Raw genomic sequence first — 121241 nt, 5'->3', positions numbered from 1 at the left:
TAGAAGTGACTCACTCAGTGGGGTCACATAGCATTGAAAGGATCAGATAATTGGCTTAATTACAATAAGACTGAGTTGAGCAAGGGTAATTATCCCTGGATATATGGCGGTGAATGAATCGGATCAGAGCCACAAAGCATGTCATACTCCGATACGATAGGTGGCGCTGTACCCATTTCAACTATTGCTAATAGAGCCACTTCCTGTTGACCTCTTCACCACCAACAACAACAACAAACTCAGGCATTTGAGAAAATGGCGAACGAAGAGCAAGATGAAGCTACGTCCCTCTACATTTGGTCTGTGATGAGCTGCTTGTTGCACAAACACGATGCACAACGGAGCATTCTCCATCGCGTTGTTTGTTTCTTTCTGACGGCGACAACAACAGTAATTTCGTCTCTTCCTCTTCTGCATGCGCAGAACGCAAAGTCTAATTCACCACGTGCTTCAGCGTCTACAAGCATGTTTAGTGTGATTTTCAACCGAGTTATCTCAGTGTCTTAATCCGAACGCGAGTAACTCGATTCGACCCAATTTCTTGTCAGATTAAGGTGTCTACATGAACTTAATAACTCATTCTTATTGTAATTTAGCCAATTATCTGATCCTTTCAGTGCCATGTGACCCCACTGAGTGGTGAATCAACTTCGTCCCCCCTTCCTCCTTTGTACTTTCCCACATGATACGATGCAATACGGAGGTGCATCAGTCCCAACTTGAAAAGGCTCTTGTTAAAGAGGCTATTGATCACCAGAGCCATATCATTCGACTTGTATTGTGAATTTTGTGTATTGATTGGTGTAATTATACTGTTATCCTATCATGTGATCCTGTCGCCCTTCGGTACTGTGCATAGCTAGTGGGTTCAAAGCCTTAAATTTCTTCACAACCTTGACTTTCTTTTTTGCACCAAATTCAGCTTCTTTCAGCAAATTAACACCAACAACTTTGTACTAAAGGTTAATCTTAACTGTGCGGCTATTAGATTGATAACAACCCTTATTGCCTGCTGTTGTCATGAGCAAAAGGATGGCTGGCCAGTCTTCTCTAAAAACCTAATTATTATTATAATTATCAAGTTAGAAATCTCGGGGTAATATTGGACTCAGGCCTGAACTTTAACATTAAATCAGTAACATCAGCAGCTTTTTACCATCAAAGAAACATTGCCAGAATCAAAGGAATAGTGTCTAAACCAGACTTAGAGAGACTGATCCATGCGTTTGTCTCCAACAGGTTAGACTACTGTAACGGCCTGCTCACTGGGCTCTCTAAACGGGCTATAAGACAGCTGCAGAACATCCAGAACGCTGCTGCTCGAGTCCTGACTAGAACCAGGAAATACGACCATATTAGTCCAGAGCTCAGGTCTCTGCACTGGCTTCCTGTCGCTCAGAGAATAGACTTTAAAACAGCTCTGCTCTTCATGGTCCAGCGCCAAAGTACATCTCTGACATGTTAGAGCCATATGAACCAACTCGGGCTCTGAGAACCTCAGGGAGGGGTCTCCTGCTGGGGCCCAGAGTCAGGACTAAACAAGGTGAGGCTGCGTTTCAGTTTTATGCTCCTAAAATCTGGAACAGTCTTCCAGAAGATGTGAGACAGGCCTCAACTCTGACAATGTTTAAATCCAGGCTGAAAACAGTTCTGTTTAGCTGTGCATATGACACCTGAAAGTATTTTATCTGCACTCTTCACTTTTAATTTAATTAATTAATGATTATTTTTTTATGTTTTTTTGGAATGTTTTTTTGGAATACTATGTAACATTTCTACCTTAAAATAACAGCTTGAAAAAAATTGTGCGGCTGGAATGAGTTTTAATATTACGATTGGCCTGTCTCCTATGCCCTTCGGGGGTCTGAGTTGGAAAAACTGCGCTATGTAACTTTGCTAGAGCGGCCCGGTAGCGGCCCGGGAGCTGAGCGGAAGTACTTCGACTTGCTTTCTGACACACCTACCGCAAAAACAAATAGACCCCTCTCACGCTCCCAGGTACATTTGATTACTCTTACCTTCTCGGTCGACATAGCTTGCACCTTCTGACTCCTCGCCGGTTCGTCAACAAACATGAAAAGTGAAAGCAAAAGGGTGTTGTATTTACGACAGTGTAACCATATATTACCTCCAAGCCTGTAGGGGGAGCTCCAGAGTGGGCTTTTTGAGAAGTTACATTGTATCGCTTTAACTCGTCAATTATTTAACGCCGATAAATATTTTATCGCGCATTAACACTGATTTTTTGGGGTTTTTTGGAGTCGACAGAACCAAAGTCATCTGTAAACACTGCCAAGTTGAATTGTCTTCTCAGCGTAGTAGTTCCAGTCTAAAATATCACTTAAAGGCAAAACACACAACTGATAGCAGCAAGTCATTCAAGGAAACAGACAGTGGAGCGAGGCTTCTACATAAAAACTACAGAAAGATGCTGATGTTAAAAGTGTGTTTGCACAACAAATGTTATGGCACTTTCATTCATATGGCAGCACATTTAAAATAAAACAAAATGCTAAAAGCTATACACTACTTTTGAATTCATTTTTGGATTTTGCGTACAAATGTGATTAATCGTGATTAATCAGGGAAATCATGTGATAAATTAGATTAAACATTTTAATCGTTGCCCAGCCCTAATTTCTTGTAAACACAACTCTTGATCCCACTCAAGCGCTCCTCTCTTTACTACGAGTGTTTGCAGCAAGCTTAAAGGGATAGTTCGCCTCTTTTGACATGAAGCTGTATGACATCCCATATGAGTAATATCATTTATGAACATTTTCTTACCCCCTGCTGCGTCCTGTGAGCCGAGTTCCAGCCTCGTTTTGGCGTTGATGAAGGTAGTCCGGCTAGTTGGCTGGGGCTTAAAAAATAAAGCGTTTTGCTTCTCAAAACAATATGTGTTCAAAAGAGTAATACATTTGCATCACAAAATCGTCCCTCCAGAAAAAGTCAGAACTCACATCGCTTGGCACTATTTTTGCCTCCCTTCATATCAATGCGTTCAGCCACCTAGCGATAGCCGCACCTGTTACGGTGTTTGCTGCTTGGAAGCAGGGGAGTGCTCGGTCTGCACTTCGGTCTGCAAGGTTTACAGTGATACGAAGGGAGAGAAAATAACGCCAAGCGATTGTGAGGTCTGACTTTTTCCTAGAGAACGATTTTGTGATGCGAATGTATTACTCTTTTGAACGCATATTGTTTTGAGAAGCAAGACGCTTTATTTTCGGGTCCCGGCTCACAGGACGCAGCAGGGGGAAAGAAAATGTTCATAAATAATGTTGCTAATATGGGATGTCATACAGCTTCATGTCAAAAGAGGCGAACTATCCCTTTAATCTTTACTGATTGACAACAGTTAGGTTCCAGAGGCAATGAGGACACATCCACACCTCTGTCTGACAGACACGAGACAGCCAGACAGACAGCAGACAGATGAAAAGGTCTTCCAACAGAATGTTAATTACTGATATCTGTCTCAAAACAAAGTTTAGACATGACAAAAGTACTGAAACTTAAATGCAAGTTTGTGGCAGTTTTATCCATCAACTGTGAAATGAAGCTAGCTGCTTAGCTTGAGTTCAAAGGAACTGCAAAGTGAGACAGGCTGAAACATCTCAGTGTTGTACAAAGTAATGATGTGAAGTGCGCTAATCTAACTAATTCTTATATAACATCAACACATGAAAATTAATTAGCCCACGGTTTTTGTCTTTTTTGTGTGTCTTGCCTCTCATTGGAGCAAGGCTTAATTTAATAGCTATTCATCAGGCTTTTTATGCTGAGTGCATTTAGATGGATATTTTGCACTCACTGATGATCATTATCAGGCCACAACTCACAGGAAAACATGCAAATCATACGATGAAATGATGACATAACACAGAGCTAAATGCAAACTGCTGAATGCTGTAAGGAATCAGCAAGATGAGGGACATGTGCATCTGACTGCGTACACCACAGTGAGGTGTCAAGTGTGGTGTAGAAGGGGAGGACACGGATGCGGACTTTCAAAAAAATAAATTAGATTTATTTAACAAAACAAAGTATCAACATAAAACGCGGCAGAGCCGGAGAAAAACGAAGCTATAAACAAAACAAAAGAACAAGGACATGGCATGGAATAAATACTTAGCTTGGAAGAAAACGAGGCGTGGAAACGTGGCGTGGAAACTAACACCAACAGTAACAGTGACATCAATATCAACAAAGATCCGGCAAACTGAAAGGGGAGGCAGGAAACTAAATAGGGATTGAGTGATTAAGTGAGTGGGTGCAGCTGGTGGGGAATGAACAGGTGAGGGGAATGAACTAATGGCCTGAGTGAGGGAAGTGAAGGGAAAACTAAACATGGACTGAAAAGAAACATAACCTAAACATGAAAACTAAAAACATGAGTCTCTGGGCGTGACAGAGCCCCCCCCTCAAGGGGTGGATCCCAGACATCCCAAAAAAGTCCAAGGGTGGGAGGGAGGGGCTCGAAGCCGGTCGGGGAACCAGAAACGGGCGTGGTACCGGCTTCGGGCAGCAGGAGGCAGTGGTCTGGCGGACGCCCAGACCGCCGACGGCGTAGCCGGAGCAGGCGGTGGTCTGGCGGACGCCCAGACCGCAGACGGCGTAGCCGGAACAGGCGGTGGTCTGGCGGACGCCCAGACCGCAGACGGCGTAGCCGGAACAGGCGGTGGTCTGGCGGACGCCCAGACCGCAGACGGCGTAGCCGGAACAGGCGGTGGTCTGGCGGACGCCCAGACCGCAGACGGCGTAGCCGGAACAGGCGGTGGTCTGGCGGACGCCCAGACCGCAGACGGCGTAGCCGGAACAGGCGGTGGTCTGGCGGACGCCCAGACCGCAGACGGCGTAGCCGGAACAGGCGGTGGTCTGGCGGACGCCCAGACCGCAGACGGCGTAGCAGGAGACGGCGGTGGTCTGGCGGACGCCCAGACTTCCGTCGGCGTGGCGGCAGGAGACGGCGGTGGTCTGGCGGACGCCCAGACTTCCATCGGCGTGGCAGCAGGCGGTGGTCTGGCGGGCGGCCAGACATCCCGTGGCGTGGCAGCAGGAAGCGGTGGTCTGGCGGGCGGCCAGACATCCCGTGGCGTGGCAGCAGGAAGCGGTGGTCTGGCGGGCGGCCAGACATCCCGTGGCGTGGCAGCAGGAGGCGGTGGTCTGGCGGGCGGCCAGACATCCCGTGGCGTGGCAGCAGGAAGCGGTGGTCTGGCGGGCGGCCAGACATCCCGTGGCGTGGCAGCAGGAAGCGGTGGTCTGGCGGGCGGCCAGACATCCCGTGGCGTGGCAGCAGGAGGCGGTGGTCTGGCGGGCGGCCAGACATCCCGTGGCGTGGCAGCAGGAGGCGAAGACCGTCCCCCGGTCGGACGGACCTCCGACGGGGGGGGAGCCCCCCCTTTAAGGGATGGATCCCAGACATCCCCAAAGTCTGGGGGTGGGAGGGAGGGGCTCGAAGCGGTGAGTCCATGTTGGGCTCTGCCGCCTTATGGTCAGGCCCGGAGGCCTCTTGGTCGTGGTCAGACCCTGTGGCCTCTTGGTCAGGCCCTGTGGCCTCTTGGTCAGGCCCTGTGGCCTCGTGGTCAGGCCCTGTGGCCTCGTGGTCAGGCCCTGTGGCCTCGTGGTCATGGTCAGGCCCTAAAGCCCCTTGGTCAGGCCCTAAAGCCCCTTGGTCAGGCCCTAAAGCCCCTTGGTCAGGCCCTAAAGCCCCTTGGTCAGGCCCTGTGGCCTCTTGGTCAGGCCCTGTGGCCTCGTGGTCAGGCCCTGTTGCCTCGTGGTCATGGTCAGGCCCTAAAGCCTCGTGGTCAGGCCCTAAAGCCCCTTGGTCAGGCCCTAAAGCCCCTTGGTCAGGCCCTGTGGCCTCTTGGTCAGGCCCTGTGGCCTCGTGGTCAGGCCCTGTTGCCTCGTGGTCATGGTCAGGCCCTAAAGCCTCGTGGTCAGGCCCTAAAGCCCCTTGATCAGGCCCTAAAGCCTCGTGGTCAGGCCCTGTGGCCTCTTGGTCATGGTCAGGCCCTGTGGCCTCTTGGTCAGGCCCTGTGGCCTCTTGGTCAGGCCCTGTGGCCTCTTGGTCAGGCCCTGTGGCCTCGTGGTCAGGCCCTGTGGCCTCGTGGTCAGGCCCTGTGGCCTCGTGGTCAGGCCCTGTGGCCTCGTGGTCAGGCCCTAAAGCCCCTTGGTCAGGCCCTAAAGCCCCTTGGTCAGGCCCTAAAGCCCCTTGGTCAGGCCCTAAAGCCCCTTGGTCAGGCCCTAAAGCCCCTTGGTCAGGCCCTGTGGCCTCTTGGTCAGGCCCTGTGGCCTCTTGGTCAGGCCCTGTGGCCTCGTGGTCATGGTCAGGCCCTAAAGCCCCTTGGTCAGGCCCTAAAGCCCCTTGGTCAGGCCCTAAAGCCCCTTGGTCAGGCCCTGTGGCCTCTTGGTCAGGCCCTGTGGCCTCGTGGTCAGGCCCTGTGGCCTCGTGGTCAGGCCCTGTGGCCTCGTGGTCAGGCCCTGTGGCCTCTATAGCTGGGACCAGCTCTGGAACGGCTGGGGCCAGCTCTGGGACGGCTGGGGCCAGCTCTGGAACGGCTGGGGCCAGCTCTGGAACGGCTGGGGCCAGCTCTGGAACGGCTGGGGCCGGGGCCAGCTCTGGGACGGCTGGGGCCGGGGCCAGCTCTGGGACGGCTGGGGCCGGGGCCAGCTCTGGGACGGCTGGGGCCGGGGCCAGCTCTGGGACGGCTGGGGCCGGGGCCAGCTCTGGGACGGCTGGGGCCGGGGCCAGCTCTGGGACGGCTGGGGCCGGGGCCAGCTCTGGGACGGCTGGGGCCGGGGCCAGCTCTGGGACGGCTGAGTCTCTGGTGACTGTGGCTGAGGAGAAGCTGTACAGCATGGTTACCTCGTATGGCTCCAAGCCAAAAATGTCCTGGGTAGCTGAGCGCTGCACGCTCATGACCTCCGCCCAGATGTCTGCCACAGCCGGCAAGTGCTGGAGGACCTGCTTCCTCAAAAAGAAGTCCACCAGGTCATCAGCCACGTTCAGCTGCTGCCAGGCGGTGTCGTCCCGTGCCAAGCAGGCCCAGAACCTCCCGACCAGCTTCCAGAATGCGTTCTCGTCCGCCGCGTCCATTTCTGGCCGGATCTTTCTGTCAAGTGTGGTGTAGAAGGGGAGGACACGGATGCGGACTTTCAAAAAAATAAATTAGATTTATTTAACAAAACAAAGTATCAACATAAAACGCGGCAGAGCCGGAGAAAAACGAAGCTATAAACAAAACAAAAGAACAAGGACATGGCATGGAATAAATACTTAGCTTGGAAGAAAACGAGGCGTGGAAACGTGGCGTGGAAACTAACACCAACAGTAACAGTGACATCAATATCAACAAAGATCCGGCAAACTGAAAGGGGAGGCAGGAAACTAAATAGGGATTGAGTGATTAAGTGAGTGGGTGCAGCTGGTGGGGAATGAACAGGTGAGGGGAATGAACTAATGGCCTGAGTGAGGGAAGTGAAGGGAAAACTAAACATGGACTGAAAAGAAACATAACCTAAACATGAAAACTAAAAACATGAGTCTCTGGGCGTGACAGAGGTTTATCTGACAGAAATGCTGCCATCGCTCTTATAATCTACCCCGCTAAAATCCATTTGATGTTTCAGTCTTTTCAAAGCCTCCACTGCAACAGCAATGATTGACCAGGGACCTTTTGCTGCGTAGATTCTTCAAAATAAATGAAGGACTGCCTTAGAGACCTCCAACTCAGAAAGTGCAGCAGTTTACCCAAAACTGGAAGACTTTTTTTTCCTCCCCACACTGAATTTCTGCTTTTATGGTATTGATTTGGCCATCAGTACAGCTGTATGTGCGCTGAATGGATGGGCTGTTTCATATTTTATACAGTGCAAAGGAAACACATCTAGTTTGTAGAGTATTGATTCAAGTAAGTGAGGTGTCTGATACTCAAGACAGTGGAGAAAAGGGCCTTCTTATGGGTTCACTGAGTACAAGGAACCCATAAGAGTGTTTCAAGCAGCCGCGGCTATTCAGAGACAACACGGGAAGCCGGACAGCCTCTCCCATTCTCTGGCGAAATGGCTACATCTTCAAGTTTAAATTGACGATAAAACAGTTATTCACAAAACACAAGACATGCCCAATACTGCATTTACTTTCATAACTACAACATGTTGTCCTGTAGCTTAATGAAGTGATTTGTTCTGAAATCGCCGCCGTTCACTGAGGAAATCATGTTATGAAGCCGCCACTAACAGCCAGGCTTCCGAGCCGAGGGCTGCCGGCTTCAGGAGGGGGCGGGAGAGTCAAGTTTTTTTCTACAATTCTACGTCATCATTGGCTAAATCGACAAAAACTCATCACTTCTGAGGCTGCTCGGCGTCTCTGGGGGTAGATTAGACGTGGGCGTGTCAATATGAGGGGCTGTGTCGGGATGATTGGAGTTAGTGTTTGTCCATCATGTGAGATGTTGGGGCAGACGAATTTTTAAGCGGGGAGAAGCACGCTGGAACTTCAGTCCCAAAGCGGATACGAAAGAGACTGGTTGTCTGTGAAAGTGCTGGAAGAGTTTCACTCATTTCCCATCGTTTCCATTTCCATCCTCACACACATACACTTTTGTAAATATTACACTGTAAATAAGAAACACATCCTTGTTGTTTAGAAGTTTTGTCAATCATATTCCTGTAGTGCATTTGTTTGTCGTGTTAGCTAGTAGTTTTGTCACAATGGCGGCTATGCTCCATCAAACTCTAAGTATTCATTTTGACAGGGAAAAATGCTCCACAGATTCTGATCCAGCCACAGATCCAGCCATTCACAGGCCTTAGATTCGATCAGACTTGATTTTGGCCTTGCTGTGTGAATTTTCAAAGTCTATACCTTCTTTCTGTGTATTTGCTGGGCATACTTGTCATACTAGACACAGCTATGTTATAACTAATTCTTTTTAACTTTGCTATCTTCTGCTTTGGGATGGCACGAGCCACTACAACCCTGAACACGTAATATGGGCTTCCCCTGTTTTAAAAGTCAGCAGCCGTCACTGGTTTCAAGTAGAGATAACATATAGTCAAATAAGGAGATTCGGAGGAAAAATACATTCCAAAGGCATGTATTCCATTGTCTCTTGGCCAGATGCCTGGAGAAGAAAGGACCTTGAACAATTCCCGTTAAATATGAGTTCCCCCCCCTGAAAAAGCAGAGAGTCTTCCATCCGCACCAATTGAGCCACTCTCCAGATTTGATGCATCTATTCTGTAAATTCGAGACGGACCTGATGACTGAGTCCATGTCAGCAGAGTTCTTCATCACTCATCTCCACATTGGCTCGGCGACCTTCCCTCTTATTTACTACACAAGTTCTCAAACTGAAGGTGACAGAGCTGTTGAAGGGTTTAGAGAAATTTAAGAAAGTTTAGTTGTGAACAAAGAACATTTAAGATGCCCCTCAGCAGCATATTACCATGTTCATTTCAAAATCAGGCTGCTAATTTGTTGTAATTGATTCCAGGAGGCACAGAGTAAACAAAGTTAATGTCAGGGCAGGATGAATTTTTCAGCTTTTATTGCTGCTGAGGTGCCTCTTAACATTGGTCACATCCAAGAAAATCTGTGCAATTAAGATTGTAGAGATACTCGACTTGTGCTTATGAAAAACACGTCACTCACTGTTATTTTCTCTTGAGAGCAAACCTCACTTTTTTTTTTGCCACTTGCACTTTCATGCCACTTGCAGGGAAAATACTGCATGTAGGTTCTGAGAAAAGTACACCCACTGTCTGTTCCAAGGTTTTACATCTCAGGATGCAATACGAGGAAAAAAATTACTCATCTTGTCCTTGTCAGGCTTTAAGATTAGTTAAATCCTACTGCAGATGAATATTGTTGTATTCAACAGTGTTATTTAACAAAACTCCACCAGAATGCAGAAGCAGTGAGTGAGAAACTAAGTACACTCTTACTTTACAGCTTAAAGCTGCAGCCAGGTTCTGCTAATTAAATAAACCTGATTTATTGTCAGCATCTATACAAACAGAAGTTTTGGGTGTTTGCAGGTGCTTATCACTTTTTCTATGGTCGGAAAACGGGTAACTTGCTATTAAACACACATCCAGAAGATGTAATGACATTGAACCACTATTTTTGTAACGTGCAGCAATCACGTCTTCAGTGACTTCCGTGATCTTTGCCGTTTTCCTTACGTTGGATCCAAAACATCCTCCTTCTACTCAGAGGCCTTGATACACATCTTTAAACAAATAGACCAGACGTCTGTTTGTCCATTCCGATATTATGTTATTAATAACTTCAATATTTCTTTGTTTACTCATCATAATTCGGTACTGCCTTTAGTTTTTTTTTTTGGTCCAAGAATTGATTAGACATAAATTTGCAATTTATGTTAAATTTCTTTGCACAAAGGGAAAATATGTGCGGATTTGGTGCATGTATCCGCTGTTGGTAAGCGGGCTTTTTTTAAACATTTTAAAAAGTGTTTGAATGAATTGGTTTAATTCGACTGCAGTGGCTCAGTGGGTCGTCCAATAATCGGAAGGTTGGCGGTTCGATTCCCAGTCTCACCGCTCAAAGATTGGTGAACTGACAGCTGGAGGGTGGCGTTGAGCAAGGCACCGTACCCCCATGCTCCCCGGGCGCCCACCGCTCCAGTGTATGGCATCTGTCTCCATGAGTGTGTTCAACAGGCGCCAGCCTGGATGGGTCAAATGCAGAGGAGTAGTTTTGTGTATCCACATGACAATAAAAGTCTTAATCTCATCTTTCTTTTGCTGCTTGATGTCATTTACCCACAATGATACACACACACACACACACACACACACACATCTAGTTATCACAAGAAAAAGGTTCCATACAAATTTAGCTCAGCACACAGATTGAAAAATACACTTTGTGGATATTGTGAAGACCAAAGATGAAAGAAATTTAAGAACATCTTTCAGAAAACGAAAGGTGTTGGAGCAAGAGAAAGACAAGCTGAAGATATTTGCCTTGGCTCTGCAGGCAAACACTCACATTAATAAAAAAAAAAAAAAGGGCTTAATCCACTGGAGTGAATAATGATGAAACATGCAAAATCCTCCCTAATGTAAAGGAAAAGCATCTGACCGCAAAGTCTCCAGAACCGCACCGATATGTAATGTACAAAAACGTGCATCAGGGAATAAATCAGCATGAATGTGTTTCCCATTATTTTCTGAGGCATTAAGACACATCTTAGAAAAAGTGAATTAGAAACAGCAACATACAAAAAGCAACAATGTTTTACATCCCTAAATTGGCAATTAATTCTTTTTTTCAGTGATTTCACAGAAATTTCAGATCTATGGAAAAAAACAAAATGCCATATCTGTAGTAAACAGTAATAATTTTACATTAATTTACCTCTCACCCGGTCTTCCAGCACCCCCCCAAATAGGAAACTCATGGTGCATTATCATGATTGAAGACTTCAGAGGACTATCCAATGACAGCTAGTTAAAGACTGTGGTTGACTGGTGAGAAATGAACAAATAATTTTCAGTCAAATTAAAAAGTCTTTGTTCATCTCCCTTCATTGATGGCTTTTTACCTTTATTCAACATGTCCCAAGTCAAATAAGAACTAAAGTCAATAGGTTTCACCCTAAAGGCACTATACACAGTATGTCTGTATCAAACTTTACAGGAGTCCAAAGGCTGTTGACAAATTGCTCCTTAAAATAAAAAAAATAAAAACATAATATGACACTAAATAAAAAGTCCAGGGGGATCACAAAGGCCATGAAGATTTGTTTCACTGTCCCCCTGTGAGGAGAGTAATCAAATTAAGCAGTGAAAGCCAAGACCCATATCTTAAAATTTAATTTTCAGGATAGAAGAGCTAATATGCAAAGGTTTGGAATCATATGATCTAAATTTATATCACTGTGAACAGTCAAAAGAGTCGAGCATACACAGATATCCATGAGGCCTTAAGTCATTTTTAGGAAAGATTAATGTACACTTTATTTTTTCTCTACAATTGTTTGTATGGGTAATAGATCAAAGGAGCCCCACAAAGATGTACTGTCTCCCAACAGGAAGGGAGTTCTGATCACCGTTACCAAGGTTTCACACTTAATCAGTCGTTAAATCTATGGCTTGTTCCACACAGACCGTTAGGAAAGGTCAGGTAACGCAAATTTCAAAGCTGTATAAATACCCTTATCTGAAACCTATGTTTAAACAATCAGCTGCCATTGGGTCCTCTTAGTAGTTGCTTAGCGATGTGAGAATGTAGGTGAATGATGCCACGAAGAAGGAGAAGGTGATAGGATGACAACACAGTGGGGCTGCTTTGAAATATAAAAACGAAATGCTGGACTCCACTTTGCTGGAACACCTGTACAGAAAGGACCTTTATGGAAGCGTCATCTCCCGCATCCTCACCACGAATTCATTGAAAAAAGTTTGCGAATGAACATCAAAGCAGGTCCATCGTTATATTTGATGATAAGATATAAGATGATGTAGAACTTTTTGGCCACAGTGAACAAAATGCCCAACACTTGACCAAGTCCAACTGTTAAGCACGGGAGGGGAACAATCATGATCTGATCAGGCCCACCAGTGCTTCTCAATGTTATTCGAAAGCCTTCCTTTGTCTTATTGTGCCTTTACCTGTGTTCCCCAGGGTAAACCTGTCTCTACTGAGATCTTTGTATACCTCCGCCAACCTCTTCACTGTGTCTGGATTACAACCTGCATTCTTCTCTGCTTTCTTGCTCGCCCCGCTGCCATCTCTGATGAACCACGCAGCAGCCAGTGCCATCAGTACCACTCCTGTGTTGGAAACCACCCTGGAGACATAGTAAGCGCTCTATTCGATTACTCCTTGGACCCATTTAACCGTTCCTCCTCTCTTCCTAGAGATATTGCTGGACTGGACTCTCTGTGGACCTATATCTTGCACCATTACAACTAATAAATCAGTTTCTTTCTCCATCTCTCTCTGTGTCCGTCTGCTCTTGGGTCCCTCCTTGATAGTATCGGTTATTCCACAGCCGTGACAGAATGGATATTTGGAACGTTTTCAATTTCAAAAGTGGATGGTGCAGGGCATAAAACTGATAGGTGGATCGCTATCGATTTAAAGGTGCCATGGCATGAAAATAAATGGAGGCTTTTATATATTTTTATAGGCTTTAGTGGTCCCCTTATACTGTATCTGACTTTTTTTCCCCAAAATTTTGCCTTGGTGCAGAATTACAGCAAGTCCCAAAAATAAGCTTTCCTTAGGATCCTCAGAATGAGCTGTTTAGGGTCTGCAGCTTCAAATGCAAATTAGGAGGAGAAAGGCGGGGCAAAGCGGAGGGTGGGGGTGTGGCCTTACTTACGCCCGTGGTACCATGCGCAAATGTTTTGTGAATCACTATGGCACGTAGATGGCACGGCAGCCCTATGCCGTAAAACTAGCGAAACCTGTTGAAATGAGCTTACTTTGACAATATGACGAACTAGTTACTGAACAACTCTCCCAACACAGTCAAACATCAAGCAAGTGCTACACAAGACACAGCAAGACGACAAAAAAGGCGTGCGTGAAGGGGAAAGCAGGAGTGAGAATTTTGACATTCTCATCTGATTGCTCTGGTTTGCAAAGATGCACGTAGCGCTAGCGCTGGAACCATGAATGAATCATTAACCTGATGAAATGCACTGAATTTGCGGATTTATTGTTCTTCAGGAAGCTTGAAGTAGGGGGTTTTGGTCTAAAATGAGCGAGCTAACCATCTCATGGGCATGCAAACACCTCCTACAGCCCAGTTGGCAGAGATAAGAGCTTGCAGATGCTATTAGCTGCATAGCTAACGTTAGCTAACGTTAGCTGCTAACGTTAAAAACCCTTTCCTGTGGTAACAAGCTATGTAACTATACTGTACATACAGGAAAGCAACACAATTATAGAGCGTTAAATTACTTACTTGTCCGAGGTCTGTAGTTGGGCCAAAGAGAGTTGGTACTGATCCAGGGTTAATTTTCAGACGTTCGGCAAGGCCAGTTCGGTATTGGCCCAAGTTCTGGAAACATTCGTCTGTGAAATGTTTGGCGCACACATACACAAATCTCTTCGGTTCTGTCGTCACTTTCCCAAAAGTGGACAAAATCTGTCCACTGGCTCTTTAGAGGTTCTGATGCAGGAGCTCTGAACAGATTTTTTACATCCATGTACAGCGCAATGAGCTGGCCAAAGAGCTGTGGGCGGGGAAAGGCAGTTTTGGCATAGCCATATATGGGCTCTGGGGGGAAATAACCTTGACGTCATAAGAGGCGGCTTTCCCGATCAGGCCATCTGCATGGTCACATTACCAAAGACGGAGAATAATTTCCATTGCATGGTTTAGGTCTATCATCATTTTTAGCCACTGGGGGACCGCAGGCAGGCTAGGGGAACTCATATTCATGTTAAACAACCTTAAAAAGTTAAAATTTGATGCCATGGCTCCTTTAATGGTTAATTGTCATTCCTTCCCTCACCCATAACTAGAGACGGGACCAAGTCACACATGTGCAAGTCTCAAGTAAGTCTCAAGTCTTAGCTTTCAAGTCTCAAGTTTTCTTGGGCAAGTCAAGTCAAAGTCAAGTCACCTTATTATTTCAATTTTACCTGCAGAATAAAGTGAAAAGACAAGATATAAGTACAGTGTCAGTAAACATCATTGGCCAATGTGTCCAACCTGTCCACCCTGTATCCAGGGTTGCCAACTTTTCCAAAAACCTTGGAGTGAGATTTCAGCGGTTCGGTTCGCAACACGCATCTCAGAAGTTGTTCCGCAGTATATATATATATATATATATATATATATATACATATCTGTGTAGATATGATGTATATACATGTATACATTTTATGAATATGCAATAGTGCAGAGTGTGGACTTTGCGTCTTTCACTATCTGAACCGGGGGCTCATACTTGTAGCACGGCTCTAGGTCATTCATTTTTATGCACATAATGGAAGAGAGGGTACCATCGAGTGAAAGCCTATTTCTTGTGTTACCTTACTGATTTCGCGGCTTCTCAGTGAAGCGGTAAATTCTGTCCTTCCCCTCAGACTGAGCTGGCCGCGCTCACTAGAATCGAATAACACTACATTGCTGTAGTGAGACAGCGCTGCGTTACCAATCAGATTTCGCCTTGGCAGACCGACGTCACTGACGTACTGACTGACGTACTGACTGACGTAATAACAGGCTGTTTCAAGCGAATCAACAATCAGAGAGGGATTAGACACTGCTGTGGTCCAATCATGCGTTTAAGCATTCGGAAATTATAGAACGAGAGTGAAAAAAAATCAACACAGAAAGAAAAAATGATCTAGCGTGAGATTTCTTTGTTAAGTGTGAGAGCGTGACACTAAGTCTGAAAGAGTGAGTGTCACGACAGATGCGTGAGAGTTGGCAACCCTGCCGCATCATATCAAGCTAACGTCAGCTAACGACCGACTAGGCTAACAGGATAATATTAACTATTTTGACAAGCACTTACTGGTCAGAATGGATCTTCAAATGACGAACAAAGTTTTAAGTTGTCGTCTGGTTGTCTGAGATGTTGATGCCGCATATCTTGCACTGTGGGGCAACCACGGGCTGCATACAGTAACTGTCTGGACAAAGATCATGGATCAACAGTATGAACGAGCTTCCTCCTGTGCTTGTGTGGGTTTAACCAGAGGAGATTAAACTTTTTGGTTCTGCTGAATCAGAAAGGTCATCTGCCACCTGCACTTTTCCCAGTGCAAGTGTTCAGGGCAGATCCAGCCAAGAAGAGACGCCGGCCGACTGTGAGCAGGAACAACTGGTCTCAGTGGTTGAAATGGACCAAGCAGGTTCATCTCTAACTGCTGAGCAGTGTCCATACCTCCAGAGTAAAGGTCACAGCAGAGGAAATGTTTTTCTTTCATTAAACAAATTACCTGAGACTGTCCAAAATCAAGCAATGTTAGGAAGTAATCAGTAACAGCAAAATGTTCTGTGTTTGATGAGCAGTGGATGGTGATTATTCAGTAATCACAGATTATAACATGGTTGATTTATGTTCAAGCAGTGAAAAACAATTTAATATTGATTGTGTCAATCACAGTCTGATATTCGAGGAGATAGTTGGTTGACTTTCACCGGTTCTGTTTCTGTGCTGCGATGCTTCAACAGATTACTTCTGTGTCAATTTATCACAAAGTTGAGCAGCAAGAACTTTCTGCATAATTGGGAGATCGGATATAGGTCAATAATTAGCTAACACATGGATCAAAAGTGGGTTTTCCAAGTAAGGATTTGATACTCTGTGTTACTTATCCTGTCAACAAGGATAAATCAATTGAATCCAATGTGGAAGTGCTGATTAAGGGGAAAATCCCCTCGAACAGTCGGGTTGGGATTGGGTCTAAAATACAAGTTGATGGTTTAGAAGAAGCTTAAAAATACAAATCAGGTTCTGAAGATACTAACGCTGCTGTATTTGATGAAAAAATGAATGTGACGATAGAGGGAAGGATTCCATTCCTCTCTGATAGAAACAATTTTATTAGTGAAAAAGCTCGTGAAATTCTAAAGGAATACATGGCTCAGCAGAGCTGGGACTCTTATTCAGCCTGGCTGAAAAGAAAAGAAACCTGGGATTGTTCTTATTCTCTTCTGTACATGAAGATTAGGAAGCAGTTTGCCCTTTGGAAAGGGCTTTCTTATACATTATTAAACCATCTTTCCAGGTGCTGCATCTACAAAAATCTCTGATTCCAGATTACTTCTTCAGATTTTCTATAGACACAACAAGCCAGTTACTGTATTCAATGATTTATTAAAGCCCAGTTGTTTAAATCAAGCCTGTCTAATAAGTGTACCAGTGGGGATTTGGTCAATTTCCATTCTTCTGTATTCATAAAGTAAAGTCCAGTCAGTGGATTTGGATTAGAAGCAATAGCAGCTAGGGGCCCAGCAGGGGGGGGGGGGGGGGCACTTAGGGTAAACAGACTTTTGGAAGAAGCAAAGAAGAAGTTCAAGATATTCAAGTGGAGGGTGTGGCCCATATGAGCCTTTTGAAACCAGGCGGCCATGTTAGTTGAGTTGGCTTATATGGTTTTGTTTTTGCTGGCATTTTTAGTGATTATAGGACTGTTTAGGTGAGTTTGTCTGCTGAATCTGCCAGTGTGTCTTGCCCTGCCTCCACCTCGGGCACCCTCTATATTTTCATTACCCCCTACCCGAACCAGGGTTTGTATCCCCACCGTGCTGTGACTGGTGTGCAGTTGGTGAGAGGCTGAGATAGCTTGTGGCTGTGGAAAAAAAAAAAGGAAAGATGGTTGTTGTGGTGTGAGGAGCAGTGTTAGCTGGCATTAGGGGAGTGACTCTGGGACGCCAGTGGTCATTTGCTGTGTTCGAAACCGCATACTTCTCGTATTACTCATACTTCTCCTACTACTCATGCTGACTTTTTTCCCGAATGCATACTAGATTCGCCGAAATGTTGGGTGTGCATCATGAGGTTACTACTCATATTCAAACTACCCAAAATGCAACGTAACATGACGTCGCCAATCGTCATTTCCTGTCAAAATGGCAGTTTCAAGCTAGCTACAACGAGGGTAGGTTCACTACCTGTTTTCAAAACAAAAGCACCAATTGTATCGTAATGGCTTTCCCTATGATAAAAGGCAACGGGTATTTTATTTTTGTGAAAATAACCGGAAGTGCGTCGCTAACTGCGGCTAGCTTTAGTAGCGCCGAATTCATCGGAACGAAATGGTAAATAGCCGGTATTTTGTCAGATTTTCAACACATTGGGGATCTAAACGACTACTTTTCCGCCTGAAAATGTTTCAAATGTTGCTAAAGTTTACAGAGTTTAGAGCTTAAGTGAAATCAGCTTCAGGCCGGCTGATTTCGGCTCAGGTAGGAGCGAAATGCATTGTGGGTAAACGCTCTGCATCCTGTCTGATCGATGAGTATGCAGTATGTAGTATGTATTATGTAGTATGCAGTTTCGAACACCAGCCATTGTCTAGCCTCCTGGAGGTGTCGTGGGCCCAACTAGACGAAACACTGATGAAAGGAGGTTCCCACCTGATGACCCCCATGACATGTTGGTCAGTACTGCTCACTGATCTATATAGGGACTATAGGGAATTATTCACTGAGTCTGGTCCATTTTTATACGTTATTATTAATATACGTTATTAAACCATCTTTCCAGGTGCAACATCTACAAAAATTTCTGATTCCAGATTACTTCTTCAGATTTTCTATAGACACAACAAGCCAGTTACTGTATTCGATGATTTATCAAAGCCCAGTTGTTTAAATCAAGCCTGTCTAATAAGTGTACTAGTGGGGATTTGGTTTATTTCCATTCTTCTGTATTCATCTTGTTCCTCCTTATGTTCTCATTGAATACTTTCTGTTAGTGCTGTGTAAGTTGCCAAAATGAGCTCATAGTGGTTGTGTATCAAACATACAACCAGTTGAGTTTTTAATTATACTCAGCAAGACATGTTTCACTGCGTGATAACAAAGTTTACAACTGCACCGAGTCGTTTTTGTTCGTACACAGGAAATGGGCCTTCTCCAAATGATAAAAGCTGACAGAGAAAAATGATTTTTGGCCTCCAGTCTCCAGTCTGAAGCCAATCATGTTGAGAATACAGAGAAGTACACTCCACACAAACCTTTTGTATTCACTCCTTCATTTTGAGAATAATGAGACAGACTTCTGGACTCTCTGTTTTCTCCACTTATTAACAATAAAACAAATGTACTGCTTTCTGTGCTGTGGATGCAAACTCAAGTCTGTTTGAGAACACGATGACCGTGACAGACATAAGAGGAAAGAAATTGGATTTCTTATTTTTGTGTGTAATGCTTTTATCCAGGTGACGTTTCTGTGGATGGAAGACTCCTTCCCCATTCGGATGAGGAATAAAAGCAACCTCATTTGACATGAAATGCATAAAAAAGACACTTTCTCCTGCTTATTTCCGAATACAACAGAAGTCTTTTATAATCCTGCAACATTAAATAAGCCATTAAATGATATGAGTGGAGAGTAATATAAATGAAGACGCCGACTCTTTGGGTGGAATACAAAAGTCAGGGATTAGCAATTAATGTGAAGGTGGAATTGGAGTCGGGTGTTTTCAATCAAAGTGATGAGAAGTGAGCGGGTGAAAAGTTTAAGATTCCTGGGGATCGATATCACAACGAATAATGTGTCATCACGGTCATCATATACTCTGGAGGAGGAAGCTCAGAAATGACGATGGAAATTCAGAGACCTGTCGAGCTCTTCTTAACTGGAAACACAGAACCTGCACGGCTGAAATCCCGACAGCCTTGCTGCATAGGAATGATTGCAGTAATATTTACAGTTTTTCTCAATTGCTAAAACACTAAACCCTATTGTCTGAACCAAATGCTCAGTTGCCTGAACCCACTGATTGAATCAATCACTCTTTTGGCAAAACCATAAGCTCTTTTCGCCTGTTTAGACACAACTTACCAACCCATTTTCATTGTGATGCACCTGTGCTGTATAATGGTGAGCACAGGTGACAAAAGTGAAACACAATTAAAGCACAAGTGTCACCACTTGAACACAACTCAAAATTGATCACACTTGTGGCTAATGATGTGAGGGAACATATAAGCCAGTTCAGAGAGCACTGGTTTGTGAAGCCCTACAATGGAAGGAAGAGTTCGTATGAGAGGAGGTCGAGGTGGTCAGCGAAGAACAGTAATATCTGATGAAATCAGAGCTACAGTGATCGACCATGTTCTTATCCATGGTATGACCATGAGGGAGGCCGGACAAAGGGTACAACCCAACATCAGCCGATTCACTGTGTCCACCACAATCAGAAGATATAGAGAAGAGAACAGGTAATTACCTTTTTTGACATTATAGTACAGTATGTAAATGTTGACAGCAATTACTGTATGACATACTGTACTGTACCACAGTATACTGTAAATACGTTTCAGTACAATCACTGTACCAATGTACTGTAGTATTGTAATGGAGGGTTGGTCTAACTGTTTGTAGGCCTAGTATTCCATGTGTATTGTTTGTAACTGTATGTTCTCTTTTTGTAGAATTGAAAGACTGCCACATGGGGGTGGGAGGACAGGTATGTTCTCCCCACAACAAGAGACCCTAATTGTCGACATGGTCCGAGAGAACAATGCCATTAAACTTAAGGAAATTCAGCAGAAGATAATTGAGGACCATGTCAATTTTGAGGGTATCAACAGTGTCAGCCTCTCCACTGTTGATCGTGTCCTCAAGCGCAACAGACTGCGCATGAAACAGCTATACAGAGTGCCCTTTGATCGCAACTCAGACAGAGTCAAAGAGCAGAGATTCCAGTATGTACAGGTTGGTATATATCCAGACACATTCATTGTTGATTACTCTTAGTAGTGATTTACTGTAGAGGCCTAAGTCACTTTTTCTGTATCACTTACAAAACTATATCTATTTCTACAGAGGGTTTTTCAACTGGATACGATGGAAAGAGCCCCTGAATACATTTACATGGATGAAGCTGGGTTTAATCTCACAAAGCGGAGAAGGAGAGGTCGTAATGTTATTGGCCATCGGGCCATTGTTGGTGTCCCTGGGCAGCGTGGTGGCAATGTAACATTATGTGCTTCCATCAGCAATAATGGGGTTGTCTACCATCATGCTAACCTGGGGCCTTACAACCCTCACCAGCTCCTCATTGTCCTAAATAACATGCGGGATGCTCTGTTAGAGCAGCAGGATGAGAATCCCATCTATGTTGTTGTTTGGGACAATGTTAGTTTTCATAGAGCTCTCCAGGTTAGAGAGTGGTTCAATATGAACCCAGGTTTTCTCAATCTTTGCCTTCCACCGTACTCCCCTTTCCTAAACCCCATAGAGGAATTCTTCTCCTCATGGCGGTGGAAGGTGTATGAACGCCAACCGTACACCAGGTTAAATCTACTGGAGGCCATGGAACTTGCCTGTCGTGACATGGGTGTGGAGGCGTGCCAAGCCTGAATACGGCATGCCAGGGTTTTTTTTTTTCCCTCGTTGCCTGGCCAGACAAAATGTGGCCTGTGATGTTGATGAAGTTCTGTGGCCTGACCCAGTACGGAGACATGATGCTGTGGCAGAGTGATCCCCTTATTTGTATATTTGTGTACTTTTTTTTTTTTTTTACATGGGCTTATTGCACACAAGATTTCAGTTTTTTTCTTTTTGTACAAGTGCTAAATGCACTGTTTTTTTCGTTTTGCAACATGCATTAAGAATCAACAATAAACATTTATTTCTCCAGCTTCATGTCCTGAGCATTGTGTTTTCTATGTTGTGTTTAGTGACTGCTCAGTAGTGTTTTTCATTTTGATTGACTCGGGGCACAATTTGACAGCATAGTTCAGTTTTGAGCACAGATTGAACTGTTTTGAGGTGAAAGTTTGGTTTTGCAAGAAGAGTCTGAGGTTTTGTGAATGTAGCGTGAAAATTGGGTTTTGTGTTCACAGTTTAGAGAAAAGTAGAGCAGCTTTCAAGAAATGTGTCTTAGCAATCGAAAAACTGTAAATAAGAATCCAATCAAACAGTGTTTCCAAGTGATAAAATAAAAGCTCTACTTATGTTTGTGTAGCACCCCACCACTCTATAACCTGTCTCCCGACTTATAAAGACCGATGGGGTGGTTTGGGTTCTTCTGGCAACAGGTAGATATAATAATATTTACCTTTACAACCAAACCATATTCAAAATAAATGACTCCAGACAACTGCTTTGAAAATAATAAGAATACTTAGTTTTAATAAACAAAGTTAACCCTTCCCAGTAAAAACAAAATCCCTTTTTACCTCAACCACTTTAAGTGTGAACACCAATAAAACACTTCTTTCTGCCAAAATTAATAAAGAAAAGAAACCTTATATACACTTACTATATGAACTTTTACAATGTACAGTCTATTAACACACAGTACGTTATGCATGGGCCCCACTCACACGCATTCACTCACTCACTCAGAGTTACCACGTGGCTGAAAACATTGCAGGCCTGATTGTTCTCCACAGTGCTTTGCAACAAATCCCGGTTGCTCCAAACCGAAACAATTCACTGCGCTGCAACTGAATACTTCCCGGCTGGTTATTCCTCGTTGGCTAACAGGAACACAGCTGTGCAGAAGGTCTTTAGGCGTCGTCCTCACCCACAGGTAGAAGATGGCCAGGCAGCTAACCGTCTCGTTGAAGCACCTTATGTCCTTCACTGACGTCCGCAAACTCCGGCTCACCTTAATGCGCTCTGTGTTGTGACTGACTTAACTTCACAGATTACTTTACTTGGTTATTTCAGTTTTTTTTTTTTCAACCTCTCGTTGCTGACTCAACCAATTCTTTTTCCTTCTCCGTCTCCTTCCCCTCGTGGTCCTTCTCTTCCCTTCTCTTCCTCTCATGTCCAACCAATTAGTACAGGTGATACTCGATGACCAAACTTTGAACCAATTAAAAACGAGTTAACAGAGAATGGAGTTTAAGGGCGTACTGTACATTTCTCACACACAGCTACTGGGAATGATCCACAAGATTGTACGTTCAGTTCACTCCATGGGTACACACAAAGCTCACATACATACATACAGTGATGGGCAGTAGTGTCACTACTTGTAGCGAAGCTACTAGTTTAACTACACTTCCCAGTAGCTTGGCCGTAGCGTCACTACTTTATGTATCGAGTAACGTCCCTGTAGTTAAGCTATTTTTTTTGTCAAGTAGTGACGTAGCGTCCACAAAAGTTACAAAATTTCAGGTCATGCCTGAGGAAAACAGCAGTTACCAGCATCACAACATGGTTTTGAACACAATAAAGTGAATGTCTGTTGAACGTCATGCGCAAGCTGCTCCCACTCGTCTGCTAGTGCCGCCTGCATACATACCGGTACTAACATAGGACCTATGCATTTCATAGCTACCCTGCGTGCATACAGTAGGCCTACAGTTGCGAGCATCAGCAACATTTGCAAGCAGAACTCGCAATGCATGCTCGCAGAACGAACAAGCTCGCCAAGGACCTGGGCAAAGCTAGAAGTCCAGTCAGTCTGTCAGTCAGTCAGCCACACACACAATGGAGGAGACAGAAGAACAGGGCAATGGGCCTGGCAGTATACCCTGTCCCTGGCCGTATCTTCAACGGTATATGACCCTCACCGAATCCACCGACACAAAGTGTGTCTTCAGGTGCCTTTTGTGTAACCCAAAGATGAAGTTGCTGTCAACGTCTAAAACATCCAACACCAACTTGAGAACACACATTCAGGTAAATCTCAATTTCCACCTCGCAATTTGTAAGTGAAATGTTTTTTGTGCTTTGCTGTAGGCTAGACCTAAGCCAGTGTTAGAATTGACTGAGGATTAAAAAAAAAAAAAAAGAAGAATCATAATGAAAACGAATGGCAAGCCAGCTAACTAACGTAGCTGGGGGAAACTAGCCAACTGCTAAGCTAGCGAAGTACAAGAGTTGCTTAGTCAATGTATTTTGTTATCATCGTGTAATTCGATAATCATGGAATTTTATTAGTTGTGGTTCAGTTATTCAGGCATCAGTTGTGTCACAAGTAAATAAATACATAAGAAGATGACCAGTGTATCTCCAAGTCAAGTCAATTAGATCAGTGCACCACTCAGGTGGCCATCCTGTAGCTCGCGAGCCATATGCGGTGGTTCTTTGCCTGGTCTCACTCATGCGGCTGTTATGCCGGCTGCACACTAGACACTCCAGTAACCGTAACACCGGAGTGAACGCCACCTGGTGGACATTGCATTACCTCAGGAAAAACTCCCGCAAGCAAGGTCTAGCGGCCGGTTTGAAACATGGCGGGCGGAGCAGAAAATGCCACCAAAGTTCTTTATTTGAATAGTAAGAACGCTTCGTTTCACATTTTTGTAATGTGTTACTGATATAGATCATGTGTGGAAATTATTGTTGTGTTTGGTGGTGAATTATGTTTTTGTAATTTCGGAACAAACAATAACGGTTTGTTTTCTTGTCCACCTTTTAGTGTGAATTGTTAATAAGGATCAAGTTTCGACATTATCGCTGTGTTTAACAGCTTAAAATGGCCAAATTGTGATATTTATCTTTTCATTTTTGAGAAGTTCAGCTGGAAACCGGGAAAAAATTGATTTTTCTATCTATTCAAGGTTATGATGCCCTTGGCCAAGGCGCTGGACGTTTTACAGTCGGAACGGATGGGCTTCTTAGGAGTGTTGGTGCCAACCATCTCCATTCTACTTGAAAAGATGGAAGCGATGAACCAGGAGAGCAAACTTCATCACTGCAGCCCCCTCATAGACGTGGTCATCAGGGGAATCAAGAAGAGGTTTGAGTACGTTTTTGAAGACACCAGGTTGCTCAAAGCCTCTGCAGCACATCCCATGTACAGATTGGCCTACGTACCCAGTCACAAGAAGGCTGAAGTGGTGTCGGAGCTGAAAGCAGATGTACATCTGCTTCAAACCAAGTCTTCAAGTGACATGCAAACAGATGGTGAAGATGATGGTGATGCGGTAATGGGGTTCTTCCCTTCACGGAGATTAGCCATAGAGTGTAATGAAGTAGATATCTACTTACAATCATCTGACACCAAACTGGCACATGCTTTTCAAAACCTTCCTGTGATGAAAAAGGTCTTTCTTAAGTACAATACTGGACTACCAGCCAGTGCAGCCTGTGAGAGACTTTTTAGTGTAGGGAAAGACATTTTCAGACCAAAGAGGAACCGCCTGTCTGATGACACATTTGAAAAACTTCTTTTGTGCCGTGTCAACAAACAGCTCTTATCAGGATAAGGCCTACTCTCCATATGGTGCAGGACTTTTTTTCAATCAAATCAGTTCAGTTCAGTTATCAGCTGATACTACATGTTTTTTAAATGTTTCATATATGTATGTACAGCACCGCAGAGAAAGGGAAAGCTTTTGTGCCTGTTTGCTTGTTTATTTGTGTGTGTGTGTGCTTATGTGTTTGTTGTATGAAAAGATTGTCTGGCCTGTGGCCTATAATGAAATTTAAAATATACTGAATGTACTGTATAATGAATTTGCCCGAGCTCAATAAAGTTTTATTTAATGAAGATATCTGTCATTTTAAATCAATCTGATATTATGTCGGTACAATGTAGCTTCTGATGTAGTGAACTACTTTTCCCCACATTTTTGTAGCTTAGCTCACTTCATTTCTAGTGGTGGTAGCTTTAGTGTAGTGAAGCTTAAAGCTGCAGTCTGCAGGATTTGTTGTTGTCATACGTAAAGTCCTACTTTTTGGCATTTTAAGAGTTTACATGATCTATCAGAACGCTTGAAGTGGAAAACGGTGACCTCCGTAGTCGCAAAATGCAAGAAATGCTTATTTTTTAACCGAAAAATAAAAAGTTATTCAACTTCCTGTCCCGCCCCATCAAAACACATGAGAACTCGTGCACGTCTACGTGCACGCCTGATGCGCTTACACGACTCCTTATTCATCAACTCACCTGTCATTTGCGATCATGGAAGACACAGTAAGTAGACTAGCCCGTAATGAAGTTCAATAGTCCAGATAAATAAGCGTGGGGACGAGCCTACTTTGTATCGCGCGTGCACAATCGGTGATTGACAGGCAGCAGAGCCCAGCTCGTAAACCTGATTGGTTACCTTTTACCGGTCCGGTCTGCAATTTTGTAAACAAACCTGCTGGCTTTGGAGGGACCTAGCGGGACATATAGGGAACCCTGAGAACTAATTTTTTTTTTGTATTGGGGTATTTAATGTAGTACTTTAATGTACAAACTGCAGCTTTAATTTATGGTTGAGTAGCTGATAGCTTAGCTCACTACATTTTACAAGTAGCTTGCCCAACACTGCATACATACATACATATTCTTACATATTTCTTACACAAGATCACAACTTAACTTAATTAACCATGTTATAAGTCTGTGTTAATAAACAGACTTTTCATTCCCCCTTAATTTCCATCTTCTTCGCTAAAAAATGAATATATTGTATTTCTTTTAGATAAGTAAACTAATTACCTTGTTACCAGGGTTACATTTGTAACAGTAACTAACGTCAGAAAATTTTACTTTTAATCTACACAATTCCTCCAAACTGACCCACAATAAATGTTGTTTTTCTAAACCTCGACAGAAGCCATAAGAGAACAGATATTATTCAACCTTGTTCAGTTAAATTCAGGTACAGCAAATTTGGTGCTGCAGCGGCACGCAGCGATGACGTCATCCCAGTAGACGTAGTAGTGTGAAGGAAACCCCCATAAGCCCCCCGATAGCTCGGATAGCAACAACACGGCAGCTCTGAGCTAACAGTGCAAAAGTACATGTTCATTCATTCATTGGTCTTAAAGTATTGGTGAAATAAAGACAGATAATGCCTTATTTACAGGCTGTATTGTCTCTGCCCTGTTCTCTCCCGTTATATGGATAAATGCCGATCTCCATTGATCTAAATATCTTCCGAAGGACGCCGACTTTCACCAAACTGTTATCAGTGACTATATGAACGTATTTTATGCCAGAAATAAGGTCCAGATTTAAAAAAAAAAAACTTCCCCTTTAATGGATGCTGTTTTAACATTTGACATGCAATTGCTCTTATGTCCACTAGAGGTTACATATTCTTTATAATGATAGCGTAATCATTGCCTGCACAAACAAGCCCACCCATGAGGTTGTTATTGGGAGGACAGTCTCTGAATAAAGGGTTGAAAAGTTCAAAAGGTAAACATCCACTGCCACTTACGGTTGAATTTGTTGTCATGCTGCTACATCATCTCACTTTTTTCCTTCTATGAACTCACCACAGGAGGGCAGTGTTGCAGTTAAATGTAACTAAGGACTAAAATGACCCTGGTTGGCCCGTGGAGTGTGTTTTCATGTGGACCTCAACTGCAGAAGGAGTTAAAACCTGTACTTAAAAAGAAACTTTACACTAAGGCTATGTACACACGTAGCCGGGTATTTTTAAAACCGAATATTTCCCCCCCTCCGTTGATAAAATAATTTGTATTCACATTACCTCGTTTTCGAAAAAAAACAACCTTCCACACATAACCGAACATCTGCGTTTTCAATCACATTCATAAGCATCCAAACTGTCCGTATGACAGTGGACTGCCCCTCGATATGAGGATGTAATAATTCCGACAGCGACAGGAGTGAGGACCGGGACATGCGGAAATTGTCACGCCATTCCTCTGGGAGTACGACTTGCATCTCAAAGTTTTCCCACCAGCTGGCAGTGCCTCCCGGTCTGATCCAAAACCGGCGTCGACGATTTCGGCGAAGAACATGCCTACGTGGAGTTGTTATGAGGGAGTAAATCACCGACCGCAATGTTGCCCGTCGCCTGTGCTCTTGGAGCAGTAGTTGGGCGTGTAAAATCAAGGCAGTAAACAGAGCCTGCACAATAATAACCACCACAGTTCTCAAGGCATCCATGCTTCTTCAGTAAACAAAGGTCGCACGTTTTACGTCAGAGCAGATTTGTTGTTGTTTTGGCGCATATTGTGACGTTCGAAAATGCAAAACTCTGGTTATCTCTGTCTACACGCAAATGCATAAACGGAGTTTTCAAAAATCTTCACTTTGCCCGGAGTTTTTAAAGATATTCGTTTATGATGCGTTTTCATGTGGATGACAGGTCCAAACGTAGAAAAATATATTCATTTTAGCAGATACCCGGCTACGTGTGGATGGGGCCTAAAGTTGTACACAATCATCCGTCTTTAATCGAAGAGAAATCCAAAAGACAATAAGCAAAGTATCCACTTTTAGCTCAGGTACTAATGAGCTGTCATGTCAACACCGGATAATATTAAACAAGTCATCAGCAGCCTTGATGTCTTTCGTGCATTTTCTGAATTAACTTGTTTCAGTTTCTTAGCTAATTAGCGCCAAATACACATTGTAGTTTAAACTGACAGGAGTGAGGTGGTGGTAGCTTAGGGGGGGAAATCGGTGGTTCAGTCTCCAGCATCAGCAGTCTCCATGTTAAAGTGTCTACAGATGAGAACCTGAAGCCCACTTTGCCTCCAATGTATGGTGAGAGATATAGCACTGTGTAACCTGTAACACTGGTCACTTTATATTTCACTTTCGTCTTATTTCACTGGTCACTTTATATTTTTAAACTGTTTTTTAAATTCTTAGATTGTTTTTAAAGTGTTTATAATTGTATAAACATTTTTATTGCTTTATTATGTCTTGCTACTGGATGCTTGAATTTCCTATATTATATATATATATATATATATATCTATGGACGGGGAAGTGCTGTATGATTGTGTGTGTGGGAATAGTCAAGTCAAGTCAAATTTATTTGAATAGCACATTTCAGTGCGTCACATAAAATAAAAGCATTGCAGCAGGGAGTGGAAGAAGCATTAAAAATACATAAAATAATATAAAGAGACACAAATAAAATAATTTAAATGAATTTAAAAACAAGCAACAGTCCAGAGTAGGTGAATGTGAAAGACTGGCAAAGAGCTTAATAAATGCAGTTCATTTTCCACTATTTGGTCACAAAAATCCCTCCACTGGTTGCATTTTGACAGATAATTCTGATCACCCAAAGCTGACTGTGATGTTTCGACATGTCTTCTGTGCATATTGTGTATTATTTGTTGTTTGTTTGTATCTGACATACAGATGCCTCTCATTACAGTCTCTGTTGAACATTTCAGTTGCAGTCGTGCACCCAAAAAAAAACTTAATCCCTACCTCTGATAATAACCACAGCAACACTGTTGAGTGGACCTCAGCAGCATTACAGAAAACCTATTTTTCTCACTTTGAAGTTTTCCTACTCTTTGATGTTTTGACTCAGTTTGAGTATTGCTCACGGAGAGAATGTGAAGCGCTCTTTTGTGCCGTTTCCTTTATCGTCTTTGCTCTCTTGCAGATCTTCTGAGGATGACAAAAAAAAAAAAAAAACTTCTTGTCATCCCTCTGCTCTTTGAACATCTGGTGTTGTGTGAGTTTGTTATCCAGATCGCATTTTACTCCCAAATCCAAAATACTCTGACGGCTTTATTTATGCTTCCTGTGAGGTTTTCACCATTTCATATTTGCTTTGCCATACCTTTTTATTTTTTATTGATAAACAGTGCTTGACAGATACTTGATCAAGATAACTTCCAGTTCACTTGATGGAAGAGGTATATTCAAGCATTATCCAAAGCGCACTGCCAAAAAAAAAAATCACGTCGGAGATTCCAAAAGAGAAGAAAGTGAAAACTATGACCTGGCCAAGCAAGTCGCCTGAACTTGGATCCAATAGAACACCTTTACTCCAAAGAAGAAAGGTGCATGAAAGAGCAGCAAAAGAAGAAAAAACTTTGTGAAGAATGACTGAAAAGCTTTCCAGAAATGTGTTACCATGGAGACGGGTGTTATTCACATCTTTTACAAGGTTCATTGAAATGGCTCACACAGACACACTCAAAATAACAGGGGCTGATCAAATCGTGTGTTTTGCTGAGGAATCTTCCATCTGTGTGAAATGGCCGGGAGGCAGCTCAGTGGCAGCCGTGATTAGAGCCGTCTCAATTCGCCAAATTCTAAGCAAAGCTCCACTGCTGCCTTCACGACCTCCTTTGGCGTGGGATACACCGGATTATCCTGTACGAAAGAAAGGAGACTTTTCCGTCCCATAATTCCTTGTGGCTGCAACTTTTTTTTTTTTTTAATTTTCATCAAGTTGTACAAACTGTGATTTTTGTGGATAAATATGAGGACCAGGAGGGCCGGTGTGAGACACAATGTTTATTCATTTACAAAGCTTGAAAATATCGTAATAACGGCGGCCGTGGCTCAGTGGGTCGTCCGATAATCTGAAGGTTGGTGGTTCGATTCCCACTCTCAATGCTCAAAGATGGGTGAACTGACAGCTGGAAGCTGAGTTGCTCCATCAGGCTCTTTTCCTTCTGCTTTCAAGACTGCCAGAGTCACTCCTCTTCTAAAGAAACCAACTCTTGACCTTTCAGAGATCAAGAACGACTGATGTCAGGACAGCTGAGTCGCTGCCCATCTTTCGCCGCAGGCTGAAAACCCACCTCTTCAGGAAACACTACCCTGATCCGCCCTCTAAGGACATCACCCGTTTCATCCCAGCTTCTTACGCACTTATTTGTTTCCTAAATTGTCTTTTTTTTCCCCCCATTTGTCCAGGTACCTAACTTACCGCACTTACTCTAGCACTAGTTATGCTATTAGCTGTTTGGTTTTGGAAGGAAATGCACTTATGATTTCTTGTGACCTGAAGTTCTTTTGCCTACCAATGTGGAACACACTGATTGTAAGTCGCTTTGGATAAAAGCGTCTGCAAAATGACCGTAATGTATGGTAATGCTCGCCGGGGTGCTGTGAATGGCTGCTCCCTGCTGGAGTGTATGGCATCTGTCTCCATGAGTGTGTGACCCTGTGCATGTGCACACGTGTGTTCAACAGGTGCCAACCTGGATGGGTTAAATGCAGAGGAGAAATTTTGTGCATTTTGTGCATCTACATGACAATAAAGTCTCAATCTTAACATTCTATAATATCTCTAATATGATATATGTGAGAAAGCCCTCATGTGACACTGCAGTGTAATCATATGAGACCCACATCACAGCTTAGTCCAAGGCTGTGTGTGAAACCGCCTACTACATACTTCCATACTGCATACTCATCAATCAGACAGTATGCAGAGCGTTAACCCACAATGCATTTCGCTCCTGCCCGAGCCGAAATCAGCCGGCCTGAAGCTGATTTCGCTTAAGCTCTAAACTCGTTTAGATCCCCAACGTGTTGAAAACCTGCAAAAATACCGGCTATTTACCATTTTGTTCCAACGAATTCTGGAACAAAAAAACGAAAACTGTCTTTTCCATGTCAGCCTGCTTCAAACTTTCTCTCTCCATCACTGTTTTTTCCATGCGGTGCCACGTTTTTTTTTTTTGACCACTCATTTTCTGTCATAACCATCGGGGTTTATTTCTCCTCTGCCACTCTCAGCTCTCTGAAGTAACGCCAGAATACCAAAATAAACCACTCAGACGGAGTTGCTCTTGCTTTGCTGAAGACCAGAATAACTCGGAACTTCGACTTGATTTCGAGTGGTTGAGGAGCGAGGGAAGCAAAGGTGACTTGAAATAGAAGAAGTGTAGTGCACGTGGTGGGCTGCAAGTCTGATTGCAGGCTCAGCGGAGGTCCGCTCGGTGCTTTTGACCGTCTCTGTTTTGTGTTTTCTTGTTTATCCACCCAACCCGATTCTCATGCAGTCTCAGGATCAAGCTGTCAGATTTACTTAGTCATATAATGAGCAGACTGTCAGCTCATGCTGTCTGCCTTTTAAATCCTCAGATCTCAATTTCTTGTCCCCTCGATTTCATGAGACCAATCTCGGAAAGACGCAGTGACAGTGGCTCGACAAACCCAAGAAGCTCCACTGACATTTACACCAATGCTATTCCCTCCCTGAATTTAATTTAAATCAAGATGTTTTGGCAATAAATGTAATTCAAATAGGAAATAGCCCTATTAAATAGATATTTTTCTTTACATTTGTCTCCCTATCAGAGTAGATTAACTATAAAAAACATGCTTTAAGTATGCAGTGTACTAAAGGCTTACATTCCACACTCTTTGACAACAGGACAGTGCATTACTGGACATGTGCTCAGAGTTAGATGAAAAAAATGTTATCGTAATGTCTTTGGTTGAGTTTTAGTTTAGATTTAGTCTGCTGCTTTTTGGATGACCGTGTTTTGTTTTTTGGTTCCTGTTTGATTTTGAAATGCTTTTGGTTTGTTCATTCATCTTAGCTTCAAAACAGCTTTTAATTGAGAATGATATCACAGAATGATAAATTAATCCGAAATGTCAGTATTTAGCGTCAAAAAGTCAGCCAACCTGAACTAGTTTCTTTATATTTGTCTCGCACGGATGCGGACTTTCAAAAAGCAAACTTAATTTATTTTCACAAAAACGCTTAACACAGAACACGGCTGAGCCGGAAAACGAACTAAACCGTGAGAAAACAAAACATTAATATGACAATGAAAAAACACTGAACTTGACTTGATTTGACATGACATTAAATTGCTTAGCTTGGCTTACTGTGACAAGGACCATGGATGACAGACTAGGATCTGACAAAGTGAAAGGGGAAACCTGGAAACTAAATAGAGGACTGGGAGTGATTAGTGACAGGGTGCAGCTGGTGACAATAACAGACAGGTGAGGGGAATGAACTAATGATCAGAGTGAGGGAAAAACAATGGCAAAACTAAAACATGGCAAAGCTTAACTATACATAGACTTAAAAACTAGCACATGATAAAACATGAAACTAAAAACATGGGGAAAGTCCCGTGGGCGTGACAGTCTCAAGACACTTGGCGGTGCTGAATACCTCTCTTTACCTCTGAAGCAGTGGCGGCTGCTGACTTTTAAAACAGGGGAAGCCCATATTACGCGTTCAGGGTTGTAGTGGCTCGTGCCATCCCAAAGCAGAAGATAGCAAAGTTCAAAAGAATTAGTTATAACATAGCTGTGTCTAGTATGACAAGTATGCCCAGCAAATACACAGAAAGGAGGTATAGACTTTGAAAATTCACACAGCAAGGCCAAAATCAAGTCTGATCGAATCTAAGGCCTGTAAATGGCTGGATCTGTGGCTGGATCAGAATCTGTGGAGCATTTTTCCCTGTCATAATGAATAGTTTGATGGTGGTGGTAAGTATTCTTAAAAAAGGTAACATTTGTGAATGGGCATCATGAATTCTGGAAAGAAACAACTAAAAGTATTACAGCACTTTCACAGACAAGCAGTCTCTTTCGTATCCGCTTTGGGACTGAAGTTCCAGCGTGCTTCTCCCCGCTTAAAAATTCGGCTGCCACAACATCTCTCATGATGGACAAACACTAACTCCAACCATCAGGACACAGCCCCTCATATTGACACGCCCACATCTAATCTACCCCCAGAGACGCCGAGCAGCCTCGGAAGTGATGAGTTTTTGTCGATTTAGCCAATGATGACGTAGAATTGTAGCAAAAAACCTGACTCTCCCGCCCCCTCCTGAAGCCGGGCAGCCCTCGGCTCGGAAGCCTGGCTGTTAGTGGCGGCTTCATAACATGATTTCCTCAGTGAACGGCGGCGATTTCAGAACAAATCACTTCATTAAGCTACAGGACAACATGTTGTAGTTATGAAAGTAAATGCATATTGGGCATATCTTGTTTTAACTGTTTAATAACTGTTTTATCGTCAATTTAACATTGAAGATGTAGCAATTTCGCCAGAGAATGGGAGAGGCTGTCCGGCTTCCCGTGTTGTCTCTGAATAGCCGCTGCTGCTCTGAAGCAATGCCTACCCCCTACTTATGGGGCTGTGAGTCTTCTGCTAATCAGATGCTTAGTGGTTCGATTCCCGGTTTGGTTGAATCCCATTTCAAGCTATCCTTGGGCAACCCCACAATGCCTCTGATGCATCCACCGGTGCATGAATGAGTGTGAGAATAAGCTCTGCTACACAGCCTCTAAGACTGAATGAGCTGTAAGAGTGTGTGAATAGATGAATACAGCTAGTTGTGTCAAAGCACTTTGAGTGGTCAAGCAGACAAGAAAAGCAGAGTTCATGAATCATTTTTCTTTCATAGATATGACAGATCTTCTGCATTGTTTTCTCCATTTTTTCCTTCTTTTCCTATTTGATTTTTTCATTTGTTTGAGATTCCTGCAGCTTCTTTAGTTTTGGTTAATTAGTTTATGGCTCTTTTTCATCTTGACATTCCGCTTGTGAGTTTGTATTTGAGTCCTCACTGATGTGTGAAAAAAGATCATCATAATAACCAACTTTAACCCTAACCCTCAAACTCTAATAATTTTGCATACCGTTATCACAGCTGCTTTTACAGAAAAACAATTGGCAAATTCAGTTTTTCCTTACTCTTCCATGTCGTTAAGCCATTTTGGATTCATTCTTTAATTTTTAGGTTTTGTAGAGCAGATCTTTCACATCATGCAGTGCAAAAGTTGAGGTGTTTTCCCTTTGCTTTACAGCCCTCCATACATACAAAATAAACATGGCGTGTTAGGAAAACACAGTTCTGAGCATGTCCCAACCGGCCCTGCCAGGTCAGAGCAACTCGCCCCATCAGTCCAGAACTTTCTTCACACAACTCCTCCTTCTTCCCCCACTGCTAAAATTAAGACTGACCCTCCCTTTCAATTTCTATTCATTTGAAACAAAGTAATATGCTCCTTTGAAGTTCTGAGATGTAATTATATCCAATTTTTCTGACTTGGGAGTTAACGCTGTCCCTCAGGCTGACCTTCAAAGACACTCTGAAAGTCTTACTAGAACTCCAGCACAACCACTTTAAGTAATCTTACCTGATGCATCGAAGAAATCGAAGAAGAAATAATAGTGATTTTCGTTGTTTCACCAAAGGTAAAACCAACAAAAAGGTCATTCTACAGGTTTGCTCCTCCGTCACTGCTCCTCTCTTAATGCACTTCTAATTCCTTTCTCACAACAGTGTTTTCATCGTCCTCCTTATCTTCCTCATTTTCCCCACACAGTTAATTTGCTGTGCTTTGTTCCTCCACCACCCCGAGGATCAAGTTGACCTTCAAGACCTGCACGGGAAGGCACAGCCACACAATGCTCCCCCAGCAAGGCGAAGCACAGCAGGTGGCCAGCGGTTAAATTCAAGAGTGATTAGAACTTCGTGTCCATAGCAACGACACAGCTAATTATAACCGCTCGTCAACAGAATCTGCCAAAGAAAATGCAAGTTCATGCAGTTTATACAGTCTCTCAGGAGTTGGTTTGCGGTGGCACGACATACGTTAAACCAGGACGAGGACACAATGGGATACAAAAAGAGAAACAGACATGTTCTTTGATGCATCCCTTTGAGAGGTTAAACTTTCCTTCTCCACGCAGATCTGATGTCTTTGTCTGCTGCTCCTTTCTGTCTCCACACTGATGAAGAGATTAACCCTCAGATGACAGCAGAGTTAAATGCTTCATCTGAAAATGCAGACTGAAACAGGCCACCTCATTCCTGCTTTGAGGACTGCACACCTAAAATAATGCTCTGGCAGTAGAGGTATTTCAATGGAAACCGTACATTCATAATACTGTCGAGTTCTTCTGGCCAATTGAAAAAGGAGAAAATATACAATTTCATTCACTTTTTTTTTTTTAGGATATTGTAATGCAACAAGTAAACAACTGGGAATGGAATTTCAACAGTGAGGGATTCTGTCACAGAATTGCTTCTTATTATGAACGTATTTGACTTGATGTATCCAGGTGCGTATTTCTACCTCACGCTAACATAATGTGACTGTCACTCATGGTTTTATTATATTATGTAAAGCACTTTGTGCTGCTTTTTAGTATGAAAAGTGCGATATAAATAAAGTTTGATTTGATTTGATTTGATTCATACACACGTGTGTGTCTGTGTCAAATGCAAAAGTAAATACATTCCTTCAAGTATTGTCAAAGCTCTAGAGCACTTTAAAGTTCGGTGAGGTTTACTGCCGTGCAGCTCACGTGTCACCTGGCCTTTCACGTGTCATAGTGGCTGTGCAAGAGTGTTTGGGTGGCATATGAACTTAGTTATCTTAATTGTGTCATTGTCTACACCTGCAAAGCTGCGGACACAAGGCACACCTGGTGAAGCATGCTCAAAGTGACTTACTCTTGTGAATGACATTTTGAAATTGACTTTATTCATGAATTTGTCTCCTTTTCTATGAGCCAGGTTTTGATCTGAACTTTGGTGGAATGCAACTTTAATTAATTAATTCCCTGTTGAGTAAATGTACATGTAATTTTTTTATTTTTTTTTTTAGATTATACAGTGAAAAAAACCTGCTTTTTTTGCATTTGTATTTCTTTGTTTTGCAGGAAAGGTTCTGGAGTGCTGCTGGTGGGTGAGGATAGTTGAAGCATTTTGATGTGGGGAGTTCAAAGGTCACAAGCTGCTGGGTCTGGTAGGCATATAGCAAACAGAGATCCATTTTTTTCTTTGCTCCTGATATTTTCTTTAGTGGACTGTAAATCTGAACCTGAGAAGAGGCAGAGTCACAGCACATACAAATGATTTCCATCATCCTGGGTAGAATTGGTGTAGCTATACTTGAAGAATTTAACAATGCCTGGACTTCATGACAAAAGTAACTTCATCCATATGATCCATAACCATCGTGGTTTTTGTACCTGTAGAAACGTTTTATTTTAAGACTTATTGTCATGCAGATGCTGTTAGGAAGCTGGGGTTTGGGTTTCTGTTTTCTCCACTAGGGGGAGTTCTGGAGCCTACCTGGAGGACGGTCTCCTGATTATTGCTCACACCTGATTCTCATCAAGAATCATCAGCAGCAGGATAAGAGGAGCAGGTTGCCAGTCCTTCAGCGCCTGAGTGTTAGCCATACATGGTACTCTGAGCTGTTCCTTGTGTTTTCCTGGTTTAACCAGATTAATCTTATGAAGCTAAATTTTGCAGACCTAACCCCTCTGTGTTTCTCATCAAAGTTACCTTCCTGTTGTCTCCTTATCTGTCATCTCAAGCTCTTCAGTAATCTTGTGCCCTCAACTGGATTCTTGGATCCATTTCCACGGCTGGCGTAACCTGCTCCTCCTCCCTGTGAACAATACGTCCTCCAACTCACACCCACTACGAACTCCCTCTGGATTTTCCCAAGGATCCTTGGACTCTCTGGAACTCACCTGGAAACTAGGGCTGGGTGGATCGATTTAAAATATCGATACTATTGTTGGTATTGGGTATTGTTCTATACTTGTGTGATGAGATGGATAGTTTCAGTTTTTCCTCTGTGCAACTCCAGGTATTTACAGAGTGACCGACTGGTCGTACAAACCCGCTCTTCTCTCCTGCTCAATTAGCCCCTCCCCTGACAGTAATTGCAACATCTATACCAACAGAACAGGATTTTCTCCAAGGCAGGTCAATTAGTAAGTGAGAGGAGAAGTTCAAAAAAAGGGAAAATGTATACATGTTATTGTTTCTGAACAAAAACCTATAAATCTGTTCTCAACAAGGGGACAGGTCTCAAAGTGGGACCCTCGGGATCATTTCTAGGACCCAGGAGGGCAAAAAGACAGAGCCAGTAGGAGTATTTTCTTATTTATGTACTTGTATATTTATTTATTTGCACAACTTACTTAATACATTTAAAATAAAAAAAAAAAATAATAATAATCTTGAGTTCGTTAATTGCAAATGCAGATTAGCACCCCAAAAGGGAAATTTAAGTTTTCTATAAACATTTCTGAGTTACATAATACAAGTATTTTTATTTGCCTGAAAACTTTTTCCTGCTTGTATCATCATGAACATGATTAATTAAAGGGACACTATGTAATAAATTAAGTCATTTATTAGCTCAAATCAACATATTCAGTCATAAGTTAGTCCTCATTGGTGTATAATGATCTGTCAAAAATCTCACTTATCCTCCTGAGTGAAGAATAACTTGTCTGTATCTACATAGAGCAGGTAAGCTCTATGGAGGCTGCCATGTCCTTCTGGTCTATGAAAAACGACGAAGTGCCGAGAGGGACATAAAGCACTTCGAATCGCGATTTCCCCACCAGGCCTACAAGCAGAAATGACGTCATTGTGACGTCATTTCCGCCAAATGGCTTATTACAGCCGCTAATGCTAAATAGATTTTATTCCTTGGCACATGTGTCTTTGTGTTCATTAGCTTTCTTTTTGTAAGTGCATCATCTTCTTCTTTTTATTATTATTCCTATGCTCCCCCTGGATATCTTCTTTTTGGCGTTATGCTCACATTTGTAAACTGTTATTTTGTTGATTTACTAATTAAGTTTTAAAAAAAAAATTAAAAAATGCTAAATAGATTTTATCTCGTAAATGATCCCACTAATAATGCATTGATTGTTACCAAACTTCTGCCGTAGTACACATAGGCTCTTAACTCACAAAACGAGGCATTAGAAAGTTTGTAAGTTTACCGGGAGTTTATTTACCGCTGCTAATGCTTCTATTGCTAACGTAGGCTAATGCTAACGCTGCGTCGACGTCACTTCCGGTAACTCCCGGAATATGACTAATTGCATTGCTTGCACACCAAAGGAGATGTTCTGTTATCTGACATGTTACCTGTCATCTGTATTTATAGTGTTGTTGTATGTGTGTTATGTAATCCTTTGTACTGTGTGTCTTGATTTCTTTTTGTTTGTATGGACCTTGAGTCTGAAGCTATAGCTTCTTGAATCTTGACACATTCCGCTTGCTGTAGTTCAAGAAGTTGCAGCGCACATTTGAAAACGTGAGGCGCTAGAGAGCAAATTCATTCCACTTTGCAAAATAAAATTGCACCACTAGATGGGGGACGAAATTACATAATGTCCCTTTAAAGGAAAACTTACAAAATAATTAAATCATGAAAATTCAAGTTTTCATTCAAATTTGCATATTGATGATGCATTCACTTTATTAATTATGATACATTGCTCTCCCCTACACAAAAGTAGATGGTAGTAGTAAAAAGTATCGGTATTGGTATTGCTATATGCAAAACTGGCCCTGTATTTACTTGGTATTGGATCGATACTAAATTTTGCAGTGTCGCACAGCCCTACTGGAAACCTCCCTTGGACCCAAGCACCTGGCTTCCATTCATCACATGTAAGTCGTCCTTTCACAAAATCTTCCTGGCAAAACATTCTGGAACTCACCTTCTTCACTTCCCACTGCAGAGCCCAAATAACTCCGACCTCATCACCAGCTGCTCCGAACAAAGAGACTCTTCATAACTTCTTTGTATAATAAACTTTATTTACCATCATCTACCTCCATCAACAAAATTACTCCTTCGCATTTAACCCATCCAGGTTGAGCGTACACTCATGGAGACGGATGCCATACGAGCATGGGGGTACGGTGCCTTACCTCGGCCGTGGTAAGGAAGTGGACTGCCACCCCTCCAGCTGTCAGTTCACCACACTTTGAGTAAGAGTGGAGCCACGGCTGCCCCACGTTATACAGCAATATAAAGATGTGTTCATTGTAATGTACACCAGCGCTTAACACAAGTACTGATATTAATCAATGTCAAGTTTTCATTTCTTCCTCACACAATTTAAGTCTAGAAAGCATGGTATCCTTAAAGCTGCTGCAAAAAAAGTGTGCTTGATTTAGTTTTGGCTCGCTCTCAACATGGTTGGTGTCGGACATGTTCTGATAAACTTACTGTTTGCCAACTGTTCTGGACAAAAAGGCAGACAAAACCAGGAGCATGACCGAGTGCACATTTAAAGGCTGAAGAGCAAAACATGCTGAACAGCAGGTAGTGAGCATGTAAAACGGATATAAAAAGAGAGACTACTGGACTTGCACGTATTTGGTTGTAATGAAACAGCCAACAAATTAAATCTGTTGTTTTGCGTGTGGAACTGTGTAAATACATTTTTACAAAATGAAACAAGTGAACATCTCGAGGCGATTCATAATTTTTTTCATAAGGTTTTTACATGAAATGAGTCCAACTTCACACCATTTAGTTCATTGAGGACAAACTTTTGTTGCCTTTTTGTGCTGCGACATTAATAACATCAACAACATTAACACACTATTGGTGAAATGCTGTTGGACCAGCCTGTGCATTGACTACTAAGAACTAAGAACATTTCCATTTATGCAGCTTGTTTACCTTTCTCATTGAAAAGATAAGAATGATTGTAATGAAAATGTTTGTTTGCCAGCAGCGGGGCCCATTATCTTTAATGGATGCACCTGTGTTGCTGGCTTATTTTTACTCTCTATAGCTGTAGTTGATAATTGAATAGATTTTCTGAGGTGCATTTATTTATGACCCTGCTAACAGATTTAAGAAAGAAGCACAGACTGTGAAAAAGCAAGCCAACACGCACGTGTCTGCTCATGGCAGTGACATTTTGTTTTTAAACAAGCATTTATTGCTCAGCTGCTAACGATGCTAACAATTGAAAACAATTGCAATATCAGCCATGTAAGTAGAAGGATTAACTGAAAAAGGCAGATGAAGTAAACAAACTGGAGCTCCTTGTAAAATATATTTTTAAAAAAACTAGGGCTGGGCAAAGATTAAAATTTTAATCTAATTAATCACATGATTTCCCTGATTAATCACGATTAATTGCATTTGTACGCAAAATCGAAAAATGAATTCAAAAGTAGTGTATAGCTTTTAGCATTTAGTTTTATTTTAAATGTGCTGCCATATGAATGAAAGTGCCATAACATTTGTTGTGCAAACACACTTTTAACATCAGCATCTTTCTGTAGTTTTTATGTAGAAGCCTCGCTCCACTGTCTGTTTCCTTGAATGACTTGCTGCTATCAGTTGTGTGTTTTGCCTTTAAGTGATATTTTAGACTGGAACTACTATGGTGAGAAGACAATTCAACTTGGCTGTAAATGCAGGAGTTTTTTTTTAATTTATTTTGAAATGCGTGCTTTTATGTTGAAACAAGTAAAACAGGAAGTAGCGCCGGTTAGCTCCGTGAGCTTCACACAGAGACCGCCTGTAACGGTGATGTCTTTGAAATGAAAATGGCCGAGTAAAAGTTCCGTACCCTTCTCCATGTTTAGTGGATCCGCCGATTACTTTCTTTTCCGGTTCCACAGCAGACAGCAACAGAGTTTTACAATAATAAAACCTGCGTTAATGCGCGATAAAATATTTATCGGCGTTAACTCGCCCAGTCCTAAAAAAGACTTTAAACCGTATAATTAAATGTGGTACAAAGACAAGATGTCACACACTTTGAATATGATAGTAATACTCAAACTTTTATGTACTGCCGAACAAAAACACTTCAATGAATTAGAAAGTCTCAGAGCAGTAAAGATGGAGAAAAATGGTTGGAAATTTCCTAAAAAAAAAAGCAACTATTAGGCATTTTTCACAATCAACAGTATAATGTCAAAAAGGGATTTGGAGAATATAAAGAGATAGTTGTAGAGGGGAGAAGACTCAAAGTGGAATGACTATTTTCAGGTCAAGAAAACAGGATACCGGGGCGGTTGGTGGCGCAGTGGGTTAAGCAGCCGCAGTCTCTCTCACACTGTCCTATCATTAAAGGCATAAAAAGCCCCCCAAAAAAAAACTTTAAAAAAAGAAAACAGGATACCGTGTTTGAAAATGCTGCACTGACTCTGCATCCACAAATAAAGCTGTAACGCAAATTCATTAAGACAGAGCCGTTCTGTCATTGCATCCATTCCTTTATGATACATTTGGCTCATCCCTGCTGGCCTGTTCTCTTTGTCACATCCACTTTCCTTGCAGTCAAAAATAATTTCATCCCCAATTTCAACGTCTTTTCTGCCATCCAATCATCTTCTTGTCCACATTCTCTCTGCCAATCAGTCCAGAGTCCTCGTTCTTTAACTGTTGGTGTAATTCTGTTATCTGCCTTTCAGACCATCTTCCATGGAAGCTCTCTGCACTGATTCTATGCTAGTAAACCAACATTGACAAAAGCTGGATTTAAGTGCAATCCATCCATCATTAGTATGCATGTGCAAGCCAAAGTGTCTGCTGTGTAAGAGCTCTGTGATAATGGAAGTTCAGCTCCTGAGTGATGCGCAAATAATGTGCAAATCACAGCTTGTGTCTAATTTAGGATAAATTTCCCACAAGAACACAATCAAACTTTAGGTTGCATGGATTTGATTGCCATGTAATGGTAATTTGTGGCTCTTTTTCTGCGGAAAATGACAGTTTTTGCCGAAAAAAATGACTTTTCGGACAAACAAAGAGTCGCCACATATAGTGATTGAATTTGTTCTAAAGATTCCTCATAGCAGCTCAACCAAATTTGAATCTCCAGGAATAAAGTATCATAATATCATCTTTTAAAATAGGACATAGTCACTGGTGATGTTCCACAGTGTTCCATGGGATCTGACAAGGATGAATAAAAATCTCAGGAGAGTAAAATAAACAGATAAAAAGACGTGAGAAAGACGTGTTTAACCTTTTTTATTTGGTTTTATTTGGTCTGTGACACACAGAGCCAAGCATGCCCTTGGATTAACTCTTACATATGACTTATAATTGGAGTTGTTTGAAGAATAAACTAGTATAAAATGGTGTCCATGAGGGTGAAGGTTGTGTTGTAAAAAGATGATTGTTTTCTAATCCTAACAAAGTGGTGTTACTGCCTCATCCACTATCTATCATCTCTTGACACATCTGTCTCTCCTAACTTGTTTGATTTTGAGCCTCCCACTGGCGCTTCCCACTTAACCTCGTTGCCTTCCTGCACAGCTGCTCTGCGTTACTAATGAAGCCCAACACTGAAAGCACACGATGACAGTTGGGCATGCTGCCTCAGTTTTTAACTCTTGCACCCATTGTTGCGAGCCTTTAACGTCTTTTTCGCATTAGCTCTTTGGGGATGGGCCACCTGTATTATCCGACTGCCCTCACTGTTAACTCTAAGCTTTTTGAACATGTCAGAATTGTCTCTTTAGCGTCCACCTGGGCCCTGCTTCCTCAGACGGTATTTGGCTAAATCCATGGAAACCTGTATCTTTTGGCTTTATTACAGGTTTCTCTCAAGCAGGCTGTCAAAAAGAACACACCCAGGGTGCTGAAAAACCAATCCGATAGCTTTCTAACGGCTACAATTGAGTTTCTGTCCAGCATCAGCTGACACCAGCTGATATTTCATATCAATAGCCTTTTGGCCAATCTTATGTACCAAAAGTAGTCTCAAAGTTGAAACTAAAAGTTTTCAAATACTAACCACTTTCAGGGAATTTCTTTGTTTGCTTTTTACATTATAAACCATATATGTTTGCTAAATTTCTTTTTTTTATGTTCATACATGTAGAAAAAGTAATTATTCTCAGTTAGACATCCACAACACAATGTTATGAGAGAATAATTGGAAAAGAAATCTTGTGAAAATGATCGTGTCATCTGCACATTTTGGTGACTTCAGCCATTAACACCAAGCAAGAATCGCATCACAAGAAGATGCCGATTAATTTCACTGTACCTAGGGTTAAAGATATTAACGGATCCCTAGAAAGTAAGGACTTGCCTGAATATAGACCAACTCAAACCAGCCAACATGATGTAAGCAGTTCTATGACATCACTGCTTGACATATCATCTCCTTCTGATACAGCAAATACACAGTCAAGTAATATTCTAAAGGAAAATCCTGACCCCTTGACTCCTTCAGTTTGGGGATCCATTGGCTCCACTTGTCTCCTTAGAAAAAGATGGAGAATAGATATAAAGTTGTCCTGATAGATTACTGGTATCCCATGATTGGGGATGGGAATTGTTAAGAATGTAGCAATTCCGGTTCCATTATCGATTTCGCTTATCGATTCGGTTCCTTATCGATTCTCATCCGGTTATATTGTACAAATATAGTAAATATATAACTCTATATATCTAACTCTGCCTCACTCTTGTGAAAAGTTAATATCAGATGGAAATTATTCATACATCGTGTCGCTAACATTATTACAATCAACAGAACCAGGAAGTTTTACGTTACAGGGCTCTGAAATTTTAAATGCAGGCCAAGTGACAACACCCGCCCCCCCCGCCAGACCTGTTGGACGGGTCGCAGGGATGGGGGGTCTTTCATTAATAATATTATTATTAGTGTTGTTATTAATAACTGCTCTGGTCAGACTCATGGGAGACGTGCTTGTTTCCTGCCGTTTCCAGAACACCGAGAAACTGATCATGAGCATTCAAGAAAACACAGTCATCTTGTGATCTCGAAAACAATCGTTAAATTAAGTCGTTATCTCGAGAAAGCGATCAGAAAAGGGTTTATAGGTGCCACGTCCGCTCTCGGCTTCCATACTCCAGAGAAATTTATACTATCATTTTTTTTCAGCGTGAGAAATACAATGTGTGGCGGGAGTGCGAGACAAAAGACCGAAAAGCGTGACTGTCACGGTCAATGCGTGAGACTTGAGAGCCCCGTTACAATCAACAGGACCTGCAGGTTTTACGTTACCTGGGACTTTTGAGACGGAAGACGCTGAGTTGCCGTCGTCGCTTAGCGATGAAATGTAATCAAAGCTCTGCATGTGTTGCAGCTGGCTCTAGTATTGTCCTTTTTGGGGAAATATGACCAAACTTTGGAGCGCTTCTGCCATGCGTCGGGCGTTAGCGGAACCTATAAACGGGATCGTTAGGCAGGCGGGTTAACGATTCCACGGAGTCGAACTACTGGGAGCCGATTCTTTCCATCAGGCATCACTGATTGTTTAGAGTGTGAAATTATATGAATCACATGCTGTGGATTTGACAATCACCAGTTGGACAAAGGTCATCTGCAAAAAACTGCTTCTCATATATAGCTATAAAAGAATGGAATGAACTCCCCCAACACATAAAGTCCTGCATAAACATCAAAGATTTAACCAAACAAATTAAAATGCACCTACTATTAAAACAGACGTGCTCCCACTGATAATTGTTTTTTTTTTAATTTAATTTAATTTTTTAATTCTTTTAATAAAAAAAAAGACTTTTTTTAAAGAAAATATTAAATAAAATATTAATCAAAATGTATAATTCGGATGAACAAATTAAAAAGATTAAAATAGACCCACTGGTGATTAGGTTGTCTTTTTTAAATAAAGAAAGGAAAAAAAATTGTACTCTTTACCCCATCCCCCTTTAACCCCTTAACGCCTGAATTTATATTGCTGTATATAAAAAAAATGTTTTGTGTGTGTTTTAGCCTTTAAGTAGATGGTAAATAATGCTGAGATTATTAATTTCACTTTTGCACAAAAAATAAATAGAATTTTTTGTATGTTGCAAATTTGCGACAACAGGCATCCTGGTCAATTTGGAGTCAACGGTTACTCCGGCTACGGTTTGTAGCACAAATGCGACAATAGGGGTTAAGGACTACGGATGGAAAATAGCACTTCTGCTAAATCCGATGTAACCCTCTTGTTGTTGTTGTTGTTCATCAAATGGCAATGATTTATGGTATTGCATGCTGTCCTTTAAATAAACTCATTCATTCATTCATTCATTCATCTTATATCTTATATTCGCAGGCAGCAGTTTTTGTCTGGGAGAATAGTTCAGCAATGAGGACATAACAGCTTAAATGGACCGTAAAGCAGAACGGCTTCTGCTGTAGAGTTTGATGAGAGGGAGGATGGTTTTCAATCAGATCAATGTGTTTGTACATGTTTGATTTATGGGACATAGATTAGTTCAACTCTAACTTTAAGGCCTGTATTATGTTGCCTTTGCATCCACAGGTTGTGTTTTTATAACTGTTTGCTCTAGTACCAGAGCAGGACCTCAAGGGTAGAAAGAGTAATTATTTGGAGCCTCTTTTCATCGCACTGCTCACCTGATTAAAGCCTCTGCATTCTAAATACTTTCACATGAAGCAGAGAAGTCAGTTATTTTGTTTGTCAGATATTGCCAAATTACACATTGACCAAGATAAGGTAACTGCGTAATGTTTCTACAATCATTAGAGAGTGAATCATCCTTTAGTGAGAGAAGATGCGACCCTGCAGGGGTCTTTCCATCTCTGCAGAGATTAATCAAAGAAGCAAACACTGATGCAATTCTTTACCTTGAGCTCCAACAGCAGAATACACAGAAATGTCAATTTGACTTTTGAAGAGGGGTCATCATTTTTCTTTCGGAGTTGCAAAACAATTTCACAAAGCCATAGGTTATCTTGACCAATTAGCAAAGTAGTTTTTTTCTCACGGGCCACTTAAAAAAAAACACCCAGTAATCCACATTTGTTGATGCTTGTGTCTGCTGAAGAGCAGGATCAGCAATGTAAGCTCAAGTTCAACTCTGGGTTCAGAGCTGGTTCATTTTTTACCAGGGCAATCATCATGGAAACTCATGTTCTGGAGAATGTTAACTTTAAGATAAGATATCAACATATTGAAATCGCCTCCTCACAACCAAACAACTAATCTTGAAAATGTTCAGGAAGGCACGGGTGTAATGAGCCAGAGACCGTTTAAACCTTCATTAGAGCGGTCTCAGCAGAAAGGAACGCTAATGCAGCCAAATACAGAGACTGGCCGTTCCAAAGCTTATTTCTCATTACAGGGGATGCAGCGATACCACTTTTTTTTTCAAACCGATACGATACCCATACTTGGATCTGAGTACTTGCCATTACCGAGTACCGTACCGATACTTCTACCACAAAAAAATGCAATGAATTGGAAGACAGGTTTCGGTCTCACTAGCCTAACCACACTGTTCCTGATTAGCTCGGCATCTCCCCTAGCCGCCAATCTAAAAAAATACAACAAAACTGACAAGCCACCCACTGATCGCGGTCTTCATGCAATAAATTGGTATTGGTTCATGGTATCAGTTAACTTTAACGAGTACGAGTACGAGTATATTAGAATAGTATCGGCCCGATACCCGATACCAGTATCCGTATCGGTGCATCCCTACTCATTACCTTTAAAGATTTGGAACTAGAGCTTCTAATCATTTTTGTTTTCCAAAACGTTTTCTGCTCCAATCACCAACCATTTCATATGAATACACATGGATCCAGAGCAGGAAAACCTGGGTTGACTTAACAAGTCCAGCAGTGTGACTCCAGTTACAACCTTTTCTGTGCTGCTGGATGTCACGACTGCAGATAGAGGCAGTGTTGTGACTGCTCTTTGCTTTGTTTCAGATTATTCTTTTTCTTTTGTGTGCCAGCAGCATCTTTTCCCCCTGTTTTCTCTCTGCACCTCAAAACTGTCTCTGAAGCAGAGATGGGACCAAGTCCCACATGTGCAAGTCTCAAGTAAGTCTCAAGTCTTAGCTTTCAAGTCTCAAGTAAGTCCCAAGTATTTTTTTCTTGGGCAAGTCAAAGTCAAGTCCTGTATAGGTCAAGTTTAGTCAAAGTCAAGTCACCTTATTATTGCAATTTTACCTGCAGAATCTGATCTTAATAAAGTGAAAAGACAAGATATAAGTAACTGTCAGTAAACATCATTGGCCAATGTGTCCAACCTGTCCACCCCGTATCATATCAAGCTAACGTTAGCTAACCACCGACTAGGCTAACAGGATAATATTAGCTCATTTGACAAGCACTGACTGGTCAGAATGGATCTTTAAATGACGAACAAAGTTCGAAGTTATGCTAGATGCTTAACACTCAATTCATTCAAGTCATTGTGTCTAGTCAAATTCAAGTCAAGTGCCCAGTCTTTAACTTCCAAGTCCGAGTCGAGTCTCAAGTCTTTTATTTTTTTGTCAAGTCAAGTCACAAGTCATCAAAACAGCGGCTCGAGTCAACTTGAGTCCAAGTCACAGTGACTCGAGTCCCCATCTCTGCTCTGAAGTATGCTGGACGGTTGCTGCTGGAGAGGCAGGGAGGGGCAGGTCAGTCTGAACCTTCAAGTGCTTCATTTCAGTTTTAATTCATGTGGCCAATGCAGAGCTAATCGAACTCAGCTGTTTCTAATAACTGGCAGTTTTTTTCTAACTTATTTAGAATAAGTAAACGCCACTAAGCTTCATTCGTCTGTTTCAGACATACCTGTTTCTGTCACGTTCATGGGTTTTTTTCCCCCATGTTTTTAGTTCTGTGCTTTGTCAGGTCACGTCTTAGTTTATAAGTTCATGTTTAGTCTTGCCATGTTTTGCCATTCTTTCCTCAGTCCCTATGTTCAGGTCATCAGATTGTTTGTCAGATTGGTTGTCAGATTATAAAAGGGTTGAATATGAATTAATTTGAACTCAGTCTTGTTTATAACTGCAGCATAATCACAGTGAAAGGGTGTATTTAGAGCCAAACAATGATCGTTACCTACAATAACTCTAACAGAGTAGCTGTAGTGCAGATTCTGATTTGCATCGCTCTCAGTTACAATTATTGTCGAGCTTTTATTCCTGTGCAATCGCAGGCTGAAATACCCTCATATTTCAGCCTGCGATTGGACCTAATTTCCCAAGAAAACTACTCCAACACAGAAAAGAGGGAAAACATTGGAGGAGAGAATCGAGGGGCAGGGTACGGAGGAGAGAATAAACCAAATAAACAAACTGGCAGCTCTCTATCAATGGAAAGTATAGGGAAAATGCAGGTTATTTCCATAGCATTATTGTCAACTATGATACAACAACAAGACATCAAGTCTATTTAAAGAAACATATTTTAGCAAAGCAGAAAGGAGCGTATGACCAATCACATTTATCTTCATCACAGCGTTGGATACATTGATGGGAAAGTACGCTTTAAGTTCTGCGTAAATCATATATTGAAGCATAAATCAATCTTTTTGCTGTTTGCTCCTAGCATCATCTCATCGAGGAGCATCCTCAATCATGCCATGCTTCAGACAGTTTCCACCTCACAGGTCAGAGTAGGCAGAAGTGAGGATGAGAGAAACATTTAACACTGGTTACCACCTGTCAGATGCATTTCATTGCATTATAAAGAAGATGCATAAGAGTCAAAGAGGAGCTCACATGGAACCGCTCATCTGAATTCTGGTCCATTTACTGGTAAAAAAGACGTTATCATGGTCAAAGGAGCTGCCGTTGGTTTATAAGTCTGAGGTGACAACTGGGTGAGAGGATGTATGAGTCAAAAAAACAATCCTGTGAGGTCATAGTTGAATTTAACAACATGTGTACTGCTATCTATTACTGTTTGATTGGGAAAAAAACCCAAGAGATTATCTAACATAACCACGTTTTATTTGCTATCAGATGTGTAGGTGTGAGCATATATGTTGCACCCTGATGGGCTGTAACATTGTGACCTGGCACCACCTAGTGGTTTATTACCGAGTAATGACAATACCAGGGATGTGACGATGGTACCAAAAGAAAGTAAAATACAAAACATTTGTCTAAATGAGCTCAGACATTGGATTCTTGAAGTTTTAGAGGCACATGTTCCATCTCATAAAGCTGTGGCTTGCTTTTCAGTTTAGAATTTGAAAATGAAAGGTAAAACTAAGCCAGTGCTTTGGTTGTAGACTGTTCCCCTTTTCTTTTTTCTCCTCCCAATCACATGTTCCTTACTCCCTGATTTTTTTTTATTTTTATTTAGTGGTTGATTTCTAAAGAGCATTCTTGATTTGCTTTGCAGACATAAACAGGTTTTCCTTCATCATGCAAATGGTTTTCGGCTTAATATGTGGTCAATCAGCTTGTTTGTCAGAGTTTCCCTGTTGATTTGCCATAATCAAGAACTTTTCTGGGTTTCATGATAGACTTCTCCATCATGACAGAAACGACACACAGCTGGCAAAGAAACATTTAGTCACGGCCGTGGGGTTTTCTCCATGTTTTTAGTTTTATGATTTATCATGTTTTAGGGTGTCATGCCTTGGTTTTAGTCTTGCCATTGTTTTTCCCCTCAGTCCCCATGTTCTGATCATTAGGTCACTCACATCACCTGTTTTCATTGTCCCCAGCTGCACTCATTCACCAATCACTCACTCTTAACCATTTAGTTTCCAGGCTCCCCTTTCATTTTGTGAAAGCCTTGCTCATTTGCTGTTTTTCGCCACACCAGTCTTTTGTTTTTTTCTTGTCATAGTCATGTTCATGTTTTGTCCCACAGTTTAGTTTTTGTCACCCGGCTCTGCCGCGCCTTTTGTTAACTTTGTTTTTGGATAATAAACCCAGTTTTGCCTTACACCTCTGGAGTCCGCATCCGTGGCCTGCCAACCGACACATTGTGACACATTTGGTGAATAAGCTCAGTCCTGAACACCTTTTGCACTCCTACACTGCTTAATGGTGCGTTTCCACTAGCTCGCTTCGGCTCGGCATGCTATTTGCGTATTTCCACTAGCACGCAGTACCTGCAACCGGGTACACTTTTGGTATCACCTCAGCCCTGGTTCCAAGCGAGCCGAAGCGTTACTAAAACGTGACGTCAGCCGACTGCCTTCCACTGATTGGCCGATGAGTGTCGTCACTGGAAGCGTCATAACCGCGCGACGACCGACTAGAATGTAAATAAATACAAGACTCAAGACAAGACTCCACATTTTACTGCTTCAGTTTGTACTGCTACGAGATGGCTTCGCAGAGGAAATACAGGTGCTGGTCAACGAATTAGAATAATTTGAAATAGTGCAATCATTAAATTCTTTGAATGCATTTTTTGTGCAGAAAGCAAATCAGGTGTTCACCGCACCTGTCCTACTCGTTAGACTAATCACAGAACTCGTTACCTGTAAAAAATTTGCTCAGCTGATCTTTCCAAAAGGCCCATTTAGGCCATTTAACTGTGACACTGTTGTTTTATTGAATTAGAATAATGGAGAAACCGTTTTATTGAATTAGAATAATTTTTATTATAATTCGAATCATCACTTTCTCAGTATTTTGTGGCTGCCCCCTTGGCTTGTATGACTGCCTGAAGTCTCCGCGGCATCGATTTGACCAGCTTGTCGCAAGTTTCCGCACTCACAGCTTCCCAGGCAGTGGCGATGTTCTGCTTCAGTTGGTCCAGCATAGTAGGCTTTCTGTCGCGAATTTTCCGCTTGACGATGGCCCAAAGGTTTTCAATGACATTGAGGTCAGGCGAGTTGGCCGGCCATGCCAAAACTTCAAGCTGTTTTTTAGTGAACCGATCTTTGGTCGACTTTGCCGCATGAGCCGGTGCAAGATCCTGTTGAAATATGAAGTCTTCTTCGCCGAACTGTTCCTCAACAGTCGGAATCAGGAACGTTTCCAGAACATCTTGATATACGGCAGCATTGACAGTCTTCTTGAGGAAGCAGAGTTTCCCTACAGTACAACCACGAGTGCGTGAAAAGATCCGTCAAGTTTCCCCAGAGCGTTATGGTCTGGGGATGCATGTCCGCTCGAGGTGTAGGGAAACTCTGCTTCCTCAAGAAGACTGTCAATGCTGCCGTATATCAAGATGTTCTGGAAACGTTCCTGATTCCGACTGTTGAGGAACAGTTCGGCGAAGAAGACTTCATATTTCAACAGGATCTTGCACCGGCTCATGCGGCAAAGTCGACCAAAGATTGGTTCACTAAAAAACAGCTTGAAGTTTTGGCATGGCCGGCCAACTCGCCTGACCTCAATGTCATTGAAAACCTTTGGGCCATCGTCAAGCAGAAAATTCGCGACAGAAAGCCTACTACGCTGGACCAACTGAAGCAGAACATCGCCACTGCCTGGGAAGCTGTGAGTGCGGAAACTTGCGACAAGCTGGTCAAATCGATGCCGCGGAGACTTCAGGCAGTCATACAAGCCAAGGGGGCAGCCACAAAATACTGAGAAAGTGATGATTCTAATTATAATAAAAATTATTCTAATTCAATGAAACGGTTTCTCCATTATTCTAATTCAATAAAACAACAGTGTCACAGTTAAATGGCCTAAATGGGCCTTTTGGAAAGATCAGCTGAGCAAATTTTTTACAGGTAACGAGTTCTGTGATTAGTCTAACGAGTAGGACAGGTGCGGTGAACACCTGATTTGCTTTCTGCACAAAAAATGCATTCAAAGAATTTAATGATTGCACTATTTCAAATTATTCTAATTCGTTGACCAGCACCTGTACACTCCTTGGTCTGTCGAGGAGGTCCAGATTTGTACGTTGCTCAGCGCCGTGTAAATGACGTCACGGAGGTTTCGCGCAGCCGTGTTACGACGACCCACGTCCACGTCGAGGAGGCACGAAGTGATACTCGGTTGTAATGGAAACACAACCAAAACGAGCCGAGCCGTGCCGAGCTAGTGGAAATGCGCCATTAGTGTGTTGAAAGGTCTGAACCTCCCACACTGTGTCTTTCAATGCTGAAGTTTAGAGATTCTGTATTCAAGTATACGATGATATTTTTTATGTTATAGATCGTATTTCAAATGGATTGTGAGTATCTGAGTTATATGGTGTTGGGTGGTAATCAGACCGTTTGTTGTGTTGTGAAACACTGTTGCAACACAAACCTTGTTACCAGACAGATGTTCTATGATGATGCAGTGTCAGTGAAAGCAACTGTCTGAAGCTTATTCTTCCTGATTCTTTAAACAGAGAGTGCTGTGACTGCCATCTGTAGGTCAGACTCACTACTTCACACCAGTTCAAAACCACTGGAGCATCCTTTTGAATGAATCTTTTGTACATCAATAAATCTAGTTTGATTAATAGAGATCAACTGAAAACCAGCAAAAGTTTTGGTTTTCTCTTAAACATCATTGTACAACGATATCTTTCTGTATCTGCTTGCCTTCATCTGGTTTTCAACAGGCCGATGAGAAATAAACGTCTGCCCCTCCAGGCTTTGCAAGAGCAAAACCCAACTAATTGATTGATTTTTGGGATGAGTTTGACAAGCTGAATTAGTTAATTTGTTCCATTCGGTCCTCAGGAAGATTACACACGGACACAAACAGCGAAGAAGAAGAAAAACATTCTGTTCAGATTTTTATAATTACAAAACACTTGAATCACTGATTAAAAATATCACAGATTTAAAGTCCGCTGCTTGCATAAAATAAAATAAAAACCAAACAGTACCAAAGCAAAATAAAAAAATATTTAAAAAAATCAGTTTACAGATTGGCTTGTCGGAGCTCAGGGACTGATAGAAAAGCACATTTAGGAGAGCTACATGTACACATTCACATGGAAGTCAACCTTCAACATCAGCCGAGGCCTGCTTAGGTCTTACTTTACATGAGCAGAGAACATAACGACAACACCAACACAGGCAAAAACAGCGAGTTGTTTCAGCATCACAAATGATACAGATGAGTGGAGCGTTACACTTATCATAACACAGGGAAAAGAAATCAAATGGAATCTGCATAAATACGCTGAATGACTTTAATAAAAAAAAAAGGAAAAAGCGCACAAGTTAATAGGCAAAGCTGCTTTGGCACATTTGCAGACCTACAGTACTGTGATAATTAGGTCCAAATAACAGTGCTGATTTCTTTTACTGTACGTCCTGCCAGTGTGCTTCACCGTCAGCAGCCCTAACTTACAGAGTATTCCACTTCAAGGTTCTTAAAGCCAAACATTGTGGTTAAAATCATGCCATTCTTTTAGCTGCAGTCAGCTGGGCAACATAATTAAGTGCAAACTTTCCATCGACAGTTCAGCTACATGCCGCTAACCAGCCAATAGCTGCTGTCACAGAGTCCAAAATGGTGGAGGTTATTGGCCGTGTCGCAGACTCGGCTTCAACTTTTCCGTCCGACAAATTGTTGACCACTACAGCACTGAATGTTAGAAGTTAAATCTTTGCAGATTTTAACGTACTATTATCTATTTTGGTTAACAAACTACACCTCAATACAAATGCAGCAGTGACTGTGCACGTCGTCATCTTGGTCATTGGCATTAAAGGGATAGTTCGCCTCTTTTGACATAAAGCTGTATGACATCCCATATTAGCGATGTGAGGTCTGACTTTTTCTGGAGGGACGATTTTGTGATGCAAATGTGTTACTCTTTTGAACGCATATTGTTTTGAGAAGCAAGACGCTTTATTTTCGGGACCCCAGCCAACTAGCCGCACTACCTTCGTCAACACCAAAACGAGGCTGGAACTCGGCTCATGGGACGCAGCAGGGGGTAAGAAACTGTTCATAAATGATATTACTAGTATGGGATGTCATACAGCTTCATGTCAAAAGAGGCAAACTATCCCTTTAAGACTAAGGTTTTCTTAATTTGGAGAGATCCGCTTTCACTTTGTCGCCTGATGGAACTTCACGGTCTGACTTCACCTATTCTATCAGAGGTCAACGGTGTAGACGCAGTTTAAACAGAACGTCTTCAGACACACGTTCTCGCTTGTCACCGAAGGAAAAGCTGTGATAGATTCGAATGGAAATCACTGCCTTCCCTTAGGGTGACCTGGTTCCAGCCACTATAAAGGTTATTCTATCGAAGCCAACGTGTCATATTCACCAAAGTCAAACTGCATTTGTAGTCACTTGTAGCATTGAACAGTGACTGGTTAGCATGAAAATCAGGAGATTTCAGGAGCTCGTGTTCAGTTTTCTGTGGCAGAAAGCGTCTCCCGTTCCATCCGGCCTTGCTCAGGCCAGCTGATCATTACTTTTGATCTGTAAAGGGGCAGATTTTAGTTGATAAGATTTACAGCGAGACACCATCGAGGCACACGTTTTGTTGCTTTGATTGGTTATACAGCTGGTTCATTCGGCTGTGTCGAGGAGAGTTTTGGTTGGTGAACACTGATAACATCAGCTGAAGATCAAAAATAACTGAAACATTCCTGCTTCATTTGGAATTGCTTGGATATCTCGCACTAAGATTCTGGTGCCTCGTTTTTATTTCTCCTTTTTAAACGCTGCAGTTGAGATTTTTGCGGGTCAACGCAGCCTTTGCGGGTGAGTTTTTTTTCTTCTTAAAGTGTCATATGCCATTTCAATGGGGAAGTGCTGCAGCTATTAAACTGGAGAACAGAGCAACCTTTATGTAACATCCATTACATATATATCACATACATATTGCAGTTTCCCTCTTCCAAATTTCACTACTTTTGAATACAAATGTAGTGTATGCGTAGCTATCAAAAATACACATGTGCTTTTCAAATTTATGATACATTTGTGCTGCTTTTCTGTAACTGATAGTTGCACATCAATATGTTTTAGTTTCAAGGCGTATTTAGACCCCAATTTTAGATCAGATTAATTCAGATTTAGTTTAGATTTAGATATATTTTATTTTCTGTAAAGTAAATTATTCATATTTAGAAATGGATTCAGACATGCAGCCTGTTCCAAATTCTTTTGTAAATGAGATTTCCAGGTTGGGATTATTTCCTTATTTCTACATGTGCAAAACTATATAAAATATATTCTAATAGTCTTAATGGGTTATAGTGTATATACTGACTGGAAAATATCCTTCTTAACAGTAAAGTGGGGAAAAAGTAGCAGGGTCTGAACTAACTTTTTAAGAGACTGGAAGTGCCTTTCCATGTTTGCTTTAAAGACACAATCGGATGATTGCTTGGCTACAGTACTGAGGGCCTCATGATCTCTTACAGCATATTAGACCATGGCTTTATCTGCAAGGAGGCAGTGAAGTGTAATCATCTTCCAGTACTTGATGAAATAACAGCAAAACAAGACACATAGAAATTCCTTTTACTCCCTCAAATCTTAAATGCACCGTAAGGTGTCTCATTGGCTTTTTAAAGAATGATGTACGGTAGGATACTGACAGTAAGAAATAAAAAGTGTCCTCATCATCATTCTCACATTCTGAAAACATTTTGAACTGATGTTGATTGATTCCAGATATTTGTAGAAATGCCTATGGGTACATAAAAACCTGTGTGGCTTGGCACGGTGAATCAAACACACATCAAAAACACACACATGCAGTCAAAGGATTTCGTTCAAGAGAGCAGCATGTTAGAAGTCGTCATGTGCTGCAGATGGTTGTCTGCGTGTGTGCATGAAGGCATTCTGGGGCTTTTTTGTCAGATACAAACAACTAGACTAGGGGCCTCTGTTATAACCTGGCATGCAGGTTGACAATGACGCCGTCCTCGGGCAGGTCTTTGATGGGCAGGCTGCCTTTGTGTTCACCTCCATGGTCGGTGCTCTCACAGCTGCTCTGAGGCGACCGTGGAGGAGGCTGGTACAGGATGCTGGCTAACAGGAAAAAGATTGTCCCCATAACCTGAAACAGTGGAGGGTGGAGGATTTAAGTAGTTAGATCAGGGATGTTATGCTAGCTGTCTAAAACTTGTAATTTTTTTGGCCCACAGATTATTCTACATGGCTGTCAAAGCACTTTGTAAACTGTTTTAAAAGGTTATTGTTATTATCATTAAAACTCTATGGCTGTGTTCGAAACCGCATACTTCTCCTATTATTCATACTGACTTTTTCCCCAGATGCATACTAGATTCGCCGAAATGTTGGGTATGCATCATGAGGTTACTACTCATACTCAAACTACCCAGGATGCAACGTAACATGACGTCGCCGATCGTCATTTCCTGTCAAAACGGCAGTTTTAAGCTAGCTACAACGAGGGTAGGTTCACTTCCTGTTTTCAAAACAAAAGCACCAATTGTATCGTAATGGCTTTCCCTATGATAAAAGGCAACGGGTATTTTATTTTGTGAAAATAACCGGAAGTGCGTTGCTCACTGCGGCTAGCTTTAGTAGCGCCGAATTCGTCGGAACAAAATTGTAAATAGCCGGTATTTTGTCAGATTTTCAACACGTTCGGGATCTAAACGACTACTTTCTCACCTGAAAATGTTTCAAATGTTGCTAAAGTTTACAAAGTTTAGAGCTTAAGCGAAATCAGCTTCAGGCCGGCTGATTTCGGCTTGGGCAGGAGCGAAATGCATTGTGGGTAAACGCTCTGCATACTGTCTGATCGATCAGTATGCCCTATGTAGTATGCGGTTTCGAACACAGCCTGTGTCTGAGTAAACAAACTCCAACCATCATGGCTAACCCTGGCCACCATCAGCCAGCTGAATGTTTAACACATTTCATCTGAAATGGTCACTACACTGATTTAAGAGCTGCAAGCAAATTGTCTTTATTTTCACCATTTACGTGAATATTGGCAATTGCAATTAGGAGGATTAGGAGCGTTTCTTGACTTAATTAGTGCTGTAATACTATACAGTTAAGCACTGTTCCTGTGGGAAGGCCAGGTAAGTCCATTTCTTTCTACTTTGGCACATCTAAAACACCTGTCTTTACTAACAATGGTAAGACAGCAGCATGAATCCATAACAAGTCACATCACTTCCTTACAGAGAAAAGGCAAAGAGGCACACGATTGTGTGTAAAACTGGTGAACTTCTTTTTAAAGTTTGAATTTAGATGGTTTAATCTTCAAAACATCCATTTACAGTGGAACGATGCCTTTATATTTTGAAATATTAGGAGCTATTAAGGGTGTGGTAGTAAGATCATCAGGAGGGTCCAAGGAATTATAATAAAAATAATTATACAGTCTTATTCATCACTTTCCACATTCCCATCATTTTGACAGTCTCAGGGTGAAATCTTACTTCATTGATCTTAACATTTTCAAACCCAAATAACTTTGATGAATCCGATACCACAGAAAATCCCTCACTGGCCGGTTTTTGTTGGCATTACCTTGTAGATGATTCCAGCTACTAGTGTGTACTGGCTCATGGCTGAGTTGTGATACAGGTAGCAGGAGCCCTGCTCGCCACACTGATCCTGCCACAGTAAGCAGGAGATGTCAATCACTGAGCCGAACGCTATGGGTCCTGGAATACCACCTGTGAGGCGAACGGCGGCACAGAGCGGAGAGAATGAAGCAGCTTGGTTGTGATTCTGAGGTCGAAAGTAGACTTAAAGAAAGAATGTGGCCTACCAAGTGTGCGCACCACAATCCACTGGATGCCAAGTCCAAAGGATCTCTGACTGTCTGGAACACACCTACACAAGACAGACAAGCAGGCAGAGGGATTCTAAAAGCAGCTACGTCTGCTGGAACTGTGCTTTTTCCTCTGCATCACTGGGCTTTACAAAAGGGCCGCTGTCCTGCAGGTTTTAGGTGTTTACCTGCTTCAACACACCTGATTCAGATTAAATGGATCTCTTTAAAAGATTGTAAAGTTCTGCACAAGCCTGCTGATGATACATTGATCTGAATCAGGTGTGTTGAAGCAGGGAAACACCTAAAACCTGCAGGACAGCGGCCCTCGAGGACCGGATTTAGATGGTGGACACCCACCTTAGAGTGGCTGTGAGAGCTGGGATGCTGCAGAGGAATGTGAAGCAGATGATGACGAAGAGCAGGGAAAGGAAAGCAGGCATGTGGTTGCAGGAGCTGTGACACTTTCCTGTCAGAGCGAAGCCCTCCTTACCCCAGGATACATTACCCACCACACAGCTACACCCAGAGTACACCTGAAACACACATACAGTGGACACATAGAGAAATAACATACCCAATTATCAGTTCATTCTCATTCACTGACAGCCCAACCTGCTTCAAAGCAAGTGCAGAGGTGGGTAGTTACGAGTTACATTTACTAGAGTAAGTTTTTGAAAAAAAGTATACTTCTAGGAATAGTTTTAAATCTCTATACTTTTTACCTTTACTTGAGTAGATTTGTGCAGCAGAAGCTGTCCTCTTACTCCGCTACATTAGGCTACAATGAGCTGGTTACTTTTCTTCTTACCTCTTTGGTGTTCTACGCCTCATTATTTTTATCCCCCGCATACGCCTCATTTTAATGTTTTATTCTGACAGAGAGAGACTTCCGCCAAAGGCTCTACCACCTGACTGTGTTCCACCAATCAGACGTAGCCGTGCAGTCTGGTCACGTGACCATACTCAATCTCAGTGGCGGGACGGGTTAGCTTTACAGTTTACAGTCGTAGCAAACAAACAAAGAAATAGATGAAAAATGTCAGAATCAACGGTGGGAAATGAAGACACAGACGAGGCCTCGTACTGAAAGCATGTTTACCTTACAAAGAGTGCAAAACAGCAGCTGCATTATGTGTCTTCTGTGTCAACCAAAACAAACGGACATTTCAGCAGAAACTCAACATCTAACTTGAGGAAACTAAATCCTAAATTTGCTTTTTTTTCCCCCGTGGATAGGCAAATGTTTGTTTTTTTAGGTTTCATATGCGTTAAATATGTTTTAAACATTTCCTAAGTCTCTTTTATTTATTTATTTTTTAATTTAAGCTATTTTGTAATTAATTAATTAAAATTTATTTTATCAATTGGATGAACTTTAATTTGCCTAAAGATGATTATTTAGTATTTTTGTCTGTCTGATTGAATGCTTGTGTTAACAAATAAATCAGACGTTACTCAACAGTTACTCAGTACATGAGTAGTTTTTTCACCAAGCACTTTTTTACTCTTACTCTAGTAATTATTTGGATGACTACTTTTTACTTTTACTTGAGTCATATTATTCTGAAGTAACAGCACTTTTACTTGAGTACAATTTTTGGCTACTCTACCCACCTCTGGGCAAGTGTAATTTCTATCCAGTCGGACTAAAATGACATAAGATGGGTGTGTGCTGCACCTGTTTGCCCGTGGAGCGTTCAGTGTGGTTGACGGAGTTACAGCCAGCGTGGCAGGGGGAATAATACATCACGCCGTCCGCCCCGCACACCGGGTTGTACAGCTCTCTGACACAATTGCAGGCTGCGTTACACCCCACTATCAGGTCATCGTCCAGAGAAGAGCTGCAGAAAAAGAGCAGCACAGAGGGAGGGAGTGAGAGGAGACAAACCCAAACGAATGGGAAGAGGAAGGAAAGGAAGCAAGTCCGCTTAAATTTGCTTCATTAGGATTCTTCATACTTTGTATGAGAGAATGATTTCTTCAGTAGCTGCACTGTACAACTCGGAAAAAACAGAGCTGAAAAAGCACATGAGTAAAGTATTGAAACGAGAATAAGAAATATCAAAAGGTAAATGGGTTTTTTTTTTATAGCAAAACTAGAATTAATTTAACATTAAGACCTCTCCAGGTCTTAAAATAGAAGTATACCAAAATACAGAAGCAGTGTGTGAAAAACAAAGTCCTTCCTATGAGTCAACAGCTTGTAGAGCCACCTTCAGCAGCAGTGAGCTGAAGTAATGGTTTCCTGTGTGACGTTATCAGTCTCTCTCATGGTTAAAGGAGGAATCTCGGCCCACTCTTCTCTCCAGCGCTGCTTCAGCTCATTGAGGTTTGCAGCATTGGTTTCTGCACAGCTCTCTGAAGGTCCCACCACAGCATCTCAGTCAGGCTGAGGTCTGGACTCAGACTGGACCGTTGCAACACCTCGATTCTTCTCTTCTTCACACATTCTGCTGTAGATCTGCTGCTGTGTTTGGGATCTTTGTCCTGTTGATGAGCCAGTTTCAGCCCAGCTTCAGCTGTCGGACAGACGGCCTCACATCTGACTCTAGAACACTTTGGTATCCAGAGGAGTTCATGGTGGACTCAGTGACTGCGAGGTGCCCAGGTCCTGTGGCTGCAGAACCAGCCCAGATCATCAGCCCTCCACCACCATGCTTGACAGCTGGTGTGAGGTGTTTGTGCTGATATGCTGTGTTTGGTTTCCTCCAAACGTGCTGCTGTGCATTATGAGCAAACATCTCCACTTTGGTCTGGTCTGTCCAAAGGACATTGTTCCAGAAGTCTTGTGGTTTGTTCAGATGCAGCTTTGCAAACCTAAGCTGTGCTGCCATGTTCTTTTTAGAGAGAAGAGGCTTTCTCCTGCAGCCCTTCCACACAAGCCATACCTGTTCAGTCTGTTTCTAACTGTGCTGTCATGAACTTTAACATGGTAACTGAGACCTACGGAGTCTGAGATGTAGCTCTTGGGTTTTTGACCTTGGGGTGAACTTGCTGGGATGATTGACAGCTGTCTTGAATGTTTTAAGCTTATGAATAATCTACATTCTGCAGGTGAACACACTTACTAATGATCAGTTAATCGAGTACATTTGATTTGATTAGCAGCGCTTGGCTGCAACTTATCCTCTTAATTCCTATGGAGGCAGTAAGAGTGGACTTTTTATTTTTTAACACACTGTTTCTGCATTTAAGCTGTCATGGGTTGGTGATCACCGGAGGTTGTATGAGAAGGACCACATGTTTTTTTTTATCTTGTGAAAAAACTTTGAATTTCTTTCTCACATGCCTGTAACCTTATTTTAATCCATGATACCACACCACAGGCAGGAGCTGAGTCTCCATAATTGTCTCTGACCTCTCCCTCCATTGGAAGCCAATGACGATTTAAGAACTGCAGTAAAATCCAGGTTAAAAACATTTCTTTTCTCATGTGTCTATGCATAAAATTTGCACGATATCTTTGAACTTATCTGGACTGTTGCTTGTTTTTAAATTCATTTAAATGATTTTATTTCTTTCTCTTTATATTCTTTTATGTATTTTTAATGCTTCTTACACTCCCTGCTGCAATGCTTTTATTTCATGTGAAGCACATTGAATTGTTTTGTACATAAAATGTGCTATACAAATAAATTTGATTTGATAAAAAAAAAAAATATTAATTTGTATCAAGCTGCACCTTTTGCACGGTCATAGTGAGGTCAGCAGAAATTGCATAAAGTCTGATGTTTGCAGATTGAAGCTTTTACACTAATTTAAGCTTATTCTGGGATTGTTGCTCATTTGTCAAAGTGTTGTTAATTTGACAAACTTTGAACTGGCTCATGTTAAAAGAACAACAGAAAAGAGTACACACTGGGAGGAGCTTGACAGAAAACACATTTCAGTTTGGCTGGCTGATCGGAGCAATGGGTTGAACCTCTTTCCAGACTAAACTAAATAATGTTTGAGAACAACAGGTGCTAACAAGAGCGCCCCCTACCTGTTTCTAAGCTGCTGTTTGCTGGGTTTGTCGTACAGGTGTTTGTACTGGTCCAGTTGGTGCTTGTCCATCAGACCCAACTGATAAGGTGCTGTAACTCCAGCCATGGGGACATTCGGGCAGTGGATTAGGAAGATGAATATTGCGAGCAGACTGACCATCGCGCACATCATGCAGAAACGAATTATGCCGCGGCAGCGCAGGTTCAGCCTCTTCACGATGTAGCCGCCCAAGAAGGTGCCTCCACCTCCTGCTGGTACCACCATGTAACCTTGGAGAGGAAGAAGAACAGCATAGAGATGCAGAAAATCAGGCCACGATTCAGCGTCAAGAAAAAAGTGAGGTCAAAAGTCTTGGTCAGGTTTTCTTCTTCAAGGAATGAGCAGCGAGCTTTCTTTAGACATCACCAGCCAATGGTCAAATGTAAAGTAGTCCTGAACCAAAAGATTATTTTTCCTTTTGTGTTAATGACGAACACGTGAATCTGGGCACAATTAGATCGACTTAAAGTGATAGTTCGGAGTAGATTCACCCTAGGGTCATTTGAACCGTGACATCCAGCCAAGTAGCCCACCCGAAGTTTTTTCGATATTGGCTGAACATCAGCTGAGTTACTGAGTTATCCCGAATAGCTTAGTACAAGCACTAATGGACCCTGGCAGTATCTCCAAAATTACCACACTAAAATCACATGCCATGACACCAAACTTCTAGCCTGGCGACGCCATCCTACGTACTTCCGCCCAAAGATTTTGGCTCCGCACATAGTCTGGCCAAATCCCCCTACCTCGGTTCGCTCAGTGTTTTGCCAATCAGCAAACAGTTGCGAGTGGTGACGCAGAACTCACGCGCGGAGTCCATTGTAGTCCATGTAATTGTAGTTCAACCGCAGCGGAAATAAACATGGCGACGGAAGAACGCTAGAAGCTATCCATGAAGTTGTCTCAACTCTGGAGAGCATTACACAATTAAAACGAGAGCAAGAGGAATGCCTCTTCAATATTGTTAGTGGCAAGGATGTCGAAGCTCTCCTTCCAACTGGCTTTGGGAAAAGTTTGATTTATCAAATGGTACCGGTATAATGAAAGCGGATGTGGGAAGCGTGATTCGCGAGCTAGAGCCTCGCGAGAGTAAGCATGAACCTCGGCGCATAACCAACGTCATTTCTAAACATTATGATTGGTTAAGGGAACTCCGTTACTCCAATGAATTTAAGTTGCTGGGTAAGGTCCCGCCCTCCATGGAAACGGATTCCTCTTGGGTTTTCCCAGACTGTTTGACAGAGTCAACAGTCGGCTTTTGCCCAGACTACCAAACTTCTACAGTAGTACAAATATGGTCTGTACTCACAAAACGATGCATTTGGAAGTTTGTACATAGTCCAGGAGTCTATTATTATCAACACAAGCCTAATAGCTTCTCTGCTGCTAAAGCTGCGTCGACATCACTTCCTTGATCTGGGAGCTTCAAAGTAAGATGAAGGTTGATCTACTACTGTAGACAACAAAGTATATGCTATATTCTACATGATTTTTTATGAATTTTTATGTTGTAGAGTTGTGAATTTATTTTATCAATGGAAAAATTGAGCAGCCTTGCTTTGTTGTCTACAGTAGTAGATCAACCCTCATCTTACTTTGAAGCTCCCAGATCAAGGAAGTGACGTCGACGCAGCTTTAGCAGCAGAGAAGCTATTAGGCTTGTGTTGATAATAATAAACTCCCAGACTATGTACAAATTTCCAAATGCATCGTTTTGTGAGTACAGACCATATTTGTACTACTGTAGAAGTTTGGTGTCATGGCATGTGATTTTAGTGTGGTAATTTTGGAGATACTGCCAGGGTCCGTTAACGCTTGTACTAAGCTATTCGGGATAACTCAGTTACTCAGCTGATGTTCAGCCAATATCGAAAAAACTTAGGGTGGGCTACTTGGCTGGATGTCACGGTTCAAATGACCCTAGGGTGAATCTACTCCGAACTATCACTTTAACACCAGTCAGAGCAGCAAAACATATGACACCGAATCACATGTTTATATACCGAACTATTCCCTTTACTCTGACGCCAGTGCAAATCAAACGATCAGAAGCAGACATCTTGTTTACAAAATGATACGATAATTAACACCTTGCTTACTTTCAAACTTGGGTTTAATTGGCCAGGTGGGTATTACATTACATCTGAATACAGCAGCAAACTTAAGATTTCTCCTTTCACTTGCCACCAATTTGCATCTCCGTGTGACTTTACTATCGTGCATCTCTTCATTTATTCAAACTTATTACCATTTCTGCAACTCATTACGGTTGTCATGTGTTATCTGGGCATTTGTTACCTTTCTTTGGGATATTTTGCTGGAGAAGACCCAGAACCTCCTGACCCCATCTGACCTTCACTCTTTGCCCAGCAGAACTGGACTTCAGGAATCCAATCAGGGTAGAAATACTAACGGGTTGTTGTGAGATTTACTGTATATTTCTGTTGGCCTGCTCTTTGCAAACTATCTCTGATTTTGGTGTGAAGAGGAATTTTACTCTTCACTTTACCTTTTTGTTGAATGTTTTTCTTTGCAAGTTCGAAGAAGAATTGTGACACAACTGGTGCTGCCGATTCTTGATTATGCTGATGTTATTTATTAGCCTGACTACGTCATACTCACGATTCTAGTATGGGGCGTGTTTCAACCGAACCAGTAGAAAAAATGCCTCTTCGCTCAATTGGATAGACCTACAACCAATCAGAGCAACGTAGTATGTGACGTAGATTAAGCGACACACACTTGTTGTAGGAAGGACGGCAAAAACATCTTTTCTATCAATAAAAGCCTTTATCGCGTTCCTCTGTTCGTCTTTCAAAATGAATGCAATGTGGAGATCCTGTAGAACAGACTCGATGGCAGAATCTACACACCCTAGCTCTCCAGTGGCAGCCATGTTTGTTTCAAACGAATTCAAACCAAGCGCTCTTTAGTGACGTAGTCGATAATGTCCCTGTTGATCATCTGTCCATCATCGTATAAAGCCCGCCCTGGCAATCAGATTGGGTCGACTGTTTTGATGTCGAGCATAGAGATTTCCCAACTGAGCAGAGCCAGACCGAACTTCCTGACCAAAAATTTTATGGGCGGGGCTAAGTTCAGCTGGCACCCAGGCTAGTTATTTATAGCAACACCCCAGAAACAAATCTTCGTCATTTAAACACTTATATAAACAGTCTTTGTAGATTTGTTCTAAGGTGCCCATACAGGACCCACCACTGTCTAATGTACGAGTCCTTGAATTGGCCGGCTCCCAAGGCTAGAAGGAAATTTCATTGGTCTTTATTTACTTTTAAGTGCATCTATTTTAATTTGCCTCAGTATTTAAAACAGTATCTTATACATTTCCTTTCACAGTACAGCCTAAGGCATACTGATCATTTATTTTTCTATACACCAAGAATCAGGAAAGAAATTGGTCGCCGCACATTTAAGTTTAAAGCTCCATCAGACTGGAATAAACTACCGCAATCACTCAGATCTATCACTTCCTTTCATATCTTTAAATCATCTTTATTTACTCACTGTCAAACATCCTGCTCTTGTTTTTGTTTTTCTGTTGGAAAGATTTGGTCACTGGAAGTTGAAAGAATGGGGTTCTAGATATTTCACGAGTCAGAACAGCCTGTTCAGGGAGCTGCATGAAAAAGTCAAACTGCGATGACTTAATTTCCATCTGTTCTGGCTTTTTTCACCACGTGTCGCCTGAGTTTGTCTCTTTATTCGTCACTCACCAAACCATGTGGCAGCCTCTGATGCGCTGAGACTGAGCTGCGATTCCAAAAACTTTGGACCAAAAGTGGACATGCCTGCAATCAGGGTGGCCTCTGTGGCTCCTGCTAAACACAGGAAAATGAAGGTTGGGTTCTTTAAGAGAAGCAGAACAGATCTGGGAAAAGAGAGAGAAAGTTCATCAGTGTGTGTGGCCACTGCAAGCGAATGCAACCAGCTTCTTTTTTTTAATGAAATCAGCCAGCAGTAAGCTCATCAGGAGTTTACTGCGCTAAATCCAAAAGTTACATCATCATGTTACATCATGTGCTGCGTAATCCTGTGTAATCCCCACAGACGCACAGTAAGAGATGACATCAGTGACGCTCATTGTAAACACAGTTGTAAACTGAAGTCACTCTTGATGCTCTGTATGATGATTAGCACTGAGGCTATCTAAGCAGGCATAACTTTAATCGCACAGATATTGTATACAGCACAAGACACATAATCACTTCACACCGCCATCTAATATCTTAACACATGGAATTCAAGCGACAGATATCAACTATCAGCAGCAAGAATTCAAAAGGAGTGAAATGTCAGAGCAGGAAGGCTAAACAAGTTTATCCATAAATCCTTTAAAATGTTTGTCTGTCCAAACTAACGCACGCCAATCTGAGGCTTACGTTCTGAAAACTCATCCCATCAAACCCCGTCGACCTTTCTGAAGGAAGCTGCATGTCGTTGTTTTTCAAACTGAACTGAAATAGACAGATGAGGAACTAAATTCAACAAAAAAACATTAGCATGTACATTAAGAAAATCAGGCTATAGTGGGATTAGGTGAGATCACTTCAAATCAGTTGGGTTTTATTTTTTTAAATGTTGAAATATTTGGGTGACTTGCTATAATTTGAGCTGCGTCATCATGTGCCATTTGGATGCTTTTTAAACTGGAAGTATTCTCCATGCCAGGGATGTCCACATCCGCTGTCCTGCAGGTTTTAGATGTTCCCCTGCTTCAGATTAAATGGATCTCTTCAAAAGATTGTGAAGTTCTGCACAAGCCTGCTGATGATGCGTTGATCCGAATCAGGTGTGCTGCTGAAGCCGGGAAACACCTCAAACCTGCAGGACAGCGGCCCTCGAGGACATCCCTGCTCTATGCTAAAATAGATCAAACTTAGATTTTTTTATTATATTATTCCTTTTAAAGAAATCTGGTATTTACCCCTCTGACCTTTAGTTTGACAGCTCATTGAATTCATGGCCATCTGGTTCTTAATCGCATCATAGTGTTGCTCTAAGACTTGAACTTCATGATAGATTTGCTCTTGAATGCAGATGAAGGCATGTAATCTATTTTAATATCACAAAGTGTGAGAAGGGTGAAACTAAACACCCACACAGTGTTTCGGGGAGCACTTGAGATCCTGTCTAGTTTCATATCCTCTTTTTGCTCTAAAAAGGTTAGACAATGTCTGGCACCTACCCAAAAATCAGAGGGGACATTAATTCTTAAGTATTCACCAACAGCACTGAACTCCAAATATGGTGACCTTAATTTAGATCTGTGATAATTGTTTGACAGCAGTCCTGTAATGACCTAAAGATAAAATCTGATAATCTTTGGGCCAATGAGACCATTATTCACCATAAACTATGGATGAAAGTACAAGCAGGATGAGTACATTTGACCTCTGTCTCTCATTTCCTGTTGTTGTTTTTAAAACATCACCGTATGTCTGACACCTCACAACGCGCTGCCTCAGGGGGATACATAGGAGAGTTACAGTTTAACTATCAGTCCAAGTAATCTGTTCATCTTTTTTTGTTTCAGTCATACCATAGTTTGTAAGATCTATATTTCCTTAAAGTAAGACTTAAAGAATGGCTGCTGCTTTGTGTAAAGCCGACACTCTTGCTCGGCTCATCCAGCAGACGATTAAAATCAAATCAAATGTATTCGTATGGCACATTTCATGTACAAAACAATTCAAAGTGCTTCACATAAAATAAAAGCATTTCAGCAGGGAGTGTAAGAAGCATTAAAAATACATAATGGAATATAAAGAGAAACAAATAAAATAATTTCAATGAATTTAAAAACAAGCAACAGTCCAGATAAGTTAAAAGATATTTCATGCATAGACGCATGAGAAAAGAAATGTTTTTAACCTGGATTTAAAAATGTCTCCATTTGGTGAAAGTTTAATCTCCACTGGCAGTTTGTTCCACTTGTTTGCAGCATAACAGCTAAATGCTGCTTCTCCATGTTTAGTCTGCACTGGAAAAAATGCCCCTCCAAAAATAAGTAAGAAAAACAACAAATACAAGACGTTTTTGCTTGAAATAAGCAAAAAAAATCTGCCAATGGAACTAGTGAAAATCGGCTTGTCAAGATTTCTTGAAATAAAATGTGATATTTCGGACTTTTGAGATAAAAATGACCTTGAAATTAGCTTTAAAAAAAAAAAAGCTTGTTTCATGTTAAATGTGACTCAAAACAAGATGTTTTCAAGACTTTTTCACTTAACAAGATATTCCAGATGTATTGTCTTCAAACAAGTCCCTATATCTTGCTGAAATGGTACTTGTTAGGCAATTGTGTCTTATCTCAAGTGTAATGAGATACTCAATGAGACAAATGTACTTGGTAAGATTTAGATTTTTTCCAGTGTGGACTCTGGACTGGACCAGCTGACCTGAGTCCTTGGATCTAAGAGCTCTGCTGGGTTTATATTCTCTGAACATATCACAGATGTATTTTGGGCCTAAACCGTTCTGGGATTTGTAAACCATCAGCAGGCTTTTAAAATCTATTCTGTGACTGACTGGAAGCCAGTGTAAAGATTTTAAAACTGCTGTGATGTAAGACAGAAGGTGCAGAGTGAATGAGGACAGTGGAAAGTGGGGGTGACAGTCCTGGTCGGCCCAGGTCCTTTAATAACCCATCACCATTTCTCCACTTGTGAGAGTAAGTGCACTACCTTGGCATGTCTTTGGCTGATTTTCCAAACTGAGGGTCTGAAGCTGTGGTGTGGCTTCCATCCTTCAGCTGGTGAGCCTCGGACACTCGCATGGCCACGTGCTTCTGGGAGCCTGCAGACAAACGCAGAGGACAGCAAAGGGTTGAGTTTAAATATATATATCTGATATGAGTCCCATCTCTGCAGCTCCCACAGCTACCTACCTGGCAGCTGCCGGGGGTAACCCAGGATGGGGAACGCTACCAGCAGAGCAGCCGCCCCTCCAGCTAAGAAGCCGATCCACCAAGCCCCGACCCAGTGAGGGTTTTCCGGAGTCATCTCTGTTCTGTGGCCAAAACACACACGATGTTTGAGCCTCTCGATCTTTACAGACGCTAAACGGCAACCTTTGATGAGAAAGTTCTATTCTACATTATTCACATATTCTACAAAACTGAATTGGTACTGCACCGAAATTCAAAACGAATGTTTTATTCATTACATTTGAAAAGTAGATAAGAGAGAATTTGAATTGGAGGAACTTCAAAAATCTACATTTAATTATTTTCATTAATTTCATTTTAATACATGATTACAGTAAATCATATTAGATAAATCTTAGGACACATCTAATCAGAAACCTTGTATAGATTAAGCAAAGTGGAGTAGTTGCTGCCACCTTACATGATCTCTCAGATTTGCCCCGTTCCCTGATTAACTTTAAATAATCCTATTCTATTAAACTAGAACTGTCCTCAATTATAATAATCTTATTTTACTTTGCTAAATCCTACACCAGTCCTCAGTTTCATTTCAGACCATTTTATTGTACTATGCTAATCGGATACTCTAACAGACTCCTTTCTTGATTGTTTTGTTCTGTTTTAATTATTATCAATTATTTCAATGATGTTTTGTTTATCATAATGTGGTCAGTATAATAATCTAGTCATTTCTATTCTCTTATAGTCATTCCATATCTAGTACTATAGTCCGTTCTGCCATCTAAAGTAGACTCACTTCAGGTGGATCTCTGTGTACATGTTAAGGAAGTATCCTCCCAGCAGGTAGCCCGCTGCTGGACCCACAATGGCTGCCGTGTAGAAGATCCCTGGGGAAAGAAAGACCACAGAAACTGAGCCAAGGTGTGTGAGCACAATGACTTCAGGGTCTACCTCCTGTTTCCTACTTATCTCCTTTCCTACAGGTTAAAAGGGCCCCATTGTTCTTCATATGAGCTCTATATCTGGAAAGTTTGTGTTTCATAAGCAAAAAAAAAAAAAGAAGTACAAAAAAAAGTACAAGACTGAGTGCCGTGTTTGTTGGGACCGTTTCTTTGAATTGCACTGCTCTCTGTGTGAATAAGGAAAGCCACACGGGTAAATGGACTGGACTTGTCCAGCGCTTTTCTATAGCTGACCACTGAAAGCGCTTCTAACACTACATGCCACATTCACCCATTCACACACACTCATACAGCACGTTTTAGTCCAGGGATGTCAAACTCCGGTCCTCGAGGGCCGCTGTCCTGCAGGTTTTAGATGCTTCAACGCACCTGACTCAGATCAATGCCTCATTTGCTGGTTTGTGCAGAAGTTAACAGTCTTTCGAAGAGATCCATTTAATCTGAATCAGGTGTGTTGCAACACGTAAAAGCTGCAGAACAGTTTGACATCCCTGTCTTAGTCTTCTTGTGATTTTTTTTCTTTTTGGACATTTAAGATCTTTTTTTATTCAATAACATTTAGATCAACCACTGAAGTCAGAAAAGCTTACTCTTCTCCTAACAGAAACATAACTTAACATAAGTTTTCATCAGATGACCAGATTCACATCATACATGTTTTTTGGGATCTATCAAACTTTTTGACCTAATGACAGTTATTTTCTGTGGCATTTTAACTAGCTCTTATGTCAACATACACCGTTTCAAGGCATTTGGTAAGCAACTGTAGCCTGGGAATTCCCATGCTGCTTTGCACGCGATTTCATTCACACTGCAAAGTCAGCCTGGAAACCACCGCCCTTATTTTTGCCTGAGTTAGGGAACCAATCACAGAACGGGGGGGGGGGGCATCGTCCAAGACGATGACGATGTCTATGCGCGAAAACCAAAGCTTGTAGAGTGTTAATCCAACATGGCAGCGGACACAACGTTACCGTTCGATGCAGCCTTAGAAAGTGTTTTAAGTAGCTTAGAACGCAAGTTTACTTTTAAAACTAATCATTAAACGTCATCGTCTTGTCATACACAGTAAAGCGTCTTCTTCGTCCTCGTCGAATTTCTGTCGCTCTACATACGTCATCTGGTATAAGTGATACAACTGGCTATGAATCGCGCGCAAAGCAGCATGGGAAGAACCAGACGCCATTTGATAAACATTCGTAGCGCCAAATAAACGGCTCTAGGCATTCGTAAACCACGTCTCAAATACGAGAAAATGCACACCTAGTTCCCAGACCACCATCTCATCGAGATGTGGACACGTCAGCCAGGCTAAAGCAACTGTTTAATTAGTTCAACATTAAAACACAATGAGATAAAACGCAATGTTCCTATTGTTTTGCAAATTTTACCGTGCTTTAGCTGCCTTATGTGTACAAGATTCAAAATCCAACTTAAAAAATATCTATTTCCTCAGCAGTCTCAAATAAATAAAAAAAACAGATTAGACAAACTAAAAATGCCACGCCTACAAGATATGGACGGTAATTGTTTTAAAAATGATATAAAATGGATATGAATGTGAATACAAAAGTTTTGTTAGCCTTCTTGTGATTTTATGTGGCTGTAAAGCACTTTGAATTGCCTTGTGTACGAATTGTGCTCTACAAATAAAATTGTCTTGCCTTCGATGTGTGGCAGATTACAGGCTATATGTCAGCTTATGATCTGCATTAGCATCACATGATGACGCACCGGTACAATTTACATTCACATTGGTGCACACAGCAGACACATTAAAACTTACACCTGTAAAAGGAATGAGTTTTTTGCTGAAAGATGCAGGTGGGATTGTGTTCCAGCCCTGATGTATGTGTATGCATTTTGATGAGCGGTGCCCAGCTGTGAATACAAGCTGAGAACGAGCAAATATAGCTTTCTTTCTGCGGAAAGCTGAACCAGCTGATTTAAAAAAAAAAAAAAAAAAAAGCAAAGCAGCAAGGTCAAACTGAAGGCCTTTCACCGTAGGTCACCAAAGAAGGAGGGAAAGAGAGAGCTGGAAGACTGAAGTAAAACCTCTGATTATGAAAGACTTTAAACAGATGAAATCATCCAACACAGATAAGTGAATGACTCACTCAACTTTTTAAGATTGCTTAGAAGCAAAAGGAGACAAAATGTACTGTTTTTTTTTTCTCAAATGTGAATTTTCTGGCATTACACTTATTTAAGACTGAGTCAAGAATGTTAGCCCTACATAGTAAGGACTGAGATTCAGCTGTGAGCTTGTAGACAGCTGAATGGATCAAGATCAAGCTCTCGAGTTGCTGTAGTTAGTTTCAGAGCCTCCATGTGAGACGTTACAGTTGGTGAACAGATATTTCTGTAAAGAAAAGGTTTACTCTTGCAGCTCTGAGTACAGCACATTCACTGAAAATGACTCTGCTCTGTGTTTTTTGACCATTTTAAATAAAGGCTCTGAGTAACATTTTTCAGTTTTCTGATGCTGTATCTGTAGTGTTTATAAAGGTTATGGAAAAAAATATAAATATATTGGGGGGGGGGGGGGGGGGGTGGTCATCACACAACTTCTATAACTGCAACTTTCATGAAATTTCAAGATAAATCACAGGCCCGTAAATGTGTTCTTGTCTCTAAAGAGCTGAAAGCAGAGATGGGACCAAGTCACACATGTGCAAGTCTCAAGTAATTTTTTCTTGGGCAAGTCAAGTCACTTTATTATTGCAATTTTACCTGCAGAATCTGATCTTGATAAAGTGAAAAGACAAGATATAAGTAACTGACAGTGAACATCATTGGCCAATGTGTCCAACCTCTCCGCCCCGTATCATATCAAGCTAACGTTAGCTAACTACAGACTAGGCTAACAGGATAATATTAGCTAATTTGACAAGCACTTACTGCTCAGAATGGATCTTCAAATGACGAACAAAGTTCGAAGTTATGCTAGATACTTAACACTCGAGTCATTCAAGTCATCGTGTCTCAAGTCATGTCAAGTGCCGAGTCTTTAACTTCCAAGTCCGAGTCGAGTCTCAAGTCTTTTATTTTTTGTCAAGTCAAGTCACAAGTCATCAAAACAGCAACTCGAGTCGACTTGAGTCCAAGTCACAGTGACTTGAGTCCCCATCTCTGGCTGAAAGAAACCATATGGATGTTTATTTTTGACATATAAAAAAGAAAATGAGGAAAAATCTCCTTCACAGAAAATTGCCAAGCTTTCCATAAAACAGACATGTCAAGACCATAGATGAGACTCACCTGTATACACAGGCCCATAGGTGGAGCTGACATTCTCATCCAGGTATGTGACCCCTAGTGTGTACAGAGGAGTAGCCCCCATGCCGTGCAGAAACTGCCCCAGCATGAACACAAAGCGATAACTGGACAGTCCTCCACCTTCTTTGTCCTGGCACTGGTTGGTACGATTGGCAGAGCACATTCCTGTTTGATTAGGCAGACTGACCACATAGGGGAGTGTGGTGAAATGAGGCAAGGCAAACACCAGAGAACCCAGTGCCATGATGAGCACCCCCCATCCCAGCCAGCGAGGCTTGTGCCCCGTCCCACCAAAGTAGCTGACGAAGACCAGACAGACGCAGGCGGCGATGTCGTAGGAGCTGGCAATGAGACCGGCCTGGTAGCTGCGCAGATCAAAGCGGCGCTCGATAGAGGTGACCACCGTGTTGATGAAGCCATTGATGATCATCCCCTGAAGGAAAGACGCCGCGCAAAGGAAGAACAGCACCCAACGAGGGGTATTTAAAACTTGGATGACCTTGGGTGTCAGAGCCCCCCAGCCACACAGCTGATCCGAGTCAGTCGAGATGAGCGTTAACTCCACGGGAACCTCGTCGGGTTGGGGGTCCACCCCATATAACTGCCCGGGGAGCATTGAAGCCCCGGTGAAAATGCTGGGCCGGGTGGGGCCATCACCTACGGGGCTGCCGGGGCTTCTGGGAACAGAGCCTACGGGGCTGCCTGTCTGGGAATCCACAGGACTCGGGGTGTCCAAGGAGGGACCCCCACTGAGAGGACAGTCCTGCAGATCCAGGAGCTCCTGTTTGGAGCTAAAAGAGGCGTCGGCATTTAGCAAAACTGGCATCACCCCTCTGAGGGGTGGTGTGGGGGTCTTATGAGGCTCTATGAGCTCAGGAGATGAAGCAGTGTGCGTCTACCACCACCTGTGTGGAAAACAGGAAATGTGAATCAGAGGAGGATGGAGATGTTGTGGTCAGGCTGCAGTCTGACGGATCTCTTTAATTATCTCCTCGTGGCTTGAATCGCACACCTCGTATGTCCACAGTAATGAACACTCGTTCTTCAAAATGCTGAATATACGCAAAGGCTCTTCAGGTGCTCCTGCTTATCGATTCAAGGCGGTGCAGGATGAAAGGCCAAGGATGCTGAGCAATGGCATTCTGTGAAGAGACGAGAGAGAGAGGGCAAGTTAAGTTCATATTATCAATAAAACGTTTGAGTGAATGGGCATAAATCTGAAAGGCTGACATGAATAACAGAGCTGAAATGTTTTTCATGAAAACAAACAATTCAAATTAAATGAAAAATACTTTATTCAACTCAAAAGAAAAAGAAACACACATAGATAAATGCGTACCCTTAAAAAAAAATAACAAGATAACAAACGCACACACACAGATTACTCCTGCTGCCTCTGAACACCCCCGCAGGAGAACGGATTCGACTGCCTAAAGTTCAACCGGGACTACAATTGTTCTAATTTCCAACACCGTCCACAAAGATTCTTCAGAAGCTGCACGGAGACAAAAGCTCTTGAACTCTCTCACACACAAACACAACCTATAAAACAACAAATCGCACACAGCAGTAATGAACCATAAGTGTTTCCCTCTGCTCCAGCAAGCACAAACAGATCACAGCTTTCATCAACACAATGTACACATTTAGCTGTTGTATAACGCCTTTTTTTTGCAGCATGCAAATCATCAACACTACTTTAGAAACGTGCATTTGACTCGTTAGACGTGATCCAAGCAAACCGCATTTAGGCATGTTTATGCCGCATTAATTCTGCTTGGGATATTTACAGTGTAAGCAGAGCTTAATTGGAAAAATCAACAGTACATGAAGTAAAAGAGGGTGTAATTGATTAAAAACAAAATACCATTTACAATAGCCAAAGAGGAATCACTAACAGCACGCCTCAGATGCATGTCATAGTCAAGTAATGTTCATTTTTACAGAGAAAATCTACCCCTCATCTACCAGACTGAGCCACAACTTGCTCCGTAGTTTCCAAATAAGAGCTCAGAAATTTGAGTTGAATCCAACTTAACGACAGTCGGGGAGTGAATAAAACAGCAGCGTGTCAACTATTTCTCCTCAGTCGAGGTAAAAAGTATAAAGAAGCATTGTTTTAGCCCACAAAGTGGTCTCAGTTAGACTGATGATTGCGATGTTAAAGAAACAGCTTGACCTTAACACTCACACAGGCTAAATGTTTTGGACTAAGCTGAAAAAAAGGAGAAGAAAACTTCCTTCATTAACTGAATTCCTTGTAAAAAAAAAAAAAATGCTTCGTAAATCTGATACAAGGACACAACACACAGCAGCACCACAAATTAATAAAGAACACGGCATTGCAAACTTAATACATCATTTCAACTGAAGGACAACTCTATACAATAAAGTGTTATCAGTTCAGTTCTTTTCAGTAGGAAGCAGCCTATTTTTTTAAATCAGTATTTTCATGGCATCTTTTCATAGCTTAATTGACATCTTGATAAAAATAAATTTACCAATGTTGCTTTAACCTTTATTACATACACCCTGCCTAGTTATTCTGCAACCCTGATTAATATGATACAACTATAACGCAAACACAAACCCTTAAACATATTAAACACCTCCTACCTTCCCTCCTGTGTTTGAAAATCAACAGCTCGGAGGATGTTAAAGCACGTCAATAAAAGAAAATATCACAAAAGGCTCCCGGAAGAGAGAGGAGATGGCATGAAGAGGGAGGCAGAGGTATCCATGCTGAGCCCTAAGCCTGTCTCTCAAAGCCTCTTATAGTCAAACGCTGAGGCAGCACATCAATTACTCCCCCCCGTCCCCGTCCCCGTCCCAATGTCCAGCCCACATGATCCACCTGAGAATAACCTGCGCTGGAGCTTAGGTCTGAACTCTGCTTTGTGACTTTAAAAGCAAGCTGGGATGTTAGCTGCTGCTGCTCCTGTTCTGCTCAGGGAGAAATTCATGCAGCCGACACATTTTTCTAATTGCATTTGGTTTAGGAATCAGGGTTAGAGTGTTATCGGTGCATTTTCTGGCAAACTGCAGTGAGGTGGGGGAGGAGGGGTGGAAACCTTGAGTTTACGAACGGCTCAGATGTTTCGGTGTATTTCAGATCAGGCGACAGATGACAGGCATTCAGTCCATTTAAATGATCTAAAGAAGGGACCATTACATTAAATTAATCATAAGGTTATGTGCTACTTATGTGCGCTTCCTGGTTGATGTTAATTAAACCTACCTTAGCCTTTTTTTTTTCTTACTGAGAGTATATCAAAAATGTTAGCTTTTTGAGTATAATGTCATGCGGCTGTTCATCTTCATTCCCATTTAAGTCACCAGCTTTTTATTTGGCTCCATATTGACTATAGACGGTGTCAGGCAGTTTATGCAGATTCAGTAACTACATTATCTCTGTTATTTAGCACATCTCCATGAAGGCTACCCTAAAAAAACCGTTAACAGGTCACATCTTCCATATTGCACACCGAGGACATCACAGTTTATTAAACAGTTTTTAAATCTAAAGGCCATAAGTCACCATGAAATTAGCATCAAAGACGGCTGACTATCCAACCAGGAGTAAAGTTAAAATGTAAAATAGACACAATATGAAAACCAACATATCTACATATTGATGGACATGAATTGTACCTTTTTAACCCAAATGACTTAAGTAATGCATTTCAAAGGGAAGTTTCTTCGTGCTTTGAAGGACTTCTGCATTGACTTTGACAACAGTTAAGTGTGTACTAACCCAGAAAGTAAAAAGAATACAGAAATGTTAGAGGGTCTACGTTTAAAGTCTTATGTTGAAGGGTCTTAAGTTTAAAGTCAATATGTTTCCTGAAACCAAGTAATAGGTATGTAGTATTTGACAAGAACAAATAAAGCGCGAGGAGAGGTTTATGGGAATAGATGCTTATTATCAGAACGTACAAGACTTTTACCACTATTATATAATCAATTCAGTGAAATAATCATCCTGCTTTGGACATTTTGTTGTACTGCGTTACACATTTATTAATATTACACATTATTCTAAAATGGGACAGTTTCATTTGATCACTCTGAACCAAATCAGATGGTATACATGCACAAATTTAAAGATTTAAGGCCCGATAAGAACAGAAGGGTTTCCCTCCAGTTAAATTCAAAAGGGAATTTGGCACAACAATTGTTACGCGTGTATTAACACCTCAACAGGCTAGAAGTTTGTCAGCCTGTTTGCTTCTTAGTTTGTTTCACTTTCTGAAATCCATCATGAAGTAAAAGATTTTCAACACAGTTGAAGCAAATTCTGGAGGGAAAAATGGGAAAAGTGGAGATTAATAAGAATAAATGTACAGCTGGTTGACTTACACAAGTGTGTATGTACATTGTTTTAGATTTTGCTTTGAAGCATTGCAATTATGGCATTTTAGAGAAATATAATTGTCATACTTAAAAAAGGCCTGCCTTTGATAGAGGCCTGGTACTCTAAGCAGCACTTTGTTTTAGGAAATATGGTAACAGCCTAGTTTTAAAATGCCCATACTGCGCTTTAAGTGCTTAAATCTAGTCCAACAGCGACTAAAATAAAGTCAGAGTAGAGAGCAGTGGGTTAAACAGGAAACAAACTCTATGAATATATGGATAAACATGAAGGCAAATAGCCAATAATCTACAATAAAAGCTACAGTTTTGTGTTTTGTTTCTTCTACGGATGAAAAAAACACAAGGTTTCAGTGAAGTCTGTGACACGCTGACTGACACAGACATTCAGCTTGTGATAAGTGGGAATAATTCAGTTTGGGAAGCCAGAGATTAAAATGAGACTAACATCATATTTCATTAAGGAGCTGACAGATATAGAAGTGAAATTAAGCATTATTCAGTGCTCTCGTGGCCTCTTTTCAGGGAGGGGATTAGTATCAGGTGATGGGACGATCAGAGGTGGGAGTGTCCTGAAAGTGGAACCAGGCCACTCTGTTAACAATGCACTATAGTGAAGTAACACCCTCCTATCCCACTGTTTGTTATTCAGAAGCCAGATATGGAAGAGTTCTCACCGGCCCTTTTCCTACTTTATTCTTATCCAATTCTCTGTCTTTCTTTTCATTTCTCTTTTCAAACTGAGATCAGAGTGAGAAGTTGTAATATTAATAAGCACCGGGCTCTGCCCTACCCACCGGCTCCTTTATCTTCATGGAAGAAAGTTATTTGCTTTGGAATGGAGTCTTTCCCCTGTGGTACACAAAGGCTTCTGAATTACCCAGAGGAAGGTCTCTAATGTTGCTTTTTGCATTAGATTAAGGTCACGCCTGAACTGTCAAACTTATTCAGAGATACTTGTGTTTGCATGTGCTGCTTTGAGATGTCACTACAATGTAAACCATCTTTATTATAACAGTGCATCGCTCTGGGAAAACTTGAACGCGGGACAAACAATGAGACTCAGTCAAATGAGAACAAGTAACCCTGTTTGAACCCAGAAATGACGGAACTGCAGAAACCAGCTCTTTTATCCTAAAATTAGAAAAGCATACATTCTTGAACACGGCAACTGCAGCATTGTGTGCTTGGACTTGTTGACCTCATGCTTACTTTGAGTCTAATGTTACATGTGTTTGATTGTGGTAGACAAAATAACCACAGCATTAATACTAGTCTGAGAGTTCTTAGTGTTTACAGCAGAAACAGGAAGCTTGATTTAATGAAGCCTGTACTCATGAGTGTACAGAGATATTCTTTTATAGGTGAAAGTGACACATAGAACACAGTATTAAGACATATATATATATATATATATATATATATATATATATATTAGGGCTGGGCGAGTTAACTCTTTATTATCGTGTTAACTCGCTAATTATTTAACGCCGATAAATATTTTTTCGCGCATTAACGCAGTTTTTTTTTTTTAATTATTATTATTATTATTTTTTTAATCATTGTAAGTCTGTTGCTCACAGGCTTTTATTTTGTAAAAGTCTGTTGCTGTCTGCTGCGGAACCGGAAAAGAAAGTAATCGGCGGATCCACCAAACATGGAAAAGGGTACGGAACTTTTACTCGGCCATTTTCATTTTAAAGTTCTTCCAGACGGCGGAGTCAACAGAACCAAAGTCATCTGTAAACACTGCCAAGTTGAATTGTCTTCTCACCGTACCTTATTGGGAAACAAAATAGCTATATATATATATATATATATATATATATATATATATATATACGTGTGCAATGTTTAAAGTAGCCCAGAAGTCCAGAAGACTGAATGATGCAGGTAAAATGAGTAAAAGAAGTGTAATCATGTGGTCTACCAGACAGAGAGGCCTTTGGTCGGTAGGTGTCAGCCTGCTTCTGCCTTCAGCTACTCTGAATCAGTGAGCTGCCTTGGCCAGGCTTCAAACTAGAGAAAGAAAAAGAGAGAAACCAGCTGAATATCTCCCTGACTCATGCTGTTTGTGCCCAAATTTATTTTTGTTCCTGTTTTGTCCTCATAGTTCCACATTAAAACACCAGTATGATGTACTTACCAGCGTGTGCTGCCGGCCTCCTCACAGCCGACATTTTGGCTTGTTGGAGCAGGGAGAGACAGGTGTAAATAATACTGTTGATAATGACTGCATTCCATTCTGGTGCGCTGCTTCCAGGGTCTGCATGTGTGCACATTAGCACTTAGATATGATTAACTGGGACATTAGAAGACAGAATTAGTTTTACCTGTGATTTCCCTGTTAGGACAAGTCAAAGCATCTCTTGTCTGCTGCAAGTTTGTCTACTGCCATGAGAGGAAAGCTGTGCTTGAATTTTAAGATTTGAACAAACTACAGTGGATGAAATGCATTTTATGAACTGTTTTCAGTTGCTAGCTTTGCACAGTGATGGGTGGAGCGAGGCTTCTACATAAAAACTACATAAAAATGCTGATGTTAAAAGTGTGTTTGCACAACAAATGTTATGGCACTTTCATTCATATGGCAGCACATTTAAAATAAAACTAAATGCTAAAAGCTATACACTACTTCTGAATTTATTTTTGGCTTTTGCGTACAAATGCGATTAATCGCGATTAATCAGGGAAATCATGTGATTAATTAGATTAAACATTTCAATCGTTGCCCAGCCCTAGTTTTTTTGTTTGTCTTTCAGTCCGACACATTGCTTCTTCAACACTGTCTAAAGCCCTATTCGGACGGGACTAGTTTAATGGGGGGACCTGGGGTAAAGTAATAATAACCGGGAAATCTAGTCCTGTCCGAACGCGCCATGTCAGTAAAGATAGCGGAGTATGTCGGTAAACTTTGCCGAGAATTCTACCTCCTGTGAAACGGTCCGGAGTATCTACCATAGGTAATACTAATCCCGTGCGAATGCGACCTTCGGTAATAAGTACAAAATATGTCGTCGCATCCTTTTAAAGAGAGAAACAATTAGGTGTGTCTGTTTGCAAACATGGAGGTTCTGGATGAAGCGCTGCTTGCAAGCACGCATGGTTGGCGCCATGTCTGTTTACAGATGGGGTTTACGGAAGTGAAATGAAGACGTGCATAGCATCCAGGATGTGACGGTTGTGCGTAACCAACAACTCCTCCCATGTTAGATGAATAGTACAGGGATTTCTTGTCCCGTCCGAATTGGTCATTTCTTCTCCCTGGCGTCGTCTGGTTAACCAACATTACCATACGTCCCCCCATTGAACTAGTCCCGTCCGAATAGGGCTGATGACACACTGTATGAATGTGTGTGTGAATAGGTGAATGTGCTTAGATTAGAAAGCGCTATATAAGTACAGTCCATTCACCATTACCATTCACAGAAATAACTTTTGTGGTCAATGACATAATAAACCAACCAGTAAAAGCCCAAAAAAGTCCACTCTCCTCCCATGCATATATACCATAATGTATATAAGCATGTGGTGCACACAAAGTATTTCACACAATTCTCAGGAAAAGTAATAATAGCTAATGTTTATTCACTATTTTTATTTGATTTTATTCTATTCCATTTGCTTGTTTTTACTTTAATTGTTTACATATATTTTACTGTATGCTGCTGCAACACAACAATTTCCCAAATTGGGATGAATAAAGTACCTATCTATCTATCTATCTATCTATCTATCTAATCTGAAACTCTCAAAAGGTGCGGCTTGTGAATCAGAGTGCAGCCCATCCCTAAAGCAAAGCCTCTTCTTTTGTCTATTTTCCTATAAAAAGACCACAGTTTACCAAATGAAAATCATGCTACACTAAAGAAGACACGATGTTAACTAAGAAGCTCAGAGGAGCAGACCTTAATGCAGGGCCTGCTTTTCAGATCACGCATTAGATAAAAGTAATGTAGGAGAAACTATTTGAATGTAATGGTATTCAGGAAACTATGCACATGGAATGTGACCTGTTGAAGGTCATACTGTAGAATTCCTAGAATACCATGTCTATAGAAATCAAACTATGCCACTGGATTAAGTCAAATGTGTCCCGACTGTGGTAATAGATGCACACAGTCATGGTACATGCATCAACCCGCTGGCCTACATCTCACAGACACGCCAGCACACGTCACCTTGCTGCCTCCTGTTGGTGGTGAAATCAACCGTAACAAGTGACCTACAGAACGAGGCAAAATGGGAGCTACGATTTCAGCACAGTTTAAGAGGCAACTTATTCAAGAGCAGACATACATGTGTGATCGAGATCAGAGCGATCCAGAGGCTGCCAAAACTGTCTGAGGCAGCACTTAGCTTTACCAAGAGCTCTGCTTTTGGGCAACAAGGGTGGGACCAGGAGGGAAAATACAACATGAATTCCCACTGTAGATAACAAAAATAGCACAAATCAACTGGAAAAAGAGGAATAATTATACATAATTCATGTATCTAAGTAACCCTGCTCTCCAAAAAGTGCTCATCTGGCCCCGCAGGCTTGGTTTTAAAGAGAGGATGAGGAGGAAGAGAATCACTTCACCCTTTTTATAGGAACTGGACTTCTGTTTCATGCCATTGTTTGACAAAACTAAAAGGACAACAGCTCAAAGTGTGCTCTTGAAAACAATCTATATAAATCTGTTCCCTTCTTTTTGTATCATGTTTGACTTCCCTGCACAATGGCTGACAAAATCTCACATTGTCAAACTGAACTTAACACATTTGTTTCTGAGAACTGGGTTGAATAATCACTTCCACTGAGGCTGACTCGATGTGAAGTCTCTGTGTCAAAAGATATGCAATGTTCCATATAATGTTACAGCAAATGTCTTGTTACGGTCAAAATCAAATCAAATCAAATTTATTTGTAGCGCATTTCATGTACAAAACAATTCAAAGTGCTTTACATAAAATAAAAGCATTGCAGCAGGGAGTGGAAGAAGCATTAAAAATACATAAAAGAATATAAAGAGAAACAAATAAAATAGTTTAAATGAATTTAAAAAACGAGCAACAGCCCAGATAAATGAAAAAGATATTGTGCAGATTTCATGAGAAAAGAAATTGTTTTTAACCTGGATTTAAAAATGTCTCCAGTAATAGAATGAAGAGGAAGTCCGTTTGTCCTCTGAAGAGAAGATAGAAAAGCCTCGTGTGGTTTGACAAGAAATGCTGAGTCAGCGCTCTGACAGCCCACGTACTCTGACTTTAGCCAAGACAAGACCTGAACTGAAACACGCCGCTCGGTTCTGTACAGCCGCATCCACATACATATACTGCCTGATGAAAATCATGAAGTGTCATCCAAAGAAATACACAGTCTGCAGCTGTACAGCATCAGAGAATGTGCCTCTGAATCTTATTCAGTTGGTTGTGGCAGTTTTTATCCTTTAAAAAAACCACAAGGGGGAAAGTTTAAATGGCGCTGTTTTTAGACTCCTCCCAACAGGTGAACCATAGGTCAAACCGGGGCAACTTACATCTGTGCCATGTTGGAAGTCATTTGTATGCGAGTAAAACTTATTTAGGCGTCGTTTACACATTCGCGGGTATTTAGAAAAACGCATATTTTCTAACCTTCGTTTGCAAAAAAAACTAGGTGCACACAGCCCCGTTTTTTAAAAAAAAAAACACGTCTACATTGATCCGGAGAAATACGCTATCAGGAGCTGTTAAATTACGCCAAGCCTGACATTGGCAGTGTTAGAACAATGAGAATTCCACACAAGCCAATCAGAAGCCTAATAGAGAACCGCTGACAGGAAGAACTTCCGGATCCTTTTCAAGATGAAAATATTGCGTCAGGCTCGTGTGTGTGGACTGATAGCGAGACTGAGCTACTTTTACACGTTGCGCTGGACTATAAAACTGCTAAAGCTGTGAAAAATGTCTTTGTTGTTCAATACATTGTATGACAATAATTTTCAAAATCACACAAGCGAGTGTAGCTCTCAACAACAGAAATGCTGCTAGTACCTCCATGCTTGCCAGATAAACAATGAATGGCGTTATCACGCTAGCATCCTGCCAATATGGCAGATAGGGGCGGGGCTCTGTACTATGACGACAACTCCGCATTCCATTCTGAAAACTCCGTTTTCGTCTCTTTCAACCAGTTTACACACAAACGCTAAACGGAGTTTTTAAAAAATCTCCACTTTTGCCGGAGTTTTTTTTTAGCTTCGTTTTCGGGGGAAAAAACTCCGTTTGTGTATAAACGAAAGGCACAAACGAAGGGAAAGGTCTTCGTTTATGAAAATACCTGGGTATGTGTAAACGGCACCTTAGTCAGACTGCTATCCAAAACTGTTATGGAAAAGCCCCTGAAGGGGTCATTCACACATGTCACCGACACAGTCAGGTGCCACCACATTATTGGAAAACAGAATATGTCTCACCCGGTACCAATCTGTGACTACTCTGGGCCATGATTTCATTAAAAAAAAGAAGAACAAATAAAGAAGGGAGGAACCCAAATGCAGGACCGAGGAGGAGGTAAAGACAGGCTATAGTCTCTGAGGCTTTTAATGAATCAAACTGAGGCATGGATAAGGGAATCCACAGGGCAAACCACAGGCAACATGAAAAGGAGCGAAATGAAAAATGATCCAACTAAGATCAACTGAAAACTGGGAGTAGATATGATGAGGGGAATAATGACAAATGCACATCAGGTGAGGCAACCAGCAAAAGGAAAAGGAAGTGTGACGGGGAAGCTGTGTACAACAAGAAGTGAACAAAAGGTCAGGAATCACCAAAGTAAAACAGGAAGTGACAAGAACATAGAAAACATCACCGAAAAACAAGGATCATGACACAACTCTTTAACTATTAAAAACTATCTTCCACCACCTATCACAGCAGAAAAATCTTCTTTCTCCCATAAGAAACTGAAGAGATTGTGTCCAGTCACAGCATCTGAACATTTGGACACTAAATGATCTAATCTGTCTTTTCTTGGTTTAGGATAAACACGTCTGTTCAGCCACCAGCTCTGTAAGTCATCTCTCCTCTGATACACAGCTGCCACCACATTATCAAATAAGTGTATGCAAAACGAGTTAATAACAATCTTTCCTAGAAATGTGGCATTTACTAATTTCTTCCAGTAAGCAAATGACACACATCCCCATAGTTGCTATCTGTTGTCATGTTCTCAAGCAAAACTGATAAACTGTGACCAAACTTGTGCTGTTTTAAGGAAACAAATGTTTCGGGAGGGAAGCTGATACACTGAAAAAAAGTGACTTTTTGGTGAAGTAAACTCTATTAGAGTAACTGTCATAATTTCTACCTTGTATTTTTAAGATTAAGTAAGAACTAGAGCTTCTTAAAGGTAGGGTAGGAGATCCTGGATTTTAAGTCCAGCGAAGCTGCATTTTGAAAATACACAGGTCAAAAGTCCCAACCCTTTTCTTCACTTTCCCCCCGAAGGCACGCCTCTAGAGTACATGAACGCGCACAAAGATGCACGAGCGCTGTTCTGACAGCAAGCATCGATCATTGCCGTATTTAGTATTTAGTATATGCTAACTATACGTTTAATAATGCTAGGTGCTAGCCAAGCTGGCTCTAGTTTAGCTTCCTGCCAAGCTTCTGGACGCGTAATTCGTTCACGAAGCAGGGTACGCGCACAGGGTGGGGAGGAGGGGGAGGGAGGAGCAGATTGCAGTTTGATAGACGGCATCAGTATCCAATCATTGTGAACGGTCCGTTCAGTATGATTGGATAGTGTTTTTCCTAGATTGTACGTTCTAGAGGCCACTAAAACTTTTCATATTTGTGTCAAAACTTTTAATTAATTGGTTGCAATGGGGGTGTGAAGAGTATTTCAAGCAATATGTAAAAAAATGTTCCAGAAAAAGAACCCCTACCCCGCCTTTAAGTAAAATTAAACATTTTATTAACATAATACGTGAATTATGGGGGAAGAGTAAGTTTTACTTTGGTTTCCTCATACAATTTAAATGTTTAATAGTTGTATGTACATAAACCTAGAAATACTACATAAACTTTACTCTGAAAGTGTATCGTTAAAATCTACTAAGTTACTTCATAACAGCAAATACTACAGATATATAAAATTCACTTAAAATTTTGAGTAATATGATGTTCCTGCCTATGAAAAACAAGTAGACTTTACTTAATTTGTTTAAATAAATATAACTTAAAACTTAGATGATTAAGTAAATGTTACTTAATATCTTCAAAACTGTTATGTTTTATGGTAAGTAAAATTTACTTGATATTGCAGCATTAAATCTTACTTAAATCATTTGAGTGCAAATACTTACAAAGGGTTTTTTTAAGTAAATCTTACGAGTTGTTTTTTTCAGTGTATCATTGACATATTTGCATACCGACAAGCTGAGCTACAACTTATCTTTTTAATATACCGTGTTTTCAAGGATGAAAGTACATTGTGCTAACATGTATTCCTATGTTGAGATGGCACGCCCTGTCAACTGCCATGAAAGGAAAAGCTACTGCCCACACGCTGAGATTTTCCTGTCCATTTGGCTCAGGCACTGCATTGAAACACTTGGGCACAGCGGTCCACTCTTATAATCTTTCCTTCTCACCAAAACTACACACGATGACACTGAATTATGTGTCAGCCTCTAAAAAATTACAAAAAAAAATCCACGTGAGTAGCTGTGCGTGTATAGCCTGGGAATTCCCATGCTGCTTTGCGCTCGATTTCATTCTCACTGCAAAGTCAGCCTGGAAACCACCGCCCTTATTTTTGCCAGAGTTTGGGAACCAATCACAGAACGGGGGGGGCAGCAGCAGCAAGACGATGACGACGTCTATGCGCTACACCGAAGCTTGTAGAGTGTTAATCCAACATGACAGCGGGCACAACGTTACCGTTCAATGCAGCCTTAGAAAGTGTTTCGGAGTAGATTCACCCTAGGGTCATTTGAACCGTGACATCCAGCCAAGTAGCCCACCCGAAGTTTTTCCGATATTGGCTGAACATCAGCTGAGTTACTGAGTTATCCCGAATAGCTTAGTACAAGCGCTAACGGACCCTGGCAGTATCTCCAAAATTACCCCACTAAAATCACATGTCATGACACCAAACTTCTACAGTAGTACAAATATGGTCTGTACCCACAAAACGATGCATTTTGAAGTTTGTACATAGTCCAGGAGTTTATTATTATCATCAACACAAGCCTGATAGCTTTTCTGCTGCTAAAGCTGCGTCGACGTCACTTCTGGGAGCTTGGAGCTTCAAAGTAAGATGAGGGTTGATCTACTACTGTAGACAACAAAGCAAGGCTGCTCAATTTCTCCATTATTAAAATAAATTCACAACTCTACAACATAAAAATTCATGTAGAATATAGCATATAGGCCTACTTTGTTGTCAATTTAAGTAGCTTAGAGCGCAAGTTTACTTTTATTTTCCATTTTTTTCTTCTTCCTCGTCAAATTTCTGTCGTCATCTGGTATAAGTGATACAATTGGCTATGAATCGCGCGCAAAGCAGCATGGGAAGAACCTGACGTCATTTGATAGACATTCGTAGCGCCCAATAAACGGCTCTAGGCATTCGTAAACCACGCCTCAAATACGAGAAAACGCACACCTAGTTCCCAGACCACCATCTCATCGAGATTGTGGTCGCGTCAGCCAGGCTAGTGCGTGTACAGGGCTCAGGTGCATTTTTGTTCTTAAACATCAGCATTACATCCACAACTATAGGGGGAGCCGAAGAGCAAACATCCGCCAAGTTCCTGAGTAATGCTTTAAAACATCTGTCTGTATGAGCCTGGCCTATTGGTTTATACTGGTTTATTCACAGGAAAAAATGACTAATCACTTAGATGATTTAATTATTTGTTGCTAATGGTAATAAAAATACAAAAAATAACACTTTTCTGTAAAAGACTTTGCTGTGCAGCTGAATTACAGTGAGTCCATTAACACTTTAGCACAGGAATACAAACAGGGTTTAACAGAGAGGCCAGTCTGTTGCAGTTTACCTGGAAGTCTTCAAACTCCGTGTCCCCCTTTAATCATAAAGGCTTAGACGTGTCCTTTTTTAAGCCATATATTTGTTTCTCGGCTTCACAGATGCGGTATCCCCTGATGAACTCTGTGTTGCAAGAGCTACTGCAGCATGCTCAGTCTGCGCAGCACAGGAGTGTGGGTGTCTGGCCACAGCATCGTTCAATAATCAAGCAACCCACATAGGAAGCAAACGTAAGGCCGTCAGTGTCACGTAGAACGCCACAAATGATGATCTGTAGCTCTGCAGCGGTTCGCACATGTTTCCAAGAAACGCATGCAAAACAGGCCGGTTGCTGAATCGCAAGACGCCACTACAGTACTGGCTTTAATTAAATGGGAAATGGCACAGCTGTGGCATTGTTGGACACGATAAACCCAGCAATGCAGTTTTGGCATGGGCTCCTTACACGAGGGAACCCTCCACTGACATACAGGCACAAAGGATGCTGAATCCTACGGATCTTGCAAGTACAAAATAAATAATAATGATAATAATGAATTACAGAATACGTTTGAAAATGATCATTTCCATGGATTATAATTCATGCCCCATAGGTTTATCCTCTAATGTGCGCTGAATGCTTATCCACAGTTACAGTTAGCCAGGTGCTACAGTGCAGCTGCATGGCAGAACAAATCCATGGATAAGAGGAAGCTCTGTGAGGATTAATGCGAGCAGATGCGGCAGATAAAAGCGCATTTTGTTCATTTTAGCCGTTCAACCCGTTAGGAAAAAGAAAACGTCCGCAGAGGATTAAGGTCGGGGCAAATACTGTGATTTATTATTTTTTTTGTTGCGATAGTTTAATTGTATTCCAGATCATTTCAGCTCGAGACTTGCAGGTACATGGATATTCCTGCTGCTGCTGATGGGCAGTAGCCCGCACCAAAGAGCGCATCCTTTCCAGTCACCCAATATAGACATAAAGAGGCTTACCATCATAATAGCGTGAATTAGTCCTTTTCTTCTCACACAGTGATCTGTTCTTTCCAGTCACGCGTGAAAAAGACAGCAGATACGGTGCATTAGTTGCAGCGCTGCTGATTACCGCCCTTCTTTTATGGAAGGAGCGGTTGTAATTTACCTCCTAACCACTGTATGGAGCGTCATTGAGGCCAAAAAAAAGAGCATCGTAGACACTTGCCACATTAGGGATTCGGGTTAAATATCATCTGAATGTGCCTCTATCAAGTCAAGTTTAGTAATATAACCAATTTAAAATCAATGAAGTCCTTAACAGTCGATATAATGTATAGCCAACAATGTGATGATGTTGTAGAAATACCGTATAAATCATTTACCTATAAAGGAAGAATAGAATAGAATAGAATATAAAACGAATAAAACCTAAATAAATAGATATTATAAGGAGATGAAAGCACAATAAAATGCAAAAAATCCATTTAGGCATCATACTCTACTCAAGTGTAAAGCCACGGAGAAGAGGTGAGATTTAAGCAACGATTTGAATATATCTAAAGTCTGAGTGGTGCTTATATGGAAAGGTGAACCGGTCCAACAGATACGGGACAGCTCAATAACTCGTGTTTTTATCTGGATCCTCCTGGAACATCTAAGATAAACTGGCTGTTTAACTGTGGTGCTCTTACAGGGCTATGGGTGTTGAGAGAGTCCTTTAAATATGATTGTGCCAATCCTTTAAAACTTTAAAAGTAAACAATCAAATCTTAAAACCAATATGCCTATTGTAATTGCTTGATTCTCCCTATCTGGCACATTAAGAAACCCAGTTAACATAAATTCTGTTACATCAGCTTCACATTCTTTATTGTTCTGACTGGTTGCAAATGACCTTCCCAAGATGCTGAATCATCATGGGTAATGGCACACTTGACTGTGACTTAAAGCAGCCGTAGAGATGGTTTCTTGTCTCTTCCAAAGCCATAATTCATTGTTGGTTATGCTATTTAGCATGTTGTTGGCATTACAATGTTATGTTACAAGGTCATAATGTTAAAAAAGGAAGAATTTTTTTCTTGTCGTTTCATCTTGTTGTTTATTTTTTGGTATCAATCGCCTCCCATACATAAGTTTTCCTTAATTCAGAGGTTATCTGCTTTTCCACTAATGTTTGACTCAAGTGCTGATATAAGCTCTGACTGTGCTGAAGAGTAAAGCTGAAGCAGCAGTCTGGAGACTAAGTCTTCCTCTCACGGATGAGTGGTTTCATTGGTTTGTCATGACCTTAACACGGATCAAAACGATTCAGATATGACAGCATAGCCTGCATATTGTTTGAAATGGTGACCTCAGTTTTGAATGATTGATCTAATTAACTTCTTGTTTACAAAATTTCTCAGTTTGAACTATAAAAAAGATTCTATAAGCAAACATAGACTTAGACTTAGACTTTCTTTATTGTCATTGCACAAAAAAACACAGGTGAGTCTTGACAACGAAATGTCGTTACTTGGCTTCCGGTCAACAGCGCTAAAATTTTGAAAGCTATACAGTACTATACAATATAAATAGGTATGGAAGTGCTATGTGCCAGCACTCGGAATACAAAAATATAAAAAATAAATAAAATGCACTTAGTGCAAAAATATTGCTAAATATTGCACTCAGCCTTGGGGAAATTGCACAAACAGAAGTGTGTAATTCGACCCCAGGTACAATGTAAAATACAGATGTGCGAGTATTGTCCATGTCCATGGGCGGGGCGGCGGGGTTGTTATGTGGGGGAGATAGATGGCTGTGCGTTAAGCAGTCTTATGGCCAGGGGGAAGAAACTGTTCCTCAATCTGGTTGTTCTGCATAAGATGCTTCGGAACCTTCTGCCGGACGCCAGCAGGGAGAATAGTCCATGGTTGGGGTGGGTGGGGTCTGTGAGGATCTGGTGGGCTCTGGACAGATAGCGCCTGTCTGCTATGTCTTTGATGGGTGGGAGCGGAGTCCCCATGTAAACATATGTTTACATTCAGGTGAAATATACGTGAACATATAGAAAGAAGTACATATGTACTGTTGGAGGCCTCTTCTGCATTCATGCACCAGTCAGAACATTTCTGCAGGCCTCTGAAGTTGGATCAAGGAGCTTTTGTGTGCCTTGTGTGCGTAATTGCCCAAAAAAGTGAGTTATGCTGTTCAAATAGGGCTGCGTGGTGGTGTGGTGGTTAGCACCGTCGCCTCTGTTATAAATTGGCTTTATTCTTAGACTTTATGTATTCATATTCTGTAGTTCACTAAATAATCTATGTTCCTAGTCTGTACATTTACACTCTGTTCATACAAACGAAATGTATGTCAGATAGGTCTGTTATAGTAGATACACGCCTGAAACAACACTCACACACACACATTGTTTATCACATCCAAAGAACATGACAAAGAAGGTGGATGGCCTGCTCATATCACTAGCAAATGTCCAATTATACTTTGTCGAGTGTAAGTACAACCTCTGTGAGATAAAGGTGGACATAAATATGAAATGTGTCCGGATATCGGGGCTCTCTGATGGAGGCCCTGCGAGGGCTCTGTCTCTCCGAGTTCAACACGGCTAAACTTCACATGTGACCACGAATAAATACTTTGTTTAACTTAAGATTTCTCCAGCTTGTTCTTGGGCTTCCAAAAAAAGAATCGGGCTAACAGTTTGGTGCCGTGGACCCGGATTGGCTGACTCAGACTGTCCGAGGGAGGACTTCTGGAGGTGATCAAGGGGGACCCCTTTTTCAGACAATTTGAGGCGCCCAAACATAAGGTGAGCAGAAAATCTCTTATATGAATATATGTGAAATTTCTGCACATTGGTCATGCTAAATTAAGTTGTCTGAATTAAGATGTCCTCATTAAAAATCCAAGTATAAATTTACTGTCTGATGGTCACATTGAATGCTGATATGTAAAGTATAAACACATTTGAAAACATTTGAATATGTCACAAAAAATGATCAATGAGTGGAAAACATGTAAACCCGGCTCTTTGGGGTCGGCGTTATTTGACACCTTGACTAGATGGCAGAAAAAAGCAGAAATATTTCTGGCAAAAGTTAAATTCTCTATTCAGAGACAGTCCTCTGCACAACTACCACATCAAATGCCAGTAGGTGATTTCAGACGAGTACTTGCCTCATGCACGTCATTGGGCATGTTGAAAGAAATTGAGCAACGCTGCCAAACTGATACGGCCCTAGACAGTACGCCCCTACATCAACTTGTGTACTTGTTATGGCCACTAATACGAGGAAAGTTCCCTGTACACATGAGGTCAGCTGAACTGTGTCGACTACCACTGAATGGAGATGAGAGAGGGGCAGCCTATTTACTCCGGATAAGAGAGCTATGGCAGGATAGAACTGGTGAAGATCCAGCCGTAAGTGAAACCATTGAGATGCTGTTTAGAGGAGCTGTGGAAACATCACTCCCTCCCTCTGTGCAATCTACACTAAAACAAGTGGTTGGATTAACAAACTTGACATATGCATTATGGGCAGCCCATGTCACTCAATACATTGATAATGAAATCGAAGAACGGGAACAAGAGAAAAAGGAATTAATTTCCTTGCAGGTACAAGTGGCAAAATCACAATTGAAAGAAATAAGAGAAAAGGTCAATCATAACAAGGCTTATGTTAAACAAATATCTCAGCAGGCCTCTCCTCCTGCTATGCAATCACACCATCCACCTGCTTCTTATGGGCCATACCCATACCCACCTCCATACCCTCACCAACCCACTGCTCGACAGAGCAGACCTCCATTCAGAAATAGGGAAAGAGGAAACCACGACAACAGGGTCAAACTCTCCCGAAGAATTAATGATCGATGCTATCAATGCAGGGGCTACGGCCATGGGGCCAAACAAGGTCGGGCCCAACAGTACTCACACCAAGTACGGGGGATTCCTCAGTAGGATTACAATACTTACCGTCCTCCAAAACAGGATCCTCGTCAAGCCCCTCCACACTCAGACCCACACCAGAATTCTTGGCATCAGGCCTCTGGCTCCCATCGAATGCCACAATAGGGCGTCCCAGGACTTAATAAAATCTTGTGCTTAGAGGTGTGTTAATACTTCATTGGTTAAAATTTACAGAGCTGTGATGTGCATTGTTGTCTCATTTGAATGGTGAAAGGTCATTGTGAATAGATCCGATTGGAAGCATCTGGTTAGGGCAAAGGTTAGGGCAACACCTTTAGCTTGAGTCACATCAAAACAGGTTGAGCATTAACCTAGCTCTAAATTAACAATAAAATAGCATTTATGGTATTAGCAATAAAACTAACATCAATCTAACTACAAACTAACAATCACAAGAGCAACAAGCTAAATTAACCTAGCATCAAAGTAGCATTTTTTTCCCCCCAAAGTTCATTGACAGAAATTAATTATTTTTTTCAGCATCAACTTTGACGTCACTAATAAGAGACCTACATAAGAGAAAAAGATCAACAGAGTTGGAAGCTTAGCCTGAGAGCAAAGTTTCTAACTAAAGATTAGCCATACAGCATCACAGTAAATAATGAATCACACAGATTAAAAGCACCAAACACTTTTTCAGATAACTGATAGCCTCCAAGCTGCTCCATAATGTTATTAGTTGTTCTCTTTGTCATAAAATACTATCACCCTAAGATTGTCTCATCTCAATCCTGTTTCCTTCTTCTCTCATTCAGCCCGAGAGCGAGGACAGTCCAAACAATACGTGTATCTACAGAGTGATCATTGGCCGGTACTTTAAGAGTAAAAGAACTACATATGATAATGGATGTTTAGTTTTTTACTAGAGCAATTATTATTACCTCATCTAGTTATTTTAACATGAATATGATTAGGAGAGATACCAAAGTACTTAGATAAACTGAAAACAGCTTTTCAATGCAAGAATCACAGTGAAGAGATAAGAAGCAACAAAATGCCCAAAATAAATCCAAGAAGAACACAATGTTTAAAACAAGACATTCAGTTGTTGAAAACTGTCGGAACAAAACGTTCTACAAATTGAGACTTTATGATTTCCACCTGAAGCAGGACTGAGATCAGACAGTCAGACCATATGACATAGGTTGAACAATCAGGATTTAACAGCAAGGCAGACAGATGTCAGACAGCCGGTTATCATCTTAAAGCAGTAAAAGTTAGCCTTTATTGTTTTAGAGATCATATTAACATGACTTCAAAAATTTAGCTGATCTAAATAGTTCTCCTCTTTTCACCAATTCTGAGTTAATAGTTATCAATATTCATGTACCCTTTAACTATTTAACTAAATCATTTAACTATTTAACTGCAGCAGATCTATGAAACAATTAAAATGCTCTCTTAACAAAGCAGCAAAGTGCTTTATGGAGAGGTTTAAAATAAGTTAGATTATTAGGATATTAACAAAAACACAACAATAAAAGGCGCTACAGGAGTCAGATATCACCAATAGCTTTCTTAAAGAGGAAAACTACAGCTGCAGTGAGACTGATTCATAACAAGACAAGATAAGTTTTGTTTTTATGACGCATTTAAAAACAGCCACAGTGACCAGAGAGCCGTACAAGAGAAACAATATATCAACACGATTAGCAGTTTCTAACCCTGCAGATAAATGATAAGTGAATTAAACAGTATAGCATTGGATAGAATGGGTGAAATAGAAATAAAATGCTGTTTACAGTTAAAGAGATGCCACTCAACCATATTAACAAACTGAGAAAAGGAGTGAATTTTAGAACATTTTAAATAATTAGAGGTCTGAGCCGCTCTGATTGGAAAAGGTAGATTAATCCGTTGATAAGAAAAGTTTTTGTGACCTCAGCCGGCGCCCTGTTAAACACCTACATCAACTCAAGAAGCAGATAAAACAAAGCAGTGAAACCCAAGGCCACATACACACACACGCCACACGTACTGGGAGGAAAAAGTCAGCAGCACAAGGCCACAACGCTCACCTCAAAGATAAAAATAAAGGATGAATTAAGATCAACTAACAAATAAAATAAACCTATGTTGTTAATTCTAATCTGTATGAAAACATGTTATGGTTTCACGTGATGTTGGAAACAGCTCTGATGTCACACTGTTGGTACCACATGAAGTGTTTCTGATTCAACTGGAGCAGAAAAACTAGATGCTGATCCTGAACTTTTTGTGGACGGCTCAGCATCACGAAACACAGCCACTGGTAAGAATTTAAGAAACTTTAGTAGAAAGTAACAAGTGAGAATTAAACTGATTCTGCTGAAATGTTATCTTAACACTGAGCTGAATTGAGAGAGGACAGACAATATTTATCCTAAACAGGTAAATCAGTTAGTCTTTGAGAAGAAATGGCTGCTTTCTTGATGCTGTGCTGCTCCCAATATAAAATGTAACCACAAACATTTCTGTCCTGCAGCAGAGAGCAACACAGGAGCAGAAACTGCAGTGGAGGAGTTTGGCAATTAATTACTTCTCAAGTTTTCCCAACAAAATTCTGTGTGTGTTTTTGTCTTCTTTTGTGTTGTGTCTCTGTGGTGATGTGTTCTCTAAATGATTTGAAGTTTTTTCCACAGCAAAAGGAAATTGATGGTACTGAATTCTGCAGTAATGCTGCACAGCATTGAGTTATATGAGCACACAAGGATTATATCAACTGGCCAGTTGTTTTATTCATTTTATTTTATTTGGTTTGGTGGTTTTTGGTTTGGTTTGGGGGACATTAGGAAAAATTGGGCACCAGGATTGAACCTGTCAAGAAAGACATGTCCTGAGTATAAAATACAGTGCAAATGACAAATTGCTCTGGTGTGCTGCACGATTTGTTCTCCTACTAATATTAATCCACAGATTCAGAACCACTACGGGACTCACAGCCAAGCAACGGACAAGGAGTCCATCTGAAATTCTGGAAGGCCATGCCCATCATGCCAAGATGATGGTTGAACAAGCACACAATCTTCAACCACGGTCAACATAATACATCTGAGTTCTCTCCTGAATTGTCCTAAAAGCAGATTAGTTAGGGAGAAGGGGTGGTAAAGATCCCTTTATGGAAGTGAAGTGCTGGGAACCTCTCCTTCCAAGATTAGTTCTGGATCAGAATGCTGAACTGATGTTCAGCCATGAGGAGAACTGAGCACCAAGCAGTGACAGGATTGGACCAGAAGAGACTACACGACTCGGCGTATGGTCATCATAAAAATATTCACTTAAAAAGAAATTGTCAGTACATGTCATGGTTAAATGTTCTGTATTGTTTTGTGTCATAATGCTTTTCGTTTAATAATTTAGTTAATTCGCAATAATTTTAAGTGTATAAATTGCCAATCATGACTATGTCCACTGCCAGTGGGGTGACTCGGCTGTTCGGAGCAGGACCTTAGACACTGAAAGGTAATGAGGTGGTCGGTCGCCAAGTGGAAATGGGGCCATAGGAGAATTTTTCCCGGTTCAGCCATCGGGTTTTCGCTCCTATTCGCTGCGAACGGTGGATGAGCCTGCTGGTAATGTTAATTGCCTTATGCACTGTTTGAGTTTCAAGATGTTAGAAATTTTGTGTAGCTTCGGTGATTATTGTTGTGTGTTGTGATGGTACTTATGGGTTAGCAGGGCCTATATGTTTTATTATATTTATTACAGTGGAAACCGCTTATAGTGGTCACGGATATAGTAATCAACCGCTTATATAGATCAAAAGGCTTGGGACAGAATCATTTCTATACAAATGCTGTTTAAATAATTTGTTTATAGTAATCAAGAAATCCGCTTATGTTCATTTTTGGCCATTTTATGAATGTAAACGTGCAAAAATAAACTCCCTTGATTCCTTTCTGGACGTCTGCTTCTGCCCTATGCTTCTGCCTCGCTAGCTAACGTAACGAGTTGACACCGGGCAGCAAGCGCGCGAATCATGGCTGGAAAAAGGAAGTCATTTTCTCTGAATGAAAAACGTAGTCTCCTCGAGGCGTATGACAAATTACCAAAAATGAGCCAACGAGATGCTGCGGCGAAGCTTGCCATTCCATAATATAAATTCGGTTTTAGTAATCAACCGCTTATAGTGTTCAAATTGGCTCTGGACCAACGTGATCACTATAAGCGGTTTCCACTGTATTTCCACATGCCTGTGCAATGAAGACTTGCTTGCTGCTGATAAACGCAAAGAAGAACAGCTTACACATTGATGCTTACATAATGATGACAAAAAATCTCCTCTCTGGTTGTGCTGCACCTTAAAGTGGCCACGGACTTGCATTTTGGGGCCCTGCTAAGTTGGCTGCCGCTAACAGGGGTGACACAATACAGAATATGACACTCCGACCTCATTTTAAAGTTGACATGATGAAATCATGCCAAAAGGGGGAATGTTATAAATTGGCTTTATGTATTCATATTCTGTAGTTCACTAAATAATCTATGTTCCTAGTCTGTACGTTTACACTCTGCTCATACAAACGAAATGTATGTCAGATAGGTCTGGTATAGTAGATACACGCCTGAAACAACACACACACACACATTGTTTATCACATCCAAAGAACATGACAAAGACAAATTTCTCCAGCTTGTTCTTGGGCTTCCAATAAAAGAATCGGGCTAACACCTCACAGCAGGAGTGTTTCTGGTTCATAATCCCCGCCGGGGCTTTTCTGTGTGTTTGCATGCACTCCCCGTGCATGTTGATTAATGACTCTAAATTTATCCGGGGAGTGAGTGTGAGCATGGAGGGTTGTTTGTCCCACCCCCCCCAATCCTGAGTTGGATTAAGAGGGTATAGAGAATGGATGGATGGGTCTTGGAAATTTACAGAGCACACCTCGTGTTCACTGCGATGTAAATGCATGCTGCCAGTAGGTAGCACCATTACAGCGCGTTCTAACTGGAAATGCTGTGTTACTACAAGATGTAGAGCAGAGATACTCACTATTTTTTTTCACAAGAGCCACATTGACAGAGCAAAATCAGGGGAAGAGCCACTTTTACGACAACATACTAAGTCCCCTTTTGCAAATATGCATTTCTACATATAAAACATCCCACAAAAAAAGAAACAACACAGCCAATACATTTTCAACTAAGACCATATTTACCTTAATACTGGGATCAGCGGAAGCTGGCATGCATGTCCTTGACTTTCTTCATGTTGTATTTGTAGTTGTAATCATAGTGAGACATTCAAGATGAGCATGTTTTTGTGCTGGTTTTTGCCCTTTTTTAATTAAAAACCATTGTGCCTGCATCTCGCGCTGGCTAAAGGAGCTAGCGTGCACTGCGGTCAAGTGTGACAGTTGTTTAAGCGGGCTGCGTTGCCAGGTTTAACAGAGCCCCCTTTAGGAAACACCATTAAGCCTGAATTAATACTTAATAAAAATACTTAATACTACAAAAACACAAACTTAATAAAAATACTTAATACTGTGCAGTATTCGCTTTGTGTTATTTGAAAAAATGTATTGTTACCATATTGTTATAAGCTACTATGCGAGTGCGAGCCACCAATTATAGCTTGAGGACCTGCATGTGACTCGCGAGCCGCGCAATGAGTATCTCTGATGTAGACATTACACTTCTGCCTGAAATGACCCAAACAATGTGAATCACCATGCAACTTTATGTTGTGGGGTTAATGTGAAAATTAGTTTTTCATTGCAGACCACACACACAAACACGCATGATTATTGATCAATATTCCTATTCTATGCTGTGCTTTGTTAACCCGTTGGACGCTGAAGTAAACTACAGGACTGCATGTATCTCTGTTCCTTCTGTTCCGACTGACACACAGTATAAACTCATTATTTATATGCAGTCCATCCCTTTATGGCCTAAGCAACACCCATTTAACATGTGTATTTAGCAAATTCTGTATTAGAGAACACCTGGATACCAACTTGTTCCTATAATTGTCAGGTGGGGTGTAGGCAGGACACGGATGCGGACTCCAGAGGTGAGAAGCAAACTGGGTTTATTATTCAAAAACAAGTTTAACAAAAGGCGCGGCTGAGCCGGATGACAAAAACTAAGCTGTGGGACGAAACATGAACGTGACAAAAACAAAACAAATGACTAGACATGGCATGAAAAACCACTTATCTTTGACGTGGCATGAGGGGTGAAAAACAGAGAGAGGATTTCACAAAATGAAAGGGGCAACCTGGAAACTAAATACTGAACTGGGAGTGATTGACAAATGAGTGCAGCTGGGGACAATGAATGCAGGTGACGTGAGTGAAGGTGGATGAGCAAACAGAAACTGTGGGAAAGACAATGGCCAAATTAAAACTAAACATGAACTCAAAAACCAAGACATTAACAACCTAAAACATGATAAAACATAAAACTAAAAACATGGGGAAAACCCCATGGACGTGACAATAATCATCCAGTATATGACAGTTACATGGCACCAATGTAATACATAAAACAGCCCAAAAGAAAGGAAGGGCAGGAGCTTCATTTATGGTTCACATAATCAGAACAAGGAAATTATGTTAACTCGGCCGGTGGCAAGATTTGTGTGGCTTTATAACTGGTGATTACCTGGATTTTCCTCACAGTATTATCCAGAGATTACAGAGTGAAAAAGGGAAAATGTTCCACTTTGGGTTCCACAACACTTCTTAACACTAAGAATGGACGTATGAGGCCGCAAGAAAACTAGAAAACTTTTAACACTATTAAAAAACGAATACTTGCTATGTGCGTCTTAGATGTTTGATGTTACTAAAACAGCTCTTTTTAAAAGCCTGCTGATGGTTTACAAATCCCAGAACGGTTTAGGCCCAGAATACACCTGTGATATGTTCAGAGAATATAAAGCCAGCAGAGCTCTTAGATCCAAGGACTCAGGTCAGCTGGTCCAGTCCAGAGTCCAGACTAAACATGGAGAAGCAGCATTTAGCTGTTATGCTGCAAACAAGTGGAACAAACTGCCAGTGGAGATTAAACTTTCACCAAATGGAGACATTTTTAAATCCAGGTTAAAAACATTTATTTTCTCATGTGTCTATGCATGAAATCTGCACGATATCTTTGAACTTATCTGGACTGTTGCTTGTTTTTAATGATTTCAATTATTTTATTTCTTTCTCTTTATGTTCTTTTTAGGGCTGGGCGAGTTAACTCGTTATTATCGCGTTAACTTGTTAATTATTTAACGCCGATAAATATTTTATCGCGCATTAACGCAGGTTTTATTATTGTAAAAGTCTGTTGAATGCATCCACACAGTTACAGCAAACACCACGAAGCATGGAGTATTAAATAAAAATAAACTAGCAGGTAACATCACCGTTACAGGTGCTCCTCGGTCTCTGTGTGAAGCTCACGAAGCTAACCGGCGCTACTTCCTGTTTTACTAGCAAGTCATTCAAGGAAACAGACAGTGGAGCGAGGCTTCTACATAAAAACTACAGAAAGATGCTGATGTTAAAAGTGTGTTTGCACAACAAATGTTATGGCACTTTCATTAATATGGCAGCACATTTAAAATAAAACTAAATGCTAAAAGCTATACACTACTTTTGAATTCATTTTTGGATTTTGCGTACAAATGTGATTAATCGTGATTAATTAGACAAAAAATTTTAATCGTTGCCCAGCCATAGTTCTTTTACATATTTTTAATGGTTCTTCCACTCCCTGCTGCAATGCTTTTATTTTATGTAAAGCACTTTGAATTGTTTTGTACATGAAATGTGCTATACAAATAAACCTGACTTGACTTGACTTTTTACACATAAATCAATGTCACATACAGGGTTGGGGAGTAACGGATTACATGTAACGGCGTTACGGTAAAAGGATACAAAATAAAAGTAACTGTAATCCGTTACAGTACAAGCAAAAACGATGTACTCAGATTACAGTTACATTCAGTGAGAATGGGGGTTACTTAACAGGATTACAATTTGTGCGAGGTTGCGTCTTTGGCCCCTTTTAGCACTTCATTGTCATTGCACATGTATTAATGAAATGCAGTTTGGCATCTTATCAAGTGTAACGCGTGCAGATTGTACAGCATGCAGTATTTAGAGATAAAATGCAGTTATTTACAGCTAGTGTAAGGAAAGATGGTTAATAGATACAGTATGTGCAGAATAGATAGATGGAATCATACAGATAATATACAGATTATCCTATACCATAAATAGGTAAAAGTAATCCAAAAGTAATCCAAAATTAATTAGTTACATTACTTTTTTTTAAAGTAATCCAAAAAGTTACACTACAATTACATTTTAAACAAGGTAACTTGTAACTGTAACGGATTACATTTTTAAAGTAACTTACCCAATACTGGTCACATATATAACCATATCTGAGAAAAAGTCGGGATGGTATGAAAAATGCAGAGTATTTGAGAAGTAAAGACTGGCAGAAGATCTCCAGTTTGTCTATGAATATGTGTGAAAATCACTGAAATGTTTGAGAATGTTCCACAAAGAAAGGCTGGAAGGAAATTACATATCCCTCAAATTGCACTGCATCAAGAACCACCGTTACTCAATAGCTGACATAACCACATGGACAAGGGATTACTGTGAGAAACCTGTGTCAAGTACTACAATACAGAGTTAATTTCACCAGTGGCACTTAAAACTTTTTTATGCAAATTGTCAAGAGGCAGCGTGACTTCCCTGGGCTCAGAGACATCTGGGATGAACTTCAGCTGTTGTAACTGTCTGTGAGACAGATTTCATTGTTTAGATTCATATTTCATGTGTTATAAAAAAACAAAATAGATGCAAGTTCATGAAATGTTTGAAAAGGGTTTATAAATAAGACGCTAAAATGATTTAAGTTGTGATATTTTAAAATCTTCACGTGAGGACATTTTATTTTAAAAGTGTGTGGTTACATGACCCCTGGTTTGTTGTGAGGGTGAACTGTGGGATTGTGGGTCAGAAGTAAAAAAGCGGGACCACAGACAATGGAGGCAGGAATTCATGACACTGGACAGAGATAAATACACTGCGTTCAAGAGGCGCAAACGGTAATCGTGGTTTTGTTTTATATGTATTTCATTTTGTGGTTGTGTACAAAGTGCTTTGAGCATACAGTGGACACTTTGTGTGTTTATTTGTTTACATTTAGCTACAATGGACCCATATGGACTCTCTGCTTCTATTTGTAGTTTTCACGGTGTTCTATGATTTTACTAAAAGTCCGAGGAGAAGGAGAATAAAAGTGGAAATCAAGACATCAGTATGAATCGTGGCCTTTTGTTGAACCGGTGTAGCTACAGATGTAATGTAGACAGACCAATCAGTATTCAAGGAGACCAAATGGAAAAGGATCAACTGAACTGTTGTCACCAACAAGTCCCAAAGGCAAGCGCTATGATGGCATTGTGCAGGATCAGTGCTGTTGGTAAAGCCCTTTCATTCTTCTGTGGGGACAGCTTTAATGTCGAAAAATGCATTTTGGATTTTATAGTGGGGCTGGACAACGATTAAAACTTTTAATCTAATTAATCACATGATTTCCCTGATGAATCACAATTAATCGCATTTGTACGCAAAATTAAAAAATGAATTCAAAAGTAGTGTATAGCTTTTAGCATTTAGTTTTATTTTAAATTTACTGCCATATAAATGAAAGTGCCATAACATTTGTTGTGCAAACACACTTTTAACATCAGCATCTTTCTGTAGTTTTTATGTAGAAGCCTCGCTCCACTGTCTGTTTCCTTGAATGACTTGCTGCTATCAGTTGTGTGTTTTGCCTTTAAGTGATATTTTAGACTGGAACTACTACGGTGAGAAGACAATTCAACTTGGCAGTGTTTACAGATGACTTTGGTTCTGTCGACTCCGCTGTCTGGAAGAACTTTAAAATGAAAATGGCAGAGGAAAAGTTCCGTACCCTTCTCCATGTTTGGTGGATCCGCCGATTACTTTCTTTTCCGGTTCCGCAGCAGACAGCAGCAGACTTTTACAAAATAAAAGCCTGTGAGCAACAGACTTTTACAATAATAAAATAAATATAAAACAGGGGTGCTGCCAGTTGTTCCCCCTCTCTCTGGCCCCTGCTTCCTGTCTCTCTAAACTTTCCTATCCATTAAAGGCACAAAAGCCCCCCCAAATATTTTAAAGGAAAAAAAAAAAAAAAAAAAAAAAAAAAAAACTGCGTTAATAAAATATTTATCTGCGTTAAATAATTAACGAGTTAACTCGCCCAGCCCTATTTTATAGCAACAAAAGCTGCTTTCAAGACTACATTTTGTCCAGGAAAATCCATGGATTTTTTTCAACAAGACTTTCTAAAGCCACATTCAGTACACTGTACAAATCATGGCTGAGAAAAACAGGGGGAACAGGTATCGGACTGACCCGACTCCAGTCCTGACCTGTCCCCAGTGGAATATATGTGGAGAACGACGACCCCATACAGCTAGACACCTTAATACACTTTGGGGAAGAATGGGACAAACGACAAGCAAAACTCTTCACCACTTGGAATCCTCAATGACAGGATGCCTAAAGTGTGTAAGAAGGAATGGCAACAATACAAAGTGATAAAATACTGTTCACATGGATGCGTGATTTGGAGGTGTCCAAAGGTCTAAGTGTTGCAGCATGCACGGATCTTTGTTTTCGACAACTGAGGAATTATGTTCCTAAAATAGCCGGTTTCTACTCGAGGAGGAAATTAGCCAACCAGTCCCAGTTTTTTTTATCCGTGAGGGATAAGATTACGCAATAGCTGGGATCACAAGTGAAAAATAGAACTGAACCCTGCTGAAGCTCAAAGTCCAAGGTACAAAACAGAGCTGGGGTAAACAGAAGTATATTGTATGAAAGTCCAGAGTCGGGCAGAGTGACGAGACTAAAGGGAGCCAGAGCACCTTCTTCTTCTTTCTCAGAGGGTCTGACTCGTCCCATTTTCAGTGATCCTGTAACCCTCCTCTGTGTCCACAATGCACAACTGTTCCAAAAGTTTATTTTACTTTTATTCTAAATTGTCACAAAGCAAAGGTCCTATCTGAATCCAGTACTAACATTGTTGTTGATGTTGACACTGAAGTTGACTGACAGCTTGAATGTGCAGCTGACAAATCTACAGCATAGGGAACATCATCTATCAAATGTTGCCAACATCTTGTAGGATCTATAAAGCTAAAATTTGAGACTCTTTATATGAAAAGAGAGGCCTTTTACCAATATTTGTGAAATAAAGGTCTCAGTTAGTTTAAATACTATAAGACTTCATTGTTTAGCTCATAGCTGTTGCTGTAACTATGCACAGATTCACAGGGTTGTTAGCATGTTTGTGGACTCCCACTCTTGATCTAATCTGTCATTCACATTCTGTGATGCTGTTCATGTTCTTTGTTTCTTTCTTTGAATCTGGACTTTCTATTCCAATTTTTTTGAGTGCCTAATTCATTAGACAAATATAAGCCTCTCGCTTACTATTGCACTGTTAGCACAGAGCTGCCGTGTTGTTGTTATCGGCGGCTATCGGAAGCTTTCTGCACACACGTCTACTGGGAAGACGTCATCAATGCGCGCCGCGCAGCACAGCTCATTCACTCTGTGCTCTGTGACAGTCGATTGACTTCAGATGGAGTTTGTTGCTGCTAGTTTTTTTGCAACATAGCAGGATATTTATCAGATTTTGGTGACGTGGACGACAACTTTGAGTATGATGGACATCCTTACCGGAGTAAATGAGCTGTGCTGCAGCCGCGTGTGTAAAAAGTTCCAATAAGCCCCCCGATAGCCCCCAATAACAACAACACGGCAGCTCTTAGCTAACAGTGCAATAGTACGCGTTCATTCATTCATTGGTCTTAAAGCGATACTCCGGAGTAGATTCACCCTGGGGTCATTTGAACCGTGATATCCAGCCAAGTAGCCCACCCGCAGTTTTTTCGATATTGGCTGAACATCAGCTGAGTTACTGAGTTATCCCGAATAGCTTCGTACAAGGGTTAATGGGCCCTGGCAGTATCTCCAAAATTACCACACTAAAATCACATGCCATGACACCAAACTTCTACAGTAGTACAAATATGGTCTGTACTCACAAAACGATGCATTTGGAAGTTTGAAAATAGTCCAGGAGTTTATTATTCTCAACACAAGCCTGACGTCACTTCTGGGAGCTTCAAAGTAAGATGAGGGTTGATCTACTACTGTAGACAACAAAGTATATGCTATATTCTACATTTTTTTTAATGAATTTTTATGTTGTAGAGTTGTGAAATTATTTTATCAATGGAGAAATTGAGCAGCCTTGCTTTGTTGTATTGTGGATACTTTAAAGTATTGGTGAAATAAAGACAGATAATGCCTTATTTAGAGGCTGTATTGTCTCTGCCCTGTTCTCTCCTGTTATATGGATATACGCCGATCTCCAGTGATCTAAATAGCATCCGTAGGACGCCGACTTTCAACAAACTGTTATCAGTGAGTTGATGAACGTATTTTATGCCAGAAATAAGGTCCAGGTTTAATAAAAAAAAAACGAACGTCCCCTTTAAGTGCATTTGAATTTTAGGTGGTCAAATCTAACCCGGGTTTGAATGTTACAGCATGTATGCAGCCTTGTTACTTTACAACAAAAGAATTCTTGGTCTCTAAAATAGACCATCATTCTGCACAAGAGGAAAATCAGCCATCAAGTTCTAATCTGTCACCACAAGGGGGTGACAATACACACCATTTAGGATAAATAAGGTTTCAATGGGGTGTGGTTTTCCAGGAAACAGAAAGTTATTATTTGAAACTGCAGATTATCTAACAGAGTGAATCCAGTCGACCAAAGGGAGCCATGGCGTCTTCTTCTACTCCTTACTCAGAGGAACTGACTTGTCCGATCTGTCTGGCTATCTTCAGTGATCCTGTGATCCTCTTTTGTGGACACTCTTTCTGCAGGGAATGCATCACACTTTCTTTGAGCTCACAGCAACAGTGTCCACAATGCCGGACACCTGTCCCTACACAGATGGGACATTTCCATCTGACAACCAATCACATCCTGAAAAGTCTTGCTGAAAAAGCAAAAGAAACAGAGAGGCTAAAGAGAGAATCTGGAAAAGACGAGGTAAGTTTTCCTTATCTTTTCAATCCCTTTTTCCACACATTCATATGCAGGAATGTTGTTATTTGAGAGTTTATTGCTCTTGTAACATATTTTTTATTAACTGATTTCAAAGGTATCTGGGTGGTTTTGCCCTGAACATGAAGAAAAGCTGAAACTATTCTGCATCACAGATCAGCAGTTGGTTTGCATCATATGCAGAGATGGGGCGAAGCACGAAGGACACAAGTTTAAACCTGTCAAAGAAGCTGCCGTGTCACTGAAGGCAGAGTTGGAGGCGTTTGTGCAACAAGTTTCTTGTGATAATGTTTCTATAGAAAAAATAGCCACCACACAGAATGAAGAAATAACAAAATCCAAAGAAAAGTTTCAGCAGCTGATGACACAAATTAGCAGCCAATTTAAGGAGATGCACCAGTTCCTGAAAAAGAGGGAAGATGAGATAAAGGAGGAGCTGAAACTCAAAATGAAAGACGAGGCCAAGAAAATGAGTGAGAACTTAGAAACTATTGAAACAACTTTGTCTGGGGGTACAGAGTTGGATAAAAAGGTGAAATTGGTTCTGGAAATGACTGATTCTGAGAAGTTCTTAAAGAGCTGGGCTGAGGAAAACAGTGCGAAGACTGCAAGAAGGGCATTTAGGCCCAGGGGAACAAGTTTCAAGGTGGTGAACTCCTCTCTCTCTTTGATGCCTTATGAAAGTCACCTGCAGTTCTTTGTGTGGAAGGAGATGCTTCAGGTGATCCAGCCCCGAGCAGAACAGCTCAAATTCACGACCAAAGGTCCAGCAGCAGTTTCAGTGGATGGGCGAAGTCTGCTTTCTGCTTGCGAGCAATGCCAGCAATACCAGTATGTTCAACAACCAACATCACACTCCTACAACTCTTACAACTATGATCAAAGACAGACATATTCCGATAACAACTATTATCGAACTCCGAGAAAATACGATAAACATTCTTCTGCATTCAGTTCAAATAAGTTCACCTCAGGGCAGCATTACTGGGAGATAGATGTTGGACAAAAGACTTACTGGGAAATAGGGATAGAAAAACATTTCTTGAAATATGATGGCAGCACATACACAGTCTTTGATGGTAATGGATCTAAAGGACTGTTCCATGGCAGTCCTAAAAAAATTGGGAAGATTGGGATATATCTGAACTGTTCTTCTCAAGAACTCTCCTTCTATGATGCAGACACCATGACACACATTCACACTGTGACACAGCGTTATGCATCTCAGACACTGTCTGCATATTTGAAAATTGGTAATTATAAAGACAATTACCCCGTGATGGCATGCTGGTACTGAACAGCCTTATCAAACAATAATGATACAAAAAAGCATGACCATTAAATGGAGGATTGTTTAAGAATGGAACTTTGTTATTGCATTGGCTCAGTTTCTGGCATGTTTTCAATTGGGTCACATGTTCCACACCAAACCATTTAAACAATAACTTTTGGAGACTAATTTCACTTCTTAAGCCCTATTCGGACGGGACTAGTTCAAAGGGGGGACGTATGGTAATGTTGGTTAACCAGACGACGCCAGGGAGAAGAAATGACCAATTCGGACGGGACAAGAAATCCCTGTAATATTCATCTAACATGGGAGGAGTTTTCTTGAATATAAAGCATTCTGCTCCAAAATTATTGTATACAAACGCAGAAGACTTTTTTGTTTGTTTACCTGAATGATAAATATTACTAAAACGTATTGTACAGTATAACAGAACAGAAGATTTATTCATTTTTGACCTTAATGTAAAGTACTGTTCACCAAAGGTTTTGCTCAGGATACTTATTTTACCTGAATGTAAAGTATAGTTTAAAAAAAGGATTGCACAATGAAACTTAAGTGTCATTTTCTATTTTACACCTAATTGTTTCTCTCTTTATGGATCGCAAAATATAAAGTAAACATGCAAATGAAGGTTTAGATCAGTGAATCCATTTGTATAGTATACGGTTTATTTCTGAGAAATTAACTCAAAACAATGTTGATCTACGAAAATTATATTGTGATCCTCATCATAAGATTTCTTCTGTGATTTTATTTTTGTTCTTTTTGGTGTACCCATCAACTCATATCTGCTTTTTTTTGTGATTGTATTCGTCAGCCTTTCAATAGTTTTCTGATTGTCCAACATTAACTTAAATCTAATAAAACGCAATCACCATTTCTATGCATCCCGAGTCTTTATTCTTTGGTTTTATCCGGAGATAATGAGAAGAAATATTCCCTGAACTGACAATGAAATCTATCTTCTTATAGATATTTATTTCTAGAAGGACCACCGGGACAGTCATCAGAAGGACTGAATCCAACACATGACACCTTAATGGCATTTGTGGATCATTTATTGTCAGAACATTAAGAAAAAGTCACTTTTTGAATGGCGGAGCCAACAGCAACACTGAAAAAAGTGACTTTTTGGTGAAGTAATCTCTATTAGAGTAACTGTCATCATTTCTACCTTGTATTTTTAAGATTCAGTAAGAACTAGAGGTTCTTAAATAAAATTAAACATTTTATTAACGTAATACATGAATTATGGGGAAGAGTAAGTTTTACTTAGGTTTCCTCATACAATTTAAATGTTTAATAGTTGTATGTACATAAACCTAGAAGTACTACATAAACTTTACTCTGAAAGTGTATCGTTAAAATCTACTAAGTTACTTCATAACAGCAAATTGTCAGGGAGTGGTGTGGGCAAGGACACGGATGCGGACTTTTCAAAAGAAAACTGGATTTATTATGCAAAAACAAAGTATCAACAGAAAGTGCAGCTGAGCCGGGATCAAAAACGTAGCTGAAACTAACAAAAAGGACATGGGATGGAATAAATAAATAAATACTTAACTTTGGCAAACGAGGACCATGGAATAAACCGGTATCATGGCATGGAGGGCAGGTAAGAGGGTAACAAGGCAAAGATCCGGCAAACTGAGAGGGGAGACTGGAAACTAAATAGGGACAGTGATTAGTGACTGGGTGCAGCTGGAGGGGGTGGAGTGAATGAACTAATGAACAGAGTGCAGGGAAACTAAGACATGACAAAACTAAAAACTAAACATGGACTGTAAAACTAAGACATGATCTAATGAACCAAAACATAACCTAAAACATTATTAAGCATTAAATATTACTTAAATCTGAGTGCAAATACTTACAAAGGGTTTTTTAATTAAATCCTATGTTTTTTTCAGTGAACCAAGTGGAACTGGATTTTCGGGCATTTCCTTGTTGTCTTCACCTCTGATGCTTTATGGTGTAATCTGTCCTTTTTATGCAGTATCTGTGTCCAACAATGTGTGACTAAGATTAAGTGACCTGGCTGTAGAGGGTAATTACGTTACTTTTTTTTTTTATCATTATCTGGAAATGGAAACTTGGCATGACTCCTCCAGTAGGCATAAAACTGGGTGTGGCATTTCGAGGAAACAGAAAGTCAACGAACAAAATAATTCAACGTCACGCGAGAGGAAGGCAGAAGCCATGGCGTCTCTTTCATACTCAGAAGATCTGACTTGTTCTGTTTGTTTGGCTATCTTCACCGATCCAGTGAATCTCCCCTGCGGACACTCTTTCTGCAGAAAGTGTATCGCAGCTGTGCTGAACACACAGCAGCAGTGTCCGCAGTGTCGGACAGATGTAGCGACCGAAGCAAAGTGTCTCCCGACCAGCCTCATTCTGAAAAGTCTCGCTGAAAAGGCCAAAGAATCCGAGAGGACAAAGAAAGAGCGTGGGGACGAGAGCGCGCAGGTATGCAAATGTTATGAACTATATCCTGTAGGTTCTGCTTGGTTTTAAAATGTAAACATGTCGACCTATCCCTGTTGTGAGTTGGCTCTAATGCGTCACAGTCTGAGCGCACATGGATGACGAGCAGAATGCAACCAAAGCGATTCAACATCAGAAGGGATAGTTCATTTCGCCTGTACTCTGCATTTCCCCATTTGTAAGCACTCAACTCCTCTCCCCACATCTTAGTCATCCCTCCAGATATGTGAGCAGAGGAAGAAGGCAAAGAGACGGGAAATTAACAAAATAAGACACCAGCTGCGTAAAAAACGTTTTTCTTGCGTTCAGTTATTTCTGTCAGATGAGCATTAAATTAGTTTCTGACTACATTTATTTATGCTTTCAATTGAGTTTACATTATGGGATTAACTACTTGTAAACTGACTTCTGCTAACACTAATATATCCTCACCTATAATTGATGAGTTACTGGACAACATGGGGTTGGCTCTCGTGTGACAGTCTGTCGTTAAAGGCCACTGTCCGCTCTTTTGTACCTTGTTTTAAGTTTTGCATAACAGATTATAATTTGCAGAGGTGTGCTTCTATCAGAGGGAAGCTTGCTAAACTTTTTAGATTCTGTTTGTAGATGAGGGAGTGGCTTTGAGGTTTGCTTTTATTGTTGGTGTGGGGAAGAGCCTGAAAGCCAACGGGCTGTGTGGGACTTTTAACAGGAAGCTACTGTTGAAAACAGCAAAACCACAGACCGACAGATGTTCTTCAACAGTGTCAACATTTACAGTTACAACCCAGCGGTACAAGAGGAAATTACAGTATTTCTCTTGGAAATGATAAAGTCAGTTGGATGCTGTGAATTATGGTGGATGACAGACATTAAAGTCCGGTTGATTATCAGACAGACAATAGAAAGTTGATCACATTTCATTCATTTATATTTGTATTCATCCTTTTGAGTCTTTTGTCTCTTTTTTTTGTTGCTAATTCCTGAAATGGTCAGTTTTGTGATGAATTCATCTTCAGCTTTTAAACAGTCAAATGACTTGAAGATCCATCTCTCTTTTTTTTGGTCATGTGACTGCTGATGATGTTAAATCGTTCTCGTGGTGTTTTTTTTCAGATTCTCAAAAGCTGTGAACATGCTGGTGTGTCACCATGTGTCAGCTGCTGGTGTTTTCTAACAGATAAACATGTTTTACAGATAACCGAACTGTGCCCTGAGCATGAAGAAAAGCTGAAGCTGTTCTGCGTCACAGATCAGCAGCTGGCCTGCATCATCTGCAGAGACGGAGTCCGACACGAAGGACACAAGTTTAAACCAGTCGGGGAAGCAGCTGCATCAGTGAGGAAGGAGTTAGAGATGTTTCTGCAACAAGCTGCTGGTGACATCAGTGCTACTGAAAGTCTAGCCAACACACAGAAGGACGAAATAACAAAAACCAAAGAGAAGTCCCAGCAGCTGATGACCCAAATCAGCAGTCAGTTTGAGGAGATGTACCGCTTTCTCAAAAAGAGAGAAGATGAGATAAAGAATGAGCTGAAGTGCAAAGAGAAAGAGGGTGTTGGTAAAATGGCTGAGGCCTTAAACGCCATTGAAGCAGCTCTGTCTGAGAGCAGAGAGCTGGAGGCCAAAGCTAGCTCTGTTCTGAAAATCACAGACTCAGAGAGGTTCTTAAAGAGCTGGACCGACAGCAGCAGCATGACGACCCCAGAGCAGTTACTCAGGCCAAGAGCTAACCAGCTCCAGGTGGTGAACTCCTCTCTCTCACTGGAGCCTTATGAAAGCCACCTGCAGTTCTTTGTGTGGAAGGAGATGCTTCAGGTGATCCAGCCCCGGGCAGAACGGCTCACTATCAAAAGCCACAGTCCGGATGTGGTTGTGTCTGATGATGGGCGGAGTTTGTATTGTAAACCCAAAACTAACCAAGCACATTCAATGGCATTTGGTTCAGTAGCCTCGTCACAAGCCAGTCCATTTGGATTTGGTTCCAACCAGAGAAGTGGTTTTGGTGAGGAAGTAAGAAGTCCTTTTGGTGGAGGAGCCAGAACAAGTCTTTTTGGTACGCCACAGAATGATAGAATGTATTCAGGATTTGGAAGCCCGTACACAGCTCCAACTTCTTTTGTTCCCACTATAAACAGTAGTGCGGCCTCAGTTAGATATCATGCATCGGGTGTCAGTGCGTTCACTTCAGCGCAGCATTACTGGGAAATAGAAGTTGGAAACAGAGAGTATTGGGCACTTGGGATAAAAGATCATTTCCTTGAATATGGAGATCAAAAATATGTCACCTACGTTCACAATACAACCACAGAGCTAACATTTGAAAACAAACCTGGAAAGATTGGAATTTACCTGAGCCGCTCTTCCAACACGCTCTCCTTCTATGATGCAGACAACATGACGCATATTCACACCATGAGTGTTACTGTGTCCATGCCAGTTTCTGTATATATTAAGATAAGTCACAAGGCACCAGATTACAGCCCTGTCACAGTGCTCTGGTACTGAACAGTGGCACAAAGCAACAGAAACCCTTGGCAGTACTTTTGAAAAAAGAGTGAAATTAAAACAAAAACAGTGTAAATGAATGATACACAGCGCGAACGGGGTACTCGAAATAAACAGTTGAACGTATACTACATTTAGATTTAACTTCAGATTTCCAATCTAATTTTTTTTTTTTTTTTTTTTGCCGAAATGTGTGTGAGGTGCATTTTCTTCCATGACTGTAAATCTCATTTTTGTAAAGGACCTGCAAGTTGTGAGTAGGATGGCAGTCTGGTGAGGAAGGTTCCATCCAGGTGGTCAGATACTTGGATGCATTTTATAAAGCATTATCCTGTATAAATATCATGAGCTTAAATACTGCAGACTTCATTTTACCACAGCTGGAATAAAATAATCCTCTGCAAGATGCCAATTTTCTAACTGAAAAGGTCCAACGAGCTCATTTCTGAAGACAGAAACCCAACAACAACTAAAGTGGATTCTCTTTTTCCATCTGTGATCCATCAATCCATCCATTAAGGTAAAAAAAACTATTGTCTGGAGTTGTCATTGAAATTAGTATTTCCCACATCAGAAATTAGGTGGAGAACTGTGCAAAAAACTGTCATTTAGAAATTATCCTTATTTTTTTGTTTCTACCCACATAGCAGACCGGTCTGGGCCAGATCTGGCAAACCGGATCTGGGCCAGTAAAGGGCCGTCATTCTTTGCGGTATGTGGGCCAGAACTGGGCCAGACCAATTTTGCTATGTGGGTAATCATTCATTGCAACATTTAGCCAGTGAGCATTTGCACTTTTTGTCATGTGATCAGTTTTACAAAATAATTTCCCCCATGCTCCTGCCATGGTGAAATAGCTTAATAATGCATAAACACAAGGCAGACCTTGAAAACATACAGTGAAAGATATCAGTCTATCTACTGTTACAAAAGGGTTTAAAATCAAATTAACCCAAGAAAAAAAAAGACAATTTACTCAAATATGTTCAGTTACAGTTCTTTGAGTTCAGAAAACAGAAGAGGCAGAGTTTAGTGATCCAATCACGAGTCATTTCTCCTGTGATGTTGTGACATATTATTACGTGCTCATCAAGTCTGTGTGCATAAAGTATTGTTTTAACTGTATTTCCCATTTGTTTTCAGTCCTTGTCTCTTAAAAATGCGGCTTCTTCTTTGTATAATGAGAAGAAATATGTATCGCACATTTTAAGAGCTTCTCTAATGGAATAAATCAGTCTGACCTGAGTTTTTTATTGTGTGAAGTACTCTGAAAATAAAGGCAGTTAAATTAAAAAACGAGCTGAAACAGTTCAGGTGTTGGACGAAAAAAATGTGACAGTTCTCAACAAATCTCATCAATTTTTTCTTTTTTGTGAACAATCAAATTAATAAATTTAAAGGGAAAGACTGCGGCTCTGAGGCCCCTGAGCAGTTTGGAAAGAGAAATTAAGAGACATTTTATCCTAACAGCATGTTCAGCGTCTGACCACTTGAGTGTACTGTTACACTAAAATAAAGTCTTGACTAAATGATCCCACACTGAAAAAAATAACTCATAAGATTTACTTAAAAAACCCTTTGTAAGTATTTGCACTCAAATGATTTAAATAAAATGTAATGCTGCAATATCAAGTAACACTCACTTGCCAGTATCGAGTAAATTTTACTTACCATAAAACATAACAGTTTTGAAGATATTAAGTAACATTTACTTAATTACATCTAAGTTTTAAGTTATATTTAATTAAACAAATTAAGTAAAGTCTAATTGTTTTTCATTTTACTCAAAATTTTAAGTAAATTTGAAATATCTGTAGTATTTGATGTTATGAAGTAACTTAGTAGATTTTAACGACACTGTAAGAAAGACTCTGACATTGACGTCTAGCCCCGCCCCCTTCACGTGCAGTTTCAGTTTAGTTTTACACGGAGCATGGAGCACATAAGCCCCTTTCACACTGCCGAATAACCCGCGTTTAATTCGCGAATTTAGCGTGTCCGCGGTTGTGTTCACACTGCCGGGCTGCCGCGTCAACTCGACTCGCCTTTCGACCCGCGTCGGACCCTAGTCTTTTTGCCGAGCCGAGTTTGGTGTGAACGCAATCGACGCGGGTCGGACGTGGGCGTGACGTGAGGAGTTTAAAAGACAGAATGGACAGCTGATTCAGAACAACAGCGACAGGTGAGGACAAGTTTTACTCTGTTTTAGCCTACATCAAGTTTGAGACATTTTTTAATATGGCCAACTGGGGAGACAAGGAGGTCCACGAGCTCCTCAGCCTCCGAGCAGAGGACGTTATTTACCGCCACATGTCGGGGACGGTGAAGGATGGACCTCTGCTGGAAGGGCTGGCGAGAAAGATGGGAGAGCGCGGTTTCCCACGCACCGTAAAGTAACATCTCCATGAACTGCATTGCAAAAACGAGTTCTCAAGGTGTCCCGCCATCGTTTGTTTGAAAAATTTGATGCAGACAGGTGTATTTAACCCTACCTCCGACGCATGGCTTGTGCCTACGTCATTGTACACGCCCAGCATTTTATGTGTTTCGTGTGACGCTCTGCCACTAGGCAACTCCCCCTGAACTCGGCTTCAGGCGACACGGGTCACCCTGACACGCCAAGCGTTCACATTGCTCGACGCGGGTCGAAGGTGCAATTTGGACCCGCTAAGGTAGCGGGTCGCAGTGTGAAAGGGGCTATAGTCAGCTCTGCTGCTTCAGTTAAGTTACCACTTCAGGTTGGCTGGATCACAGCCTCAAGATAATAGCATGTGAGGAGTTGTGTGCGTGCATTCCAACCAAGTAAGTGTTAAGTGTCAAGATAGTTAGTTAGTAGGTAGTTTCAGAGTTTGTATGTCGTAGTGTTGATGTGCAACTATTGTTAGATTAGCATGCTAACCGCGATTAGCATGCTAAGCTGAGAATTAGCATTGTAGGTTTACTGTATAGGGAAACGGCAATGTCATGGTAATTCAGCTATGTTTAATTGAATGCTGGAAGATTTATTATTTCAGTCAGTATATTTTGTTAGTTTAACTCAGTGTGTTGATTAGCCTTATTCTGTGTTTACAGACCACACACACGGCCAACTGAGGCTCTTGCACATGTAATTGAAGTGTGAAGTTTAATAAAGGAACAAAAAGGAGACAACTGCTTCATGGTGTTCTGACCGACACCCCCCATACAACACAGATCCCATCATCAGAACCAGCACAAATACAGTCCTTTATGGTCCTCACCAACAGATACACTTTCAGAGTAAAGTTTATGTAGTACTTCAAGGTTTATGTACATACAACTATTAAACATTTAAATTGTAAGAGGAACCCTGAGTAAAACTTACTCTTCCCCCATAATTCACGTTAATAAAATGTTTAATTTTACTTAAGAAGCTCTAGTTCTTACTGAATCTTAAAAATACAAGGTAGAAATTATGACAGTTACTCTAATAAAGTTTACTTCACCAAAAAGTCACTTTTTTTAGTGTATGTTGCAGCAAACATGTCTGAACAGAAAAAGATTACAGTTTATATATGTAGCTGTTCGGCATATTGACCTCTAATCTTAATTGACTGTGGTGTTATTATTTTGGATAAACATGAAAACTTCGCATGACTCCTACAGTAGGCATAAAACTGGGTGTGGCATTTCCAAAAAAAACTGAAAGTCACCGATCAAAATAATTCAAAGTCACAGAATGAACAATCAAGGAAAAACACTATCAAATCATACTGAACGGACCGTTAACGATGATTGGATTCTGATGCCGTCTATCAAACTGCAATCTGCTCCTCCCTCCCCCTCCTTCCCCCTGTGCGCGTACCCTGCTCCGTGAATGAATTACGAGCCCAGAAGCTTGGCAGGAAGCTAAACTAGAGCCAGCTTGGCTAGCACCTAGCATTATTAAACGTATAGTTAGCATATACTAACTACGGCAACGATCGATGCTTGCTGTCAGAACAGCGCTCGTGCACCTTCGTGCTCGTGCGCGTTCATGTACTCTAGAGGCGTGCCTTCGGGGGGAAAGTGAAGAAAAGGGTTGGGACTTTTGACCTGTGTATTTTCAAAATGCAGCTTCGCTGGACTCAAAATCCAGGATCTCCTACCCTACCTTTAATGACGTATTACAATTCTTGAATCCGGTTTTTAGTCAATAACCATAGCGAACCTTTATTAATAAAGTTGTTTTTAAAAACCAAATTAATCAGAATCAGATCAGGACTAGGCAGTAAATTAATTTTTAAATCAATCGTATTTACTATTCAAGCCAAACGGTTCTTTTGTGTCCATAGAATAAATCCACTGTCTTTCCTTTTTTTTCCTGTCCTGATCCGACCAAGAGGAATTTGTATCCCCGAGATCTTTAAGTTTCGCCAGCCATGCTCAATAAAATGTTTAACTAAGAGGGTGTGAGTCTCTTTTTTATGTTTAATATTGTATTTATGTTTATTCATTCTAGTTGAAATTGAATTCTTAGTTTCACCAATGTATTGTATTCCATATTTATGACAGGTTATCATGTACACACAGTTTTTTGTATCCAAATTAAAAACTTGTGGAATTTTGAAAATGCTTTTCTTGGTTCCACTTTGTATGTATTCCAATTGAATAAAGTTTTCCGAAAATGTTTGCTTTTTCTTCTTTGGTTGTATGGATTGTAATCTCGCTTTTACCAAATAGTCTTATTTCTCCTATATGCCGAAATCACTTGATGATCCTTTAGTAACCCTTGATTTTCAATCATGTCAGTGAAATTATTTTAAATTTTTCTATTAAAGCTGCAGTCTGCAGGATTTGTTGTTGTCATACGTAAAGTTCTAATTTTTGGCATTTTAAGAGTTTACATGATCTATCAGAACGCTTGAAGTTGAAAACGGTGACCTCCGTAGTCGCAAAATGCAAGAAATGCTTATTTTTTAACCGAAAAATAAAAAGTTATTCAACTTCCTGTCCCGCCCCATCAAAACACATGAGAACTCGTGCACGTAGACGTGCACGCCAAATGCGCTTACACGACTCCTCATTCATCAACTCACCTGTCATTTGATGACAGGTGATTGGTTGCATGATTGGTTACCTTTTACCGGTCCGGTCTGCAATTTTGTAAACAAACCTGCTGGCTTTGGAGGGACCTAGCGGGACATATAGGGGACCTAGAGAACTCATTTTTTTTGTATTGGGGTATTTAATGTACTACTTTCAGAATCCCCGGACAGTTCCAGGCATTATGCTTGAAAAAGAGTTGCAGACTGCCGCTTTAAGTCTGGCCCCTGCAGGTGAAAAAATAATAATGAGAGGAATCAATTGTTTCTCCTCTTTTTGTTTAGGGTTTTCCAATAAAAATTGGTTTCGACATTGCCGAAGAAAAGATCGGGAATATCTTCTCTTTTACAACGCTGTAAAAAGAATTCCAACAGCTTCTTCAAAATCCTCTTTTTGGGTACAGATACGGTTGAATCTGTACCCAAAAGTGTGTGGGATGGAAACTTGTTTTGAATAGTAGTGCATGAGTATCGGTTTCTTTAAAGTATACCTTAATATCCAATGTGTGGTTTTGTTGAAAGTCTCTTCCTTTATACACTGTAGTATACAGAAAATCAATAGATTGATCATGAAATATGTATTTTAATCTAATAGAAGGATCAAATGTGTCCAGGACCTTAATAAACTGTTGAAATTCCTCCACTGAATGTGTCCAAATACCAAATATATCATCCAAATATCTTAAATAGATAAAGGGTTTCTTGCTGCATTTACGTAAGGCCTTCTCCTCCCAATCCGCCATGAAAATATTAGCGTAAGCGGGAGTAAACCTCTTCCCCATAGCAGTCCCCTTAATTTGTAAATAGAAGACCCCGTTGAATTCAAAATCGTTTTTTGTTAAAAAATTTTCCAGTCATTGTAAAATTTCTTTATCTGTACTTCTCCTTTCAGGGTATTTATTAAACGTTTTTTTAACAGCTTGTAATCCAGATTCTGTGTCTATATTGGCTGTATAAACTGTCTATGTCTATTGTAAAGAAAAAGGAACTTGTTGGTATGTCCAGATCCTTAATGATGCTGATTAAATGGTAAGTATCTTTTAGATAAGATGGATGTTTAACAGATAAAGGATTCAAGAAATAATCAATCAATTCTGCAGTTTGGTATGTCTCACTGCCACAATTGGTCGTCCTGGGGGCCATTTCTCTGGGTCCTTGTAGATTTTAGGTAGGATATAGAATCGCCGAGGCTGTGGTTCTAGTTCACCTTTTAAATAACACAGTTGTTTTTTTTAATAAATGAATTAGTTTTTACATAATTTGTTCATAATGTCATTTCTGAATAAAAGTGGAAGTCTTGATAACTTCCAATCAGGCTTCAGATGTCATCACATCACTGAAACAGCTCTGGTAAAAGTGTTAAACGACATTAGGTTGAATACTGATTCTGGTAACGTTTCAGTCCTGGTTCTTTTGGACCTCAGCGCTGCGTTTGATACTGTAGATCACAGAATCCTGTTGCACAGGCTGGAAAACTGGGTTGGACTTTCTGGAGCGGTCCTTAACTGGTTCAGGTCCTACTTAGAAGGCCGGAGTTATTTTGTTACAATTGGCAGCTATGTATCTGAGCGAGTGGCCATGACTTGTGGAGTCCCCCAGGGGTCAATTCTTGGACCTCTTCTGTTTAACTTGTATATGCTCCCTTTGGGTCAGATATTGCAGAATTTTAACATCAATTATCACAGTTATGCAGACGATACACAACTTTATGTGTCTCTGTCACCGGACGACTGCAGCCCAGCAGATGTACTGTGTCAGTGTCTGGAGGAAGTAAACACCTGAATGAGAGAATTTTCTGCAATTAAATGAAGACAAAACTGAGATCATTCTGTTTGGGAGCAAAGAGAAGAGGGTCAGCGTTGGTAAATATCTTGAGACTCGGGACCTTACAATCACTGACCAAGTTCGTAACCTCGGAGTGTTGATAGACTCAGATCTGACTTTCAGCAGCCACATCAAAGCTGTCACCAAGGCAGCTTTTTACCATCTCAGAAACATCAACAGAATTAAAGGTTTCCTCTCCCAAAAAGACCAGGAGAAACTCATCCATGCATTTATCTCCAGTATTCTCGATTACTGTAATGCTATTTTAACTGGACTTCCCGAAAAGAGCATTGAACATCTGCAGCTGATCCAGAACGCTGCTGCTAGAGTTTTAACCCGGACTAAGAGATCTGAACACATCACACCAGTTTTAAAATCTTTACACTGGCTTCCAGTCAGTCACAGAATAGATTTTAAAAGCCTGCTGATGGTTTACAAATCCCAGAACGGTTTAGGCCCAAAATACAATTGTGATATGTTCAGAGAATATAAACCCAGCAGAGCTCTTACATCCAAGGACTCAGGTCAGCTGGTCCAGTCCAGAGTCCAGACTAAACATGGAGAAGCAGCATTTAGCTGTTATGCTGCAAACAAGTGGAACAAACTGCCAGTGGAGATTAAACTTTCACCAAATGTAGACATTTTTAAATCCAGGTTAAAGACATTTCTTTTCTCATGTGTCTATGCATGAAATATCTTTCAACTTATCTAGACTGTTGCCTGTTTTTAAATTCATTTAAATGATTTTGTTTGTTTCTCTTTATATTCTTTTATGTATTTTTTAATGCTTCTTGCACTCCCTGCTGCAATGCTTTTATTTTATGTAAAGCAATTTGAACTGTTTGTACATGAAATGTGCTATATAAATAAATTTGATTTGATTTGATTAGGACTTAATTGGGAATTTAATGATATGAAACAAAAACTTATATAACATTTTTAATTATTTAAAAACACTAACTTTAAAAACAGAATAGAAAAACTCCCTTCAAAAAGAATAGTTCGAAGAAAAACAGGGAGGGGAGGGGCGAGTATAAGAGTGGAAGGAGGGGCAGAAGAACTCATTCTGCTTCGAACTCTCTAAAGCCCCATACACACACGTCGCTGCTATTTACTCGCTCAGCGAGTGAAGTCAATAGAATGTCTATGTGTTCATGCGAGGCGAGGAGGCGAGTAGGCGAGGAGGCGAGTAGGCGAGGAGAGTACAAGCGAGTACAAGCGATGCGATGTGGGCGGATTCCGAGATGAACATATTTCAACTTCGAGCGACGCGAGTAAGCGAGTAAAAGCGAGTAAAAGCGAGTAAAAGCGAGTAGCCAATTAAAATGCAGAATACAGATTATTGACAGGTGACGTTCCCCCAGTGTTCTCCAAACAGTGGCCACCCAACTTCTACACACCAAGTCAGCAAAAGCACCCAAGCGAGTGGCGAGTAGGCGAGTGAGCGAGTAGCGAGTAAATAGCAGCGACGTGTGTGTATGGGGACGACATCTCTCTGCTTCTGCTGCCAGCTTGTAATTGTTTTATTTTCTGTGCTCTAGTGGCCTGAAGAAGACCTTTTAAGGTCGAAACGTTGTCTTGAGCCCACGTTTTTCATTTTTGTTTTTGATTTGTTGATTTATGTTTCGGAGATATGAATCATTGTTAAGGGTGATGAGTATGTACGTTTAAAGTGGCACTTACCCCTATATCCTAATAAATAATAACTCTAACAACTGTGTGTATATATATATATATATATATATATATACAGTATATAAATAATGTATAATAAAGATAAGGGGATGTGTGAATATAAATGGATATGTATATAGATATGTGTGTGTGGGGTTTTGGTTTTATGGACCCCGCCTCCATAATGGATGGTGGGGTGCAAACATTTTAATGTTCTAAATCTATATTTTCAATAAAAACAACATTAACATCGTTAATTTGGTTTTTAAAAACAACTTTATTATTAAACGTTGGCTATGGTTATTGACTAAAAACTGGATTCAAGAATTGTAATACAGGGTGTCCGCGGGGTCTTAAAAAGTCTAAAATAGTCTTAAATTACACATTTTCAATTTAAGGCATAAAAAGGTCTAAAATATAGAGATATTTTGCACTGTAATTCTAAAATTGAGTTTGAGTAATTTAAGACCTACGTTTCAATGCAAAATATCGACAAAGGATTAATGTTTTTGTTTTTTTTTGACGTCCTTTTCCACGCCGTCACAGGATGCAGCAGCAAGCATTTTGATTCTGTGTGCAAGCAAGGCGGGAATCGTTATGAAGTAGGCTCCGAATGGCAGGAGATGGGGAAGTGTAAATTCAATGAGAATTGGCTCTCAAGGGAAGAGTTTGCAGACTGGCTAAAACGTGTCCCCGCTGACAGTAGTGAGGCATATTGCACGTTCTGCAAAAGAACGCTTAAACTCGGGACCCTGGGCATCAAGGCACTGGAGTCTCACACGAAATCCAGCAAACACCAGGAGTCGGCAAACGCGGCACGAAATTCCCACGGAATTTCACAGTTCTGTTCAGTAGCAGCTAGCCGCACGTCGTCAAGAAATGATACCGGTGGTGTTACTTCCAATATTCGTGATCAATTGGGCTCCACTGACACAATGAAGGCAGAAGTTCTGTGGGCGCTTAACACAGTGGCTAAACACCAGTCCTGCAGATCCAATGACGGCATCGGATAACTTTTCCAAGCGATGTTCCCGGACTCCACAGTTGCCAAAACATTCCAATGCGGGAGAGACAAGACGTCGTACATAATCCGATTTGGAGTGGCAGAGTTCGTCAAAAAAGATCTAATCTCAAATTAATGAAATTAATGGATGTATATATGTTTGTTTCATTGACAATAAATGTCAATTGACCGCAATCTGGCTTTGTTATTTCTTTTTTTAATACTTTGTGAAGGTCTTAAATTTAACCCATGATGGTCTAAAAAAAGTCTAAAATTGTACTTGTTAAAACCTGCAGACACCCTGGTAATACATCATTAATGATTAAAAAGGTGATATATTATTTATTAGGACTTAATTGGGAATTTAATGATAGA

The 121241-nt window shown here is 41.0% G+C and overlaps 3 protein-coding genes across 6 annotated transcripts; 2 read left to right on the top strand and 1 right to left on the bottom strand.

Moving 5' to 3' along the window:
- Positions 1-52529: 52529 nt before the first annotated feature.
- On the bottom strand, positions 52530-88124 carry slco4a1 (solute carrier organic anion transporter family, member 4A1). Of its 4 annotated transcripts, XM_075476213.1 has the most exons (13): positions 87994-88124; positions 73633-73762; positions 72603-73525; positions 69176-69266; positions 68380-68501; positions 68177-68288; positions 65207-65361; positions 61432-61702; positions 59125-59287; positions 57804-57979; positions 57441-57505; positions 57197-57345; positions 52530-55745 (listed from the first exon to the last, which is right to left on the bottom strand). In XM_075476213.1, the coding sequence occupies exons 3-13, from the start codon at positions 73444-73446 to the stop codon at positions 55575-55577; spliced, it is 2319 nt and encodes a 772-aa protein (XP_075332328.1). In that variant the 5' UTR covers positions 73447-73525; positions 73633-73762; positions 87994-88124; the 3' UTR covers positions 52530-55574. The 4 variants fall into 4 exon arrangements, with proteins under 4 accessions (XP_075332328.1, XP_075332324.1, XP_075332326.1 ...); XM_075476209.1 differs by having other exon boundaries at positions 72603-73762; XM_075476211.1 differs by lacking the exon at positions 87994-88124 and adding an exon at positions 87029-87118 and having other exon boundaries at positions 72603-73762.
- Positions 88125-104747: 16623 nt separating this feature from the next.
- LOC142390193 (zinc-binding protein A33-like) lies at positions 104748-107228 on the top strand. The gene is made up of 2 exons (XM_075475582.1): positions 104748-105043; positions 105156-107228. The coding sequence occupies exons 1-2, from the start codon at positions 104771-104773 to the stop codon at positions 106353-106355; spliced, it is 1473 nt and encodes a 490-aa protein (XP_075331697.1). The 5' UTR covers positions 104748-104770; the 3' UTR covers positions 106356-107228.
- Positions 107229-108512: 1284 nt separating this feature from the next.
- On the top strand, positions 108513-114180 carry LOC142390624 (nuclear factor 7, ovary-like). Its single transcript, XM_075476207.1, has 2 exons — positions 108513-108815; positions 110013-114180. Exons 1-2 carry the CDS (start codon positions 108549-108551, stop codon positions 111321-111323), a joined length of 1578 nt encoding a protein of 525 aa, XP_075332322.1. The 5' UTR covers positions 108513-108548; the 3' UTR covers positions 111324-114180.
- The last annotated feature ends 7061 nt before the right edge of the window (positions 114181-121241 follow it).

This window comes from Odontesthes bonariensis, chromosome 10, assembly GCF_027942865.1.
Source record: "Odontesthes bonariensis isolate fOdoBon6 chromosome 10, fOdoBon6.hap1, whole genome shotgun sequence".
Taxonomy (NCBI): Eukaryota; Metazoa; Chordata; class Actinopteri; order Atheriniformes; family Atherinopsidae; genus Odontesthes; species Odontesthes bonariensis.
Note: the sequence above shows the minus strand (reverse complement) of the source record. Positions and strands in the feature narration are given on the sequence as shown.

Coding starts and splice junctions, on each gene's coding strand:
- slco4a1 (XM_075476209.1), bottom strand. CDS start 73,446: ATGCCAGTTTTGCTAAATGCCGACGCCTCTTTTAGCTCCAAACAGGAG. Junction 57,346..57,440: donor GATTGTGGTGCGCACACTTG/GTAGGCCACATT, acceptor TTCGCCTCACAG/GTGGTATTCCAGGACCCATA. Junction 55,746..57,196: donor TAGCTGGAATCATCTACAAG/GTAATGCCAACA, acceptor CCACTGTTTCAG/GTTATGGGGACAATCTTTTT.
- LOC142390193 (XM_075475582.1), top strand. CDS start 104,771: ATGGCGTCTTCTTCTACTCCTTACTCAGAGGAACTGACTTGTCCGATC. Junction 105,044..105,155: donor GAGAATCTGGAAAAGACGAG/GTAAGTTTTCCT, acceptor CTGATTTCAAAG/GTATCTGGGTGGTTTTGCCC.
- LOC142390624 (XM_075476207.1), top strand. CDS start 108,549: ATGGCGTCTCTTTCATACTCAGAAGATCTGACTTGTTCTGTTTGTTTG. Junction 108,816..110,012: donor GTGGGGACGAGAGCGCGCAG/GTATGCAAATGT, acceptor CATGTTTTACAG/ATAACCGAACTGTGCCCTGA.